General features: G+C 38.8%; 3 protein-coding genes and 1 pseudogene across 5 annotated transcripts; all 4 read left to right on the plus strand.

The window, feature by feature from the left end:
• Positions 1–24,221: 24,221 nt before the first annotated feature.
• Positions 24,222–67,814, plus strand: LOC148192763 (single-stranded DNA-binding protein WHY1, chloroplastic-like). The gene is made up of 4 exons (XM_088098056.1): positions 24,222–24,660; positions 24,822–24,895; positions 67,310–67,407; positions 67,630–67,814. The coding sequence occupies exons 1-4, from the start codon at positions 24,560–24,562 to the stop codon at positions 67,747–67,749; spliced, it is 393 nt and encodes a 130-aa protein (XP_087954182.1). The 5' UTR covers positions 24,222–24,559; the 3' UTR covers positions 67,750–67,814.
• Positions 67,815–74,373: 6,559 nt separating this feature from the next.
• LOC148192764 (uncharacterized) lies at positions 74,374–75,358 on the plus strand. Its single transcript, XM_088099281.1, has 2 exons — positions 74,374–74,989; positions 75,192–75,358. Exons 1-2 carry the CDS (start codon positions 74,374–74,376, stop codon positions 75,356–75,358), a joined length of 783 nt encoding a protein of 260 aa, XP_087955407.1.
• A 3,738-nt stretch (positions 75,359–79,096) lies between these two features.
• LOC148192765 (uncharacterized) lies at positions 79,097–87,388 on the plus strand. 3 transcript variants are annotated; one of them, XM_088098738.1, is made up of 8 exons: positions 79,097–79,230; positions 83,003–83,122; positions 84,387–84,476; positions 85,406–85,438; positions 85,634–85,711; positions 86,030–86,098; positions 86,279–86,391; positions 87,121–87,388. In XM_088098738.1, the coding sequence occupies exons 2-8, from the start codon at positions 83,084–83,086 to the stop codon at positions 87,137–87,139; spliced, it is 441 nt and encodes a 146-aa protein (XP_087954864.1). In that variant the 5' UTR covers positions 79,097–79,230; positions 83,003–83,083; the 3' UTR covers positions 87,140–87,388. The 3 variants fall into 3 exon arrangements, with proteins under 3 accessions (XP_087954864.1, XP_087954865.1, XP_087954866.1); XM_088098739.1 differs by lacking the exon at positions 79,097–79,230 and having other exon boundaries at positions 83,009–83,122; positions 86,033–86,098; XM_088098740.1 differs by lacking the exons at positions 79,097–79,230; positions 83,003–83,122 and having other exon boundaries at positions 83,139–84,476.
• Positions 81,055–82,903, plus strand: LOC124835443 (plant-specific TFIIB-related protein PTF2 pseudogene; annotated as a pseudogene).
• Positions 87,389–131,223: the final 43,835 nt, after the last annotated feature.

Genomic DNA, 131,223 nt, shown 5'->3' on the forward strand with positions numbered 1-131,223 from the left:
AAGATTTTAAGCGCGCTCGGTTCAGATCAAACTAAGGAGTTCAATACTGGAACGGACGGCCTGTTGCGTTACATGGGTAGGACGTGCGTTCCTAATGATGGCGAGCTGAAACGGATCATATTGGAGGAGGCACATCATATTCGTCTTAGCATACACCCCGGTATGACTAAGATGTACCAAGACCTTCGACGCTCGTTCTGGTGGCCTGGAATGAAGAATGATGTCGCTCGCTTTGTAGCGTCCTGTTTAACTTGTCAGCGTGCGAAGGCCGAACACCAACGACCAGGCGGCTTACTTCAACAATTGGAGATTCCATAATGGAAGTGGGACAACATCTCCATGGATTTCGTGACTCATTTACCACGCACGGTCAGGAATCATGACTCGATTTGGGTGATCGTGGATAGGCTAACGAAGAGCGCCCACTTCTTGGCCGTTAACTTGAAGATGTCAATGACGAATTTGGCTAAGTTATATATCAAGGAGATCGTTCGTCTGCATGGGGTGCCTTCGAGCATAATTTCTGACCGAGACACGAGATTCACATCTCGGTTTTGGCAATCTTTACAAGGTGAATTAGGAAGCAGACTGCAGATGAGTTCAGCGTATCATCCTCAAACGGACGACCAGTCTGAGCGGACCATCCAGACGCTGGAAGACTTATTGAGGACGTGCGTCCTAGATCACTTGGGCGCCTGGGATGAAGTCCTGCCGCTAGTGGAATTCAATTACAACAACAGCTTTCAAGCTAGCATTGGAATGGCGCCGTTTGAAGCTCTTTATGGGAGAAAATGCCGAACGCCACTTTGCTGGTTCCAGGATGGAGAGAACGTGTTAACTGGACCTGAGCTCATCCAGCAAACGACTGAGAAAGTGAAGTTGATCCAAGAGAGATTGAAGACGTCCCTGAGCAGACAGAAATCATACGCGGATAGAAGAAGAAGACCATTGGAGTTTGCTGCAGGAGACCATGTTTTCCTTAGACTCAACCCGATCACTGGAGTAGGCCGAGCCGTTCGTCCAAAGAAACTATCACCCAAGTTCATAGGACCGTACCAGATTTTAAGGAAGATCGGACCAGTAGCTTATGAACTTGCATTACCTCCTCAATTATCAAACCTTCATCCTGTTTTCCATGTTTCCCAACTCCGGAAGTACATAGCTAATCCTTCTCATGTGTTGGAGTTGGAGGACGTCCAATTACGCCAAGACCGAACGTTGGAGTTGCAACCAGTCCGTATTGAAGACGTTCGCACCAAGCTACACAAAGGGAAGGACGTTCGTTTAGTGAAGGTAGTGTGGGACGCTAAAACTGGAGATTCAACGTGGGAGGTGGAGAGTGCAATGAAGGACTTGTATCCACACTTGTTTACGGGTAAGTTCTAAATTTTCGAGGACGAAAATGTTTGTAGTTAGGGAGAATGTGAGACCCTAAATAATTAGCAGTAATAAATTTCTATCACATCAAATTAATGCACACCACATCAATGCTTATCCCATTAAAAACCCACTCCCTAATCTGATACAGTCTCTGCCATGCACGGAAAACCGCGCCACATCATTCCTCTGAAACATTAAAAACGCACTTTGCACCACATGCACACACGCCACCTGTCGCGGGAGAAGCTTCCAATTCAGAATTTGGTGTGCAGGTGTCGGCTTGGGAGACGTTCGTTCGAACGAACGTGAGTTTAACAAAACTGGATTTTTGAAAATCTCTCTCTCACCTGCACGCACTCATCTTCTACCTCTGAACCCAACCCTTCATTTTCTCTGCCTTCTCTCTAAAAACCCTCAACTTCTCTCTACTGTAAATCTCACGCCTCTTCTCCGATCAACTTGCAGCACCGTAGGAACGTTCGCCCAACTGCAAGCTACCAACTGGACCGAACAGTTTCAAAGGCTGAAACTGGTAAGTCTCCTTCAGAAGCTCGTCCTTAGGTTTCTGGAAAACTAGGGTTGTAGTTGCATGCAAGTAGGTAGTCTAAGTGTTCTGTTTTCTGTGGTTAGATTTGTTTTGGAAGAGTCAAGAACATAAGAAAAGCGTAGTTGAACGAAGCCACTTTTGCATATAGGACAAGTTTGGTTGCCAATCCGGGTAAGGGAAGCTTATATGTTTAATTTATACTTGCATGTTGTATGATCTGATTTGCATGTATGAAAAGTATGATGTTTGAGCTGTTATGAACGAACCCTGTTGTACTGGATGAATATGATTTTTGATTTGGGTGTACTGCATGTTGATTTTGATGCGTATGAAGGATGAATGAGTAGTATATAGTTGGATTTGATGATGTGAATTAATGTTATAAAGTATGAAAATTAATGTGGATATGAATTTATAGAGTTTGAATCGTATGAATAATGTTAAAGTTAAGATAGTTGAAAATCTGGATCTGATAAATTCCCTATGATAAATTACGATCGTTATCGAACGGTCTTATACCGTTCGGTTTCCCTGAAAAGACTTAGAGTTGAATTCTTTCATTTGGGAAGAGTTCGGTTTGAGAACGAGCGTCTTCATTTGAATTACTATGTTTGAGCGTTCGGCTCAGCATAGAGTTGTCGTACGCCTTAAATTAACTAATACTGAATTAAGTAACGTTCGGTCTTATACCGAACGTTCGTCCTAATTATCGTCCGGTCTTATACCGAACGTTCGTTCTAATGTAGTGTCCGGTCTTATACCGAACGTTCGTTCTAAATGACGCTCGGTTTTCAACTAAGCGTTCGTCTTAAATAGCGCTCGGTCTTATACCAAGCGTTCGTCCTAAAGAGCGCTCGGTCATGTACTAAGCGTTCGTCATGATTGGTTTTCGGTCATTTACCTAGCGTTCGCTTTAATGTAGTGTTGGGTCTTAAACTGAACGCTCGTCCTTATCTTTGATTCCTTAACGAACGTAAATAGCGTTCGTCCAAAATACTTAGTGAATGAATATTGGCGCGTTCGGTCATTGACCGGCAGTCGATCCCTTTTAAATAAAAGGTTCTCAATGTAGTTAAGTATTCTTCTTGATGCACCTTCGTCCAAGTTGAGTTAACCTGACCTCTTGGTATTTAAAATATTCTGAAAATGGTATTATTATTCTTGAGTCTTTCTGATTGTTAATGGGTTCGTCCAAAATCTGGCTTTTAACGTTCGTCCTCTTCCTTCAGAAAGTTGAACGTTCGTCTTTTAAGAGAGTGGAACATAGAATGAAAATGTTATAAATATGAAATGTTAAGACGTTTGAACGCTATATTAAATGATTATATGATTATGGATTTTGAACGAGCGTTCCAAGGAGGAACGTCTCAGATATGTTAAATATTAAATTTGGTAAAGTATGAACGTGGATAAGTTAAGACTCGTTGTCCATCCTGATGTTCCGTGATGCTCATCTTCATGTAGAAGAGGGTAGTCATGTGTGGGAACGGCAGGAGGTCCTTAGTCCATAAGTTAACATGGGCGACGTAAGAACGGACTAACCTCGAGTGGCAACTGTGAGAGTGTATCAGTTACTACACCACTCGGGTGCAAGGACGCTTGTAACTACATGGTTCATACAGTCCGGACGGTCTGTCTTATATATATATATATATATATATATATATATATATATATATATATATATATATATTTCTATGTGATTACATGTTAAGTTACTTGCTGTATGTGTAAATTGAAATGTTAAATGTATGTGTGTTTGTATGAATTAAATTATATAAGCTTACCCTTTCGTTTTTCCTTTTGTTGTCAAACTGTCTATGTACGTTCGTCCTGTCATTGCAATGATCATCCGTGTGGATGTGAGCAGATGGTGGTGCGTCTCTTGAAGAAATGCTGGAAGAAGAAAATTTGGAAGATGCTAATCTGGTTGAAGTAGAAGTTAAATCCGAGCCTTAGAGCGCTCGCTAGGTTTTCATTTATTAGTCTTTCAGTATTGTTATTGGACGTTCGGTTACTTATTTTGTAAAACCGTCCGTTCTTATCTATTGGAATCCTGTACTTAAACCGTTCGTTCTAGTTATCTCTGTTTATGTTTTACGTTCGATATTTTGTATCCAAGCCGTTTGGCTTTTGAACCTTAATCTATTAATGATAAGACTGCTTGGTTTTACTGTTAATTGTAATTAATTCTGATTTATGGTAATTACTGTAATTTGGGATGTTACAGTTGATGTTTTCTATTTACTTGATGCAGGAAATAGAAAAAAATAAAAGTTGATTTGGGTAGTTGTAGAAAAATTAACTATTATAATGTATCAATATAGAGAAAATAATTATACTGAGGTTATTTTGAAGAAAAATTTGTGTACTCAGAATGGAAAAGTCCCTAGTTTACATTGTTGTATATGACTAATTCGTGAAAATTAAAAAAAATTAAAGTAATTGAAAAGTAGAATTATAAATACTCGAGTATATTTTTTACGATGCGATAAAAAGCGTAATACTGACATGTCTATGCTATTTTATGTAAATAAGTTATTTTAACATATAATTCTACCAAAAACGTCAAATTTAGTAAGTTAATATAATCACTTTTGTCATCAATTTTGATTGTGGAATTAGTTTTTCAACTTTAAGCTAAATTTGTAGTTTTGTTTGGCAGGTTTTAGCCAAATTTTTAGTTAGTTTTGATAAACGCAGCATTTGTGAAATTTTGCACGGAGACTCAAAGGATGTAATTTTAGTATATAGGACAATTAAGAGAAAATTTACTTAATAGTAATTACTATATTAAAAAATGTAAGCAGATATTTAGAATTTTCTTATAGATCAGTGCAAGAGATGTATTTTTCCAATATGCATCAGGGGAGTTTTTAAGCACATTCACGATTCGGTTGGTGAAATTCAATTAATTGGCTGGAAAAAGTATTTTTAATTTAATGTAAAATAGAAATAGTTGTTTAGAGAGAAAAACATATAATTTCAACCCATATACATAAGTTCCAGATTTTACATTGTGATGGTTGAAAATCCCAGATCAACCTAAATAAATTTATATAACAAACAAAGTTTGGGGCAAAGAGTTTACATATACTAAGTGCAATTATGTTTAATGTTCAGAGTCTTTTATAATATTACAAGTTAAGAACAAGTGTTGATGTTGTTAATATAGTTTCTCACAAACTTGTTAGTAGTTCAAGTGTCACTATGTGTTTCTCATAGGTTTCCCACTCTATTCTCTCTTTAACTAACCAGTTATCAATGCATTCTAATTGAATTAGAGAATTCATGTTTTCATGAGTTTTAATTTGGAATTTTTGTCAAAACTTGATCATATTTTATTTATGTTTTTTTTAATGGGATGGAAGATTCAGGCTTGTGGTAAATAGGTTTGCTTTATCATATGAAACTCAAAAAGATCACAAAGGAAAAGGTTGGAGAAGGGAGTGGTGACAGAATCAGGAGTTGTAACTTTTTGTGAAAAAGTGGTCAAAAGTCATAGCTCAGAATTCATGGCACTGGAATTGTTAGCTGAAAATTATAATATCTAGACGCTCTATATATTCAACTTTAACAATACAAAAAAATTCATTACTCCTAACGCGTACGTGAAGAGGAGAAACAATAACAGATTTTGATGGATAGAAAATTCCAAATAATATGGAAAAAACAAAAGAAAATTAAAAAACACATAAAAAGGGCTCCCAAGAGTAGTTCTTTGTGAGACCCTTAATAATTAGCATAAATTAATTCTGACACCTCCACACTTAGCACGCACCACAACCAATAATCATTACCTCTAAACTCACTCCCAATTCTGATTTCATCTCTGCTGTACACTGACAAACGCACCATGTCACACACTCAGTGCATTAAAAACGCACCAAACGCTGCATGCAGGAGCACCACGTGTCACGTTGGAAGTTTCCAATTCAGAGTTTGGTGTGCAGGTGTCAGCTTGGGAAACGTTCGTTCAAACGAACATTATTTTATCAAACAAAACTGGATTTTCAGAAAACCCTCTCACCTGCACCACGCACTCTTCGTCTTCCTCTGAACCCAAACCTCCATTTTCTCCATCTTCTCTCTAAAGCTTTCAACTTCTCTCTACTGTTAATCTTACGTTACTTCTCCAAACCCGTTTTCAGCACCGTAGGAACATTCATCCAGCTGTGGTCTTCCTTTTGGACCGAACAGAACCGGAATCCAACTGGTAAGTTCCTCTCTTTAGTATCTGTCCATTAGGGTTTCATGCGAAACCATGCTCTCGGTTTATGCATGTACTGTATCTGAATAAATTCTGGTTGTGGGAGTTTAGATCAAGTGGTTAGATTGAGTGGAAGGAACTTAAGGGGCTGTTGCGTATAGAAGAACTGTAGTTGAACGTGTGGAAATCATATTTTAGGGCGTACACTGCTATCCAGGTAAGGGAAGCTTATAATTTTAATTGATACTTGCATGTTGTGTAAACTGAATTGCATGTGATAGAAGCATTATGTTTGAGCTGTATGGAGGACCACTGTTATGGATTATGATTCTGATTTTTGATTTATCTGTCATGAACGAGCACTGTTGACTGTATTATATATGTTTGGGTGGTTTGAAACTGCATGTTGGTTTGATTCGTATGAGTGATGGATGAATATTATAATGTATGAGTTCTTAATAGGTTGATTGTTGAATGGGAAATTAATCTGGAAGTAGAATTTATAAAGTTTAAAGATTTGAGAATTGTTTGAATTATAAAGTATATGTTGAGATGTTGAAATCTGGAAATTCGTTAAGCTTGAGAAATCTGAAAACCTAAATTATTCCCTTGATAATTGACGCTCGTCACTGTACGGTCTTAGACCGTTCGGTTTTTCTTTAAAATAACTTAGAATAGAATTCCTTCATTTGGAAAGAATTCTGCTCGAGAGCGAGCGTCCCCAGTTGATGGTCTGAGCGTTCGTCTAGCTCAACAGTATTTAAATATTTAAAACTTTATGAATAAGTAATGCTCGGTCTTATACCGAAGCGTTCGTCCTAAATAGCGTTCGGCCTTATGTTGAACGTTCGTCTTTGATAGCGTTCGTCCTTATGTCGAGCGTTCGTCCTTTATAGCGTTCGGCCTTATGTCGAGCGATTCGTCATTCATAGCGTTCGGCCTTATGTCGAGCGTCCGTTCTTAATAATGCGCTCGGTCTTATCACGAGCGTCCATTCTAAATCTCGCTTGGTCTCATACCTCGTGTTCGTACTAATTGTATAATTATTTGATAAAATAGCGTTCGTTCTAAAGTATTAGACATTCATTCTCCGTACGTCCGTTAAATCTCTGGCCTTAGTTTTCATTAGGCAACCATCTTCAAATATGATTCTAAGGATTCTTGACAATCCATTGTGTATTAAATCTGGTTCATATTTTTTTATCACAAATATTTTCTAAGTACCAGTACACTTCAAGTCGAGTCAGTTCATCTAACTGGCCAAATAGAAAATTTCGTTTGTTGTATATTTTTCCTGAGTATCCAGTAACTTTATTTGGACGTTCGTCCTACTTCTTCAATGGATTGAGCGTTCGTCATTTTTGACTCCTGAATCTAATGATGTAAAAGATGATGGAATATGATAAGTTAAAGTGTGAACACTATGAGAACTGAATTTATGATGTTGGATTTTGGACGAGCGTTCCAGGGAGGAACGTCTCATATATATATATATATATATTGAAAGATTGAATTGGTAAAGTATGACTATGGATAGCTAATGCTGGCTTGGTCCATCCTGATATTCCGTGATGCTCATCTTCACGTAGAAGGGAGTAGTCATGTGTGGGAATGGCAGGAGGTTCTATTCCTTAGGGGTACTTTGGATAGAGCTAACCTCGAGTGGCAGCTGTTGAGGGTATCCCAGTTACTACATCACTCGGGTGCAAGGACGCCTGTAGCTACACGGTTCATACAGTCCGGACGGTCGTATATTATAATTATAAATTACTATAATGAATTTTGTTAAATTGTATGTTGTACGTGTGCATTGAAATGTTTAATGTGTATGTTGGATGTATGAATTAAATATTATAAGCTTACCCTTTTCGTTTTCCTTGTGTTGTCAATTGTCCATGTACGTTCGTCTTGTCAAAATGCGATGATCATCCGTTGTGGATGTGAGCAGATGGTGGTGCATCTCCTGAAGAGATACTGGAAGAAGAAAATTTGGATGACGCAAATCTGGTTGAGGTGGAAGTCAAGGCCGAGCCTTAGAGCGCTCATTAGATTTGTGCTGTAAATGGTAGAATAGTTATACGTACGGTTAAATGTTTTGTAAAACCGTTCGTCCTGTTTATCTCTGATTTCTATTTTGAACGTACGTTCTTTTGTACTGATGCCGTTAGGCTTTTAAACGCTGAGTTTAATGCAAAGACTGCTTATGTTGCTGTTAATTGTAATTAATTCTGAATTATGGTAATTAATATATTTTGGGATGTTACATTAGTGGTATCAGAGCCTGGTTTCGATCCAGGGACCTGTGGGTTATGGGCCCACCACGCTTCCGCTGCGCACTCTGATGCAGCAAAACCAAGCTGCTATGCAAGGTTTGGAGGCCTCGCGTGTCAATTCTGAAAACACGCAAAGGCAGTTGATGGAGATCTTGGCTGCAACTAGAGGTGCGCCTGGAGCATCTTCTTCAAACGCTGCTCAACCTACTGCCGAGTGGAGTTTGGAGAGCTTCCTGCAGCATCACCCAGCTAAGTTCAGTGGAAAGTGCCTCCCTGATGAGGCTGATCAGTGGCTGGGAGATATTGAGAGAATTTTCAACGCCAAACGCTGCCCAGATGTGAACAGGTTGGCGTACGCTGAGTATTTGTTGACTGGTGAGGCGAACCACTGGTGGACGAGCGTGAAAGCTCTCTTGACAGACGCTCAAACTCCTATTACTTGGGAAGTGTTTAGGAGTAAATTCTATGAAGAATATTTTCCTGATAGCGTCCGGTTTGCAAAAGAGGTGGAGTTTCTTCAACTGGTCCAAGGCGGGATGTCTATTTCTGAATATACGAACAAGTTCAAACACTTGGTTCGTTTCAACACGATGGCCACAAACGAAGAATGGCAGTGTCGTAAGTTTGAAAACGGACTGCGGAGTGACTTGAAGGTTTTGATCTCCAGCTTGTGTATACGGACGTTTCCTGCCATGGTGGAAAGGGCCAAGGTTTTAGAGAAGAACATGGCAGAAGCGGAAAGGCACAAGAAGCAACAGCAAGTGAGTAGAGGACCTATAGTTTCCAGGGGCAATGTTACTCCAAGAAGAGCCCCGTACGTTCGTCCAAACCAGCCATCTAATGCGAGCGGTTCTCAAGCTTTAGTTCCTGCTGGACGAGCTGGTCAGTATGGAAATGTTACGTGTTTCCAGTGTGGAGGACCACACTACCGTTCGTCCTGCCCTCAATTGGTGGGAGTGAAGCACTGTAATCGTTGTGGGCGAAACGGACACTTGGATAATGAGTGTAACATGGGTGGACGAGCAGTGATGAGACCACCAAACGCTGGCAGAAATCAACCTAGAGGAGGACGAGCCCAAGCAGCAGGACGAGTGTATGCCATAACGGGTGCAGAGGCAGCCAACTCAGGTACACTCATCATCAGTACATGCCTTGTGTTTGGTACATCTTGCTGCGTGTTATTTGATTCGGGAGCAACGCATTCCTTCATCTCGAAGGCGTGCGTTTGCAAGCTGGGATTAGAAGTGAGTGAGATGCCGTTCGATCTGGTGGTGTCAACACCAGCGGCTGGAGAGGTTAGGACGTCCACTATGTGCGTCCGGTGTCCTATAGAATTGGAAGGGCGTAAGTACAAAGTTAATCTCATCTGCCTACCTCTTCAAGGGTTGGAGGTGATTCTAGGAATGGATTGGTTGGCTACCAATCACATCCTCATAGATTGTGGGAAAAAAGAGTTGGTGTTTCCGGATGAAGAAGAAGAAGAATTTTCAGTAACGCTCAGTCAATTAAAGGAGGATATAATGGAAGGAGCAAGCTGTTTCCTGATCATGACACATGAAGATCAGGAGTTCGGAGAATTAGGAAAAGAACGAACGTCCAGGGAGGGCGGTATTGAACGAACGGTCGTGGACGAGTTTCCAGACGTCTTTCCGGAAGAGATCCCTGGACTGCCTCCTGTTCGGGAAGTTGAATTCACCATAGATTTGGTGACGACAGCAGCACCTATCTCGGTTCAACCGTACCGAATGGCGCCTGCAGAGTTGGCCGAATTGAAGAAACAAATTGAAGAACTCTTGGACAAGCAGTTTATTAGACCGAGCGTGTCACCATGGGGAGCGCCTGTACTATTAGTGAAGAAGAAGGATGGCAGCTCTCGGTTGTGCATAGATTACAGGCAGTTAAACAAGCTGACCATTAAGAACAAATACCCATTGCCGAGGATAGATGACTTGCTAGATCAACTGCATGGGGCTACAGTATTTTCAAAGATTGATTTGAGATCCGGATATCATCAAATCAGAGTTAAGGAGGATGATATTCATAAGACAGCGTTCAGGTCTCGGTATGGGCATTATGAATACGTGGTGATGCCATTTGGAGTGACGAACGCTCCAGCCGTGTTCATGGAGTATATGAATCGCATCTTCAGGCCTTATTTGGATAAGTTTGTAGTCGTCTTCATAGATGATATTCTCATCTATTCCAAGACAGAAGACGAGCATGAGGAACATCTTAGAATTGTACTTGGAGTATTACGTGAGAAGGAATTATATGCAAAGCTGTCCAAGTGCGAATTCTGGATGAAGGAGGTGCAGTTTTTGGGACATGTGGTGTCGGCTGGAGGCATTTCAGTAGATCCAGATAAAGTGCGAGCGGTGTTGGATTGGAAGAGTCCGCGTACGGTCACTGAGGTTCGTAGCTTTGTGGGACTCGCAGGCTACTATAGGCGTTTTATTGAAGGATTTGCTAAGATAGTAGCCCCGCTAACTCAGTTGACTAGGAAGGATCAACCGTTCGCCTGGACTGATCTGTGTGAGGAGCGTTTTCAGGAGCTGAAAGTGAAATTAACGAGCGCTCCGGTATTAATCATTCCAGACACGTCCAAGTCCTTTGAAGTATACTGTGACGCATCTCATCAAGGGCTTGGCTGTGTGCTTATGCAAGAGAGACGAGCGGTAGCGTACGCGTCTCGCCAACTGAAGGTTCACGAGAGAAATTATCCAACGCACGACCTGGAATTGGCAGCGGTCGTTTTCGCACTGAAGATTTGGAGGCACTACTTGTACGGGTCTACATTCCAAGTCTTCAGTGACCACAAGAGCCTCAAGTATCTATTTGATCAAAAGGAGTTGAACATGAGGCAGAGGCGTTGGTTGGAATTTTTGAAGGACTATGAATTTGAGTTGCTCTATCATCCTGGAAAGGCTAATGTTGTGGCGGACGCTCTAAGCAGGAAGGCAGTACATGTGTCGGTGATGATGGTGAAAGAGCTCGGTTTGGTAGAGAGTTTTAGAGATCTAAGGTTGCAGTTTGAGTTGGAACCGAACAGTATTAAGTGCTGTAACCTTAGAATATCTAACAATATCTTTGATCGAATTAGAATGAAGCAACGAGAGGATGAAGAGTTGGTGAAGATTCTAAGCGCGCTCGGTTCGGATCAGGCCAAACATTTCAATACAGGAACGGACGGCCTACTGCGTTACATGGGTAGGACGTGCGTTCCCAATGATGGCGAGTTGAAGCGGATCATACTGGAGGGAGCACATCACAGTCGTCTTAGCATACACCCCGGTATGACTAAGATGTACCAAGATCTTAGAAGCTCGTTCTGGTGGCCTGGAATGAAGAGTGATGTCGCTCGCTTTGTGGCTTCTTGCTTAACTTGTCAGCGTGCTAAAGTCGAGCACCAAAGACCAGGTGGATTGCTTCAACAATTGGAGATTCCTGAATGGAAGTGGGACAGCATCTCCATGGACTTTGTGACTCATCTACCACGCACGGTCAGGAATCATGATTCAATCTGGGTGATCGTGGATAGATTAACTAAGAGCGCCCACTTCTTAGCCGTGAACTTGAAGATGTCAATGACAAATTTGGCTAAGTTGTACATCAAGGAGATCGTTCGTCTTCATGGAGTGCCTTCAAGCATAATTTCTGACCGAGACACGAGATTCACATCTCGGTTTTGGCAATCGTTACAAGGTGAGTTGGGAAGCAAACTGCAGATGAGTTCAGCGTATCATCCTCAAACGGACGGTCAGTCCGAACGTACCATCCAGACGCTGGAAGATTTACTGAGGACGTGCGTCCTAGATCACTTGGGCGCCTGGGATGAAATACTGCCGCTAGTGGAATTTACTTACAACAACAGCTTTCAAACTAGCATTGGGATGGCGCCGTTTGAAGCTCTCTATGGAAGGAAATGCCGAACGCCACTTTGCTGGTTCCAGGAAGGAGAGAACGTGCTAACCGGACCTGAGCTCATCCAGCAAACGACTGACAAAGTTAAGTTGATCCAGGAGAGATTGAAGACGTCCCTGAGCAGACAGAAATCATATGCGGATAGGAGAAGAAGACCTTTGGAGTTTGCTACAGGAGATCACGTATTTTTGAGACTTAACCCAATCACTGGAGTAGGCAGAGTCGTTCGTCCAAAGAAGCTATCTCCCAAGTTCATAGGGCCGTACCAGATTTTGAAGAAGATTGGACCAGTAGCTTATGAACTCGCGTTGCCCCCTCAACTAGCAAATCTTCATCCTGTTTTCCACGTATCCCAACTCAGAAAGTACATAGCTAATCCCTCTCATGTCTTAGAACTGGAAGACATTCAACTACAACCGAACCGAACGCTGGAGTTGCAACCAGTCCGCATTGAAGACGTTCGCACCAAGCTACACAAGAGAAAAGACGTTCGTTTAGTGAAGGTAGTGTGGGATGCCAAGACTGGTGATTCAACGTGGGAAGTGGAGAGCGCCATGAAGGACTTGTATCCACACTTATTCACGGGTAAGTTCTAAATTTTCGAGGACGAAAATTTTTGTAGTTAGGGAGAATGTGAGACCCTTAATAATTAGCATAAATTAATTCTGACACCTCCACACTTAGCACGCACCACAACCAATAATCATTACCTCTAAACTCACTCCCAATTCTGATTTCATCTCTGCTGTACACTGACAAACGCACCATGTCACACACTCAGTGCATTAAAAACGCACCAAACGCTGCATGCAGGAGCACCACGTGTCACGTTGGAAGTTTCCAATTCAGAGTTTGGTGTGCAGGTGTCAGCTTGGGAAACGTTCGTTCAAACGAACATTATTTTATCAAACAAAACTGGATTTTCAGAAAACCCTCTCACCTGCACCACGCACTCTTCGTCTTCCTCTGAACCCAAACCTCCATTTTCTCCATCTTCTCTCTAAAGCTTTCAACTTCTCTCTACTGTTAATCTTACGTTACTTCTCCAAACCCGTTTTCAGCACCGTAGGAACATTCATCCAGCTGTGGTCTTCCTTTTGGACCGAACAGAACCGGAATCCAACTGGTAAGTTCCTCTCTTTAGTATCTGTCCATTAGGGTTTCATGCGAAACCATGCTCTCGGTTTATGCATGGACTGTATCTGAATAAATTCTGGTTGTGGGAGTTTAGATCAAGTGGTTAGATTGAGTGGAAGGAACTTAAGGGGCTGTTGCGTATAGAAGAACTGTAGTTGAACGTGTGGAAATCATATTTTAGGGCGTACACTGCTATCCAGGTAAGGGAAGCTTATAATTTTAATTGATACTTGCATGTTGTGTAAACTGAATTGCATGTGATAGAAGCATTATGTTTGAGCTGTATGGAGGACCACTGTTATGGATTATGATTCTGATTTTTGATTTATCTGTCATGAACGAGCACTGTTGACTGTATTATATATGTTTGGGTGGTTTGAAACTGCATGTTGGTTTGATTCGTATGAGTGATGGATGAATATTATAATGTATGAGTTCTTAATAGGTTGATTGTTGAATGGGAAATTAATCTGGAAGTAGAATTTATAAAGTTTAAAGATTTGAGAATTGTTTGAATTATAAAGTATATGTTGAGATGTTGAAATCTGGAAATTCGTTAAGCTTGAGAAATCTGAAAACCTAAATTATTCCCTTGATAATTGACGCTCGTCACTGTACGGTCTTAGACCGTTCGGTTTTTCTTTAAAATAACTTAGAATAGAATTCCTTCATTTGGAAAGAATTCTGCTCGAGAGCGAGCGTCCCCAGTTGATGGTCTGAGCGTTCGTCTAGCTCAACAGTATTTAAATATTTAAAACTTTATGAATAAGTAATGCTCGGTCTTATACCGAAGCGTTCGTCCTAAATAGCGTTCGGCCTTATGTTGAACGTTCGTCTTTGATAGCGTTCGTCCTTATGTCGAGCGTTCGTCCTTTATAGCGTTCGGCCTTATGTCGAGCGATTCGTCATTCATAGCGTTCGGCCTTATGTCGAGCGTCCGTTCTTAATAATGCGCTCGGTCTTATCACGAGCGTCCATTCTAAATCTCGCTTGGTCTCATACCTCGTGTTCGTACTAATTGTATAATTATTTGATAAAATAGCGTTCGTTCTAAAGTATTAGACATTCATTCTCCGTACGTCCGTTAAATCTCTGGCCTTAGTTTTCATTAGGCAACCATCTTCAAATATGATTCTAAGGATTCTTGACAATCCATTGTGTATTAAATCTGGTTCATATTTTTTTATCACAAATATTTTCTAAGTACCAGTACACTTCAAGTCGAGTCAGTTCATCTAACTGGCCAAATAGAAAATTTCGTTTGTTGTATATTTTTCCTGAGTATCCAGTAACTTTATTTGGACGTTCGTCCTACTTCTTCAATGGATTGAGCGTTCGTCATTTTTGACTCCTGAATCTAATGATGTAAAAGATGATGGAATATGATAAGTTAAAGTGTGAACACTATGAGAACTGAATTTATGATGTTGGATTTTGGACGAGCGTTCCAGGGAGGAACGTCTCATATATATATATATATTGAAAGATTGAATTGGTAAAGTATGACTATGGATAGCTAATGCTGGCTTGGTCCATCCTGATATTCCGTGATGCTCATCTTCACGTAGAAGGGAGTAGTCATGTGTGGGAATGGCAGGAGGTTCTATTCCTTAGGGGTACTTTGGATAGAGCTAACCTCGAGTGGCAGCTGTTGAGGGTATCCCAGTTACTACATCACTCGGGTGCAAGGACGCCTGTAGCTACACGGTTCATACAGTCCGGACGGTCGTATATTATAATTATAAATTACTATAATGAATTTTGTTAAATTGTATGTTGTACGTGTGCATTGAAATGTTTAATGTGTATGTTGGATGTATGAATTAAATATTATAAGCTTACCCTTTTCGTTTTCCTTGTGTTGTCAATTGTCCATGTACGTTCGTCTTGTCAAAATGCGATGATCATCCGTTGTGGATGTGAGCAGATGGTGGTGCATCTCTTGAAGAGATACTGGAAGAAGAAAATTGGATGACGCAAATCTGGTTGAGGTGGAAGTCAAGGCCGAGCCTTAGAGCGCTCATTAGATTTGTGCTGTAAATGGTAGAATAGTTATACGTACGGTTAAATGTTTTGTAAAACCGTTCGTCCTGTTTATCTCTGATTTCTATTTTGAACGTACGTTCTTTTGTACTGATGCCGTTAGGCTTTTAAACGCTGAGTTTAATGCAAAGACTGCTTATGTTGCTGTTAATTGTAATTAATTCTGAATTATGGTAATTAATATATTTTGGGATGTTACATTCTTTCTCTTCATGTTGATTTAATAACTAGTAATGATATTTTCAATTACTGTCTTTTTTTGTATAAAGGCGTTATTTATTTTGTTTTGTTAAAAAAAAATTATGCTTTTGTATTTCTAGTATGCCAAGACTGATTATGTACAAAAATTATATATATATATATATATATATATATATATATATATATATATATATATATATATATAAATGATTAATAACTTTTTCATTTATTAATGTAAAAACTTATAAAATTGTGTTTTAGAATTAATAGTCAGTTTAAAGTATAAATGAAATTTTGATAAGTGAGTTTTATTATCTTAAATCATATCATCTTTTTAAATTCTTTTTTTTAGAGCTCTATCTCTAAAGAGTTTTTTACTTATTGTTTGATAAAATGTTATAATAATTTAGAATAAGCACGAGTTGTCTGTGCTCGACAGATATGTAGAATTAATGGGAATGGTACAGATTCCGGTTAAGAGAATGGTTTAGGGGTGTGATATGATGGTTGTTATAGTCTTATTGAGTATTGATGATTATTGGATGTGACAAAATTATGATAAAAGACTTAACAACTGTGATGTAAATTTATATTGATTGATTTTATGTTTATTCTATTAGCTTATGTAACATCCCAAAATACAGTAATTACCATAAATCAGAATTAATTAAAATTAACAGTAAACAATGCAGTCTTTTCATTAATAAAACGAAACATAGGCCGAACGGCTGAAGTACAGAATTACAAGAGATTAAGACGAACGGTTTTACAAAACTTAAATAACCGAACGTCCAATATCAAAAGCGAACGATAAAAACTACAAAGAAAAACGGACGTCCTACTGCTCCGCTTTCACTTCGACTTTGACTAAATTTTCTTCTTCGATCACATCTTCTAAGGTTGCCTCACCCTCTGCTCACATCCACATGGATGATCATTGCAAGACAGGACGAACGTACATAACAGTAGACAACACAAGGAAAAACGAAAGGGTAAGCTTAGGTACTTTAATTTATACATCAAACATACAATAAACATTTCATTTCACACAAGCACAGAATTTAACATATAACATCATCCAAATTCTATATGTATATATATATATATATATATATATATATATATATATATATATATATATATATATATATATATATATATATATAAGACGACCGTCCGGACTGTATGAATCTGTGTAGTTACAAGCGTCCTTGCACCCGAGTGATGTAGTAACTGATACACTCTCAACAGCTGCCACTCGAGGTTAGTCCGTTCTTACGTCGCCCATGTTAACTTATGGACTAAGGACCTCCTGCCGTTTCCACACATGAACTACCCTCTTCTACGTGAAGATGAGTATCACGGAACATCAGGATGGACAGCGAGTCTTAACTTATCCACAGTCATACTTTACCAAATTTAATATTCAATATATAAGAGACGTTCCTCCCTGGAACGCTCGTTCAAATTCCATAATCATAAGTTCAGTTCTTATAGTGTTTGCACATCATAATACTTTCTCTTAAATACATTTTCATTCTATGTTCCACTTCCATAAAAAGACGAGCGTTCAACCCTCTGAAGGACGAGGACGAACGTGAACAGCGAGATCGAGTGGAACTCATCACCAATTAGAATAAAACGACACATGATTATTTGACGAATAACACAACTACTCAAATCACTTGAGTAAAAATGACTCTAGAATGATACAACAATCATTTAAAATATTCTAAGTACCAAGATGTTAAGCCGAATCCAATTGGATGAAGATACAACAAAACGAGAATTTGAATACACTGAGAAGCATGAGATTAAAGAGATCGATGGCATATCAATGACCGAAAGCAACCATATACATTTAAGAAGTATTTGGACGAACGCTATTTACGTCCGTTAAGAAATCAAGGTAAGGACGAACGTTCGATCTAAGACCGAACACTTCATTAAAGCGAACGCTAGGTAGATGACCGAGCACCAATCATGACGAACGCTTGGTATAAGACCGAGCGCTATTTAGGACGAACGCTTGGTATAAGACTGAGCGCTATTTAGAACGAACGCTTGGTATAAGACCGAGCGCTATTTAGGACGAATGCTTGGTATAAGACCGAGCGCTATTTAGGACGAACATTCGGTATAAGACCGAACGTTACTTATTTCAGTATTATTAAATTTAAGGTGTACGACATCTTTATGCTGAGCCGAACGCTCAAACATAGTAATTCAAATGAGGACGCTCGTTCTCGATCAGAATTCTTTCCGAATGAAAGAATTCCATTCTAAGTCAATTTCAGGGAAACCGTACGGTATAGGACCGTACGATGACGAGCGTAATTTATCATAGGGAGAATTCTCTTATCCAGATTTTTCAACTTCTTCTAACTCAATATTTTTCATACGATTCGTAATCTTGTAAATTCATTTTCATCTTTAATTCACATACTTTATAAAGTTCATCATATTAACAAATCAGACTATACACAATCATCAAAATCTCAACCCATATGTATCCAAATCAACATGCAGTGTAGTCAACAGAAAGTATATTTACTCAATACAATCATGGTTCGTTCATACATACTCAAACAGCATATATCTCATATTTTCAGTTCATGTCATACTTGCATACAAAATCCAAGTATAAATTAAAATACTAAGCTTCCCTTACCTGGATAGCAGTGTACGTCCTAAGAGTATGACTTTAACTCGTTCAACTATGGCTCTTCTATACTCAACGGTCACTTAAGTTTCTTCAACTAAATCTAACCAAAGAAACGTAGAAGATATCAACTTATACCCTTGCATGCAACTGAATCTGGGTTCGCAGGAATTCCAGAAACGAACGCCTAAGTTGGGAGACTTACCGTTTTCAGAATCGGGATTGGTTCGGTCCAAAATGAAGCTCACAGTGTAAGGGACGTTCCTACGATTCTGAAAGGAGATCGGAGAAGAAAGTGAGGAGTTACAGTAGAGAGAAGGTGACTGGTTCTAGAGAGAAGGTGGAGAAAATGGAGAGTTGGATTCTGAGGAAGAAGATGAGTGCGTGTGCAGGTGAGAGAGAGTTTTTCGAAAATTCAATTTTTGTCAATTCCACGCCCAACGGACGAGCGTCTCCTCTGCTGACACCTGCACCCCCACTTCTGACTTCAGAAGCTTCGAACGTGACAAGTGGCGTGCGTGCATGCAGTGTTTAGTGCGTTTTTAATTGCACTGAGCAGTGACATGGTGCGTTTTAATTACGAAGTGACAGATGTTTTGCAGAGTGTGATTTTCGAGACCTTACAGCTTACTCTTGCATTTTTTTGTGGTTGTGTTTTCATATGTGATGATTGTAAGAACCTATATATATATATATATATATATATATATATATATATATATATATATATATTTTAAGATGAGAAGATGGGAATGGTACAGATTCCGGTTAAGAGAATGGTTTAGGGGTGTGATATGATGGTTGTTATAGTCTTATTGAGTATTGATGATTGTTGGATGTGGCAAAATTATGATAAAAGACTTAACAACTGTGATGTAAATTTATATTGATTGATTTTATGTTTATTCTAGGTTTAATCCTTTACTACATCCCTATTTATGTACGAATGTCTCAATTGGGTCCTCGTTTTTTAAAGTGTATCAAAATGGTCCTTAATTTTGAAAATTGATATCAATTGAGTCCTTTCCGTTAAGTTGGCTGGACGGCGTTAAAAAAATGGATGAGTGGATGCTGAGATGACGAACGAACGCTCATCCACCAGGGAACGAACTCTCGTCCACCAGCGAACGAACGCTCGTCCACCAGAGAACGAACGCTCGTCGACCTCTTACTGTTGGACGACCGTTCGTTCCACACTGGACGACCGTTCGTTCGGTGGTCGACGAGCGTTCGTTCGCTGATGGACGAGCGTTCATTCGCTGGTGGACGAGCGTCCGTTCGTCATCTCAACATCCACTCATCAATTTTTTTAACGCCGTCCAGCCAACTTAACGGAAAGGACTCAGTTGATATCAATTTTCAAAATTAAGGACCATTTTGATACACTTTAAAAAACGAGGACCCAATTGAGACATTCGTACATAAATAGGGATGTAGTAAAGGATTAAACCTTTATTCTATTAGCTTACTCTTGCATTTTTTTGTGGTTGTGTTTTCATATGTGATGATTGTAAGAACCTATATATATTTATATATTTATATATATATATTTATCATGTTTGGATGACTTTTGCATGTCGTGTGAGATTGTATAACATGCTTTTTATATCTAGCTCACCTTTGCTTGTTTGTATTGCTTGTGTATGTTTCTTTGGCGATGGTCATCCACTTGGATGGGAGCAGATGACGGAGAGGATACTTTGGGAACAATTCTTGATGGAGACGGCAGTGCTGCAGCTTAGATTTGCTAGTTTTATTCCATGAATTCATATTATTTGGAAGAACTTTTGACTATTTAAAGTTTTAAATTCTCCGTAATTTCCAGGGAGAAATTTTAATACTCTAGTTGTCAATTTTGCACTATTCTAAGGATGACTGTAATCCTTAATTACTCTTGACTGCTTTCCTATATTATGCATGATGACATATTTATTATATATTCATAACGTACATAATTAGGATGTCCAATAATTGTATGATTTGGGTTGTTATATGATAACATATGATGATACTTAATGCGACAATAATAAGACTTGAGAAATTCTATTTCTTTGAGAATTTTTGGAATACGAATTACGTTTATAAAATTGTTTAATGAATTAAAGTTTTAAATGGTTAGTTGTTCTGAGTTTTAGTTACAGCTATTTGAAAGTTTTGAATTAATTTCTACGAATTGATTATTTATTTATATACAGTATGTTTGTGACATCTAAATCAGAGTGCTAAAATATATTTCTATTTCACTTAAAAAAGAATATCACGACAAAAATAATTTATTATTATATTAATTAAATTAAATATTATTTAATATATTAAAAAATTATTATTAATAAAAAAGTTTAATTGGGATGTGAATTAACAATATCAAAGTTTTGTCAAGTTAAGTTTAAAACTAATGTTAGAGATTTATTCATAATAATAATAATAATAATAATAATAATAATAATAATAATAATAATAATGTAAGACCTTGGAAATTAAAATCGTAAGCCATCTGTCAAATCAAAAATTAATGTGCTAAAACCCTGCTCAGACCATTAAAAATCCACTCACTAACTCTGACGCGTGACCTGCCAAGTGTCAAATTGGAACATTCTGAAATCAGTATGGAAGACAGGTGTCCGTATGAGAGAGTGCGTCCGTTTGACCTTGGGAAGAAAACTGATTTTTTCTGAAAACCTTCTTCCCACTCTCTGCATGCACCCTTCTTCCTCCTAAAACTGACTTTTCATTTTCTCCACCTTCTCTCTAGAAAGTCTCCATCTTCTCTCTACCGTAACTCATTTTCCTTCTCTCCGATCAACTTTCAGAGACCGTAGAAGAGATCCCGGCATCCTAAGCTCTCCATTAAACCGAACAAGTTCAAGTTTGAAGCTGGTAAGTTTCTTCCCTTAGTCGTTCGTTCTTAGGTTTCATGCAAAACCAAACATGGTTGCATGCATTCACTTTGTCTGAATCAAATCTTGATTCTGTAACTTGTTTTTAGTTCACAAGAGTTGAGTGACCTTGAGGGTAGAAGTTGTAGTGGACGAACCAAGAACATACGCTAGGACGTTTTCACTCACGAATCCAGGTAAGGGAAGCTTATTTGATTTAATTCGTATGATGTGTTTTGAATGAACGTTCGTTACTTGACTGCATGAGTATAATGCATGATGTGGATGTGATTGAATTGCATGAACGTTTGTTGAATTGATTGGATATGAAAGTTTATGAGGGTGCTATGTTATGATACATGATATGTATGAGATTTCAGTGATTTGATGATATAAGAGTTGAATTATTTGAACATGGTATAATTGAAGATGGGTGAGACTATATGTTAAAATTGAAATTTGATAATATTGACTATGATAAGAAATTTCCCTTATGATTATGTACGTACGTTACTGGACGGTCTTTGACCGTTCGGTTTCCCAGTGAAAATGATTTGGTAAAGGGATTCTTTCATTCGGAAAGAATCCTAGTTGAGGACGAACGCCCTCTTGTATTAATGCTATGTTTGAGCGTTCGGCCGAACGTAGATATTCCGAGTGTTATGTGAGGAGTTGAGAAACTTATAATTATACCTTTGGATACTTAGTCATTTCTAAATCCTCTCTTCACCATCTCGTATTACCTTTATTTCTATTTCTACTATGAGTACAAATCTGCGATGGGTCTCAACCCAAAGCGTTCGTTATGAGTGGCGCTCGGTCTTATACCTAACGCTCGTCCTAGTATTAAATTACCAAACGGGTGAAAATAGCGTTCGTCCAAACTTCAGTAAATCCCTGTACCGCATTCGATCATTGACTGGCAGTCGGCTTTTATTAAATAAATTGTTCTCGGTATAGTCATCCACTCGTCTTGAGGTGTCTTTATTTATTTGGATTCAGCCTAGAGTCTTCCTACTTAAATTATTCTTTGAGTAATGATTTGATCTTCCTAGAGTCAGTTCATTCAACTGATTCGAGTAGAAAATGACGTTCGTAAATCTGATGTGTCAGTTTTATTCGGTTCTTAAACGAGGAGTCCTTGATCTCGTTCCTAACGTTCGTCCTCGTTATGAAGAGGGCTGAACGCTCGTTATTTTGTGTAAATGTAATGAAAGACGAAAACGAGGTTAAAGTGAAGAATGATAATGAACGAACGGTATATGAGATGAATTAATGATTGTGGATTTTGAACGAGCGTTCCACGGAGGAACGACTCTTGGATGAATATGGAATTTTGTAAAGTATGACTGTGGGCATGCTAATGCTGGTTGTCCATCCTGATGTTCCGTGAGTACTCGTCCTCACATAGAGGAGGGTAGGTCATGTGTGGGGACGGCAGGAGGTCCTAGTCCTTAGGGGTACTTTGGATAGGACTAACCTCGGGTGGCAGTTGATGTGATTATTCCAGTTACTACATCACCCGGGTGCAAGGACGCCTGTAGCTACGCAGATTCATACAGTCCGGACGGTCCGTCTAGAAATAGATTACGTATGAATATATATATATATATATATATATATATATATATATATGTGTGTGTGTGTGTGTGTGTGTGTGTGTGTGTGTGTTGAACTATATGCTTGTGTGATGTTTGGAATGTTTAAATTTAATTGTTGATGTATGAATTAAATTACATAAGCTTACCCTTCGTTTTCCTTGTGTTGTCTCTTGTCCCTGTACGTCCGTCCTGTCAATGCAATGATCATCCGTGTGGATGTGAGCAGAAGGCGAGGTATTGCTAGAAGATGTTATTGAAGAGGAGAATCTAGTAGACATGGAAGTCAAGACCGAGCCCTAGAGCGTTCGTTTGTTTAAATGTTGGTTAGTTAGTTTTGAATTGGAACGTTCGGTTATTGGGTTTTGTAAAATCGTTCGTCCCTGACTCTTATTATTTCTGTGGTAGTGTAGAAAATTTTGTAATGGAAGCCGTTTGATTTATGAACATTAATCTTGGTGTAAAGACTGCATTGTTTTACTATTAAATGTAATTAATTCTAAATTATGGTTATTACTGTATTTTGGGATGTTACAAATAATAATAATAATAATAATAATAATAATAATAATAATATTATTATTATTATTATTATCATTATTATTATTATTTTGATTATTATTATTATTATCATTATTATGATTATATATTATTATTATTATTATGATAATTAATATGATTATTATTATCATTATTATTATTATTATTATTATTATTATTATTATTATTATTATTATTTATAACCATTTGGTGTTTAATTTATTTGCCCAATATATGTTTATATCATAAATTAATAAGAAGTAAAAAATTATAGGTGATAAAATTTGTTTATTTTTAGAAGTAATTAAAGAGAAACTTAATTGATTTTAAGAGAAAGAAAAGACTTTAGAGGACCAAAATCTTACATAGTCAAAACTAAAAGGATAACAAAATACAAATAAAATCAATTTAATATTTTAACGTCGGTTTTCAAGAAAGAATTAAAAGAATTTGCTTTGCCAATTCCCTCTACCAAATATTAAAATATCAAGAAATTATTTTCAAACCTAACTTGCTAAATTGGGGAAACTGGAATTAAAATCATGAACAAGTTTCAAATGATGAAACGAAAACAAAGCAATACAGAAATCCTAAAAACTAGTGCTGAAAACAAAATCTGATATGCAATAGCAATGCTGGAATGATGCCTATTTGTTTGGTCAAGAGGACATTGATATGATTTTGGGCATGTCATGGCTGGTTTTTTTGAGGCCCAGAGAATGAGTTGACTCCATTAACCACTAGCCTATGAAGGTAGTAAGAGAAGATGGGGAAAAGTGTACGTGAGAAAGAAGAATTGGATGGCTAAGGTGGCATGACTTAGGGACAGAGCAGTTAGATGAGAGAGAAGAATATTTAGGTGAATACAAATCCTATTTGTATTCAGTTAAGGAAGAGAGGGATTTTGGTAAAAAGGGGAGGAATCAATTGTGTTGCTCTAGAGGAGCATAGCTCTAGGCAGTGGGATTTGTTATTCTTCTGTGTTCTGCTTTCATTAACAAAATAATACAAACATCTGTGTTTACTTCATTTCTTTCTTTTTTTTTTCTTGCTTTTGAGGTGTGGTTTGTAACAGCCCTCCATTGAACCATAAAGAAAAGCAGATGTGATTTCATTGGAATTTATGATTCTGTTGAACATAGAACATGAGGTAGTGTTTCACTTTGCTTGAATGCAGGTGTTCTCACTTTCGGTAAGTGAAATGGAGACTCTAATTAGCCTTGGTGCATTGGAGTCTTGGGAATTTTCACGTAAGACTGCAAAGGCAAAAAGGTAGTTTTTTTTCTTTGTGGATTCATCTGTATTAACAAATAACTACATGAGTGTTCTCAGCACCTGTTTAGTTTTTCTTTTTCTTTTTTGTGTTATGCCATAAGTAATGACTGCTGTGATATCATCTTTTAAAGCATTTTGAAAATTGTATTATTATGCAGCAATGGAATTGAAGTTAGAAAAGTTTTGAAGACGGAGCCACTTTTGGATGCTACTGGTCACTCATTTAGCTTAAGTAATTTTCTTTAGGCTTAATTACCTACTTAGTCCCCATGTTCGGAGGTAATTTGCTGTTTAGTACCCGGTTTTAAAAATGTAGGCATTTGATACCTATGTTTTGAAATTTGTATCAATTGAATCCTACCCACTTAACGCCGTTATAAATCTAACGTTTTTCTGACTGTGTATGTGATTTGTGGACGAGCGTTTGTGGACGAGCGACGAGGACGATCGTCCAGCGAAGAGGACGCTCATCTAGCGAGGCAGAAGAGGACGCTCGTCCAGCGAAGCGAACGCCCAGTCAGGCAGAAGAGGACGCTCGTCCAGCGAAGCGAACGCCCAGTCAGGCAGAAGAGGACGCTCGTCCAACGAAGCGAACGCTCGTCCATAACCGCTCGTCCACAAATCACATACACAGTCAGAAAAAACGTTAGATTTATAACGGCGTTAAGTGGGTAGGATTCAATTGATACAAATTTCAAAACATAGGTATCAAATGCCTACATTTTTAAAACCGGGTACTAAACAGCAAATTACCTCCGAACATGGGGACTAAGTAGGTAATTAAGCCTTTTCTTTATTCATAAACTTCTGTTGCTGTTATTGTGTCAATTTGATTTTACTTTCCTGCCATCTTGAAGTTGTTGGGATACTCTGCAATGCACTTAGATTGATTTAGTTCACTGTTTTGTGTAAACTGCTAATCGAATCTTAGTAAGGGAATATTTTAAAAGTAATTAGTGTGATCCCAAAAATACAGTATTAAACCATAAAATTAGAAAATCACATTTAATAATAATTCAGTACAGTTTTCCAACTAAATAAAACCAAACGAACGCTCAAGGACGAACGTCCTTGAATACAGTCTTACAACAATAAAGAACGAACGCGTAAAGTCGCACGTCCATACCAGAGTTACAATTTACAACCGAACGTAAAATTAAAACCTGACCGAACGGTTTACACAGGAAAACACCGAACAGTCATACATAATAGAATTAAAGGATTGGCCGAACGTCTCACTGCTCAGTCTTCACTTCAACTTCAACCAAATTTTCTTCGTTCAGAGCATCTTCCAAACGCTCGTCTCCCTCTGCTCACATCCACACGGATGATCATTGCAATGACAGGACGGACGTACAAAACGAGACAACACAAGGAAAAACGCAGGGTAAGCTTATGTAATTTAACTCATGCATCAACATACAAATTCATGAAATCAATTCATCACACATGAACACAATTCAACATACGTACTATATAAAACTCAACACTCGACTGACCGTCCGGACTGTATGAATTCTGCATAGTTACAGGCGTTTGTGCACCCAGGTGGTGTGGTAACTGGCACTCTCATCAGTTGCCACCCGAGGTTAGTCCGTTCCGTCCAAATTTCAGTTATGTGACGAGGACCTCCTGCCGTTCCCACGCATGACGTGCGCCCTCTACTTGAGGACGAGCACTCACGGAACATCAGGATCGAACAGCCAGCATTAACTTCTGTGAGACCCTAAATAATTAAACTCTGAAATACATGTCAAATCAGAATTTAATTCCTTTTTATCCACTCTGCCGTGCCTTGAAAGACACGCCCATGATTTTCCCAGGGCATTAAAAACGCACCAATCACCACATGCACACACGCCACCTGTCGCGGGAGAAACTTCTAGTTTAGAGTTTGGTGTACAGGTGTCGGCTTGGGAGACGTTCGTTCATACGAACGTGAGTTTAACAAAACCAGATTTTTGAAAACTCTCTCTCACCTGCATCACTCACCTTCTTCCTCACGAACCTCAACCCTTCATCTCCTCCAACTTCTCTCTAAAAACCCTTAACTTCTCTCTACTGTAAATCTCACACCTCTTCTCCGATCACGTTTGCAGCACCATAGGAGTGTTCGTCCAGCTGTGATCTTCCTTTTGGACCGGACAGTATTGGAATACAAGCTGGTAAGTTTCCTTCTCTAGTAGTTGTCCATTAGGGTTTCATGCAAAACCATACTCTCGGTTCATGCATGGACTATGTCTGAGCCATCTCTGATTTTGATGTTTAGATCAAGTGAAAGTGTTAGTGAAACTGAGGGTAGAACACTGTAAGAGACAAACCCAACTTTTGCATTAGGGCGTACACTGCTATCCAGGTAAGGGAAGCTTATATGTTTAATTTATACCTGCCTGTTGTATGATCTGAGTTGCATGTATGAAAAGTATGATGTTTGAGCTGTTATGAACGTTCACTGATATCGGATATGACTTCTGGTTTGTTTTGCATGTTAGTTTGATACGTATGAATGATGGATGAATATTGTAATGTATGAGTTATTAATGTGATGATTGTTGAATGTGAATTAATTTGGAAGTGAAAGTTATAAAGTTCATAAATTTGAGAATCATATGAAGTATAAAGTATAAGTTAAAATGTTGAAATCTGGAAATTTGTTAAGGTTGAGAAATCTGAAACTTAAATCATTCCCTTTGATAAATGACGCTCGTCACCGTACGGTCTTAGACCGTTCGGTTTTCCTTAAAATAACTTAGAATGGAATTCTTTCATTTGGAAAGAACTCTGCTCGAGAACGAGCGTCCCCATTTGAATGTCTGAGCGTTCGGTTCAGCTCAGCGGTATATAATACTTTAAACTTTAAAAATACGTAACGTTCGGTCTTATACCGAACGTTCGTTCTAAATGGCGCTCGGTCTTATACCGAAGCGTTCGTTCTAAATGGCGCTCGGTCTTATACCGAAGATTTCGTTCTAAATGGCGCTCGGTACCATACCGAAGCGTTCGTCCTAAAAGAGCGCTCGGTCTTGTATCGAACGTTCGTCACGATTTACTTTAGGTCATCTACCTAGTGTTCGCCTTGATGAAGCGTGCGGTCTTAGATTGAACGCTCGTCCTTATCTTTGAATCAGTAACGAACGTAAATAGCGTTCGTCCAAATAATTAGTAAATGTATATTGGCGCATTCGGTCATTTACTAGCAGTCGATCCCTTTTAAATAAAAGGTTCCCAATGTAGCTAAGTATTCATATTGATGTCTCTTAGCCAAGTTGAGTCAACCTGACCTCTTGGTACTTAAAAATATTCTGAAAATGATTTCATTATTTTGGAGTCTTCCTGATTGTTAAATGGATTCTTCTAAATCTGGCTCTTAACGTTCGTCCTCTTCCTTCAGAAAGTTGAACGTTCGTCTTTTTAAGAGAGTGGAACATAGAATGAAAATGTTATAAATATGAAATGGTAAGACGTTTGAACACTATATTAAATGGTTATACGATTATGGAATTTGAACGAGCGTTCCAAGGAGGAACGTCTCAGATGTGTTAAATATTAAATTTGGTAAAGTATGAACATGGATAAGTTAAGACTCGCTGTCCATCCTGATATTCCGTGATACTCATCTTCACGTAGAAGGGGGTAGTCATGTGTGGGAATGGCAGGAGGTCCTTAGTCCATCACTTAGTATGGGCGACGGACTAACCTCGAGTGGCAGCTGATTAGGTATATCCCGGCTACTACACCACTCGTGTGCAAGGACGCTTGTAACTACATGGTTCATACAGTCCGGACGGTCTGTCATATATATATATATATATATACATATTTCTATGTTATTCTATGTTAAGTTACCGGTTGTATGTGTGAATTGAAACGTTAAATGTATGTGTTAATTGTATGAATTAAATAATATAAGCTTACCCTTGCATTTCCATTGTGTTGTCTCCTGTCTATGTACGTTCGTCTTGTCTTGCAATGATCATCCGTGTGGATGTGAGCAGATGGTGGTGCATCTCTTGAAGAAATGCTGGAAGAAGATAATTTGGAAGATGCAAATCTGGTTGAAGTGGAAGTAAAGGCCGAGCCTTAGAGCGCTCGTTAGATTAGGAATGTGAATGTTAGATTAGTTTGGACGTTCGGTTAAATATTTTGTAAAGCCGTTCGTCCTAATTATCCCTGATTCTGTTTTGACGTGTACGTTATTTTTATAACTAAGAACGTTCGTTCTAGGCTTCCTTTGTATGCGTTTTATGCGCGTTTCTTTTCTACTGAAGCCGTTCGGCTCTGGAACTTCTTTTCAGTATATAAAGACTGCTTGGTTTTACTGTTAATTGTAATTAATTCTGTAATATAGTAATTACTGTATTTTGGGATGTTACATTAGTGGTATCAGAGCAGTTTTGTTCTTCTAAGGACGCTGTAGGTTATGAGTGCATTGCGTTTTTGCTGTGTGCTTATTGTGTGTTTAATGAGTTATTGTTTTAACTCTTAGACTTAACTAAGGATCGTTTTTCTCTGATCCAGAGAACTAATGGCGCCTAGACTTCCTCCTCCTCCTCAACCGAACGAGTCTGATACGTCCAGCAACACTAGGTTGTTGGAAACCGTGGTTGAAAGGCTGCATCAACAAAACACAACGTTACTGGAGCAGAACGCCACACTGATGCAGCAAAACCAGGCCGCTATGCAGAGTTTGGAGGCCTCTCGTGCCAACTCTGAAACAACACAAAGGCAATTAATGGAGATCCTAGCTGCTACCAGACACACCCCGGGAGCGTCCTCTTCAAACGCTGCCCAACCTACTGCTGAGTGGAGTTTGGAGAGCTTCCTTCAGCATCACCCAGCTAAATTCAGTGGAAAGGGCCTCCCGGACGAGGCAGACCAGTGGTTAGGGGACATGGAGAGAATTTTCAACGCCAAGAGGTGTCCGGACGAGAACAGGTTGGCGTACACAGAATACTTGTTGACAGGGGAAGCAAGCCACTGGTGGGCGAGCACAAGAGCCATTCTGGTAGACGCTCAACGCCCTATTACTTGGGAAGTATTCCGTAGTAAATTTTACGAGGAGTATTTCCCTGATAGCGTCCGGTTTGCGAAGGAAGTAGAGTTTTTGCAACTGGTTCAAGGAGGGATGTCGGTTTCGGAATACACCAACAAGTTCAAGCACCTTGTTCGGTTCAATACGATGGCCACCAATGAGGAGTGGCAGTGTAGGAAATTTGAGAACGGACTGAGGAGTGATTTGAAGGTATTGATATCCAGTTTGTGCATTCGGTCTTTTCCCAATATGGTTGAGCGAGCCAAAGTGTTGGAGAAGAATATGGCTGAAGCGGAACGACAGAAGAAACAGCAACAAGTGAATCGAGGACCGATCGTGTCCAGGGGAAGTACCGTTCAGAGAAGACTACCTTACGCTCGTCCAAGCCAAACCACTCCTGCAAGTGGATCACAAGCAGTCGTTCCTGTCGGACAGTCTGGACAAGGGAACGTTACTTGTTTCCGGTGTGGAGGGCCGCATTATAGAAATTCATGCCCTCAGCTGATGGGAGGAAAGCACTGCAATCTTTGTGGAAGGAACGGACACTTAGATAACGAGTGCAACTTGAGCGGACGTGCAGTGACGAGACCACCTAATGCTGGGAGGAACCAACCGAGAGGTGGTAGAGCACAAGCAGTGGGTCGCGTGTATGCCATAACTGGGGCGGAAGCAACTAACTCAGGTAACCTTATAACCAGTGAATGCTTGCTGTATGGAGTGTCCTGTCATGTGTTGTTTGATTCGGGGGCGACTCACTCCTTCATCTCGAAGGCGTGTGTTGAGAAATTGGGAATAGTGGAGAGGGATATGCAGTTCGACCTGGTGGTTTCTACCCCGGCAGCTGGAGAGATTAGGACGTCTACTGTATGTATTAGATGTCCTATTGTGGTTGAGGGGCGTGGTTATAAGGTGAATTTAATTTGCTTACCTCTTCAAGGTTTGGAGGTGATTCTAGGAATGGATTGGTTGACCACCAATCGCATTCTCATAGATTGTGGGAAGAAAGAGTTGGTGTTTCCGGATGAAGAAGAAGAGGAATTTTCGGTAACGCTCGGTCAGTTCAAGGAGGATATAATGGAAGGAGCAAGCTGTTTCCTGATCATGACACATGAAGATCAGGAGTTCGGAGGATTGGGAAAAGAACGAACGTCTAGGGAGGGCAGTATTGAACGAACGGTCGTGGATGAGTTTCCAGACGTTTTTCCAGAAGAGATCCCTGGACTGCCTCCTGTTCGTGAGGTTGAGTTCACCATTGATTTGGTGACTACGGCAGCACCTATCTCAGTTCAACCATACCGGATGGCGCCTGCAGAGCTGGTTGAACTTAAAAAGCAGATTGAAGAGCTGATGGAGAAGAAATTTATCAGGCCGAGCGTATCACCTTGGGGAGCGCCTGTGCTCTTAGTGAAGAAGAAGGATGGCAGCTCTCGGTTGTGCATAGATTACAGACAACTGAACAAGCTGACCATCAAGAACAAGTACCCATTGCCAAGAATAGACGACTTGCTGGATCAATTGCATGGGGCCACTCTGTTCTGGAAGATTGATTTGCGTTCGGGATATCATCAAATAAGGGTTAAGGAGGACGACATCCAGAAGACAGCGTTCAGATCACGTTATGGGCATTACGAATACGTAGTGATGCCATTTGGAGTGACGAACGCTCCCGCCATCTTCATGGATTACATGAACCGGATATTCAGACCTTATTTGGACAAGTTTGTGGTCGTTTTCATAGATGATATTCTCATCTACTCCAAGACCAATGCCGAACATGAAGAACACTTGAGGGCAGTACTAACCGTGTTGAGGGAAAAGGAGTTATATGCAAAACTGTCCAAGTGTGAATTCTGGATGAAAGAGGTGCAATTCTTGGGACATATTGTGTCCGCTGGAGGGATCTCGGTAGATCCAGCGAAAGTACGAGCGGTCATGGAATGGGAACGTCCGCGTTCGGTCACTGAAGTAAGGAGTTTCGTTGGTCTCGCGGGCTACTATAGGCGTTTCATTGAAGGGTTTTCTAAAATAGTAGCACCGCTGACGCAGCTTACCAGGAAAGACCAACCGTTCGCGTGGACTGATTTGTGTGAGGAGCGCTTCCAAGAGTTGAAGAATAAGTTGACGAGCGCTCCAGTATTGATCATCCCGGACACGTCCAAGCCCTTTGAAGTGTACTGCGACGCGTCTCATCAAGGGTTGGGCTGTGTGCTTATGCAAGAGAAGCGAGCGGTGGCTTACGCGTCTCGTCAATTGAAGAATCACGAAAGGAATTACCCAACACACGACCTGGAGTTGGCAGCGGTCGTTTTTGCGCTGAAGATTTGGAGGCATTTATTGTATGGATCCACGTTCCAAGTCTTCAGTGATCACAAGAGCCTCAAATATTTATTTGATCAGAAGGAGTTGAACATGAGGCAGAGGCGTTGGTTGGAGTTCTTAAAAGATTATGACTTTGAATTACTTTATCATCCGGGAAAGGCTAACGTAGTGGCGGACGCCCTAAGCAGAAACGCAGTTCACGTCTCGGTGATGATGGTTAAAGAGCTAAGTTTGGTGGAGAGTTTCCGAGACCTAAGATTACAGTTCGACCTAGGAGCGAACGTTATTAGATGCTGTAATCTTAGAATTTCCAGTGACGTCTTTGACCGTATCAAGATAAAGCAACGAGAGGATGAAGAATTAGTGAAGATATTAGACGCGCTCGGTACTGATCAGGCCAAACATTTCAACACTGGAACGGACGGCTTATTGCGTTACATGGGTCGGACGTGCGTCCCTGATGATGGCGAGCTGAAGAGAATTATTCTGGAGGAAGGTCATCATAGTCGTCTTAGCATACATCCAGGTATGACTAAGATGTACCAAGACCTTCGGTGTTCGTTCTGGTGGCCTGGAATGAAGAGCGATGTCGCTCGTTTTGTAGCGTCATGTCTAACTTGTCAATGAGCGAAGGCGGAACACCAAAGACCTGGCGGCCTATTGCAGCAATTGGAGATTCCAGAATGGAAGTGGGATAGTATATCCATGGATTTCGTGACCCATCTACCACGTACGGTCAGAAATCATGACTCGATTTGGGTGATTGTGGACAGACTAACGAAGAGCGCCCACTTCCTGGCCGTGAACTTGAAAATGTCGATGACCAATCTGGCCAAATTATATATCAAAGAGATCGTTCGCTTACACGGAGTCCCTTCGAGTATAATTTCTGACCGAGACACGAGATTCACATCTCGGTTTTGGCAATCTTTACAAGGCGAATTGGGAAGCAAGCTGCAGATGAGTTCAGCCTATCATCCTCAGACGGACGGCCAATCTGAGCGGACCATCCAGACGTTGGAAGACTTGCTAAGGACGTGCGTCCTAGATCACTTGGGCGCCTGGGATGAAGTACTGCCGCTAGTGGAATTCACGTACAACAACAGTTTTCAAACTAGCATTGGAATGGCGCCGTTTGAAGCTCTCTATGGTAGGAAGTGCCGAACGCCACTTTGCTGGTTCCAAGATGGAGAGAACGTGCTGACTGGACCTGAGCTCATCCAGCAAACGACCGAGAAAGTCAAGCAAATTCAGGAGAGGTTGAAGACGTCTTTGAGCAGGCAGAAATCTTATGCTGATAAGAGGAGAAGACCGTTGGAGTTCGCTGCTGGAGATCATGTGTTCCTTCGACTCAACCCAATCACTGGTGTAGGCCGAGCCGTTCGTCCAAAGAAGTTGTCTCCCAAATTCATTGGACCATATCAGATTCTGAGGAAGATCGGACCAGTAGCGTACGAGATTGCATTGCCGCCTCAACTATCAAACCTTCACCCAGTTTTCCACGTTTCTCAACTTCGGAAGTATATAGCGAATCCATCACATGTACTGGAGTTGGAGAACGTTCAGCTTCGTCCAGACCGAACGCTGGAGTTACAACCAGTACGTGTAGAAGACAGCCGCACCAAGCTACACAAAGGGAAGAACGTTCGTTTAGTGAAGGTGATGTGGGACGCTAAAACTGGAGATTCAACGTGGGAAGTGGAGGATGCTATGAGGGACTTGTATCCTCACTTATTTACGGGTAAGTTCTAAATTTTCGAGGACGAAAATTTTTGTAGTTAGGGAGAATGTGAGACCCTAAATAATTAAACTCTGAAATACATGTCAAATCAGAATTTAATTCCTTTTTATCCACTCTGCCGTGCCTTGAAAGACACGCCCATCATTTTCCCAGGGCATTAAAAACGCACCAATCACCACATGCACACACGCCACCTGTCGCGGGAGAAACTTCTAGTTTAGAGTTTGGTGTACAGGTGTCGGCTTGGGAGACGTTCGTTCATACGAACGTGAGTTTAACAAAACCAGATTTTTGAAAACTCTCTCTCACCTGCATCACTCACCTTCTTCCTCACGAACCTCAACCCTTCATCTCCTCCAACTTCTCTCTAAAAACCCTTAACTTCTCTCTACTGTAAATCTCACACCTCTTCTCCGATCACGTTTGCAGCACCATAGGAGTGTTCGTCCAGCTGTGATCTTCCTTTTGGACCGGACAGTATTGGAATACAAGCTGGTAAGTTTCCTTCTCTAGTAGTTGTCCATTAGGGTTTCATGCGAAACCATACTCTCGGTTCATGCATGGACTATGTCTGAGCCATCTCTGATTTTGATGTTTAGATCAAGTGAAAGTGTTAGTGAAACTGAGGGTAGAACACTGTAAGAGACAAACCCAACTTTTGCATTAGGGCGTACACTGCTATCCAGGTAAGGGAAGCTTATATGTTTAATTTATACCTGCCTGTTGTATGATCTGAGTTGCATGTATGAAAAGTATGATGTTTGAGCTGTTATGAACGTTCACTGATATCGGATATGACTTCTGGTTTGTTTTGCATGTTAGTTTGATACGTATGAATGATGGATGAATATTGTAATGTATGAGTTATTAATGTGATGATTGTTGAATGTGAATTAATTTGGAAGTGAAAGTTATAAAGTTCATAAATTTGAGAATCATATGAAGTATAAAGTATAAGTTAAAATGTTGAAATCTGGAAATTTGTTAAGGTTGAGAAATCTGAAACTTAAATCATTCCCTTTGATAAATGACGCTCGTCACCGTACGGTCTTAGACCGTTCGGTTTTCCTTAAAATAACTTAGAATGGAATTCTTTCATTTGGAAAGAACTCTGCTCGAGAACGAGCGTCCCCATTTGAATGTCTGAGCGTTCGGTTCAGCTCAGCGGTATATAATACTTTAAACTTTAAAAATACGTAACGTTCGGTCTTATACCGAACGTTCGTTCTAAATGGCGCTCGGTCTTATACCGAAGCGTTCGTTCTAAATGGCGCTCGGTCTTATACCGAAGATTTCGTTCTAAATGGCGCTCGGTACCATACCGAAGCGTTCGTCCTAAAAGAGCGCTCGGTCTTGTATCGAACGTTCGTCACGATTTACTTTAGGTCATCTACCTAGTGTTCGCCTTGATGAAGCGTGCGGTCTTAGATTGAACGCTCGTCCTTATCTTTGAATCAGTAACGAACGTAAATAGCGTTCGTCCAAATAATTAGTAAATGTATATTGGCGCGTTCGGTCATTTACTAGCAGTCGATCCCTTTTAAATAAAAGGTTCCCAATGTAGCTAAGTATTCATATTGATGTCTCTTAGCCAAGTTGAGTCAACCTGACCTCTTGGTACTTAAAAATATTCTGAAAATGATTTCATTATTTTGGAGTCTTCCTGATTGTTAAATGGATTCTTCTAAATCTGGCTCTTAACGTTCGTCCTCTTCCTTCAGAAAGTTGAACGTTCGTCTTTTTAAGAGAGTGGAACATAGAATGAAAATGTTATAAATATGAAATGGTAAGACGTTTGAACACTATATTAAATGGTTATACGATTATGGAATTTGAACGAGCGTTCCAAGGAGGAACGTCTCAGATGTGTTAAATATTAAATTTGGTAAAGTATGAACATGGATAAGTTAAGACTCGCTGTCCATCCTGATATTCCGTGATACTCATCTTCACGTAGAAGGGGGTAGTCATGTGTGGGAATGGCAGGAGGTCCTTAGTCCATCACTTAGTATGGGCGACGGACTAACCTCGAGTGGCAGCTGATTAGGTATATCCCGGCTACTACACCACTCGTGTGCAAGGACGCTTGTAACTACATGGTTCATACAGTCCGGACGGTCTGTCATATATATATATATATATACATATTTCTATGTTATTCTATGTTAAGTTACCGGTTGTATGTGTGAATTGAAACGTTAAATGTATGTGTTAATTGTATGAATTAAATAATATAAGCTTACCCTTGCATTTCCATTGTGTTGTCTCCTGTCTATGTACGTTCGTCTTGTCTTGCAATGATCATCCGTGTGGATGTGAGCAGATGGTGGTGCATCTCTTGAAGAAATGCTGGAAGAAGATAATTTGGAAGATGCAAATCTGGTTGAAGTGGAAGTAAAGGCCGAGCCTTAGAGCGCTCGTTAGATTAGGAATGTGAATGTTAGATTAGTTTGGACGTTCGGTTAAATATTTTGTAAAGCCGTTCGTCCTAATTATCCCTGATTCTGTTTTGACGTGTACGTTATTTTTATAACTAAGAACGTTCGTTCTAGGCTTCCTTTGTATGCGTTTTATGCGCGTTTCTTTTCTACTGAAGCCGTTCGGCTCTGGAACTTCTTTTCAGTATATAAAGACTGCTTGGTTTTACTGTTAATTGTAATTAATTCTGTAATATAGTAATTACTGTATTTTGGGATGTTACATTAGTGGTATCAGAGCAGTTTTGTTCTTCTAAGGACGCTGTAGGTTATGAGTGCATTGCGTTTTTGCTGTGTGCTTATTGTGTGTTTAATGAGTTATTGTTTTAACTCTTAGACTTAACTAAGGATCGTTTTTCTCTGATCCAGAGAACTAATGGCGCCTAGACTTCCTCCTCCTCCTCAACCGAACGAGTCTGATACGTCCAGCAACACTAGGTTGTTGGAAACCGTGGTTGAAAGGCTGCATCAACAAAACACAACGTTACTGGAGCAGAACGCCACACTGATGCAGCAAAACCAGGCCGCTATGCAGAGTTTGGAGGCCTCTCGTGCCAACTCTGAAACAACACAAAGGCAATTAATGGAGATCCTAGCTGCTACCAGACACACCCCGGGAGCGTCCTCTTCAAACGCTGCCCAACCTACTGCTGAGTGGAGTTTGGAGAGCTTCCTTCAGCATCACCCAGCTAAATTCAGTGGAAAGGGCCTCCCGGACGAGGCAGACCAGTGGTTAGGGGACATGGATAAAACCGAACACTCTTTAGAACGAACGTTCGGTGTAAGACCGAACACCAATTTGAACGAACGTTCGGTATAAGGCCGAACACCAATTAGAACGAGCGCTCAGCATAAAACCGAGCACCCTAAAGGACGAACGCTCAGTTCAGAACCGAGCACAATTAGGACGAACGCTCAGTGTGAGACCGAGCACCAATTAGAGCGAGCACTCATGATGAACCGAGCACTAAACAGAACGAGCGTTCGGTATAAGACCGAACACCAATTAGGACGAACGCTCCCTTCAAAACCGAGCACTCTAAAGGACGAGCGCTCAATTCAAAACCGAGCACCATTTAGGACGAGCGCTCAGTTCAAAACCGAGCACCCTTTTGGACGAACGTTAGGTGTGAGACCGAACGTTAATAACCTTGAAATAATAGATTTCGAGAAAAAATCTAAGGGATTTTCGAAGAAGTATTTACGAATGGTAAAGTATACTATTGCATATAAATATGAAGGAATGGGATTTATCAAAGAATACCGAACACCACAGTAATTGACCGAACGCTCAAACAAAGCTTTAGAACATGAGGACGCTCGTCCTCAACAAGGTTCCATCCAAAATGAACGAATCCCATTATGACCATTTAAAATAAGGAAACCGAACGGTCAAAGACCGTTCGGCACGGACGTTCATTATCATGGGAAAACTCTTTTTCAATCCATATCATGTGAACTCATATACCTCATTTCACCAAATAACGAACGTTCATGCAATTCAGTAAATCAAATATCATGCATTATACTCATACCATCAAATAACGAACGTTCATACAGTTCATACATATCATACATCATGCATTAATTTCATGCAGTAAATTAACGAACGTTCATACAAAGCACACCACATGAATTAAATCAAATAAGCTTCCCTTACCTGGAAATGACGAACGTCCACAGACGTAGAGACACAACTTCCACTGTAGCTTCCACTCGTTAACGCTGGTTAACTCAACTACCACCAGTAACGTTCGACACTATTAAATCTCCTACTGTTACGAAGGAAAACGAACGTACGAACTCAGGATTGAGTTGCATGCTTGAAGAACGAACGTCAGTGAGAGGGAAAAAGACTTACCAGTTCAGGTTACATCAACCGAACGTTTTCTCTGGAAGCCCTTGACGCCGTACGTCCTTCTACAGTGCCGGAATACAGAACGGAGGAGATGAACTGGGTGTTTCTTAAAGAGAAGTGCAAAGAACGTAGAGAGAAGGAGGAGAGAATTGAATTCTCAGAAACGAAAATGGTGGAGCGTGTGGAGGGTGGAGAATATTTCAGAAACTCTCAGATCCAGCTTTCCACCCTGCCAGCGCACGTCCGCGCTCTGCCAGCGCACGTCCGCGCTCTGCCAGCGCACTCCACTGACGCTTCTGACAGCCACGCCGGACGCACGTTCTGCACCTCTGATTTCTGACTGCCCATGCTGAACGGTCGTCCACTCAGCGGTCGCCACGTGGTTTCCACTTTCGATTCCTGACTCAGCTCGACGTGCGACAGCTGGCGCTCGTTAGTGGGCGTCCGACTCTGCTGTCGCCCATGTGCGTCGCTGAGGTGGCGCTCTCTCCGACTGCCACGTTTTTTTTTTTTTTTTTCTGAGGCCTGACATTCCCCCCAACTACAAAAATTTTCGTCCTCAAAAATTAAGACGTACTCTCAAACAGATGGGGATACAAATCCTTCATGGCATCTTCCACTTCCCATGTAGAGTCGCCCGTCTTTTCATCCCATACGACTTTCACTAATCTGACAGCTTTATTCTTGTAGTACCTGGTGTTGCTATCTTCAACTCTAACGGGTTGCATCTCTAGTGTACGGTCTTGACGAAGACGAATGTCTTCCAACTCCAGTATGTGCGATGGATCGGATACGTACTTCCGGAGTTGAGAAACGTGGAAGACTGGATGCAAGTTGGATAACTGAGGCGGCAAGGATAACTCGTATGCGACTGGTCCGATCTTCCTCAAGATCTGATAAGGTCCTATGAACTTGGGAGACAACTTCTTGGGTCGAATGGCTCTCCCCACTCCAGTGGTTGGATGTAGTCTAAGGAAGACGTGATCGCCGACATTGAATTCTAACGGCCTTCTTCTTTTATCAGCGTATGACTTCTGTTTGCTCCGAGATGCCTTCAGCCTTTCTTGGATCAATTTCACCTTCTCGGTTGTCTGCTAAATGAGCTCTGGTCCAGTTAAGACCTTTTCTCCTTCCTGAAACCAACACAAGGGCGTTCGACATTTCCTACCATACAGAGCTTCAAAGGGAGCCATTCCTATGCTGGCTTGGAAGCTGTTGTTGTAGGTGAACTCTACCAAAGGTAAGACTTCATCCCACACGCCCATGTGATCTAGGACGCACGTCCTAAGCAAGTCTTCGAGCGTCTGGATGGTTCTCTCGGACTGACCGTCCGTCTGAGGATGATAAGCTGAACTCATATGGAGTTTGCTACCGAGCTCGTTTTGTAACGACTGCCAAAACCGAGAGGTAAACCTTGTGTCTTGGTCTGAAACAATGCTAGACGGAACTCCATGTAGACGAACGATTTCCTTGATGTAAAGCTTAGCAAGGTTCGTCATTGACATCTTCAGGTTGACCGCTAGGAAGTGAGCGCTCTTCGTCAGTCGATCCACAATTACCCATATGGAATCGTGATTCCTGACCGTACGAGGTAAGTGAGTCACGAAGTCCATCGCAATGCCGTCCCACTTCAATTCCGGAATTTCTAACTGCTGAAGCAGACCGCCAGGTCTCTGATGTTCAACCTTAGCTCGATGGCACGTTAAGCATGATGCCACAAAACGTGCGACATCACTCTTCATTCCTGGCCACCAGAACGATTTCCTGAGGTCTTGATACATCTTAGTCATACCAGGGTGTATGCTAAGACGACTGTGATGTCCTTCCTCAAGAATAATTCGTTTCAGCTCGCCATCATTTGGAACGCACGTCCTACCCATGTAGCGTAAGAGACCGTCCGTTCCAGTATTGAACTCCTTGGCTTGGTCTATACCGAGTGCATTCAAGATCTTCACCAGTTCTTCATCCTCTGATTGTTTCTCTCTGATTCGGTCCACAAGGACACTGGATATCTTAAGGTTACAACATCTGATACCGTTCGTTTCTAGGTCAAACTGTAACCTTAGATCTCTAAAACTTTCTACCAAACTCAATTCTCGGACCATCATGGACGAGACGTGAACTACCTTTCTGCTTAAAGCGTCCGCTACAACGTTTGCTTTTCCCGGATGATAGAGTAGTTCAAAGTCATAGTCCTTCAAGAACTCTAACCAACGTCTCTGCCTCATATTTAACTCCTTTTGATCAAAAAGGTACTTGAGACTCTTATGATCACTGAACACTTGGAAAGTTGATCCGTATAGGTAGTGCCTCCAGATCTTCAAAGCAAAGACGACTGCTGCTAATTCCAGGTCGTGTGTCGGATAGTTCCTCTCGTGAATCTTCAGTTGCCGAGAAGCGTACGCTACCGCCCGCCTCTCTTGCATGAGTACACAACCCAAACCTTGAAGAGAAGCGTCACAATATACTTCGAATGGTTTGGACGTGTCCGTAATGACCAATACTGGGGCGCTCGTTAACTTCTCCTTCAATGCTTGGAAACTCGCTTCACACCGATCGGTCCAAGCGAACGGTTGATCCTTTCTAGTCAACTGAGTTAGCGGAGCTACTATCTTGGAAAATCCCTCAATGAACCGTCTGTAGTAACCCGCGAGTCCTACAAAACTGCGAACTTCAGTAACCGAACGTGAACTTTCCCATTCCAATACCGCTCTTACTTTGGCCGGATCCACTGAGATTCCTCCAGCTGAAACTACGTGCCCCAAGAATTGCACTTCCTTCATCCAAAATTCACAGTTTGAGAACTTGGCATACAGCTCTTTTTCTCTTAATATGCCTAGAACGATCCTCAAGTGATCCTCGTGTTCATTATAGCTCTTGGAGTAGACAAGAATGTCATCAATGAAGACGACCACGAACTTGTCTAGATACGGCCTGAAGATACGATTCATGTAGTCCATGAAAACTACTGGTGCGTTCGTCACACTGAACGGCATTACTACATATTCGTAGTGTCCATAACGAGACCTGAAAGCTGTCTTCTGGATGTCTTCTTCCTTCACCCGAATTTGATGATATCCCGATCGTAAATCAATCTTGGAAAATACGGTCGCACCATGTAACTGATCCACTAGGTCATCAATCCTAGGTAACGGATACTTGTTCTTGATGGTTAGCTTGTTCAGCTGCCTGTAATCAATGCAAAGACGAGAGCTGCCGTCCTTCTTTTTCACTAAGAGTATAGGAGCTCCCCAAGCTTGGCCTGATAAACTTCTTAATAGTGTTTTCGTCCAGTAGCGTTTGGTCTAATAGTGTTTTCGGTGAAATAGCGTTCGTCCTAAGTATTAATCTAAGCGTTCGTCCTAATGGTGTGATCGGTGAAATAGCGTTCAGCCTGTTGGTAAATAGCGTTCGTCCTAAGTATCAATCAGCGTTCGGCCACATAGTGTTGAATCCAATATGACGTTCGGTTTTAGCGTTCGGCCTAATTGTGTTCAGGCGTTCGGTTTTAGCGTTCGGCCAAATAGTGTTGAATCCAATATGACGTTCGGTTTTAGCGTTCGGCCTAGTTGTGTTCAGCGTTCGATTTTAGCGTTCGTCCAAATTGTGTTAAATCTCTGAGCGTTCGTTCAATTGGCATAGTTTGCGTTCGGGTTATAACGCTCGGTGAATAGTGTTCGTCCATCCAATGGTCTGCAAATGGCGATGGGTTTCAAGTTCATTTCTCTTGAATTGAATTATGTGCAAAATGTTACGAAAATATATACTGTGATGGGATTTATGTGAATGTATGAAATACGTTGGATTTAATGTGATATTGTGGAGGTATCTGGTCATTCATAACTTGGGATAAGGTTTAACGTAACAGTATAATTCATGGACGTAATTCCATGATCCTCAAGGAGAGGATACATGGTGGTGTTTTGGGGTTGTATAGAATGATTACATGGTAGCTCAGTTTTGGGGGTCATCCTGAATCTCCAATGGTCTTTCTTCTCATGTAGAGAGGATTGAACATGTGGTGAGGAGTAGCAGGAGGTCCTAGTCTTGGATGCTTCCATATGATCCAAGGTGAGTGATAACGGATTAACCTCGTGATTGTGGCCGGGCGGGAGTGCCCAAAAGTTCCACCAGGCGGTAGTGCCAAAGTTTCACAAGGCGGGAGTGCCAGGGCGGGAGTGCCCAAATTTCATAAAGCCACCACGAGTGCAAGACCCGCCATAGCTCGGTAATCATTCTAGTCCGGACGAGTCGGTCTTTAAGGGAACAAGTCGGGGTATAAAGTAACAAGTCTTGTGATGTCAGTTTACCATGTTTGGATGAATGTTTACATGTCATGGGAGTGTGTGAAATATGGATCAATGAGTATGCTTTAATTGTTCTTTTATATGAATTTATGAGTGATTACATGAATTAACTGTGTTGTATGTATAACATGCTTTTTATATCTAGCTCACCCTTGCATTGTTTGTGTTGTGTGCTGTTTGGGTATGTTTCTTTGGCGATGATCATCCACTTGGATGGGAGCAGATGACGGGGAGGATACTTTGGAAGCAGCTCTTGATGAAGACGGCAGTGCTGCAGTTTAGATTAGCTAGACTTATTTCGTAATTCTTAATGTTTGGAAGAACTCATGTGTGTTTTAAGTTTTAAATTCTCCGTGATTTTCATGGAGAAATTCTAATACTCTTGTTGTCAATTCCGCACTATTCTGAGGATGACTGTAATCCTTAAATTACCCTTGACTGCTTTCCTATATTATGCATGATGACGTCTTTATTATATATGGATGATGTATATAATTGGGACGTTACATTAATGGTATCAGAGCAGTTTCTGTCCTTAGAGGATCCTGTAGGGTATATGTGTGCCCTGCTTGTGCTGTGTACTCTTAGCCTTGTGTTAGATGATTGTCCTTGTTTCCTTGGGTTGGACTAATTGTGTTTTCTCTGTATAAGCAGAAAGATGGCACCTAGACCACCACCACCTCCTCCTTCTCAGCCTGAGCCTTCTGAGAACACCGTAAGATTGGAGGCTGTACTTGAGACTATGCAACTTCAGAATGCTGCTTTGGTGCAACAAAACACCATCGCTCTTCAAAACCTAGAAGCTGCAAGAGTGTCAGCTGAAGACACTCAGAAGTTCCTCAGGGAAATGATGGTTAATGGAAGACCTACTCCCGATGTTTCTACCATTCCAGTTCAGGAGTGGAGTTTGGAGAGTTTTCTCCAACATCATCCCGACAGGTTTACTGGCAAGTGCAGTCCGGATGAGGCCAATCACTGGTTCTAAGATGTGGAGCGAATTTATGAAGCCAAAGGGTGTCCGGATGAGAAGAAGCTGGCCTACACCCAGTACTTGCTGACAGGAGAAGCTGGACATTGGTGGAATAGTGTGAAGACGATCTTGGAGAGGAACGGGACTCCTATCACTTGGGAGTTGTTCAAAACTAAATTCTACACTGAATACTTCCCAAATAGTGTTAGGTTTGCTAAGGAGGTAGAGTTTCTTGAGTTGACTCAGGGCAACAGATCGGTATCGGAGTATGCAGATCGTTTTAAACACCTGCTTCGCTTTTACACCATGTCAATAGATGAAGAATGGCAGTGTCGCAAGTTTGAGAATGGCTTGAGGAAGGATATAAAGTTACTAGTAAAAGGATTATGCATTAGAGAATTCTCCGCTTTGGTAGAGATGGCCCGTGATATGGAAAAGACTAAGGGAGAACCAGAGGGACCTCAGAGACAACAGAACCAGCCACTTAGGGTTGGTGGACCTGTGATATCCCGGGGAGGCTCCAGTTCTAGAAAGACCCCTTTCTCTAGACCCTCTTACTCTGGGTTCAGGGGTTCTTCCTCTCAGTCATCGGGGCAATCCAGTTTTGCCAGTTCCGTTAGGTGCTTCAAGTGTGGTGGACCACACCTCCAGATGTCTTGCCCTCAGTTAGAAGGGTATAAGAGGTGTAATATCTGCAGACAAGAGGGACACTATGCTAGAGACTGTCCTACTACTAGGAGGGCAGGACCACAGCCACGCCAGGCTGGCAGATCTATTCAGAGGGGTGGGCACAGACCTCAGGCAACCGGGAGAGTCTATGCGTTGACTAGGACTGAGGCAACTAGTGCAGGTAATTTAATTGTCAGCAGTTGTTTGTTATTTGGAGCTTCGTGTATGACGTTGTTTGATTCGGGGGCGACACATTCTTTTGTGTCTAAGGCTTGTGTGGAGAGGCTTGGTTTAGTTGTCAGAGAGCTTCCGTGTGATCTGGTGGTGTCTACACCAGCAGCTGGGTTAGTCAAGACATCTAATGTGTGCTCCAGATGTCCTATTGAGGTAGAAGGGCGTAGGTTCAGAGTGAACCTTATTTGCTTACCTCTGCAGGAGCTAGAGGTAATTTTGGGAATGGATTGGTTAGCAGCCAATCGTATTCTTTTAGATTGCGGTGGTAAGAAGTTAATATTTCCCAAAGAAGATGAAGACTTGTCATTATCGCTCGGTGTATTGAGGCAGGATATCTTCGAGGGTGCCAGCTGCTTCCTAATCATGTTTCATATGGACGGGACTTCTAATTTAAACTCTTTATCGCTTGGGGACCAGAGTGTAGACCTTCTGGTTGTGAATGAATTCATGGATGTTTTCCCTGAAGAAGTTCCTGGTTTACCTCCTCCGCGAGAAGTGGAGTTCTCTATTGATCTGGTCTCAGGAGCAGGACCAGTATCTATAGCCCCTTATCGGATGGCTCCAGCTGAGCTAGCTGAGTTGAAGAAGCAGATTGAAGAACTGTTAAAGAAACAGTTTATCCGACTGAGTGCTTCACCGTGGGGTGCACCAGTGTTGCTAGTAAAGAAGAAGGATGGTAGCTCAAGGTTGTGCATTGACTATAGACGGCTGAATAAGTTGACGATCAAGAACAAGTATCCATTGCCGAGGATCGATGATCTGATGGATCAATTGCACGGAGCTACGGTATTCTCCAAGATTGATTTGAGGTCGGGTTACCATCAAATTTTAGTGAAAGCCGATGATGTGCAGAAGACGGCATTCAGGTCCAGGTATGGCCACTATGAGTATGTAGTTATGCCTTTTGGTGTGACTAATGCTCCAGCCATATTCATGGACTATATGAATCGAATTTTCAGACCATTCTTGGACAAGTTTGTGGTGGTGTTTATAGATGACATACTTGTCTATTCTAAAACTCGGGAAGAACATGAAGATCACCTTAGGGCAGTGCTGGAAGTGCTGAGAGAAAGAAGATTGTATGCCAAATTGTCCAAGTGTGAGTTTTGGATGGAAGAGGTTACTTTTCTTGGACATGTGATTTCAGCTGGAGGAATTGCTGTTGATCCCGCTAAGGTGCAAGCAGTGCTTCAGTGGGAGAGACCTAAGACTGTTACAGAAGTTAGGAGCTTTGTGGGTTTAGCGGGCTACTATCGCCGTTTTATTGAGAATTTCTCCCGGATTGTGGCGCCGTTGACACAACTGACTAGGAAGGACCAACCTTTTGTATGGACAGATCGTTGCGAGACTAGCTTCCAAGAGCTAAAGAAAAGGTTGACTAGTGCACCAGTTTTGGTTATCCCTGACACGGGTAAACCTTTTGAGGTTTTTTGTGATGCCTCTCATTAGGGATTAGGGTGTGTTCTAATGCAGGAGAAGAAGGTAGTGGCATATGCATCAAGACAACTCAAGGTTCATGAGAAGAATTATCCCACTCATGACTTAGAGTTGGCAGCTGTGGTATTTGCCTTGAAGATTTGGAGACACTACCTGTATGGTGCGCAATTTTAGGTGTTTAGTGATCATAAGAGCCTGAAATACCTCTTTGATCAGAAGGAACTTAATATGAGGCAGAGGCGATGGATGGAGTTTCTTAAAGATTTTGACTTTGATCTCCTTTATCACCCTGGGAAGGCTAATGTGGTGGCAGATGCATTGAGCAGGAAGTCAGTGCATATTTCAGCCTTAATGGTCAGAGAGTTAGAGTTGGTAGAAAGCTTCAGAGATTTGAGGTTGCAGGTAGATTTTGAAGCTGACAGCATCAGATGCAATAATTTGGTGGTGTCCAATGACTTGTTGAAGCATATTAAAGAAGAGCAGTCGAAGGATGTGGAGCTCCAAACGTCCTCTAGTTTGATTGGAAATGATCAAGGAAAAGATTTTGCCTTGGGGGTTGATGGTATCTTAAGGTTCAAAGGTAGGGTCTGTATCCCTAGTAATTCAGAAATGAAGAGGTTAATCCTTGAGGAGGGTCATAAAAGCCGTTTTAGCATGCATCCTGGCATGACTAAAATGTATCAAGACCTCAAGGAGTCTTTTTGGTGGTCAGGTATGAAGAGATATGTGGCTCAGTTTGTTGCCTCTTGTTTAACATGTCAAAAGGCTAAGATAGAGCATCAGAGACCGGGAGGTTTGTTACAACCATTAGAAATCCCAGAGTGGAAATGGGATAGCATCGCTATGGATTTTGTTACCCATTTGCCACGCACTGTCCGAAGACATGATGCAATATGGGTAATAGTGGACCGATTGACCAAGAGTTCCCACTTCTTAGCAATTGATTTGAGAATGTCTATGGCAAAGTTGGCACAATTATATGTTAAGGAGATAGTAAGGTTGCATGGGGTGCCTTCAAGTATCGTATCAGATAGAGACCCGAGGTTCACATCCAGGTTTTGGCAAACCCTCCAGAGTGAGATGGGAAGCAGACTTCAGATGAGCTCGGCTTATCATCCCCAAACAGATGGACAGTCTGAGCGGACGATCCAATCGCTCGAAGATTTGCTGAGGACTTGTATTTTGGATCACCTAGGAGTATGGGATGAGATATTGCCACTAGTTGAGTTCACTTACAACAACAGCTATCAGGCAAGTATCGGCATGGCACCGTTTGAAGCGTTATATGGGAGGCGTTGCAGAACACCTCTTTGTGGTTTCAGGATGGAGAAGCAGTTTTGACGGGACCAGAGATAGTTCAACAGACTACAGAGAAGGTGAAGCTTATACAAGAGAGGATGCGGGCATCCCAGAATAGGCAGAAGTCCTATGCTGATCGGAGGCGCAAGCCGTTAGAATTTGCAGTTGGGGATCATGTGTTCCTCCGAGTGACTCCTACTACCGGTATAGGAAGAGCTATTCGTGCTAGGAAACTATCTCCTAGATATCTTGGTCCTTACCAGATTCTACTGTTACCAATAAGGAGTATTGGTAAATCTTGAAGAAATTTGTTTTGATGATGCTACAAGAAGTTTTAGTTGAAGAAGATATTAGAATTAGTTAAAAGCAAGTTGTAGAAATTAAATGTAGTAGGAAATTCTTGTAAACCTTGTAAAACTTGCATTTTTAACCTGCAATAATCGATTATGATTAAGCAATAATCGATTATCACAAGTCATACTTGAATAATCGATTATCACTTCATATAATCGATTATCACATTTTTGAAAACCTGTAACGGACTTGAATAATCGATTATCACTTACAATAATCGATTATTCATGGCAGTTGGGAGCTGTCCTTTGGCATTCAGTGTACTTGGCTATATATTTTGATTTGGAGAAATCAGAAGGTAACGTTGTTGAACAGAAGCTCTTGCAGAATACTGTTTGTCAGAGGAAGTTCTCAGAAGCTATAGTTCAAGTTCCCTTGCTTGGTCTCGTGAACAGGAGAGGCTCGCGTGTCGTGTGTCGATAGTCGGAGAAAGCTCTCTTCGAGTTAGCAAGGTGCTCTGCCTGGTCTCGTGAATAGGAGAAGCTCGTGTTTCGTTTGTCGATAGTCGGAGCGGTTCTCTTCGAGTTGGCAGAGTGTTCTTCTTCCGGTTCCTTCGTCGAAGGAAGGTTTATTTATCTGCTTTATTCACTATTTCTTGTAATCTGTTAAATAACTTTTTAGTGAAAAAGGTTAATCACTATTTATAGTGATTAACGATTGGACGTAGATTCTTTTGAATCGAACCAGGATAAAAATTGCTTGTGTGATTTTTTATTCCCTACACTCTTTATCTTTTACGCATATCAACTGTTTGATAAATTTTCTCTAAGAAAATTGTTTTTCTAAAACGGACCATTAAACTTGATTTGTGACCGTAACACGTTTTCCGAATATTTTATTCCGCTGCGCGACTCTATAACGGTACCGATTGTTCCAACAATTGGTATCAGAGCTTGCTTTGATAGTTTTTCAAATTTTTCGAAAATGGGCGGTCATGACCAAGTTTATGTTGAGGGTGCTTCTATTGATAGACCTCCTTTATTTACGGGGGGAAATTATGCGTTTTGGAAAATAAGAATGCAAATATTTTTGGAGTCTATTGACAGGGGTATTTGGGAAGTTGTTATGAATGGACCAATTGTTCCCTCTATTTTAGTAAATGATATGCAGGTAGAAAAACCATTTTCACAGTGGACTATGGATGAAAATAAAATGGCACAATATGATGTTAGGGCTAGGAACATAATTTTATCTGCACTAACCCTTGATGATTTTTTCAAAGTTTCTGTTTATGAAAGTGCTCAGGAAATGTGGGAATTTTTAAGAGTTACTCATGATAAAGTCACAGATGTTGTTAAGTTGACGTTGTCTAATTCAAGCTCCTCAAATTCAAACAATTCAAATAAGCAAGAAAATCTATGCTTAATGGCCAGCAATGAATCATCTAAAAGCCAACTCTTGAAGAAAAAGAAGGACAATCAAGGCTCCTCATCAAGCTTTAAATGTTATGGATGTGGTGAAAGAGGCCATATAAAAGTCGTTTGTCCATTTATCAAGAAATTTCACAAAAAGAAGAAGGTCCACATTGCTTGGGTTGATAATGACTCAAGTAGTTCAAGTGATTATGATGAAGAAGCAAACTTTTGTTTGATGGTAAATACTGATGATACTGCAAGCCAAGTAAGTTGTTCTAATTCTGAATCTAGTGAATTTGATTTGCAAAAAGCTTTTCTTGAATTGCTTGATGAATCTGAAAAATTGAATGCTGCTCATAAAAATTTGAAAAAGGAATTTAAAGAATTGCGAATTAAATATGAGAAGGCATTAGATGAGGAAGTAAGTTTGAGAAATAAAATTTGCAACTTGGAAATGAAAGAGTCTTCAAATGTTGAACATCCTGTTGAATGTCTTTCATGTAAGAGTCATATGCTTGATATTGATATTCTTGAAAATCTTCTTGAAGTTGCAACTGGAAATAATAATGTTGAAATGCCTATAACTGTTAGAAAGGTTTATAAAAACAAAAGTGCTTTTAAAAGTAAGAACCAAATTAAAAGAACCCGTAGGGTATGGGTTGAAAAAGGAACTGTGTCTTATAGAAATCCAAATGTTGTCACATGCTTTTATTGTATGAAAAAGGGGCACACTTCTAACAAATGTAGAATTAAACATTTTGATGTTCCAAATGGAAAATATGCTTGGATTCCTGTTATAAAGTAAATTGTCTATAACCTCAAAGGACCCAAATGAGATTATGGGGACCAAAACTCTATTGTTTTGTTTTGCAGGTTAATTTTTCAAAAGGAAAAGAAGACTCTATGGTATCCTGGTATTTTTTTAAGAGCTTTGAAATAATTTATGAATGTTAGATGTGTCCTAAAGTTGAAAATTTGGCCCAAATTTGTGTTTTTCGGAAATTAACGTAAATAATCGATTACCAAAGGTAATAATCGATTATCTCATCCTCAAAAATTTGGATTTTGACAATTTGGCTCGCACATAATCGATTATTTAAAGTAATAATCGATTATCTTAAGTCACAGCAGAAAAAAAAAAAAAAAAAAAAAAAACTTTTTTAATATTTTTTTGGAGTCTGTTTTTAAAAGGGGATTATTACATTCAGGGGAAGATATATGAGGTATTATGCTCTTTCATGTTATGAAATTTCAATTTTATTTCTCTGTTTTGAAATGCATCAATTCTTTGGTTGAGGGGGAGAAAAATTTGAGGGGGAGTTTTTCCATTATTTTTCTTTTTGCTTCTGATCAAAAAGGGGGAGAAGAATAATACAAGGGGAGAAGTATAAATTATTACAGGTATTGCTAACCTTGTTGTTGTTTGTTAGCTTGTATGTTTTGCAGGTTAGCCAAACTTGCTTTTAAAATTGAATTTTGATCATCATCAAAAAGGGGGAGATTGTTACCAATAAGGAGTATTGGTAAATCTTGAAGAAATTTGTTTTGATGATGCTACAAGAAGTTTTAGTTGAAGAAGATATTAGAATTAGTTAAAAGCAAGTTGTAGAAATTAAATGTAGTAGGAAATTCTTGTAAACCTTGTAAAACTTGCATTTTTAACCTGCAATAATCGATTATGATTAAGCAATAATCGATTATCACAAGTCATACTTGAATAATCGATTATCACTTCATATAATCGATTATCACATTTTTGAAAACCTGTAACGGACTTGAATAATCGATTATCACTTACAATAACCGATTATTCATGGCAGTTGGGAGCTGTCCTTTGGCATTCAGTGTACTTGGCTATATATTTTGATTTGGAGAAATCAGAAGGTAACGTTGTTGAACAGAAGCTCTTGCAGAATACTGTTTGTCAGAGGAAGTTCTCAGAAGCTATAGTTCAAGTTCCCTTGCTTGGTCTCGTGAACAGGAGAGGCTCGCGTGTCGTGTGTCGATAGTCGGAGAAAGCTCTCTTCGAGTTAGCAAGGTGCTCTGCCTGGTCTCGTGAATAGGAGAAGCTCGTGTTTCGTTTGTCGATAGTCGGAGCGGTTCTCTTCGAGTTGGCAGAGTGTTCTTCTTCCGGTTCCTTCGTCGAAGGAAGGTTTATTTATCTGCTTTATTCACTATTTCTTGTAATCTGTTAAATAACTTTTTAGTGAAAAAGGTTAATCACTATTTATAGTGATTAACGACTGGACGTAGATTCTTTTGAATCGAACCAGGATAAAAATTGCTTGTGTGATTTTTTATTCCCTACACTCTTTATCTTTTACGCATATCAACTGTTTGATAAATTTTCTCTAAGAAAATTGTTTTTCTAAAACGGACCATTAAACTTGATTTGTGACCGTAACACGCTTTCCGAATATTTTATTCCGCTGCGCGACTCTATAACGGTACCGATTGTTCCAACATCTACGACGTATAGGACCAGTAGCTTATGAAATAACCATGCCACCTCAGTTAGCAAACTTGCATCCAGTGTTCCATGTATCTCAACTGAGAAAATACATGTCTGATCCGTCTCATGTGTTGGAAGTTGACAATGTGCAAGTCAGAGAAGATTTGTCAATTGAAGTGCAACCAATAAAGATTGAGGAGAGTCAAAACAAACAACTTAGAGGAAGAAATGTCAGACTTGTCAAAGTTATCTGGAGCAGTGGAACGGGCGACTCTACCTGGGAGTTAGAGGACGAGATGAGAGAAACTTACCCCCACTTGTTTCGATAAGCCAAATTTTCGAGGACGAAAATTTTTGTTGTTGGGGAGAATGTAAGGACCTTGTTTTTCTTAAAAGAGATGGGGAAGCATTTAATGCTGGGAGACTCTAGCTGCCATAGGGAGGGGTGGGATTTTGTTTTATTTGGAAAATAGGGGAGTCAAACGTCCAGTTTTTCTTCCTCTTTGCTGGCACCATTCAACAAGTACAACACGCATGGGATATAAGGGGGTGTTGGGTTCTGCAATGGGTGAAACTCTGGCTGCAAATTGGTGAGGGAAGTGAAGTTCAAAGTTGCTGGAGGAGGAAATAAACCTTGGTGCTGCAAGTCTTGGAGAAGTTAGATTCAAAGATTTTTACAAAGGAAGTCTTCAAGAGGTAAGGGGAGCTATATCTTTTGTTTGATTGATGATATATGTTGTGATTGATGCAAATCTGGGAAGAAGGGGATGAAAATTTTGGGGTTTCTGGGTTTTCTGGATTTTCTGGAAAACCTGCGATTCTGCATAATTCTGCAGAAATGCGCGTTCGTCCAATTTGGCTTCAAATTGGACGTTCGTCCAAAATGGCTCAAACGGTCGGCCAAAACATTGAACGTTCGTCCACAATGGCTCGACCAATTAGTGGTCGCCAAAATATGTTGAGCGTTCGTCCTCCAGTAGTTTGACGAGCGTTCGCGTTCGTACTTGTGAGTGTAGCGTTCAGGCCTTAGTGAACTAGGAGTATGAGTTAGCTTTACCACCTCAACTATCCAACCTCCATCCAGTCTTCCACGTTTCCCAACTCCGGAAGTATATAGCTGATCCCTCACACGTACTGGAGTTGGAGGACGTCCAACTTCGCCCAGACCGAACGCTGGAGATGCAACCCGTTCGTGTGGAAGATAGCCGCACCAAACTCTGCAAGGGAAAGGACGTTCGTCTTGTGAAGGTGGTGTGGGACGCAAGGACTGGCGACTCAACATGGGAGGTTGAAGAGACTATGAAGGAGTTATATCCTCACTTGTTTCCTGGTAAGTTTTAGAATTTTCGAGGACGAAAATTTTTGTAGTTAGGGGGAATGTGAGACCCTAAATATTTAACGCACCAAATCCCACACTCTGATCACCATTAAATGCACTGTGCCACGTCAAAATGCACTCACACCCACTCTGCATGCGACTGCCAAGTGTCACGGCTGGAACCTTCTAAAATTGGTAGTGGAAGACAAGTGGCATCCGTGGAATGGACGTTCGTCCTGCGTGAAAAGGGAAATGATTTTCTGAAAAACCTTCTCCCCATTCTCGCATGCACCTTTCTTCTTCCTCTGAACCAAACATTTCAATTTTCTCCATCTTCTCTCTAGAGCTCTGTCATCTTCTCTCTACGATAACTCACCATCATCTCCTCCGATCCCATTTCAGAAACCGTAGGACCGTTCACGGCGTCGTGAGCTTTCACTGGAACCGAACGCTTTAGAGTTCTGTAACCGGTAAGTTCTCAAACTCTAAACGTTCCTTTCTGAGTTGCATGCGGACCCTGATACAGCTGCATGTTAGAATATAAGCTAAGTCCTTCTACATTTCTTGTGGTTAGATTTAGTGAAACACTTGAGAAGCACGTTGAGGGTAGGAAATCGTATTTGGACAAGTTAAAAAGCATTCGCTTAGGGCGTTCACTGCTGAACCAGGTAAGGGAAGCTTTAGTAATTTAATTGATACTTGTATGATATGTGTGAAAGCATGAAGTGTACTGGATGTATGAAATGTATGATGTTTAAGTATGCATGAACTAGCACTGTTGTACTGGGTGTATATGAGTGATATTGTTTGAACTGTATGTTGATGATAAAACGTATCAATTGGAAAATGGATAATTTCTGTATGGTATGAGATGATAATATGAATTCTGTAATGTATGAGATTTATGGTGGAGATAAATTATAAGATATGAATCGTATGAAAACTATGAAGTTACTGTATAGGAAAAATCTGGAAAATATAATAGTCTTTGCTTGATAATGCACGCTCGTCATCGAACGGGCTTATACCGTTCGGTTTCCCCTGAAAATGACTTAGAATAGGAATTCTTTCATTTGGAAAGGATTTCGCTTAAGAACGAGCGTCTTCTTGTGAAAGGCTAGGTTTGAGCGTTCGGCTCAGCCTAGTGGTATCCAACGATTGCAATAAATTGAAGTTATATTAGTAACGCTCGGTCTTATAATCCGGCGTTCGTTATAGGTAGCGCTTAGTCTTATACTGAGCGTTCGTCCAAATGAGCGCTCGGTCTTATATCGAGCGTTCGTTCTATTTAGTGCTCGGTCATCTACCTAGCGTTCGTCCTAAGTAGTGTTCGGTTTTATACTGAACGCTCGTCCTTATATTTGATTCCCGAACGAACGTAAATAGCGTTCGTCCAAATTATTAGTTGACGTTCGGTCATTGACTGGTGGTGTTGTTTCCTGAATTAAATCACACTCTGTTTATTTATCTAAATAATTTGGTATTGTATCTATCCATTTGATTCAACCTAAAGTCTTTATACTTAAATTTTTCTAAGTATTATTCAGATCTTCTAGAATCATTTCATTTAAATGATTTAAGTATTCGTAACTTCCGTCAGCGGACAAGGGTTCGTTTCTTTTGTTCAGAAACGAGGATGTTTATGTACTGTAATACGTTCGTCCTTATTTATAAAAGGATGAACGTTCATCAATTTGTGAAAGTGGAACAAAGAATGAAAACGTGAATAATAGGAAAGATTAAGATGTGCGAACGGTATTTTGAGTGAAATATTGAAAGTGGATTTTGAACGAGCGTTCCAAGGAGGAACGTCTCTATGATCTGAATGTGATAAGTTGTATAGTATGACCATGGTAAAACTGCTGATGGCTGTTCATCCTGATATTCCGTGAGTGCTCGTCCTCATGTAGAGGGGAGTAGGTCATGTGTGGGAATGGCAGGAGGTCCTAGTCCTACTGAGTACTTTGGACTGATAGGGCTAACCTCGGGTGGCAGCTGATGAGTGTTTCCAGTTACCACACCACCCGAGTGCACGAACGCCTGTAGTTACATGGATTCATACAGTCCGGACGGTCGGTTTTGTGAGAAGTTTGAATGATTGAATCTATGCTGATACATTGTTGTATGCTTTGTATGTTGATTGCATAGGTTAAATTTTATATGAGTTGTATGAATTAAATTACCTAAGCTTACCCTTGCTGTTTTACTTGTGTTGTCTACTGGTTATGTACGTCCGTCTTGTCAATGCAATGATCATCCGTGTGGATGTGAGCAGACGGAGAGGCACTGCTTGAAGAAACACTGGAAGAAGAAAATTTGGAGGACGCCAATCTGGTCGAGGTAGAGGTTAAAGTCGAGCAATAGGACGCTCGTTTAGGAGTAGTTGTTATTGTTTCTGAATTGTATTTTGGGAAGTTCGGTTATTTAGTTACGTAAAACCGTTCGTCCAGAACTTGGTATATTGTGGAAATTCCTGAACCCTGTATATCTTTGTACGTTCGGCTTTTAATAGCTGTTGTAATTAAGACTGCACTGTTAATTCTGTAAATGTGATTAGTTCTAATTTATGGTAATTACTATATATTGGGATGTTACACTGGTCATTCATAACTTGGGATAAGGTTTAACGTAACAGTATAATTCATGGACGTAATTCCATGATCCTCAAGGAGAGGATATATGGTGGTGTTTTGGGGTTGTATAGAATGATTACATGGTAGCTCAGTTTTGGGGGTCATCCTGAATCGATTATTTGCGCAAGCAACTCTCTTCTAAACTGGTTCGTGATAATCGATTATTCCTCTTGATAATCGATTATTTGTGCAATGACTCACTAAATACGAAAACTTCTAAGAGTTTTTACATCACTACATTTTATCCTATACATTTGTTTCTACAAAATGCGTTTAACAAAGATGTATTTAGAGTCTTCAATTCTTCAGCTTTTATCATCATCAAAATTTCACAGTAGCTTCAAGATACCAATGCTCCTCATTGGTAACAGGAACAAGTCGGGGTATAAAGTAACAAGTCTTGTGATGTCAGTTTACCATGTTTGGATGAATGTTAACATGTCATGGGAGTGTGTGAAATATGGATCAATGAGTATGCTTTAATTGTTCTTTTATATGAATCTATGAGTGATTACATGAATTAACTGTGCTGTATGTATAACATGCTTTTTATATCTAGCTCACCCTTGCATTGTTTGTGTTGTGTGCTGTTTGGGTATTGTATAGTATAAAATATTAACCGAGTGGTTACAAACAACCAACCGGATATTCAGGTAATCTGTTTATATCTTATTCTGTTTATATTTTATTGGGCTTATATCAGCTAAGGATCCATGAGGTAAATTATAAATACAAAGCCAGGGCCAAAAGCCAGGTACGTTCCACTTACGCATTATTTACTCTACGTTACTCTCAAATACTCAATAGTGATAATCATTCACTAAATATTCAACCAAGAGCCGAGGCTCTTCAAATCACACGCCTAACTTGGGCGTCGGAGTACCTTTTGCAGGTACATCCTCCCTCGTCAAGAAAGAGACCAATCGGTTTGTGCCAACACCGATCGTCCAGTAGCAGGAGTTTGGAAGCGAGCGAGCGTCCCAGACACGTCAACAGGTTAGTCTCTCGGTCCCTAAAAGTATCTACCGAAACATTTTGGCGCCCACCGTGGGGCCGAGCGTCAAACCCATGATGACCACGAGGAGCATGGAGGAACAACAAAGCACCAGAAAGATTATTAGAAACCACAAGAAACCAAGACGAGCGTTCGGTCTCGACATCACTATTTCAGGATCAACACGAGAAACTTTCGACAAAGTAAAAACTACACGTGAGACGTCGTCAACAAGATAAGTATTTTTTGAAATATGAATATTTCATAAAATATCTAATTGATAATAGATATTATAACAACTATTTTTATGTTAAATATATAGTATAATCCATAATATATTATATGATATATGATATATAATATAGTACATAACTATAAATATAGTTATCTAATTATTATAACCGAAACATTTTCTGGCATGATTCAAATAGTCAAATAAATTATTGTGTTAGAGATAACTATCAACAACAATATTATAAAATCTCGAAACGGTTTTGATACCTTGTTTATTATCTATGTTATTTATTCGGTGCAATTCATAATATCTGGTAACCGAATCATTTATTATACGGTTATATACCATAATATATATCATCATGAGAATTTCAGCAATGAACATCTTGAACAAATATATATCGAAATCCACGCCATCAACTAGGCAAGTGCAGACTAAGATCTAGTCATAAACGAACTTCATGCTTAAAGTATCATGGAATTCAATTAACGAAGGGGAAGTCTCCTATTGCAAACACTGATTGCCAATTTTGTCAGCAAAGTTCATAATTAACGATCAAGTCCAAGACCGAGCGGTAAATCCCTCTCGGGAGAGAGGTAAAACCCTCTCAAAGCCAAACGGTAAAGCCCGTTCCCTAGGAAGCACTCCTAGGTCGAAGACCGAGCGGTAAATCCCCCTCGGGAGAGAGGTAAAGCCCTCTCAAAGACGAACGGTAAATCTCGTTCACTAGGAAACAATCCTAGCTCAAAAGAGAGGTAAAACCCTCTCAAAGCCGAACGGTAAAGCCCGTTCCCTAGGAAGCACTCCTAGGTCGAAGACCGAGCGGTAAATCCCCCTCGGGAGAGAGGTAAAGCCCTCTCAAAGACGAACGGTAAATCCCGTTCACTAGGAAACAATCCTAGCTCAAAACAGAGGTAAAACCCTCTCAAAGCCGAACGGTAAAGCCCGTCCCCTAGGAAGCACTCCTAGGTCGAAGACCGAGCGGTAAATCCCCCTCGGGAGAGAGGTAAAGCCCTCTCAAAGACGAACGGTAAATCCCGTTCACTAGGAAACAATCCTAGCTCAAAACAGAGGTAAAACCCTCTCAAAGCCGAACGGTAAAGCCCGTTCCCTAGGAAGCACTCCTAGGTCGAAGACCGAGCGGTAAATCCCCCTCGGGAGAGAGGTAAAGCCCTCTCAACGACGAACGGTAAATCCCGTTCACTAGGCAACACTCCTAGCTCAAAGCAGAGGTAAATCCCTCTCGGTTAATGTTGAAGGTCGAGAGGTAAATCCCTCTCGGTTAATGTCGAAGGTCGAGAGGTAAACCCCTCTCGGTTAAAGTCGAAGGTCGAGAGGTAAACCCCTCTCGGTTAAAGTCGAAGGTCGAGAGGTAAATCCCTCTCGGTTGATGTTGAAGGTTGAGAGGTAAATCCCTCTCGGTTGATGTTGAAGGTCGAGAGGTAAATCCCTCTCGGTTAATATGGAAGGTCGAGAGGTAAACCCCTCTCGATTAAAGTCGAAGGTCGAGAGGTAAATCCCTCTCGGTTAAAGTACAAGGTCGAGAGGTAAAGCCCTCTCGGTTAATGTCGAAGGTCGAGAGGTAAACCCCTCTCGATTAAAGTCGAAGGTCGAGAGGTAAATCCCTCTCGGTTAAAGTAGAAGGTCGAGAGGTAAAGCCCTCTCGGTTAATGTCGAAGGTCGAGAGGTAAACCCCTCTCGATTAAAGTCGAAGGTCGAGAGGTAAATCCCTCTCGATTGATGTTGAAGGTCGAGAGGTAAATCCCTCTCGGTTGATGTTGAAGGTCGAGAGGTAAATCCCTCTCGGTTAATGTGGAAGGTCGAGAGGTAAACCCCTCTCGATTAAAGTCGAAGGTCGAGAGGTAAATCCCTCTCGGTTAAAGTAGAAGGTCGAGAGGTAAAACCCTCTCGGTTAATGTCGAAGGTCGAGAGGTAAACCCCTCTCGATTAAAGTCGAAGGTCGAGAGGTAAATCCCTCTCGGTTGATGTTGAAGGTCGAGAGGTAAATCCCTCTCGGTTAATGTGGAAGGTCGAGAGGTAAACCCCTCTCGATTAAAGTCGAAGGTCGAGAGGTAAATCCCTCTCGGTTAAAGTAGAAGGTCGAGAGGTAAAGCCCTCTCGGTTAATGTCGAAGGTCGAGAGGTAAACCCCTCTCGATTAAAGTCGAAGGTCGAGACGTAAATCCCTCTCGGTTGATGTTGAAGGTCGAGAGGTAAATCCCTCTTGGTTGATGTTGAAGGTCGAGAGGTAAATCCCTCTCGGTTAATGTGGAAGGTCGAGAGGTAAACCCCTCTCGATTAAAGTCGAAGGTCGAGAGGTAAATCCCTCTCGATTAAAGTCGAAGGTCGAGAGGTAAAGCCCTCTCGGTTGATGTTGAAGGTCGAGAGGTAAATCCCTCTCGGTTAATGTGGAAGGTCGAGAGGTAAACCCCTCTCGAAGTCGAAGGTCGAGAGGTAAATCCATCTCGGTTAAAGTAGAAGGTCGAGAGGTAAAGCCCTCTCGGTTAATGTCGAAGGTCGAGAGGTAAACCCCTCTCGGTTAAAGACGAAGGTCGAGAGGTAAACCCCTCTCGATTGATGTTGAAGGTCGAGAGGTAAGTCCCTCTCGGTTAATGTGGAATGTCGAGAGGTAAACCCCTCTCGATTAAAGTCGAAGGTCGAGAGGTAAACCCCTCTCGGTTAAAGACGAAGGTCGAGAGGTAAACCCCTCTCGATTAAAGTCGAAGGTCGAGAGGTAAATCCATCTCGGTTAAAGTAGAAGGTCGAGAGGTGAAGCCCTCTCGGTTAATGTCGAAGACCGAGAGGTAAACTCCTCTCGGTTCCTGTTGAAGGACGAGCTGTAAATCCAGCTCGGTTAGTGTCGATCGTTGATCGTAGAGCGTCGATCGTCGAGCGGTAAAACCCGCTCGCTTATTGTCGAAGACCGAGAGGTAAACTCCTCTCGGTTCCTGTTGAAGGACGAGCTGTAAATCCAGCTCGGTTAGTGTCGATCGTCGAGCGTCGATCGTCGAGCGTCGATCGTCGAGCGGTAAAACCCGCTCGCTTATTGTCGAAGACCGAGAGGTAAACTCCTCTCGGTACCTGTTGAAGGACGAGCTGTAAATCCAGCTCGGTTAGTGTCGATCGTCGAGCGGTAAAATCCGCTCGCTTATTGTCGAAGACCGAGAGGTAAAATTCCTCTCGGTTCCTGTTGAAGGGCAAGAGGTAAATTCCTCTCGGTTCATGTTGAAGGACGAGCGGTAAAACGCCATCGGTCTGTCTTTACATGGAAAAAGTTCTAAAAAGAACTCTCTTCAACCACCGACAAGAGCGGCAGAAGCTCACCAATACAACAAACGCAGCCTCCCTCAAACTCCTCAGTCCTATAGTTAACCACGGCTAAAGCCAACCGCTTAACTCGGACTTGGGGGGCATAATGTATAGTATAAAATATTAACCGAGTGGTTACAAACAACCAACCGGATATTCAGGTAATCTGTTTATATCTTATTCTGTTTATATTTTATTGGGCTTATATCAGCTCAGGATCCATGAGGTAAATTATAAATACAAAGCCAGGGCCAAAAGCCAGGTACGTTCCACTTACGCATTATTTACTCTACGTTACTCTCAAATACTCAATAGTGATAATCATTCACTAAATATTCAACCAAGAGCCGAGGCTCTTCAAATCACACGCCTAACTTGGGCGTCGGAGTACCTTTTGCAGGTACATCCTCCCTCGTCAAGAAAGAGACCAATCGGTTTGTGCCAACACCGATCGTCCAGTAGCAGGAGTTTGGAAGCGAGCGAGCGTCCCAGACACGTCAACAGGTTAGTCTCTCGGTCCCTAAAAGTATCTACCGAAACAGGTATGTTTCTTTGGCGATGATCATCCACTTGGATGGGAGCAGATGACGGGGAGGATACTTTGGAAGCAACTCTTGATGAAGACGGCAGTGCTGCAGTTTAGATTAGCTAGACTTATTTCGTAATTCTTAATGTTTGGAAGAACTCATGTGTGTTTTAAGTTTTAAATTCTCCGTGATTTTCATGGAGAAATTCTAATACTCTTGTTGTCAATTCCGCACTATTCTGAGGATGACTGTAATCCTTAAATTACTCTTGACTGCTTTCCTATATTATGCATGATGACGTCTTTATTATATATGGATGATGTATATAATTGGGACGTTACAACGAGCGTACCTGAGCTGGCAGCTTCAGCGCCCGTTATTGCATAGACTCGACCAACAGCCTGTGCTCGTCCACACCTTCCTTGTTGCATTCTCCCAGCATTTGGCGGCCTCATTGCCGCTCGTCTGCCCATATTACACTCGCGCTCTAGATGTCCGTTCTTCCCACAGCGAATACAGATCTTTACCCCCAACAACTGAGGACACGAAGATCGGTAGTGTGGTCCTCCACACTGAAAACACCTAACTGTTCCATGCTGCCCAGACTGTCCGGCAACAACCATAGCTTGAGAATTCGATGGTTGTGCTGGACGAGCGTACGGCATCCTGCCCCGATTCAGGTTAGGTCTGGACATGACTGGTCCCCTAGCTGTTTGCTGCTGCTTCTTCTGTCGTTCTGCTTCGGCCACATTCCTCTCCAACACTTTGGCCCTCTCAACCATTGCAGGAAACGACTTAATACAAAGGCTGGATATCAGTACTTTCAGATCGCTCCTCAGCCCATTCTCAAACTTCCGACACTGCCATTCTTCACTGGTTGCCATCGTATTAAACCGAACCAGATGCTTGAACTTGTTGGTGTACTCAGAAACGGACATACCACCTTGCACCAACTGAAGAAACTCTACTTCCTTGGCGAAACGAACGCTGTCGGGGAAATACTCCTCATAAAACTTAGCCCTGAAGACTTCCCAAGAAATGGGACTATGAGCGTCCGTCAGTAACATCTTTGCACTTGACCACCAATGACTGGCCTCTCCAGTCAGCAGATACTCAGTGAAAGCCAACCTACGGTCGTCCGGACATCCCTTGGCATCGTAAATCCGTTCCATGTCACGTAGCCACTGGTCTGCCTCGTCAGGAAGGCACTTCCCATCAAATTTGGCCGGACGATGCTACAGGAAATTTTCCAAACTCCACTCGGTCTGAGGATTAGTGTTTGAAGTAGACGCCCCGGGCGTGCCCTAGTGGTCGCAATGATCTCCATTAGTTGCCTCTAGGTCGCTTCAAAATTTGCACGAGCGGCCTCTAAACTTTGTAAGGCAGCCGCGTTCTGCTGCATCAAAACAGCATTCTGCTCTTGTAGCCTTTCGATCACCGATTCCAACAACCTGGTGTTGTTGGGCACATCATGTTCATTGGTCTGTGGTGGAGGAGGAGGAAGTCTTGGTGCCATTAGTTCTCTGAGAAACAGAGAAAACGATCATTAATTAAGTTCAAAGAGTCTAAAATACTCAATAAAGAACGTTGAGCACACAGCAAAACAAGCATGGTGTACTCACAACCTACAATGTCCTTAAAAGAACAAAACTGCTCTGATACCACTAATGTGACATCCCAAAAATACAGTATTAAACCATAAAATTAGAAAATCACATTTAATAATAATTCAGTACAGTTTCCCAACTAAATAAAACCAAACGAACGCTCAAGGACGAACGTCCTTGAATATAGTCTTACAACAATAAAGAACGAACGTGTAAAGCCGCACGTCCATACCAGAGTTACAATTTACAACCGAACGTAAAATTAAAACCTGACCGAACGGTTTACACAGGAAAACACCGAACAGTCATACATAATAGAATTAAAGGATTGGCCGAACGTCTCACTGCTCGGTCTTCACTTCAACTTCAACCAAATTTTCTTCGTTCAGAGCATCTTCCAAACGCTCGTCTCCCTCTGCTCACATCCACACGGATGATCATTGCAATGACAGGACGGACGTACAAAACGAGACAACACAAGGAAAAACGCAGGGTAAGCTTATGTAATTTAACTCATGCATCAACATACAAATTCATGAAATCAATTCATCACACATGAACACAATTCAACATACGTACTATATAAAACTCAACACTCGACTGACCGTCCGGACTGTATGAATTCTGCATAGTTACAGGCGTTCGTGCACCCGGGTGGTGTGGTAACTGGCACTCTCATCAGTTGCCACCCAAGGTTAGTCCGTTCCGTCCAAATTTCAGTTATGTGACGAGGACCTCCTGCCGTTCCCACGCATGACGTGCGCCCTCTACTTGAGGACGAGCACTCATGGAACATCAGGATCGAACAGCCAGCATTAACTTCCCACAATCATACATTTACAAATTCTCAAATTCTCAATCAGGAGTCGTCCTAACCCGGAACGCTCGTTCAACATCACAACTTTCATCTCATATACTGTTCATCATTTATTATTCATCATTTCATAATCATTTTCATCATTCATAAGGATGACCTTCAAAAACCGAACGTCCTGCCCTCACCAAGAAAACGAGGACGAACCATGCTGACTGGACCAAAAGGACGCTCGTTAAGAGTCGGAGTACGAACGCTCAGTATAAGACTGAGCACCATTTTGAGAACGAGCGCTCAATCTAAGACCGAGCCCCTGTTTAGAACGAGCGTTCGGGATAAAACCGAACACTCTTTAGAACGAACGTTCGGTGTAAGACCGACCACCAATTTGAACGAACGTTCTGTATAAGGCCGAACACCAATTAGAACGAGCGCTCAGCATAAAACCGATCACCCTAAAGGACGAACGCTCAGTTCAGAACCGAGCACAATTAGAACGAACGCTCAGTGTGAGACCGAGCACCAATTAGAGTGAGCGCTCATTATGAACCGAGCACTAAACAGAACGAGCGTTCGGTATAAGACCGAACACCAATTAGGACGAACGCTCCCTTCAAAACCGAGCACTCTAAAGGACGAGCGCTCAGTTCAAAACCGAGCACCATTTAGGACGAGCGCTCAGTTCAAAACCGAGCATCCTTTTGGACGAACGTTAGGTGTGAGACCGAACGTTAATAACCTTGAAATAATAGATTTCGAGAAAAAGTCTAAGGGATTTTCGAAGAAGTATTTACGAATGGTAAAGTATACTATTGCATATAAATATAAAGTAATGGGATTTATCAAAGAATACCGAACACCACAGTAATTGACCGAACGCTCAAACAAAGCTTTAGAACATGAGGACGCTCGTCCTCAACAAGGTTCCATCCAAAATGAACGGATCCCATTATGACCATTTAAAATAAGGAAACCGAACGGACAAAGACCGTTCGGCACGGACGTTCATTATCATGGGAAAACTCTTTTTCAATCCATATCATGTGAACTCATATACCTCATTTCACCAAATAACGAACGTTCATGCAATTCAGTAAATCAAATATCATGCATTATACTCATACCATCAAATAACGAACGTTCATACAGTTCATACATATCATACATCATGCATTAATTTCATGCAGTAAATTAACGAACGTTCATACAAAGCACACCACATGAATTAAATCAAATAAGCTTCCCTTACCTGGAAATGACGAACGTCCACAGACGTAGAGACACAACTTCCACTGTAGCTTCCACTCGTTAACGCTCGTTAACTCAACTACCACCAGTAACGTTCGACACTATTAAATCTCCTACTGTTACGAAGGAAAACGAACGTACGAACTCAGGATTGAGTTGCATGCTTGAAGAACGAACGTCAGTGAGAGGGAAAAAGACTTACCAGTTCAAGTTTCATCAACCGAACGTTTTCTCTGGAAGCCCTTGACGCCGTACGTCCTTCTACAGTGCCGGAATACAAAACGGAGGAGATGAACTGGGTGTTTCTTAGAGAGAAGTGCAGAGAACGTAGAGAGAAGGAGGAGAGAATTGAATTCTCAGAAACGAAAATGGTGGAGCGTGTGGAGGGTGGAGAATATTTCAGAAACTCTCAGATCCAGCTTTCCACCCTGCCAGCGCACGTCCGCACTCTGCCAGCGCACGTCCGCACTCTGCCAGCGCACTCCACTAACGCTTCTGACAGCCACGCCGGACGCACGTTCTGCACTTCTGATTTCTGACTGCCCATGCTGAACGGTCGTCCACTCAGCGGTCGCCACGTGGTTTCCACTTCCGATTCCTGACTCAGCTCCACGTGCGACAGCTGGCGCTCGTTAGTGGGCGTCTGACTCTGCTGTCGCCCATGTGCGTCGCTGAGGTGGCGCTCTCTCCGACTGCCACGTTTTTTTTTTTTTTTCTGAGGCCTGACAATTAGTGTCACGTCTCATTAATTCTATGCTGAATCACCACCCTGCTTCCATAAATGCACCTCGCCACACGTGCACCTCCATTAAAACGCACTCACATGCACTCTGCATGCAACTGCCAAGTGTCGCTTTGGAACATTCTAAAACGTTAGTGGAATCCAAGTGGCAGCAGGCGAATGGACGTTCGTCCTACGTGGGGAGAGAAATTAATTTTTCTGGAAAACTCTTCCCATTCTTCTGCACACTTCATCTTCTTCCCCAAATTTCTGATCTTCCAAAATTCTCTGCCTTCTCTCTAGAACCTCCACCTTCTCTCTACCATAACTCATTTTCTTCTTCTCCGATCAAATTTCAGAGACCGTAGAAGAGATCCAGACGTCCTGAGCTTTCCATCAAACCGAACGATTTTGGATTTTGAAACGGGTAAGTTTCACGTCCTTAACTGCTCTTCATTTATCAACATGCAAGCCTCATTCTGAATTTGCATGCACCTTCTCTGAACCAATATTGGTTTTCTGTAATTCTAGTTTAAGGAGTTTTGGGTTGAAACGTAAAGGGTAGAAGAGGTTGTACTGGGATCTGGTTTTCTTTCTGAAAAACGAACGCACACTACTAAATCCGGGTAAGGGAAGCTTATTAAATTTAATTCGTGAGTTATGCTGTGTTGCATGAATGATCTGTGATGTTGAACTGTGTTGGATGCATGTTTTGTGAATATTATTGAGTATGAATTACGGTATCAGATTTTACTATATGATTTTGATGATGAGATTGTGCATGAGAAGTATGAGCTACACTATGATCCGATTTAGAAAATGTATGAGAATTTGTACTGAAAAATGTGTTACTGTAAGTTGAATTTGAATATGAAAATCCATGATAATGAACGTTCGTTATCGAAACGGTCTTTGACCGTTCGGTAGTCTTAGTAAATTTTTGAAGTAGTTGAACCCTTTCATTTGGGAAGGATTCTCTTTGAGGACGAACGCCCTCTTATATTAGTCTTACGTTTGAGCGTTCGACCAAACGTAAATATCCTGAGTGTTTGTGAGAAATTTGAGAAGCCTGAGAATATATTCAAACACTTAGTCATATTGTTCGAAATGTAACTTCAACATTATAACTTATGAAAAATTCTATTTCAAATGTATTGAATTAGCGATTGGTCTCGACCCAAAGCGTACGTCCTAAGTAGCGCTCGGTCTTATACCGAACGCTCGTCCAAATGCGTATGTGGTAAAGAACGCTCGGTCCTATACCGAACGTTCGTTCCTTCTGTAATTATCAACGAGCGGTAATAGCGTTCGTCCTGAATTGAAATAGCGTTCGTCCATAAATCTAAATAGCGTTCGTCCAATAGTTCTAGTAACGTTCGTCCAATACTTCAGTGACGTTCGTCCAAAATCTTCATTTAAATACCTATTTTCGCGCTCGGTAATTGACTGGCGGTTTGTCTTCTGAATTAACTCGTGTTCGGTTTAGTTATCTAAACAAGTTTGTGATGTATCTATCCATTGGAATCGTTCCAGAGTCATTGAACTTAAATTATTCTAAGTATTTTCCAGATCGTACTAGATTCAGTTCATTTAAATGATTCAAAGAAGTCTTTCTCGGCCTCGCTCTCGACGTTCGTCCTCGTTATGAAGGGGAGTGAACGTTCGTCTTTTTATGAAAGTGGAACAAAGAATGAAAATGTATTTAAGAGGAAGAATTAAGATGTGCGAACACTATGAGAACTGAAATTGTGATTGTGGAATTTGAACGAGCATTCCAGGGAGGAACGAATCTTGATTGGAAATTGAGAATTGTAAGTATGAACGTGGTAAGCTTAGATGGTGGTTCATCCTGATATTCCGTGAGTGCTCGTTCTCAAGTAGAGAGGAGTATGTCATGCGTGGGAATGGCAGGAGGTCTAGTCCATAACTGTAACTTGGACAGAACAGACTAACCTCAGGTGGCTACTGATGAGCATTCCAGTTACCCCACCTGGGTGCACGGACGCCTTAGCTACACAGGATTCATACAGTCCGGACGGTCGGTCTAGTATCAAAATTTGGATGGAATTAATGTATGAATTGCATGTATATGTTGTGAATTTATTTGTTGAATTTGATAAGTATGAAATATATGTTTGACTTGAATTAAATCCAATAAGCTTACCCTTGCATTTCCATTGTGTTGTCTGTTCATGTATGTCCGTCTTGTCAAATGCAATGATCATCCGTGTGGATGTGAGCAGAGGGAGATGCGTCTCTGGAGCAAACACTTGAAGAGGAAGTTATTGCTGAAGATAACTTAGTAGAAGTTGAGGTGAAGGCCGAACAGTAAAGGCGTTCGGTTATTTTAGTTAGTGTAGTTAGGAGAGCGAACGGTTGTGAGCGAGCGCTCCTTTTGATTGTGTAAATACTTGGACGTTCGGTAATGATTTTGTAAACCGTTCGTCCTCATTGTTTTGTGAACGCTCGTTGAATTATATATATATGTAAGGCCGTTCGGCCACTTTTGAACTCTGCTCCCTTTACTTTTAAGACTGTTTTGCTATATTGATAAATGTAATTATTCTAAGTATATAGTTGATGACTGTATAATTTTGGGATGTTACAATTAGTCTTGACGTACTTTAAGGAATAATTTTGCTTATCCATTTTTAAGCCAACCTGAAATATAATGGAAAAATATTAAATTCTGTAAATAGTTACTTCAGTTCTGACTCTGTTATGTCAATTTCCTAAGGTGTTTATAAAAAACCTGCGAACATGGAGGAAATTGAGGAAAACATCTATCTCCCTATTAGAAGGGCGCAGCTAGCAGTTTTAAGGTCAATTTTCAATGTATGGTTTCTCATTCTCTCTCTTTCCTCTAGTAGTTGAATATTCATTTTCATGATCCTATTATAATTTGGAATGAAAAGTTCCTGGCTATGTTTATTGAATAAAGTGATGTAGCATTTAGGAACAGGTTGTGTACACATTTTCTTTTCTTGAACGGAACTAAATTTCCTTTATGCAGGCTGATTCATATTTTGATTGTACTTTTGCTGCTTTTCTATGCAGTATATCGTGCCGTACCTTCTAGGTTGGAGTGCATTTGCAAGCACCATAAAGGCAGAGGTATATAGTCAAATGAACAGTGCCAACCCCAGATACAATACAAACAATGAAAGGAACAGATAGTAATCATCACTTCATCAATTACTGTAGATAATTAGTTACAAAACCCTATGCTGCCTTCTCAACTTTGAAATGTGTTGAATCTTTTCATTCTGATAGCATAATTTTTTGAGAAATTTTGAGTATCATTGTTAGAACACTCATTTTAATTTATTTATTTACTTTTATTCTTTTCCTTGTTTTTTGTGTTTTGGTACTTGCTTTCTTCTTTTGTTTTTTAATTTGTGAGACCCTAGATAATTAACACTGTAAATCTCTGTCACATCACCATTAATGCGCGCCACTTCAATGCTCAGCCATTAAAACCCACTCCCTAATCTGAAACTCCACTGCCAAGTGTCACAAATAGGGGAATTCTGAAATGCTAGTGGAAGGCAGGTGTCCGTGTATCAGAGGACGTCCGCTTGACTTGGGAAGAAAACCAATTTCTAAAAATCTTCTTCCCACTCTCTGCATGCACGAACGCCACCTGTCACGTTAGAAGTTTCTGAAATCAGAAGTGGGAGTGCAGGTGTCAGCCGGAGAGACGCTCGTCCGTTTTGACGTGGAATTAACAAAATTGAGTTTTGAAAAACACACTCTCTCTCTCACCTGCACGCACTCTTCATCTTCCTCAGAACTCAAACTTCCATTTTTCTCCACCTTCTCTCTAGAACCTCCCAACTTCTCTCTACTGTAACTCACCAAGCCTTTCTCCGATCACGTTTCAGCACCGTAGGAGCGTTCGTTGAGCTGGGAGCTACCCACTGGACCGAACAGTTTCAAAGGCTGAAACTGGTAAGTCTCCTTTAGTAGTTCGTTCTAGGGTTTCTTGAAAAACTAAGTTTATGGCTGCACGAAAGAGTGTAGTCTAAGTCCTTTGATTTTATTGTGGCTAGATTTGTTTTGAGTAAAGTGATATTGAGGGTAGCAAAACGTTAGTTGGACGAAGCCACCAATCTTGCACTTAGGATAAAGTTGCTTACGAATCCGGGTAAGGGAAGCTTATATATTTAATTCGTACTTTGTTTTATGATTTATGAAAACGAATGCCTATTGATGAGTGAATGAAAGCTTGTATATTGTATGTATGCATGAGAAATGATGACTGGAATGTATGAGTATGAATATGAAGATTATTTGCGTATGAAGTGAATCTGTATGTTGATGTTGAATATGAATTATTTGGAACGAATGTGATAAAGTTTATAGATTGAAATTTTCATGAAGTATAAAGTATAATTTAAAATGTTGAAATCTGGAATCTGTTATAGCTGAAAAATCTGAAACGTAAATCACTCCCTATGATAAATTACGCTCGTCATCGTACGGTCTTATACCGTTCAGTTTCCCTGAAATTTACTTAGAATGGAATTCTTTCATTCGGAAAGAATTCTGATCTAGGACAAGCGACCCCATTCGAATTACTATGTTTGAGCGTTCGGCTCAGCATAGAAATGTCGGATCCCTTAAATTAAAGAATATTGAAATAAGTAACGTTCGGTCTTACACCGAGCGTTCGTCCTAAATAACGCTCGGTCTTATACCAAGCGATCGTTCTAAATAGCGCTCGGTCTTATACCGAGCGTTCGTCCTAATCAGTGCTAGGTCATCTACCTGGCGTTCGTTCTAATGTAGTGTTCGGTCTTATACCGAACGCTCGTCCTTACCTTTGATCTCTTAACGAACGTAAATAGCGTTCGTCCAAATACTTAGTAAATGGTTGTAGCGGACGCTTTAAGCAGAAAGGTAGTTCACGTCTCGTCCATGATGGTCCGAGAATTGAGTTTGGTAGAAAGCTTTAGAGATCTAAGGTTACAGTTCGACCTAGAAAGTAACGGTATCAGATGTTGTAACCTTAAGATATCCAGTGTCCTTATTGACCGAATCAGAGTGAAGCAGCGAGAGGATGAAGAACTGGTGAAGATCTTGAACGCACTCGGTACAGATCAGGCCAAGGAGTTCAACACTGGAACGGACGGTCTCTTACGTTACACGGGTAGGACGTGCGTTCCAAATGATGGCGAGCTGAAGCGAATTATTCTTGAGGAAGGTCATCACAGTCGTCTTAGCATACACCCTGGTATGACTAAGATGTACCAAGATCTCAGGAAATCGTTCTGGTGGCCAGGAATGAAGAGTGATGTCGCACGTTTTGTGGCATCATGCTTAACGTGCCAACGAGCCAAGGCTGAACATCAGAGACCTGGCGGTCTACTTCAGCAGTTGGAGATCCCCGAATGGAAGTGGGACGGCATTTCGATGGACTTCGTCACTCACTTACCACGAACAGTCAGGAATCACGATTCCATATGGGTAATAGTGGATCGCCTGACGAAGAGCGCTCACTTCCTAGCGGTCAACCTGAAGATGTCAACGACGAACATTGCTAAGCTTTGTTGGAACAATCGGTACCGTTATAGAGTTTTGCAGCGGAATAAAATATTCGGAAAGCGTGTTACGGTCACAAATCAAGTTTAATGGTCCGTTTTAGAAAAACAATTTTCTTAGAGAAAATTTATCAAACAGTTGATATGCGTAAAAGATAAAGAGTGTAGGGAATAGAAAATCACACAAGCAATTTTTATCCTGGTTCGATTCAAAAGAATCTACGTCCAGTCGTTAATCACTATAAATAGTGATTAACCTTTTTCACTAAAAAGTTATTTAACATATTACAAGAAATAGTGAGTAAAGCAGATAAATAAACCTTCCTTCGACGAACGAACCGGAAGAAGAACACTCTGCCAACTCGAAGAGAACCGCTCCGACTATCGACAAACGAAACACGAGCTTCTCCTATTCACGAGACCAGGCAGAGCACCTTGCTAACTCGAAGAGAGCTTGCTCCGACTATCGACACACGACACGCGAGCCTCTCCTGTTCACGAGACCAAGCAAGGGAACTTGAACTATAGCTTCTGAGAACTTCCTCTGACAAACAGTATTCTGCAAGAGCTTCTGTTCAACAACGTTACCTTCTGATTTCTCCAAATCAAAATATATAGCCAAGTACACTGAATGCCAAAGGACAGCTCCCAACTGCCATGAATAATCGATTATTGTAAGTGATAATCGATTATTCAAGTCCGTTACAGGTTTTCAAAGATGTGATAATCGATTATATGAAGTGATAATCGATTATTCAAGTATGACTTGTGATAATCGATTATTGCTTAATCATAATCGATTATTGCAAGTTAAAAATGCAAGTTTTACAAGGTTTACAAGAATTTCCTACTACATTTAATTTCTACAACTTGCTTTTAACTAATTCTAATATCTTCTTCAACTAAAACTTCTTGTAGCATCATCAAAACAAATTTCTTCAAGATTTACCAATACTCCTTATTGGTAACAATCTCCCCCTTTTTGATGATGATCAAAAATTCAAATTTTAAAAGCAAGTTTGGCTTACCTGCGAAACATACAAGCTAACAAACAACAATAAGGTTAGCAATACCTCTAATAATTTATACTTCTCCCCTTGTATTATTCTTCTCCCCCTTTTTGATCAGAAGCAAAAAGATCGGATGTTAAAGGCTCCCCCTAAATATGATCTCCCCCTCAATTAATCAAAAGATGCATTTCAAAACATAAATAAAATTGAAATTTCATAACATGAAAGAGCATAATACCTCATATATCTTCCCCTGAATGTAATAATCCCCTTTTAGAAACAGACTCCAAAAAAAATAAAAAAAATATAAAAAAGTTTTTTTTTTTTTTTTTTTTTTTTTTACACTGTGACTTAAGATAATCGATTATTACTTTAAATAATCGATTATGTGTGAGCCAAATTGTCAAAATCCAAATTTTTGAGGACGAGATAATCGATTATTACCCTTGATAATCGATTATTTACGTTAATTTCTGAAAAACACGAATTTCGGCCAAATTTTCAACTTAAGACACATCTAACATTCACAAATTATTTCAAAGCTCTTAAAAAATACCAGGATACCATAGAGTCTTCTTTTCGTTTTGAAAAATTAACCTGCAAAGCAAAACAATAGAGTTTTGGTCCCCATAATCTCATTTGGGTCCTTTGAGGTTAGAGACAATTTACTTTATAACAGGAATCCAAGCATATTTTCCATTTGGAACATCAAAATGTTTAATTCTACATTTGTTAGAAGTGTGCCCCTTTTTCATACAATAAAAGCATGTGACAACATTTGGATTTCTATAAGACACAGTTCCTTTTTCAACCCATACCCTACGGGTTCTTTTAATTTGGTTCTTACTTTTAAAAACACTTTTGTTTTTATAAACCTTTCTAACAGTTATAGGCATTTCAACATTATTATTTCCAGTTGCAACTTCAAGAAGATTTTCAAGAATATCAATATCAAGCATATGATTCTTACATGAAAGACATTCAACAGGATTTTCAACATTTGAAGACTCTTTCATTTCCAAGTTGCAAATTTTATTTCTCAAACTTACTTCCTCATCTAATGCCTTCTCATATTTAATTCGCAATTCTTTAAATTCCTTTTTCAAATTTTTATGAGCAACATTCAATTTTTCAGATTCATCAAGCAATTCAAGAAAAGCTTTTTGCAAATCAAATTCACTAGATTCAGAATTAGAACAACTTACTTGGCTTGCAGTGTCATCAACATTAGCTGTCAAACATAAGTTTACTTCTTCAACAGAATCACTTGAACTAGAGGTGGTTGATGCATTATCCTCCGACGCAACGTGAACCTTTTTCTTCTTGTGCATTTTCTTTTCTTTTCTTTCTTTACTTCTTTTGTTGCTTGAACAATAAGCTTTCACATGGCCTCTTTCACCACATCCATAACATCTCAAGCTTGAAGAGGAACCTTGATAGTCCTTCTTTTCCTTCAATATTTTGCTTTCAGATGATTTATCATTGGCCATCAAGCATAGATTTTCTTGCTCATTAGAATCGCTTGAGCTTGAGGAGTTTGATGTAGAGCATGAATTCGAACAAGTCAACTTAGCCACATTCGATACTTCATCATGACTGACTCTTAAAAATTCCCACATTTCCTGAGCACTTTTATAAACAGATACTTTGAAGAAATCATCAAGGGTTAGTGCAGATAAAATTATGTTCCTAGCCCTAACATCATATTGTGCTATTCTATTTTCATCCATAGTCCACTGTAAAAATGGTTTTTCTACCTGCATATCATTTACAAAAATAGTGGGAACAATTGGTCCATTTATAACAACTTCCCAAATACCCCTGTCAATAGACTCCAAAAATATTTGCATTCTAATTTTCCAAAACGCATAATTTTCCCCCGTAAACAAAGGAGGTCTGTTAATGGAAGCACCCTCAGCATATACATGGTTTTGATTGTGACCAGCCATTTTCACAAATTTTGAAAAACTATCAAAGCAAGCTCTGATACCAATTGTTGGAACAATCGGTACCGTTATAGAGTTTTGCAGCGGAATAAAATATTCGGAAAGCGTGTTACGGTCACAAATCAAGTTTAATGGTCCGTTTTAGAAAAACAATTTTCTTAGAGAAAATTTATCAAACAGTTGATATGCGTAAAAGATAAAGAGTGTAGGGAATAGAAAATCACACAAGCAATTTTTATCCTGGTTCGATTCAAAAGAATCTACGTCCAGTCGTTAATCACTATAAATAGTGATTAACCTTTTTCACTAAAAAGTTATTTAACATATTACAAGAAATAGTGAATAAAGCAGATAAATAAACCTTCCTTCGACGAACGAACCGGAAGAAGAACACTCTGCCAACTCGAAGAGAACCGCTCCGACTATCGACAAACGAAACACGAGCTTCTCCTATTCACGAGACCAGGCAGAGCACCTTGCTAACTCGAAGAGAGCTTGCTCCGACTATCGACACACGACACGCGAGCCTCTCCTGTTCACGAGACCAAGCAAGGGAACTTGAACTATAGCTTCTGAGAACTTCCTCTGACAAACAGTATTCTGCAAGAGCTTCTGTTCAACAACGTTACCTTCTGATTTCTCCAAATCAAAATATATAGCCAAGTACACTGAATGCCAAAGGACAGCTCCCAACTGCCATGAATAATCGATTATTGTAAGTGATAATCGATTATTCAAGTCCGTTACAGGTTTTCAAAGATGTGATAATCGATTATATGAAGTGATAATCGATTATTCAAGTATGACTTGTGATAATCGATTATTGCTTAATCATAATCGATTATTGCAAGTTAAAAATGCAAGTTTTACAAGGTTTACAAGAATTTCCTACTACATTTAATTTCTACAACTTGCTTTTAACTAATTCTAATATCTTCTTCAACTAAAACTTCTTGTAGCATCATCAAAACAAATTTCTTCAAGATTTACCAATACTCCTTATTGGTAACAAGCTTTACATCAAGGAAATTGTTCGTCTACATGGAGTTCCGTCTAGCATTGTTTCAGACCGAGACACAAGGTTTACCTCTCGGTTTTGGCAGTCGTTACAAAACGAGCTCGGTAGCAAACTCCATATGAGTTCAGCTTATCATCCTCAGACGGACGGTCAGTCCGAGAGAACCATCCAGACGCTCGAAGACTTGCTTAGGACGTGCGTCCTAGATCACATGGGCGTCTAGGGATGAAGTCTTACCTTTGGTAGAGTTCACCTACAACAACAGCTTCCAAGCCAGCATAGGAATGGCTCCCTTTGAAGCTCTGTATGGTAGGAAATGCCGAACGCCATTGTGTTGGTTTCAGGAAGGAGAAAAGGTCTTAACTGGACCAGAGCTCATTCAGCAGACGACTGAGAAGGTGAAATTGATCCAAGAAAGGCTGAAGGCATCTCGGAGCAGACAGAAGTCATACGCTGACAAAAGAAGAAGGCCATTGGAGTTCGAGGCTAGAGATCACGTCTTCCTTAGACTGCATCCGACCACTAGAGTTGGGAGAGCCATTCGACCCAAGAAGTTGTCTCCCAAGTTCATCGGACCTTATCAGATCTTGAGGAAGATCGGATCAGTCGCATACGAGTTATCCTTGCCGCCTCAGTTATCCAACTTGCATCCAGTCATCCACGTTTCTCAACTCCGGAAGTACGTATCCGATCCATCGCACCTACTGGAGTTGGAAGACATTCGTCTTCGTCAAGACCGTACGCTAGAGATGCAACCCGTTAGAGTTGAAGATAGCAACATCAGGTACTACAAGAATAAAGCTGTCAGATTGGTGAAGGTCGTCTGGGATGAAAAGACGGGCGACTCTACATGGGAAGTAGAAGATGCCATGAAGGGTTTGTATCCCCATCTGTTTGAGGGTACGTCATAATTTTCGAGGACGAAAATTTTTGTAGTTGGTGGGAATGTCAGGCCTCAAAAAAAAAAAAAAAAAAAAAACGTGGCAGCTGGAGAGCGCGCCACCTCAGCGACGCACATGGGCGACAGCAGCGTCTGACATCCACTAACGGACACCAGCTGACGCACGGTATGGGCAGTCTGAACGGTAGTGGAAACTGGTAGTGGAATACACGTGTCCACCTGGGAGTGGTCGACCGTTCAGCATGGGCAGTCAGAAATCAGAGGTGCAGGACGACCGTCCAGCATGGGCTGTCAGAAGCGTTAGTGGAAGTGCACTGACAGTGTACGGACGTGCGCTGGCAAGGTGGAAAACAGATCTGAGATTCTGATAAATCCTCCACCATCCACACGTTTCACCATTTTTCATTCCTAAGAATCCAAGTCTCTCCTACTTCTCTCTTCACTATCTGCACCTTCTCTCTAAAAGTACACCGTTCATCTCCTCCGTTCTGTGTTCCGGCACCATAGAAGGACGCACGGCGTCAAGGACTTCCAGAGAAAACGTTCGTCTGGAGAAAACTGAGCTGTTGGATTAACGAGCGTTGACGAGTAGAATCTGTTAGTGGAGAAGTGTAATTGCGCGTCTGTGGACGTTCGTTCATTTCCAGGTAAGGGAAGCTTATTTAATTTAACTGGTTTGATGTATGTGTGTGAACGTTCGTCGTTAACTGCATGAGTTTAATGCATGATGTTACTGTGATTTTGTTGCATGAACGTTCGTTATTTTGGGTGAAGTGAGAAATATAAATTTACATGATATGGATCGTATGAAATGTGAAAGTTAATGATGATATGAACGAACGTAACTATGATATTGTATGATGAGAAATGAACTGGAATATGAATGAATATTGAATAAGAACCCTCCATCTGATCATGTGCGTTCGTTGCTGAACGGTCCCTGACCGTTCGGTTTTCCTGATAAATTAGCAGAAGTGGGATTCGTTCATTTGGAAAGATCCCTTGTTGAGGACGAGCGTCCTCGTGTCTAAAGGTCTGCTTGAGCGTTCGGCCAAGCACTGTTGTATATGGTATTCTTGATAAATTCCCTTCTGTTGTATGCATATGCGAAATAGTGTATTTCACCGTTCGTAAACACTTCTTCAAAAGTCCTTAGTATAATTATCACTGTTACTTTAAGTTATTAAACGTTCGGTCTCACACCTAACGTTCGTACCAATTAGCGTTCGGTCTCAGACTGAGCGTTCGTCCTAATTGATGTTCAGTCTTATACTGAACGCTCGTTCTGTTTGGTGTTCGTTTCATAATAAGCGCTCGCTCAAAATGGTGTTCGGTCTTATACCGAACGCTCGCTCTAATTGGTGCTCGGTCTCACACTGAGCGTTCGTCCAAAATGGTGCTCGGATTGAACTGAGCGATCGTCCTAGTGATGCTCGGTTTTGAACTGAGCGTTCGTCCTAAATGGTGCTCGGATTGAACTTAGCGTTCGTCCTAAATGGTGCTCGGATTGAAATGAGCGTTCGTCCTAATGGTGCTCGGTTTTGAAATGAGCGTTCGTTCTGAAATGGGGCTCGGTATTATACTGAGCGCTCGCTCTAAATGGTGTTCGGTTTTATTGAAATAACGTACGTCCAACTTCAGATTTACCACGTTCGGTTATTGATTCTCGAGCGTCCGTTCATTCAATTGATTCTCGAAGTTTAAGGAACAGTATATTTTGCAGCTATTTTCGTACGTCATTAAAATTCTGCCGTTCGGACTCTGATTCGAACGAGCGTCTTTTGGTCTTGCTCATCGTCCTGGGTCTTATTGGGGACAGAACGTTCGTTTTTGATGGTTTCCCTATGAATGATGAAATTGATTATGGAATGATGAATAGTGAATGATGTACAGTATATGAAATGAAATGAAAGTATGAATATTGAACGAGCGTTCCGGGGAGGAATGACTCTTGGATGATTATGAGAATTTGTAAAGTATGACCGTGGCCAGACTTAGCAAGCGATTCGATCCTGATATTCCGTGACTACTCGTCCTCACATAGAGGGGGTATGTCATGCGTGGGAATGGCAGGAGGTCCCCGTCACATAACAGTAATTTGGACGGAACGGACTAACCTCTGGTGGAAGCTGATGAGAGTGCCAGCTACTACACCACCCGGGTGCGCGAACGTCGTAGCTACACGGGAAATCATACAGTCCGGACAGTCAGTCGTGTGTTGAGTTTTCTATTTTGGGTGTGTTGAAATATACATGTATGATGAACTGTTTACTTGAATTTGTATGTTGATGCATGAGTTAAATTACATAAGCTTACCCTGCGTTTTTCCTTGTGTTGTCTCGTTTTGTACGTCCGTCCTGTCATTGCAATGATCATCCGTGTGGATGTGAGCAGAGGGAGACGAGCGTTCGCCAGATAGCGTGCGTCAGATAGCGTTCGTCCGAATGGTGTTCGTCCTTGATATACGAGCGCTCGGTCAAATAGTGTTTAATGCAATAAGGGTATTCGATGGTTTAGCGTTCGGCCTAAGTACTCGGTCATAGCGTTCGGCCCAATAGTGCTTAATTGAACATGACGTTCGGTTTTAGCGTTCGGCTTAATAGTGTTGAATCCAATATGACGTTCGGTTTTAGCGTTCGGCCAAATAGTGTTGAATCCAATATGACGTTCGGTTTTAGCGTTCGGCCTAATTGTGTTCAGGCGTTCGGTTTTTAGCGTTCGGTCAATTTTTGTTAAATCTCTTAGCGTTCGTCCAATTGGCATAGTGGCGTTCGGCTTATAACGCTCGGTGGAATAGTGTTCGTCCATCCAATGGTCTGCAAATGGTAATGGCTTCTAAGTATAATTATAGTAATTTTAAATATCATATAATTATATAAAATTTTAATAATTTATAATTTAGAATAATTATATAAATACTATACTATTATAATATTATTTATCATATAATAATATAATATTTGTGTATAAAATATTAGTTTATTAATAAATTATATTAGTCATGATATAGTAATCATCTTTGTAAACACGTAAGTACTCTCTGCTTTTGGGTGAAAAACACTCTCTTATTAATTCAAATAACAGATGATAGGCTTTATAGCCTTACAGCAGCAAAGAAAACAAACTCTCTAACAAAAGAAAACCAACTCTGCACGTCTCTGCACGTGGGCAGTTTTCTAAACAGACTCTGCACTATATCCCTAAATAATAGGTCAATATTTGACCATAATATTTAAGTACAAAATTAAAAACTGAAACTGACATTTAATTACTAATAAAACAGAAATTAATCTTTATTTACTAATAATCTTGAATAGAATTATATTTGTAAAATATATTTTTAATAGCTAGAATAATGTTATTTTTTACATTAATTAAATAAAATATAATTAAGTTTTAAAGACAATACGTTGTTTATAAATAACTTTGCTAGATTGAAAAGGGCTTATATACTCAATTTAATTAAATTTGTAAAACTCTTTGGAACGACCATGTCTCCTTCTTCTTGCAGCTACTGTGACAAAATCTCATTCCTCCGCGACGATGAATCTGGTGCGTTGGTATGTTCTTCTTGCGTTCAGCAATTCGAGTGTTTTTTCCTCTGTTGAGAGCGGTGTGATTGAGAAGATGCGGAAACAGGGGGTGTTTTAGATTCAATGTGCGGTGAAGTGGTTTTTGAGCACCGGCCGCCGGCCCCTTCCGCTGGTGGTGGCGGTCTTGGTGTTTGTGGCGGAGTTGAATGGGATCGTGGTGGTGAGGGAGGAATTGGCTAAGGAAGTTCAAAGCCTTCTGCCATAACTAAGCATTTCACTCATTCACGTTAAAAGACACAAAACACCAGAAACTTAGATATCAGAGCATACAGTTTTTTATTCAAATTCCGGAGGTTTAGGAGTCAAGGTGAGCACTGTAAGGAACGTACGTTTAAAAAAAAAAAAGAGACAAAACAAACGGGGAAGGAAGGAACGAGCGCTGGAAAGCGCCAGTTTTGCTGGCCACAAGGGACAGCAAACGTTGCTTCCATTCCCCCATTCAAAAGGGAGGCTTGTGGGAGATAAAAAGGGGTATGGGTTATGCACTTAGGGAGTAAAAATCATTGCTGCCAAGTTTCTGAGAGAGGTGAAGTTGAAGCTGCAAGGAAGGTTTGGTTCTGCAAGTTGGGGGAGAGAAGAAGAGGAGAACTTTTGGAGTTGGAAGGAAATCAAACTCTCTGGAAGTGATTCAAGGAAGTCTTCAAGAGGTAAGGGGAGCTAGATCCTTTGTTTGATTGATGATATATGTTGTGTTTGATGCAAATCTGGGGAGGAAGGGATGAAAAATTGGGATTTCTGGGTTTTCTAGGTTTCTGGAAATCTGGTGCGATCTGCATAATTCTGCAGAATCGCGCGTTCGTCCAATTTGATGAGCCAAATTGGACGCTCGTCCAAATGGCTCGACCAATTAGTGGTCGCACAAAATATTGAACGTTCGTCCTTAATTTGGATACTTAGGTTTGGATCACAGGCGTTCGGTTTTGGCTATTACGTTCGTTCTGAAATTGGTTTTCTCAGTGATTATGACCGTTCGGCCTTAATTTAGTATTCTTAGGTTTCCCTCTTGAGCGTTCGACATTGGTATAGTTGTGATGTGAGCGTTCGGCCTTGGTGTTGCTGTGATTATGAGCGTTCGGCCTTGAGTTAGTATTCTTAGGTTTAACTCTTGAGCGTTCGTCCAAACAGTAGCCAATTCAATATGACGTTCGGTTTTAACGTTCGACTGAAGAGTGTTTTATTTTGGCGTTTTTACGTTCGGTCAAATAGTGTCTAATCCAGTGAGGCGTTCGGTTATAGCTGTCAGCCCGAGAGTGTTTAAATAAATAGCGTTCGGCATGATATAGTAGGATCCGATAACGTCCGTTCTTATAGTATTCAGGAATTAGGGTTCGGCAGAGAGCGTTCGGCGTCAAACTTTGGGTCACGAACGATCGGTTTTGGAGTATTCGTGAACTTTCTGTAGATCGCGTTCGCCAGATAGCGTGCGTCAGATAGCGTTCGTCCAAATGGTGTTCGTCCTTGATATACGAGCGCTCGGTTAAATAGTGTTTAGCGCAATAAGGGTATTCGATGGTTTAGCGTTCGGCCTAAGTACTCGGTCATAGCGTTCGGCCCAATAGTGCTTAATTGAACATGACGTTCGGTTTTAGCGTTCGGCTTAATAGTGTTGAATCCAATATGACGTTCGGTTTTAGCGTTCGGCCAAATAGTGTTGAATCCAATATGACGTTCGGTTTTAGCGTTCGGCCTAATTGTGTTCAGGCGTTCGGTTTTTAGCGTTCGGTCAATTTTTGTTAAATCTCTTAGCGTTCGTCCAATTGGCATAGTAGCGTTCGGCTTATAACGCTCGGTGGAATAGTGTTCGTCCATCCAATGGTCTGCAAATGGTAATGGCTTCTAAGTATAATTATAGTAATTTTAAATATCATATAATTATATAAAATTTTAATAATTTATAAATTAGAATAATTATATAAATACTATACTATTATAATATTATTTATCATATAATAATATAATATTTGTGTATAAAATATTAGTTTATTAATAAATTATATTAGTCATGATAGAGTAATCATCTTTGTAAACACGTAAGTACTCTCAGCTTTTGGGTGAAAAACACTCTCTTATTAATTCAAATAACAGATGATAGGCTTTATAGCCTTACAGCAGCAAAGAAAACAAACTCTCTAACAAAAGAAAACCAACTTTGCACGTCTCTGCACGTGGGCAGTTTTCTAAACAGACTCTGCACTATATCCCTAAATAATAGGTCAATATTTGACCATAATATTTAAGTACAAAATTAAAAACTGAAACTGACATTTAATTACTAATAAAACAGAAATTAATCTTTATTTACTAATAATCTTGAATAGAATTATATTTGTAAAATATATTTTTAATAGCTAGAATAATGTTATTTTTTACATTAATTAAATAAAATATAATTAAGTTTTAAAGACAATACGTTGTTTATAAATAACTTTGCTAGATTGAAAAGGGCTTATATACTCAATTTAATTAAATTTGTAAAACTCTTTGGAACGACCATGTCTCCTTCTTCTTGCAGCTACTGTGATAAAATCTCATTCCTCCGCGACGATGAATCTGGTGCGTTGGTATGTTCTTCTTGCGGTTGCATTCAGCAATTCGACCAATTTGAAGCCCAAATCGGCGGCATCGATGGTCCCCAGGGTACTTTCATCCATGTGGGCACCGCGGGTTCCGGCAGCGTATACTCTTATAGAGAGAGGAAACACTTTACCGCAAAAAGCACCATCGAGGAAGTAACCTACAGTCTAGGGTTATCTTCCAAGAACAGCGACGTTAGGAGCATGGTGTACACCATAACCGATGGTGAGTTTGGCCAGGGTGAGTGGTTCCGCGTGCTCATCGGCGCGTGCGCGTATGTTGTCATGCGGAGGGAGGACCGACCTTTGCCCATGGCGGAGATTGCCTCCACGGTGGGGTGCGACATCTATGAAATCGGTAAGATGATTCAGCGTGTTGTTGATATTTTGGATCTGAGACCTGATTTTCCGGAGTTTGACATTGTGCATTCGTTGGAAAGAACAATTAAAAATTCGAGTGTTTTTTCCTCTGTTGAGAGCGGTGTGATTGAGAAGATGCGGAAACAGGGGGTGTTTTTGATTCAATGTGCGGTGAAGTGGTTTTTGAGCACCGGCCGCCGGCCCCTTCCGCTGGTGGTGGCGGTCTTGGTGTTTGTGGCGGAGTTGAATGGGATCGTGGTGGTGATGGAGGAATTGGCTAAGGAAGTTCATGCTACGGTTTCAACTTGTAAGCTAAGATATAAGGAGTTGCTTGAGACGCTTGTGAAGGCTGCGCAGGTGTTGCCTTGGGGTAAGGATGTTACTGTTAAAAACATTGTTAAGAATGCGCCTTTGGTGATTCGGTATATGGAGAGGAAGGTTATGTTGAATCCTGGGGAGACTCAGGAGAAGAGGAAGGGTCTTAATCGAGCTGCGGTGGACTTGGAGGATGTGGTTGCTGAATGCTTGAGACATGACAATGAATTTGAATACGGCGTTGATGGCGTGACTTCGCGTAAGGATTTACAGTATTTTTCGTTGGAGAGTAAAAGGGATGCTGACAGAATGCAGATTTCCACTGAATGCTTGTCTGTGATGTATAAGAAGTTTTTAGATCAAAATCGTTGTGCTGAGCCATTGCGAGGGAGCGGGAATGCTCGGAAAAGGACTATTTTTCAGTTTGATATTCTGGAGTGTAGGGAGTGGTGGGATGGAAAATCTGAATTTAGCAAGAAGCTTATGCTTAAAGAACTAATGGAGAAGGATGTTGGTGTGGATATAATGCCGCCATCGTTTGTCAATGGTCAATTGAAATGTAAAATGAGGAAGGAGAAAATCAATGCTGCTAAGTTGCGGATAAAACGAATTATGCATCCAGTAGATGCTAATCTAGGTGATGTTTCTGTCCCTTTACATAGCTCTTGTCCTGAAAGAAGGAGGAAGAGAAAAGGAATGGTAGTGGACGATGTTGATTGGGAAGACCTCATTATTGAGACCCTTGTTCTTCATCAAGTAAAAGATGAAGAAATTGAGAAGGGGCATTACAATACCTTACTGGATCTACATGTGTTCAACTCTGGCATTGTATGAGAGGTTCAGATATAGAGGCATTCTGTGAGAAATTTCAGATAAATTTATCGTAATTGTCAGTTAACATTTTGTCCAAGACAACCATCTAGAGCAGATTTTTTGTTGCTGCAAGTTTTGTACGAACATCTTTTTTTGTATGAATGATGATGGCAATTTTGTTTGTTACCTTTTAACAATTCAGGGACCTTAATGTACATACATGATATCAGGATACAATGATGATTCTATATTCATCTTATTTTGGTTCTGCTTTTACTATATTGCTGTTCAAATTTTAGTTACAGCTTGTTTTTGGTGATGATAGAGTTTTGGAATATTCATTTTTAACCAATTGTAGGGTTTGGGAAGATTTGTTTTTAAGCTGGTCTGTTTATCAGTGGCTGTGACCGTAAATGACTGTGGTTCCCACGAATTTGGAATGATTGTCCGAAACTGTAGCTACATATATCTATATAAGGTACTTGTATTTTAGTTTTAAATTCTATATTTGTATGTGTCATTTTCTTGACTAATGCAATGAACTTTGCACACTCAACTGGAGAGACTGTAGTTTATAATTACTTATTTTGCTGTCTTTGTAATTCTGTTTTACTCTTTTGGGTCATAAAATTGAATCTAACTTAGGCTACCATTCAACTTAATGATGTGAAATGGCAAAACTCTGGTACTTTAGCAGCATTCAATTGCTAATGGAAAAGTGTGAACATGAGAAAAAAAAAGACATGATGGTGTATCAAACAGTCTTACAAGATATTTGTTGAGATTCAAGGGTTTGGGAATGCATGTGAAATAAAGCTTAGTGTTAGGGGCATTTGCTTTTGGGGTTTGTGCAATATATTCTACCTTCGACTACGACTTCAATTAACTAACTAAATACCTGTGACTTCAATTAACTAACTAAAGTTGCAACATGCCTCTGATGTGATCGCTGTAGGTGTTCATTTATTGCTTGTCGTTTTCTTTTTATATCTGTATGTAACTATGTTTGGTAGGTACTGCTTACTTATTGCACTGGAAACTGAGACTGCATTGATGTAGAATTTAAAACTTCTTCATTCAACTGGATTAATTATAATCTATCATTCATATGATTCACAACCAAGGTGTTTCACTTTGAATTTCTATGGAGTTGCTACTGTGCTTTAATTTATATTACAGGATGACTTATGTAGGATTGTAGTAGAAAATGTTGTTTAATGGTCAGTACAAATATATTGCTTGTAGACTCATGATGACAAACACCTTAAAACAGTAAAAGAATATCATCAAGGTATATATAGGTTTCCCAAATCCATGAATGTAACCACCTCAATCTGTTCTGGCAAGATTTGATTGGGTAAGCAGTGATCAAGGGATAGTAATTTCCATAACCACTTAGTTAAGGACCTATTGTTGCACAACACTTTTAACACAGGAAAGAGAAACGAAAAGAGTTGCCTACATTTTGTAAGTAAGTTTGTATTCTGAATAAGAAACGGTTTTCCCAATGACAAATAATTAGTCTGAAATTATTAATTTTATTAGAACACAGGACAGATGAAGAGATATAACCCATCACCAATAAACTGAACTTATACATTTTAATATACTAAAATGCATCTGTTTTCCCTAATAAGGGTGGGGGATCATTCTGCTTGGAAGACTAAATATGAAAAATCATATGTAAATTATATAATAAGATTTTTACTCTTACAATATCCTGTCAATTGTGATGATGGCAGGATGCCAAGAAGCATTTGATCCAGAGAATTCAGAATTTAGATGACAAAATGCTCAAGCGGATTAATTTGGCCCGGTCAACAAAGGATGAGGTGCGTCCTTTCGTCACATAAAAATTTATGCTGGTATTGGCATCAAAGAAGATTTCCTGACAAAAATTTAAAATGCTCTTGCGTACATTCCTTTGCTATTTACCATTGAGCTGGTGCTTACTTATTAATTCTTTCCAATCAAATGGATCAACTATTCTTTTTAAGTTACTGACTTTGGAACTCAGTTTTGATGGATATCAATGTTAGTGAATACTGTGGTAGTTACAGCAAAACCCTTCATTGGGCTGTCGTCTCATCCCTATTAGTGACCACTAATGAAGCTGCTCACATGCATGTCATCTGATTTATTCTTATTCATTATACTTAGTACTTTATAAATCTTGAATTTTGGTTAGTAGTGGAAGATCATGTTCTGTAAATATTAGATATGCTCCATACTTTCCCTCCTTCTATACCTCTTATGGGAGCATGATAGTTTCTATTGAGGGCAAAACATTCAACATTTTTTTTAAGTAAACTCTATATTCTGCCATAGACCAGTTACCGTATCTTTACAATTGCTCACAATATACACCTTTTGACCATACAACTTCAAAACAGGTATATTGATTCTCTTCAATAAATTCAATCATAATTTTTAGCCTGAGGACTTGGGTTTCTTGCAACAAACAGTGGAACAAATTGTATGTAATGTGTTCACTTTCTTGTTTTGGCCAGTTGATTGCCATCATGGTTGTCTTGCTAGAATAGACATATGATGATGGATATTTAGGAGTTCGGATTGATTATTTGATTTTCATTTGAACGAAAATATCTAATCTAAGTTGTCACAAAATAATGTTTGTGTTTTCCCCCATATTGGTTGGTTGTTTTATTAGACACTATCTATATTGTGCCTGTGATCATGCATGTACTTGTGTGCATCAAATTTTGAATTATTCTTATGTTGTATTGTTATGCCTTTTCAGGATGAAAGGTTGACTACATTGAGTTCTAAGCAGGTAAACTTTTTCCTGTCCTTGTTGAATATCTAATTCTTAAAAATTTTTATTTATTTTTATTTGGAACATCTCATCCTTGTGTAAATATTGAAGTGCTAGAATTATTTGGTTGGTATGCATTTAAGATCTTAGTATTAAAATAGTTACACTGTTGGTACACTTAAAGAAAATACTGATTTAGTGGTGTGGTTGCAGGATTATGCAAATTATGGATTGGCATATCTTATTGACTTTGTACATGGAAAAGGCCAGAAAATGCCTGAAATTTTGCAGGTTGGAGTTTATTTCTTATATTTGTTAGTTCTGATCATACTCATTTGTTGTTTGTCACACTCAAATTTCCTTATAATTTGCTGCTGAATATGCAAATATATTATTATATATGGTCTGGAGACTGGATTATCACTCATCTGCGAGAGTTTTGAAGTAACAAGGAGAAACCTATATTAGCATGAAATATTTATTGCTAACTTTTAGCTTCCAGTATTACAACACCTTATTCAGATCATGTTCTTGTGTGGCGTACTTTCTAGTTTTATCTTTTGCGCTCTTGTTGAGATGATGATATGATGTTAATTAGTAAATATTCAGCAGGAGCAACTGAAAATGTCGGGGAAGTCCCCTAATTTGCTCACGTTTAAAGGAGCTCCAAATGTGAAGGTATTCTTCTACCTTTTTGTACTCTGTTTTCTACTGTTATTTTCCTATTGGCAAATGTGTCTGGGTTAAATATGTTAATATGGTTTAATGTTGAATTTATATCCTTAGTATGTTACTGTATTCGTTAATTTGAAATTTGTTTCTTGTAATGTGCTCAATGATTCATTCTTTCACTTCTAGGGTCTCAAAGACATAGCAGAAACGTTGTCTATTGGTTTAGACAGGTCAGCTTCGGACACTATCACGCCCAATGGGACGGAAAAACTAAACCAGCTACGGAGGCCATTGTTGAGGTTTGAATGAGCTCATTTTTGTTCTGAATATTTTCCGTGTGGATACATCACATGCGGTGTATTCTGGGGCCCTATACTTTTCTATTACCTGGAGAGGACGGAAGAGATTGATTATATTTTCAATTTGATTCTTACCTTTTGAAAAGAATATGCGTTGTTAAATTGACTGCTTAAATTTTTTATTTTGTTAACGTTACCGTCGTGTGTGAAAACATAATTTATGGTAGGTTAAAGTCCCTGTGTTGTCGGAAGATTGTTTTCCTTATGAAGGAAATTTTATTTTTGCAAGAGTACAATGATTCTAAATCTGGAGATGGTGAACATTCAATGTTGGCAGTCAAATAAATTTGATGAAATAGACTTCCTTTCTCCCGGAATCTTCTCTTTTGATAAAGAACAAAGCCTGAGATAGAGAAATATTTTGAAAGTGTTTTGAACTGTGGGCTCTTTACCTGTCTTTGTAATTAAGTCATTATATAGTTTCATATCAGTTTCAGCAATGAAGGAATATTCGCTTTACTAATGTTAGTCTTAAGAGAGAGGAAACTAGGCACGCGATGCACTGCATGTGTTTATAAAGCATATATATACATATACTGTTACTCTGATTGATCTCCGGAGCTTCTGTCAACCATCATCCAAACTGAGATCTTGATAACTCTTTCCTTGCGATTACAGTTGCTCAATCTGCTTGCATTATTTTGATTCAAACATACTTTGATTTTTCAGGACCTCCTCAACCAGATGATGATAAGGTCTTCAAATCATGATGACCTAGGTTTTAAGCCTTCCTTCTTCACCTTGTTTTTTATTCAGCAACGACTTTCAATTCTCTTGTTCATTAGATCATAACATGAGCTGTTATGATTTATCACATAGAAATTTACCTCTCTATAGCAGTAATAGACTGTATATTATATTGAAGCTAATGAATTATGAATCTATGTTGTAAATAAAATTTTGCTATCAAGATAAGGTGTACGTTGGTTTGGTGCTACCACGTCTTATGCCAGTTGCTTTTTTATATGATTCATAACTTCTATTGTATTCGTTTTTCCCAACATTGTTATCGTCCTCTCCTAATGGACTGACTAAGTACAAACACCTTTTTTTTCCCGTAAGATTTTCTAGAAGTGAAAAATACAAGGAAAAATTAATGTAATTTCTTTGTTTATTAAAATTAACAAAAAGAATGTCTGTAAGGCCTCGAAAATTAACTCTGCAAATCATCTGTCAAATCACAATCAATGCACTGCTGAGTCACCTGGCTGCTCTCATTAATGCACCACGACACACACATTGAGTCTCATTAAAAACGCACCCAGACACCCTGCCGCACGTCTGCCAAGTGTCAATTTGGAACCTTCGGAAATCTGTAATGGGAAACAAGTGTCAGTATGGGAGTGCACGTCCGTTTGACGTAGGGAAGAAAAATGATTTCTCTGAAAACACTCTTCTCACTCTCTGCATTCACCTTCTTCCTCACGAAACTCTGGCCTTCCTTTTTTTTCTCCAACTTCTCTCTAGAACTCCTGCGACTTCTCTCTACTATTACTCACCTGTTTCTTCTCCGTTCAAACGATCAGAACCGTAGGAACGTTCTCTACGCCGTGAGCTTCAATCGGAACCGAACAGATCCAAGTTCTGTAACCGGTAAGTCACTCGACTTTGGACATTCGTTTCTGTGTTACATGCAAACTGAGATTCAGTTGCATGCAAGGGTATAAAACTGAGTTCTCTGAGTTTTCTTTGGTTAGACTTAGTTGAAGAGCGTAAGAAAGATTGTGGAGGGTAGAAAGCCATATTTGGGCAAGCCCAAGATATACTATTAGACGTACACTGCTATCCAGGTAAGGGAAGCTTATATATTTAATTCGTATTTTGTTTTATGATTGATGAAAACGAATGCCTGTTGATGAATGGATGAAAGTATGTATACAGTATGAATGCATGATGGATGATGATTGGAATGTATGAGTATGAATATGAAGATTATTTGTATATGAAATGAATCTGTTTGATGATATTGAATATGAATCCTTTGGAATGAATGTTATAAAGTTTATAAATTGAAATTTATATGAAGTATAAAATATAAGTTGAAATGTTGAAATCTGGAATCTGTTATAGTTGAAAAATCTGAAACTTAAATGACTTCCTATGATAAATTACGCTCGTTATCGAACGGTCTTATACCGTTCGGTTTCCCTGAAAATGACTTAGAATGGAATTCTTTCATTTGGAAAGAACTCCGCTCGAGAGCGAGCGTCCCCATTTGAATTACTATGTCTGAGCGTTCGGTTCAGCTCAGTTGTATATAAATACTTTAAACTTTAAAATAAGTAACGCTCGGTCTTATACCAAGCGTTCGTCTTAAGTAGCGCTCGGTCTTATACCAAGCGTTCGTCCTAAATAGCGCTCGGTCTTATACCAAGCGTTCGTTCGAAATAGCGCTCGGTCTTATACCAAGCGTTCGTCGAGATTGGTGCTCGGTCATCTACCTAGCGTTCGCTTTAATGAAGTGTTCGGTCTTAGATCGAACGCTCGTCCTTACCTTGATTTCTTAACAGACGTAAATAGCGTTCGTCCAAATACTTATTAAATGTATATGGTTGCGTTCGGTCATTGACTGGCAATCGATTTCTTTAAACTCATGCTTCTCAGTGTATTCAAATTCTCGTCTTGTTGTATCTTCTTCCAATTGGATTCGACTTAACATCTTGGTACTTAGAATATTTTGAATAATTGTTGTATCACTCTAAAGTCATTTTATTCAAGTGATTTGAGTATTTGTGTCGTTCGTCCAATAATCATATGTCGTTTTATTTTAATTGACGACGAGTTATTCTCGATCTCTCTGTTCACGTTCGTCCTAATCCTTCAGAGGGTTGAACGCTCGTCTTTTTATGAGAGTGGAACAAAGAATGAAAATGTATTTAAGAAGAAGTATTATGATGTGCGAACACTAAAATAAATGAATTTATGATTGTGGAATTTGAACGAGCGTTCCAGGGAGGAACGACTCTTACACATATTGAATATTAAATTTGGTAAAGTATGACTGTGGATAAGTTAACACTCGCTGTCCATCCTGATGTTCCGTGATACTCATCTTCATGTAGAAGAGGGTAGTCATGTGTGGGAACGGCAGGAGGTCCTTAGTCCATAAGTTAACATGGGCGACGTAAGAACGGACTAACCTCGAGTGGCAGCTGTGAGAGTGTATCAGTTACTACATCACTCGGGTGCAAGGACGCTTGTAACTACACAAATTCATACAGTTCGGACGGTCGGTCTAGTATATATATATATAAATTTCTATGTTATCTTATGTTAAGTTACATGTTGTATGTGTGATTTGTAATGTTGAATGTATATGTTAATTGTATGAATTAAATTATATAAGCTTACCCTTTCGTTTTTCCTTGTGTTGTCACATTGTCTATGTACGTTCGTCCTGTCTTGCAATGATCATCCGTGTGGATGTGAGCAAAAGGCGAGACCATCTTAGAGATGTGATCGAGGAGGAAAACTTGGTCGAAGTTGAAGTGAAAGCGGAGCAGTAGGACGTTCGCTTTTAAATTGGACGTTCGGTTATTTCTTTTTGTAAAACCATTCGTCCCAAATCTCTGTAATTTTGTACTTTGAGCCGTTCGGCTTTTGAACCCGTTGTTAATATTAAGACTGCATGGTTTTACTGTTAATTGTAATTAATTCTTATTTATGGTAATTACTGTATTTTGGGATGTTACAATGTCCAAGGTATAAATTAACATTTAATTTTTTTATCTATATTAAATATTATAATTAAAAATATATTAAAAGGAATGTTTTAGTTGATGTTTTCTATTTACTTGATGCAGGAAATAGAAAAAAATAAAAGTTGATTTGGGTAGTTGTAGAAAAATTAAGGTTTAATCATTCACTAAGTCCCTATTTTCGCATGGAATCTCAATTTCGTCCCTTTCTTTCTGAAAATATCAATTGGGTCCCAATTTTATGAAAATTGCAACAAATCGATCCTTTCCGTTAAATAGTGTCAAACGGCGTTAAAAAAATTTATGAGTGGATGCTGAGATGACGAACGAACGCTTGTCCACCAGCGAACGAACGCTCGTTCACCAGCGAACGAACGCTCGTCCACCAGCGAACGAACGCTCGTCGACCACCGAACGAACGGTCGTCCAGTGTGGAACAAACGGTCGTCCAGCAGTAAGAGGTCCACGAGCGTTCGTTCGCTGGTGGACGAGCGTTCGTTCGCTGGTGAACGAGCGTTCGTTCGCTGGTGAACGAGCGTTCGTTCGCTGGTGGACGAGCGTTCGTTCGTCATCACAGCATCCACTCATCAATTTTTTTAACGCCGTCCAGCCAATTTAACGGAAAGGATCGATTTGTTGCAATTTTCATAATGTATCAATATAGAGAAAATAATTATACTGAGGTTATTTTGAAGAAAAATTTGTGTACTCAGAATGGAAAAGTCCCTAGTTTACATTGTTGTATATGACTAATTCGTGAAAATTAAAAAAAATTAAAGTAATTGAAAAGTAGAATTATAAATACTCGAGTATATTTTTTACGATGCGATAAAAAGCGTAATACTGACATGTCTATGCTGTTTTATGTAAATAAGTTATTTTAACATATAATTCTACCAAAAACGTCAAATTTAGTAAGTTAATATAATCACTTTTGTCATCAATTTTGATTGTGGAATTAGTTTTTCAACTTTAAGCTAAATTTGTAGTTTTGTTTGGCAGGTTTTAGCCAAATTTTTAGTTAGTTTTGATAAACGCAGCATTTGTGAAATTTTGCACGGAGACTCAGAGGATGTAATTTTAGTATATAGGACAATTAAGAGAAAATTTACTTAATAGTAATTACTATATTAAAAAATGTAAGCAGATATTTAGAATTTTCTTATAGATCAGTGCAAGAGATGTATTTTTCCAATATGCATCAGGGGAGTTTTTAAGCACATTCACGATTCGGTTGGTGAAATTCAATTAATTGGCTGGAAAAAGTATTTTTAATTTAATGTAAAATAGAAATAGTTGTTTAGAGAGAAAAACATATAATTTCAACCCATATACATAAGATCCAGATTTTACATTGTGATGGTTGAAAATCCCATATCAACCTAAATAAATTTATATAACAAACAAAGTTTGGGGCAAAGAGTTTACATATACTAAGTGCAATTATGTTTAATGTTCAGAGTCTTTTATAATATTACAAGTTAAGAACAAGTGTTGATGTTGTTAATATAGTTTCTCACAAACTTGTTAGTAGTTCAAGTGTCACTATGTGTTTCTCATAGGTTTCCCACTCTATTCTCTCTTTAACTAACCAGTTATCAATGCATTCTAATTGAATTAGAGAATTCATGTTTTCATGAGTTTTTGTCACGCCCCATTAATTATTCTGCTTAGTCACCTCTCTGCTTCCATTAATGCACCGTGACACGCACACCCTTTCATTAAAACGCACTTACTCACACTGCATGCAGACTGCCAAGTGTCACTTTGGAACATTCTAAAACGGTAGTGGAATCCAAGTGGCAGCAGACGAATGGACGTTTGTCCTACGTGGGAAGAGAAATTAATTTCTCTGAGAAACTCTTCCCATTCTTCTGCACACTTCATCTTCTTCCCCAAACTCTTGCTTTTCAAATTCTCTGCCTTCTCTCTAGAGACCTTTCTTCTTCTCTCTTCTGTAACTCACCATTCTGCACTCCGATCACGTTTCAGAACTGTGAGGACGATCACTGCACCAAGAGCTCCAGATTGAACCGAACAACTTACAGTTCTGGTAAGTTTTATTTGGACGCTCGTTTCTGGAAGTTCCTGCAAACCATATTTCGTTGCATGCAATGGTGTGGACTAAGCCCTTTCATTTTCTTTGGTTAGTTTAGTTGGAAAGCTTAAGTGAAACGTTGAGAGAGTCTCGGTTAAGACGAATCAAGATCCACTCATTTTAGGACGTTCACTGCAATCCGGGTAAGGGAAGCTTATTAGATTTAGTTCTTGTGTTATACTGTGATGTATGAATGTTTTGTGAATTAGATGCGTTGTACTGTATGAACGTTCTGTAAATTTGTATGCAGTATGATTTTGATATTGGATGTTTGGTATATGATTATGATTCGATGCATGAGAATTATTGGGATATACTATGATATGGTTAATTAAATGTATGAAAGTTTATACTGGAAAATGAGTTACTGTAAGGGAGAAATTGAAAATGAGATGTATATGAAAATGAACGTTCGTTATCGATACGGTCATTGACCGTACGGTATTCATAGTAAAATTCTTTGAAGTAGTCGTACCCTTTCATTTGGAAATGATTTCCTTTATGAGGACGAACGCCCTCTTATATAGCTTTACGTTGTGCTTTAGGCCAGACGTAAACATCATGAGTGTTGTGTAAGAATTGAGAAGCCTGATAATATTCCTTTGAACTTTTAGTCAAATTATTAAAACAGAGACTTTCAATATCTCATCTTATATAAATCCCAATTTTATATGAATTTGAATTCAGCTAAGAGCCTCGACCTGAAAACGTACGTCCTAAGTGTCGCTCGGTCTTAGACCGAACGCTCATCCCAAAGAGTAAGTAATAAGTAGCGCTCGGTCTGATACCGAACGTTCGTCCAAATGTGTATGTGGTAAAGAACGCTCGGTCCTATACCTAACGTTCGTTCCTTCTGTACTTATCAACAAGCGGTAATAGCATTCGTCCTGAATTGAAATAGCATTCGTCCTTAAAATCTAAATAGCGTTCGTCCAATAATCCTAGTAACGTTCGTCCAAGATTTCAGTGACGTTCGTCCAAAAGTTTCATTTTAACGCTCGGTCATTGACTGGCGGTTGACTCTTGAATTAAATCGTGTTTCGGATTCTTTATCTAAACAATTGTGATGTATCTATCCATTTGATTCGATTCCAGAGTTATTGAATTTAAATTATTCTAAGTGTTATTCGGGTCGTACTAAAGTCAGTTCATTTAACTGATTCAAAAGAGTCTTTCTCGGTCTCGCTCTCGACGTTCGTCCTCGTTATGAAGGGGAGTGAACGTTCGTCTTTTTATGCAAGTGGAATATAGAATGAAAATGTATTTAAGAGGAAGAATTAAGATGTGCGAACACTATAAGAGTTGAAATTGTGATTATGGTTTTTGAACGAGCGTTCCATGGAGGAACGACTCTTGAATGGAAATTGAGATTTTGTAAAGTATGAATGTGGTAAGCTTAGCTGGCGGGTCATCCTGATATTCCGTGAGTGCTCGTTCTCAAGTAGAGAGGAGCATGTCATGTGTGGGAATGGCAGGAGGTCTTAGTCCATAACTGTAACTTGGACAGAACGGACTAACCTCAGGTGGCAGGTGACGAGTATTCCAGCTCTTCCACCTGGGTGCACGGACGTCGTAGCTACACAGAATTCATACAAGTCCGGACGGTCGGTCTAGTATCAGGATTTTGATTGAGTTAATGGTTGAATGAAATGTATGTGTTGTGACTTATTTGATTGTGTATTTGATATGTATGGTGGACGAGCGTTCGTTCGCTGGTGGACGAGCGTTCGTTCCCTGGTGGATGAGCGTTCGTTCGTCATCTCAGCATCCACTCATCCATTTTTTTAACGCCGTCCAGCCAACTTAACGGAAAGGACTCAATTGATATCAATTTTCAAAATTAAGGACCATTTTGATACACTTTAAAAAACGAGTACCCAATTGAGACATTCGTACATAAATAGGGATGTAGTAAAGGATTAAACCAAAATTTATATAACAAACAAAGTTTGGGGCAAAGAGTTTACATATACTAAGTGCAATTATGTTTAATGTTCAGAGTCTTTTATAATATTACAAGTTAAGAACAAGTGTTGATGTTGTTAATATAGTTTCTCACAAACTTGTTAGTAGTTCAAGTGTCACTATGTGTTTCTCATAGGTTTCCCACTCTATTCTCTCTTTAACTAACCAGTTATCAATGCATTCTAATTGAATTAGATAATTCATGTTTTCATGAGTTTTAATTTGGAATTTTTGTCAAAACTTGATCATATTTTATTTATGTTTTTTTTAATGGGATGGAAGATTCAGGCTTGTGGTAAATAGGTTTGCTTTATCATATGAAACTCAAAAAGATCACAAAGGAAAAGGTTGGAGAAGGGAGTGACAGAATCAGGAGTTGTAACTTTTTGTGAAAAAGTGGTCAAAAGTCATAGCTCAGAATTCATGGCACTGGAATTGTTAGCTGAAAATTATAATATCTAGACGCTCTATATATTCAACTTTAACAATACAAAAAAATTCATTACTCCTAACGGGTACGTGAAGAGGAGAAACAATAACAGATTTTGATGGATAGAAAATTCCAAATAATATGGAAAAAACAAAAGAAAATTAAAAAACACATAAAAAGGGCTCCCAAGAGTAGTTCTTTCTCTTCATGTTGATTTAATAACTAGTAATGATATTTTCAATTACTGTCTTTTTTTTGTATAAAGGCGTTATTTATTTTGTTTTGTTAAAAAAAAATTATGCTTTTGTATTTCTAGTATGCCAAGACTATGTACAAAAATTATATATATATATATATATATATATATATATATATATATATATATAAATGATTAATAACTTTTTCATTTATTAATGTAAAAACTTATAAAATTGTGTTTTAGAATTAATAGTCAGTTTAAAGTATAAATGAAATTTTGATAAGTGAGTTTTATTATCTTAAATCATATCATCTTTTTAAATTCTTTTTTTTAGAGCTCTATCTCTAAAGAGTTTTTTACTTATTGTTTGATAAAATGTTATAATAATTTAGAATAAGCATGAGTTGTCTGTGCTCGATAGATATGTAGAATTAATGGGAATGGTACAGATTCCGGTTAAGAGAATGGTTTAGGGGTGTGATATGATGGTTGTTATAGTCTTATTGAGTATTGATGAATGTTGGATGTGGCAAAATTATGATAAAAGACTTAACAACTGTGATGTAAATTTATATTGATTGATTTTATGTTTATTCTATTAGCTTACTCTTGCATTTTTTTGTGGTTGTGTTTTCATATGTGATGATTGTAAGAACCTATATATATTTATATATTTATATATATTTATCATGTTTGGATGACTTTTGCATGTCGTGTGAGATTGTATAACATGCTTTTTATATCTAGCTCACCTTTGCTTGTTTGTATTGCTTGTGTATGTTTCTTTGGCGATGGTCATCCACTTGGATGGGAGCAGATGACGGGGAGGATACTTTGGGAACAATTCTTGATGGAGACGACAGTGCTGCAGCTTAGATTTGCTAGTTTTATTCCATGAATTCATATTATTTGGAAAAAGTAGCTGAAAATGAATATGATGAAAATTGGCTATTATCCACTTTGGAAAAACTGAGAACAAACAATGCCAGGATAAGAAAAGTCAGAGATGAAATTGCGGCTGTTAGGAAGGTACTTGCTGATCGTGTGAAGTATCGAAAGGTGGAACAATCTCCTTCATTTCATGAACAACCTGCAGATGAAAAACATGAAGATCAAGAAAATGAAGAACCTGGACATGAAGAACCTGGACATGAAGAAAATGAAGAACCTATACATGAAGAAAATGAAGAACGTGCAGATGAAGAACCAGCTTGTACCATGGTTGTAGAAGAAGAAGGAGTCGGCGGTGACCATCCAATAGTTGTCGTTGACGTTGGCGATGGTGTTGATGATGGTGAAGGAGAAGTGGATGTACAACCGTTGAATGTACTGCCTTTGTGTTCTTTTGTTGGTGATCCAAAAACAGTGGTGGATTTGGATAAGTTGTACCACGCAGTTACGCGAAGAGACATTCCACGCAGGTTAGAACATAGTGATTTTTTATAAGTTGTTGTTATCGGTAGTTGAATTTATGTTGAATGATATTCGTAGGTGATTTAATGATGTTGTTTTTTCAGGTACGTCTCTGAAATTATGTATCAACTGTTGAGCACAAGTGAATGTAGCTCTTTAGGGCCAAGGCAATGTGTAGACAACATGGTAATTATACAGTTCACTTTAATTACTGTTGTCATTCAATTTAGAAATAACCAACGTAAGTCACAACCCAAAAGCAACACACACCAAAAAAATTACCAACACATGCAACACCAAAATCCCCTCCACAAAATACGAATACGGAGACACGAAAAAGTTCATACCTTGTTCGAACAACCATTGTCACCGGACGAACCCATTGCACAATAAAATTAACAACTTCCACCAAATCCACACCCAACGACACAACGCTAATCTCTAACTCAAACAAAGAAGACGAGTTCACAGAGACACCGAAGGACACAACGGTGATCTACAACTCAAACAAACAAACCCAATCTCCACAGACATTCAAACCAACAAAAATGGTCACAGGGAAGCGGGACAGAGAGATCTTGAAAACAAACGAAACCCTTACAATGGAGGACAAACAACACTGTTATGAAGACACAAGTTCAAATGATTTTGAAATCCCTAAAATGGAGACAGAACAGCTTCATAAGGACAGAACTTACAGTTCGAAAATGAAGAGGGCAATTTCGGAATCCTAACTTCTAGCCCCTCCAAATCAGATTTTTAATTACAAATAACATTCAAATTTCGACCACTTAAAAGTTGACACGTGGCGTTGTCAAATTTGCGTTGTTGGAATATCGCTTTCCTATTTATTTATATACAGTATGTTTGTGACATCTAAATCAGAGTGCTAAAATATATTTCTATTTCACTTAAAAAAGAATATCACGACAAAAATAATTTATTATTATATTAATTAAATTAAATATTATTTAATATATTAAAAAATTATTATTAATAAAAAACTTTAATTGGGATGTGAATTAACAATATCAAAGTTTTGTCAAGTTAAGTTTAAAACTAATGTTAGAGATTTATTCATAATAATAATAATAATAATAATAATAATAATAATAATAATAATAATAATAATAATAATAATAATAATAATAATAATAATAATAATAATAATAATAATAATAATAATAATAATAATAATAATAATAATAATAATAATAATAATAATAATAATAATAATAATAATAATAATAATAATAATAATAATAATAATAATAATAATAATAATAATAATAATAATAATAATAATAATAATAATAATAATAATAATAATAATAATAATAATAATAATAATAATAATAATAATAATAATAATAATAATAATAATAATAATAATAATAATAATAATAATAATAATAATAATAATAATAATAATAATAATAATAATAATAATAATAATAATAATAATAATAATAATAATAATAATAATAATAATAATAATAATAATAATAATAATAATAATAATAATAATAATAATAATAATAATAATAATAATAATAATAATAATAATAATAATAATAATAATAATAATAATAATAATAATAATAATAATAATAATAATAATAATAATAATAATAATAATAATAATAATAATAATAATAATAATAATAATAATAATAATAATAATAATAATAATAATAATAATAATAATAATAATAATAATAATAATAATAATAATAATAATAATAATAATAATAATAATAATAATAATAATAATAATAATAATAATAATAATAATAATAATAATAATAATAATAATAATAATAATAATAATAATAATAATAATAATAATAATAATAATAATAATAATAATAATAATAATAATAATAATAATAATAATAATAATAATAATAATAATAATAATAATAATAATAATAATAATAATAATAATAATAATAATAATAATAATAATAATAATAATAATAATAATAATAATAATAATAATAATAATAATAATAATAATAATAATAATAATAATAATAATAATAATAATAATAATAATAATAATAATAATAATAATAATAATAATAATAATAATAATAATAATAATAATAATAATAATAATAATAATAATAATAATAATAATAATAATAATAATAATAATAATAATAATAATAATAATAATAATAATAATAATAATAATAATAATAATAATAATAATAATAATAATAATAATAATAATAATAATAATAATAATAATAATAATAATAATAATAATAATAATAATAATAATAATAATAATAATAATAATAATAATAATAATAATAATAATAATAATAATAATAATAATAATAATAATAATAATAATAATAATAATAATAATAATAATAATAATAATAATAATAATAATAATAATAATAATAATAATAATAATAATAATAATAATAATAATAATAATAATAATAATAATAATAATAATAATAATAATAATAATAATAATAATAATAATAATAATAATAATAATAATAATAATAATAATAATAATAATAATAATAATAATAATAATAATAATAATAATAATAATAATAATAATAATAATAATAATAATAATAATAATAATAATAATAATAATAATAATAATAATAATAATAATAATAATAATAATAATAATAATAATAATAATAATAATAATAATAATAATAATAATAATAATAATAATAATAATAATAATAATAATAATAATAATAATAATAATAATAATAATAATAATAATAATAATAATAATAATAATAATAATAATAATAATAATAATAATAATAATAATAATAATAATAATAATAATAATAATAATAATAATAATAATAATAATAATAATAATAATAATAATAATAATAATAATAATAATAATAATAATAATAATAATAATAATAATAATAATAATAATAATAATAATAATAATAATAATAATAATAATAATAATAATAATAATAATAATAATAATAATAATAATAATAATAATAATAATAATAATAATAATAATAATAATAATAATAATAATAATAATAATAATAATAATAATAATAATAATAATAATAATAATAATAATAATAATAATAATAATAATAATAATAATAATAATAATAATAATAATAATAATAATAATAATAATAATAATAATAATAATAATAATAATAATAATAATAATAATAATAATAATAATAATAATAATAATAATAATAATAATAATAATAATAATAATAATAATAATAATAATAATAATAATAATAATAATAATAATAATAATAATAATAATAATAATAATAATAATAATAATAATAATAATAATAATAATAATAATAATAATAATAATAATAATAATAATAATAATAATAATAATAATAATAATAATAATAATAATAATAATAATAATAATAATAATAATAATAATAATAATAATAATAATAATAATAATAATAATAATAATAATAATAATAATAATAATAATAATAATAATAATAATAATAATAATAATAATAATAATAATAATAATAATAATAATAATAATAATAATAATAATAATAATAATAATAATAATAATAATAATAATAATAATAATAATAATAATAATAATAATAATAATAATAATAATAATAATAATAATAATAATAATAATAATAATAATAATAATAATAATAATAATAATAATAATAATAATAATAATAATAATAATAATAATAATAATAATAATAATAATAATAATAATAATAATAATAATAATAATAATAATAATAATAATAATAATAATAATAATAATAATAATAATATAATAATAATAATAATAATAATAATAATAATAATAATAATAATAATAATAATAATAATAATAATAATAATAATAATAATAATAATAATAATAATAATAATAATAATAATAATAATAATAATAATAATAATAATAATAATAATAATAATAATAATAATAATAATAATAATAATAATAATAATAATAATAATAATAATAATAATAATAATAATAATAATAATGTAACATCCCAAAATACAGTAATACCATAATTCAGAATTAATTACAATTAACAGTGAACAGTAAACAGTCTTAATATTAACAGGAAACCAAGGTTCAAAGCCTAACGGCTGGTGTACAAATAACGAGCGTATCCAAGTGCAAAGAAAATAAAGCAGAACAACTTAAGGTTTCAGAGTTACAAATTACAGCTCAAAATAACGAGCACTAATAACGAACGGTTTTACAAGATGATAACCGAACGTCCCAAAATGAGCTAATATATATATACAGTACTAAACTAACGAGCGCTCTAAGGCTCGGCTTTAACTTCAACTTCCACCAGATTTGCATCCTCCAAATTTTCTTCTTCCAGCATGACTTCAAGGGATGCATCACCATCTGCTCACATCCACAACGGATGATCATTGCATTTTGACAAGACGAAAGCACATGGACAGTAGACAACACAAATGGAAAACGCAAGGGTAAGCTTATACTGTTTAATTAATACAACACACATACAGTTCGTAATTCGATTCACACATACATCAAGTAACTTAATCATGTAATTTAACATAGAAAGATATATAAGACAGACCGTCCGGACTGTATGAACCATGTAGTTATAGGCGTCCTTGCACCCAAGTGGTGTAGTAGCCGGGATATACCTAATCAGCTTCCACTTGAGGTTAATCCTTCGCCCCTGCTAAGTGAGGGATACGAAAGACCTCCTGCCATTCCCACACATGACTACCCCCTTCTACGTGAAGATGAGCATCACGGAATATCAGGATGGACCAAGCCAGCATTAACTAACCACAGTCATACTTTACCAATTCAATATTCAATCATATAAGAGACGTTCCTCCCTGGAACGCTCATCCAATATCCATAATCATAGATTCAATCCATATAGTGTTCACATTGTAATTCAATATGATGTAACATCAATTTCATCTTTAACTGTAAGAGAATAACAGAACGAACGTACAGTCCACTGAACATTCAGGACGAACGTCCAAATAACTTCACTGGATACTCAGGAAAAATACTTAGAACGAACGTAATTTCTGTGGATTCTGTTAAATGAACTGACTCGACTTGAAGTGTACTGGTACTTAGAAAATAATCATGATAGAAACTTGAACCAGATTTAATGTACAAAGGAGGGTCAAGAACACTTAGAATTATTTTTCAAGAGATTTACATATGAATCCAATTCCAGGAATGGAACGAACGCAAAGAAAAATGAATATTTAAATATTTTGAACGAACGCTATTTTATCAATTGAATATTCACTTAGTACGAACGCGAGGTAAGAGACCTAGCGAGATTCAGAACGGACGCTCGTGATAAGATCGAGCGCTTATTGAGAACGGACTCTCGACATAAGGCCGAACGCTACGAATGACGAACGCTCGACATAAGGCCGAACGCTTATGAAAAACGAACGCTCGACATAAGGACGAGCGCTATCAAAGACGAACGTTCAACATAAGGTCGAACGCTAATTAGGACGAACGCCTCGGTATAAGACCGAGCGTTACTTATTCATAAAGTTTTAAATATTTAAATATTGCTGAGCTAGACGAACGCTCAGACATTCAATTTGGGACGCTCGTTCATGAGCAGAATTCCTTCCAAATGAAAGAATCCCAATCTAAGTTACTTTACTGAAATGCCGAACGGTTTAAGACCGTACAGGGACGAACGTCATTTATCAGTGGGAAAGAATGAAATTTCAGATTTCTCAACCTTAGCAAAATTTTCCAGATTTCCAATTTATAACTTTATAACTTTCATTCCAGATTTAATTCACCTTAAACATCATCATCATACAGATTTCAACATTTGAATCATTCCAACTATACAATCACCATACTCCATTTATACATGATCAGATCAACATGCATTTAATCAAAATCAAAAACAACATATATAATACATACAAGCAGTATTTGTTCATGACAGATTAAACCAACATCAGAAATCATATCAGATATCAGTAACCGTTCATAACAGCTCCAACATCAGACTTTACATACATGCAACTCATATCACAAAAATCAAGCAGTATGAATTAAACTTATAAGCTTCCCTTACCTGATCTAGCAGTGCACTTCCAAATGCTTAGAGTTTCTCTCGTGCTCTCACGGCTTTCTATCAGAAATTCACTCAACCACTTCAATTTAATCTAACACACCAAAATCGTAAACAGATCAGACTTCTAACTCATGCATGCAACCAGAATTTTGGTTTGCATGAACTAAATGGACGAAGGTGCAAAGACGAGAACTTACCAGTTCAGTTCTCAATTCTGTTTGGATCAGAATGATGTTCACAGTGCAGGGAAGGTTTCTATGGTGTCTGAAACTTTGGGGCACTACCGCTCTGGCACTACCGCCTGGTGAAACTTTGGGGCACTACCGCCCGGCCACAGTCACGAGGTTAATCCGTTATCACTCACCTTGGGTCATATGGAAGCACCCAAGACTAGGACCTCCTGCTACTCCTCACCACATGGTTCAATCCTCTCTACATGAGAAGAAAGACCATTGGAGCTTCAGGATGACCCCCAAAACTGAGCTACCATGTAATCATTCTATACAACCCCCCAAAACACCACCATGTATCCTCTCCTTGAGGATCATGGAATTACGTCCATGAATCATATTGTTACTTTGAAACTTAACCACAATTATGAATATTCAGATACCACCATATTATCACAACAAATCCAACATATTTCATACATTCACATATTTTCAAATAAATCACGTCACAGCCAATATTCCAACCATTGGTACACATAATTCAACCCAAGAGCAAAGGAACTTGGAATCCAACTTATTTGTAAAATACTATTTGGACGAGCACTATTCACCACCCAGGACGAACGCTATTAAGCCAAAAGGACGAACGCTAATTTAGAAATGAACGAACGCGAAATACCGAATGGACGAACGCTAATCACCTTGGACGAACGCTCCACGCACCACTTCTTTGGACGAACGCTCAGGCAGAGGACGAACGCTTAACTCAGAATTTAAATAATACCGAACGCTCACAAACTAAGGCCGAACACTCACAAACTAAGGCCGAACGCTCAAGATCAATTACTTAGGCCGAACGCTCAACTACCGAACACCAAATTCAATACTGGACGAGCGCTCAAAGATCAAACCTTGACAAGACCGAACGCTTACTATTTATACATACAGAAACAAAATCTACTAAGACCGAACGCTAATATCATTAAAACTCAACAAGAACGAACGCTAACGAACTCCTAACAGTATGAGACCGAACGCGCAACTTGGACGAACATTCAATATCTGGACGAACGTTCTTAGGCATTTGGACGAACGTTTAGCAGGCCGATTGGACGAACGCTCAGCAGGCCTCTTCCTTGGACGAACGCTCAGTCCGAACGCTACGGAGCGAACGCTCAGCTTAACAACAGGCCGAACGCTCAGCAGGCCGAACGTTCAGTGACTTGGACGAACGTTCAATTCTTAACAAATTGGACGAACGCTAACTGAAAGCCATATATGGACAAACGTTCCTAGCTATTGTGGACGAACGTCTAATTTGAAACCAAATTGGACGAACGCTCGAAATTTTGGACGAACGTCCAATTTGAAGCCAAATTGGACGAACGCGCCTGCAGAATTTCAGAATTTGCAGAAACCCAGAAACGAAACCAGAACCCAAATATTCATCCCATTCTTCCCAGATTTGCATCAAATACAACATATATCATCAATCAAACAAAAGATCTAGGTCCCCTTACCTCTTGAAGACTTCCTTGAATCACTTCCAGAGAGTTTGATCTCCTTCCAACTTCAAAAGTTCTTCACTTCTCCTCTTTCCCAGAACTTCCAGCCACTCTTCAACTCTTCCAAATGCACCACCAAAGCCTCCTTGCAGCTTCAACAGCAGCTCCCACTTCTCCCCTCTCAAATTTGGCACCAAGAATTTCCCCTCCCGGCAGAACCCCAAAACTTCCTTTTAACTTCCCAAACTCTTCCGTCTTCCCCTCTTCTTCTCTTTCCTTTTCTTGTTTTTCTTTTTGAATGGGGAAGCAACGTTGGCTGTCTCATTGTGGCCAACGTTCCTTCCTTCTCCCTTTCCCCCGTTTGTTGTTTTGTTTTCAAAGGGGGAAGCAACGTTCACTGTCCCTTTGTGGCAGCGCACGTTCCTTCCTCCCCGTTCTCTCTTTTTTTTTTTTTTTTTTTTTAAAAAAAATTTGATTCTTTACAATAATAATAATAATAATAATAATAATAATAATAATAATAATAATAATAATAATAATAATAATAATAATAATGTAAGACCTTGGAAATTAAAATCGTAAGCCATCTGTCAAATCAAAAATTAATGTGCTAAAACCCTGCTCAGACCATTAAAAATCCACTCACTAACTCTGACGCGTGACCTGCCAAGTGTCAAATTGGAACATTCTGAAAGCAGTATGGAAGACAGGTGTCCGTATGAGAGAGTGCGTCCGTTTGACCTTGGGAAGAAAACTGATTTTTTCTGAAAGCCTTCTTCCCACTCTCTGCATGCACCCTTCTTCCTCCTAAAACTGACTTTTCATTTTCTCCACCTTCTCTCTTCTTCCTCTTTGCTGGCACCATTCAACAAGTACAACACGCATGGGATATAAGGGGGTGTTGGGTTCTGCAATGGGAGAAACTCTGGCTGCAAATTGGTGAGGGAAGTGAAGTTCAAAGTTGCTGGAGGAGGAAAGAAACCTTGGTGCTGCAAGTCTTGGAGAAGTTAGATTCAAAGATTTTTACAAAGGAAGTCTTCAAGAGGTAAGGGGAGCTAGATCTTTTGTTTGATTGATGATATATGTTGTGAGGAGAGCGTTCGACCTTGGTATTGTTGTGAGTATAAGCGTTCGGCCTAAGTACTCGATCCAAGCGTTCGGCCCAAGTTTTAATATCAGCGTTCGGCCTAAATTGTGGGTGTTCGGTTTTAGCGTTCGACCTGTATGATCTGATGACGTCCGTCCAAATAGTGTTCAGCTTAGTGTTCGGAAAACGCCGTTCGTCCGGTAGCGTTCGTTCTAATATTGTTTTCGGTGAAATAGCGTTCGTCCTAAGTATTAATCTAAGCGTTCGTCCTAATGGTGTGATCGGTGAAATAGCGTTCGGCCTGTTGGTAAATAGCGCTCGTCCTAAGTATCAATCAGCGTTCGGCCACATAGTGTTGAATCCAATATGACGTTCGGTTTTAGCGTTCGGCCTAATTGTGTTCAGGCGTTCGGTTTTAGCGTTCGGCCAAATAGTGTTGAATCCAATATGACGTTCGGTTTTAGCGTTCGGCCTAGTTGTGTTCAGCGTTCTGTTTTAGCGTTCGTCCAAATTGTGTTAAATCTCTGAGCGTTCGTTCAATTGGCATAGTTTGCGTTCGGGTTATAACGCTCGGTGAATAGTGTTCGTCCATCCAATGGTCTGCAAATGGCGATGGGTTTCAAGTTCATTTCTCTTGAATTGAATTATGTGCAAAATGTTTGGAAAATATATACTGTGATGGGATTTATGTGAATGTATGAAATACGTTGGATTTAATGTGATATTGTGGAGGTATCTGGTTGTGAGACCCTAAATATTTAACGCACCAAATCCCACAGTCTGATCACCATTAAATGCACCGTGCCACGTCAAAATGCACTCACACCCACTCTGCATGCGACTGCCAAGTGTCACGGCTGGAACCTTCTAAAATTGGTAGTGGAAGACAAGTGGCATCCGTGGAATGGACGTTCGTCCTGCGTGAAAAGGGAAATGATTTTCTGAAAAACCTTCTCCCCATTCTCGCATGCACCTTTCTTCTTCCTCTGAACCAAACATTTCAATTTTCTCCATCTTCTCTCTAGAGCTCTGTCATCTTCTCTCTACGATAACTCACCATCATATCCTCCGATCCCATTTCAGAAACCGTAGGACCGTTCACGGCGTCGTGAGCTTTCACTGGAACCGAACGCTTTAGAGTTTTGTAACCGGTAAGTTCTCAAACTCTAAACGTTCCTTTCTGAGTTGCATGCGGACCCTGATACAGCTGCATGTTAGAATATAAGCTAAGTCCTTCTACATTTCTTGTGGTTAGATTTAGTGAAACACTTGAGAAGCACGTTGAGGGTAGGAAATCGTATTTGGACAAGTTAAAAAGCATTCGGTTAGGGCGTTCACTGCTGAACCAGGTAAGGGAAGCTTTAGTAATTTAATTGATACTTGTATGATATGTGTGAAAGCATGAAGTGTACTGGATGTATGAAATGTATGATGTTTAAGTATGCATGAACTAGCACTGTTGTACTGGGTGTATATGAGTGATATAGTTTGAACTGTATGTTGATGATAAAACGTATGAATTGGAAAATGGATAATTTCTGTATGGTATGAGATGATAATATGAATTCTGTAATGTATGAGATTTATGGTGGAGATAAATTATAAGATATGAATCGTATGAAAACTGTGAAGTTATTGTATAGGAAAAATCTGGAAAATATAATAGTCTTTGCTTGATAATGCACGCTCGTCATCGAACGGGCTTATACCGTTCGGTTTCCCCTGAAAATGACTTAGAATAGGAATTCTTTCATTTGGAAAGGATTTCGCTTAAGAACGAGCGTCTTCTTGTGAAAGGCTAGGTTTGAGCGTTCGGCTCAGCCTAGTGGTATCCAACGATTGCAATAAATTGAAGTTATATTAGTAACGCTCGGTCTTATAATCCGGCGTTCGTTATAGGTGTTGGAACAATCGGTACCGTTATAGAATTTTGCACAGCGGAATAACTTATAAAGCGGAAAGCGTGTTCAGTCAAACTCTTAATAAGATGGTCAGTTTTATAAATTTAATTTACTTAGAGACAAATTTCCAAACAGTTGATGTGTATAAAACAGTAAAGAGTATAGAGAGCAAGAAAATTCAACACAGAATTTTTATCCTGGTTCGATTCAAAAGAATCTACGTCCAGTTGTTAATCACTATAAAAAGTGATTAACGTTTTCACTAAAAATAGTTTCACAAGTTTACAATAGAGTGAATGAAACAGAAAACAGATAAAACCTTCCTTCGAACGAACGAACCGGAAGAACAGAAACTTTGCCAACTTGAAGAGAACCGCTCCGACCTTTGACCCACAAAGCGCGAGCTTCTCCTTTTCACAAGACCAGGCAATGTAATGAACAAGCTTTTGGAACTTCCTCAGATCACACTGTATTCTCAAAAGCTTTTTGTTCAACTGTTATTTTTCTAATTTCACCAAAACAAAATATATAGCCAAGTACACTGAATGCCAAAGGTCAACTCCCAACTGCCATGCATAATCGATTATTGTAAGTGATAATCGATTATTCAAGTCCGTTACAGGGTTTTCAAAAAGTGATAATCGATTATATGAAGTGATAATCGATTATTCCTGTATGACTCTGTGATAATCGATTATTGCTATTCTATAATCGATTATTGAAGATAAAAATGCAAGCTTACAAGGTTTACAAGAATTTCCTACTACATTTAATTTCTACAAATTGCTTTTAACTAATTTTAATATCTTCTTCAACTAAACATCTTGTAGCATCATCAAAACAAATTTCTTCAAGATTTACCAATACTCCTTATTGGTAACAATAGGTAGCGCTTAGTCTTATACTGAGCGTTCGTCCAAATGAGCGCTCGGTCTTATATCGAGCGTTCGTTCTATTTAGTGCTCGGTCATCTACCTAGCGTTCGTCCTAAGTAGTGTTCGGTTTTATACTGAACGCTCGTCCTTATATTTGATTCCCGAACGAACGTAAATAGCGTTCGTCCAAATTATTAGTTGACGTTCGGTCATTGACTGGTGGTGTTGTTTCCTGAATTAAATCACACTCTGTTTATTTATCTAAATAATTTGGTATTGTATCTATCCATTTGATTCAACCTAAAGTCTTTATACTTAAATTTTTCTAAGTATTATTCAGATCTTCTAGAATCATTTCATTTAAATGATTTAAGTATTCGTAACTTCCGTCAGCGGACAAGGGTTCGTTTCTTTTGTTCAGAAACGAGGATGTTTATGTACTGTAATACGTTCGTCCTTATTTATAAAAGGATGAACGTTCATCAATTTGTGAAAGTGGAACAAAGAATGAAAACGTGAATAATAGGAAAGATTAAGATGTGCGAACGGTATTTTGAGTGAAATATTGAAAGTGGATTTTGAACGAGCGTTCCAAGGAGGAACGTCTCTATGATCTGAATGTGATAAGTTGTATAGTATGACCATGGTAAAAATGCTGATGGCTGTTCATCCTGATATTCCGTGAGTGCTCGTCCTCATGTAGAGGGGAGTAGGTCATGTGTGGGAATGGCAGGAGGTCCTAGTCCTACTGAGTACTTTGGACTGATAGGGCTAACCTCGGGTGGCAGCTGATGAGTGTTTCCAGTTACCACACCACCCGAGTGCACGAACGCCTGTAGTTACATGGATTCATACAGTCCGGACGGTCGGTTTTGTGAGAAGTTTGAATGATTGAATCTATGCTGATACATTGTTGTATGCTTTGTATGTTGATTGCATAGGTTAAATTTTATATGAGTTGTATGAATTAAATTACCTAAGCTTACCCTTGCTGTTTTACTTGTGTTGTCTACTGGTTATGTACGTCCGTCTTGTCAATGCAATGATCATCCGTGTGGATGTGAGCAGACGGAGAGGCACTGCTTGAAGAAACACTGGAAGAAGAAAATTTGGAGGACGCCAATCTGGTCGAGGTAGAGGTTAAAGTCGAGCAATAGGACGCTCGTTTAGGAGTAGTTGTTATTGTTTCTGAATTGTATTTTGGGAAGTTCGGTTATTTAGTTACGTAAAACCGTTCGTCCAGAACTTGGTATATTGTGGAAATTCCTGAACCCTGTATATCTTTGTACGTTCGGCTTTTAATAGCTGTTGTAATTAAGACTGCACTGTTAATTCTGTAAATGTGATTAGTTCTAATTTATGGTAATTACTATATATTGGGATGTTACACTGGTCATTCATAACTTGGGATAAGGTTTAACGTAACAGTATAATTCATGGACGTAATTCCATGATCCTCAAGGAGAGGATATATGGTGGTGTTTTGGGGTTGTATAGAATGATTACATGGTAGCTCAGTTTTGGGGGTCATCCTGAATCGATTATTTGCGCAAGCAACTCTCTTCTAAACTGGTTCGTGATAATCGATTATTCCTCTTGATAATCGATTATTTGTGCAATGACTCACTAAATACGAAAACTTCTAAGAGTTTTTACATCACTACATTTTATCCTATACATTTGTTTCTACAAAATGCGTTTAACAAAGATGTATTTAGAGTCTTCAATTCTTCAGCTTTTATCATCATCAAAATTTCACAGTAGCTTCAAGATACCAATGCTCCTCATTGGTAACAATCTCCCCCTTTTTGATGATGATCAAAAATATCTTCTTGTTAAAAGCATTTCTAATAACCTGTACATATTTCATACTTACAAACATGTTAGTAATAAATGCACTACTTAAATTAGAAGTTTTCTCCCCCTTTTTGATCATAAGCAAAAAGTAAAATAATGGAAAAACTTCCCCTCAAATTGTTCTCCCCCTCAACAAAAGAATTGATGCATTTCAAAACAGAAATAAAATTAAAATTTCATAACATGAAAGAACAAAATACCTCATGGAATATAAGAAAAACAGAAATTCAACTCTAACTAAGAAGTACAAACAGTAATAATTAATCCATAATAGAGATAAAAACAAGATATCTAACAAACTCATATATCTTCCCCTGAATGTAATAATCCCCTTTTAGAAACACACTCCAAAAAAAAATTTTTTAAAAGAAAGTTTTTTTTTACGCTGTGACTTAAGATAATCGATTATTACTTTAAATAATCGATTATGTGCGAGTCAAATTGTCAAAATCCAAATTTTTGAGGACAAGATAATCGATTATTACCCTTGGTAATCGATTATTTACGTTAATTTCCGAAAAACACAAATTTGGGCCAAATTTTCAACTTCAGACACATCTAACATTCATAAATTATTTCAAAGCTCTTAAAAAATACCAGGATACCATAGAGTCTTCTTTTCCTTTTGAAAAAATTAACCTGCAAAACAAAACAATAGAGTTTTGGTCCCCATAATCTCATTTGGGTCCTTTGGGGTTAGAGACAATTTACTTTATAAGAGGAATCCAAACATATTTTCCATTTGGAACATCAAAATGTTTAATTCTACATTTGTTAGAAGTGTGCCCCTTTTTCATACAATAAAAGCATGTGACAACATTTGGGTTTCTATAAGACATAGTTCCTTTTTCAACCCATACCCTACGGGTTCTTTTAATTTTGTTCTTACTTTTAAAAACACTTTTGTTTTTATAAACCTTTCTAACAATTATAGGCATTTCAACATTATTATTTCCAGTTGCAACTTCAAGAAGATTTTCAAGAATATCAATATCAAGCATATGACTCTTACATGAAAGACATTCAACAGGATTGATGAGTCAATATTTTCTCAATTTCACTTAGCTTATTATACCGAATTTAATCAGGGAATTGTGCTTAAATATCCAGTATTTTCCCATTTTTCTTAATTGTGCTTAATTTGATCAGAAATTCAAATTTTAATTAATTTGAATTATTTGAGCTAATTATTTGCATTATTAATTGTAGGGAAATTTTTGGAAATATAATTTGAGACATTTGGAGGTGAAAAGAAATACCACATCAAATATATTTTAAAATAAAATGAAAGAGAGGTGTGGGTTTAAATTTTTGATGCACATGGGAGTGGTGTATGCATTGAAGAGGGGAGTGACGTCCAGCAAATTCAAGAAGCCAGCAGCAGCAACACGCGTGAAGCAGCATGTGGTGGCAAAAGAAAAGCTGGTCCAGCAGCTTTGAATTGGTACAGCAGCCCACATTGAATCATACGTACGCTGGGAGGTGCACACGGCAGCAGGCCAACCCCATCTTCTTTCATTTTCCAGCAGCTAGCATAAAAGTGGTGTGACGGTGAGAAAAAAAAGTTCTTGGTCCAGCAAGCAGCGGGTGCATCCAGCAACTTGAGAGGTCCAGGAGGTGCAAAGAGAAATTAAAGAGCACGAAAGAAGGGTTACGCACACGGAAAGGTCCAGCGACTACAGTAAAAAAAGAAGCAGAGTTCCAGCCGCCACGGAGCAGTTTTTTTTGGTTTTCTTGGCTTTAAAGAAAAGGAGAAGAGAGCTTCATTTTTTTGGCAGCAGCACGTTGAGAGAATGGAAGGCTACGGCTGAAGAAAAGAATGGTGCTGGAATGAAGAGCATGGAGTTTTGTTTGGAGGGTGCCTCGGCCTGAATCAGAACAGCAGCCGCCACCTTCTCAGATTTCTGTTTTCTGGCTTTGCTTTTGAATGTTTCTCGGAGAGTTTGGAGGGAGAGAAGGAAGCACACTGTCATGGTTTGAAAGAAAGAGCACACGGCCCCCTTCCCCACCTTTTGGATTCACTTTATTTGTTGTCAGAGGTTGAAGCAAATTGACTCATTTTATTTTTATTCTACTGTCCAAGCATTTATTTTTTTTGTGTGTTGTTCGGTGATGAATGGTTGTTTAATTTTGCATTGGATGAAAAGTGCATTTAATTTAGTTGAAAGCGTGCACAATGTTATGGTCTGGATGGAATCTTTCATTTCACTATTTCTTTTAGAAAGTAAGCATTATTGGAGTGCTGCACGGTGATAGACATCAACTTAAGCTTTTGGACAGTGAGTGGTCATGAATGAAGAAACATATTTCATTGGATTAAAATTGGAAAAGAGAGTTGTCACGGGAAAGAATGGTACATGCGGTGATGAGTAAAAAAAAAATGGAAGTTAGATGAGTAGGTGTCACGGTTTTAAGAAGGTGTGCATGGAAGTGGAGCCCTTTTTTTTTTTTTTTTTTTTCTCTACTGCTCCGAGGAAGCAAGCAAAATGGTACTAATAGTTGCTCCAATGTTCATTACTTTATTTTAATGGAATTGAATTCTTGTTGGAAGAATATGCCGTGTGATACCACGTGAAGAAGCCATAAACTTTTGTATTAGAATAGAATTTTCATTTTGGTTTCATATGGAATGTGTTAGAGTTAAAGTGGTTGAATGTAGAAAGTGAATAGGTAGGCTACGGTTTTGGATGAGAGAAACAATTTCCTATTCTATTTTTTTTTATTTATTTATTTGAATTTTTACTGTTCCAATTTAATTTTCACTGTGTTAATTTCATTTTACTGTTTTAGAATTTACTTCGCCGTTTTTAATTCAGTCGTGTTTAATTTTCAGTCAGTTTAATTTAAATTTTACCGCAACCAAAAAAATCACAAAACCCCCCTTTTTCCGTGTGTGATCTGAGATTGAACCGCAATATTGGTCCTTGTGAGACGACCTAGGAGTCAATGCCTAGTCTATACTGCATTCTTTTATGCACAACTTTTGTGGGAGGTGCGACCCTCTCATCAAGGATGTTCAACATTTGAAGACTCTTTCATTTCCAAGTTGCAAATTTTATTTCTCAAACTTACTTCCTCATCTAATGCCTTCTCATATTTAATTCGCAATTCTTTAAATTGGTATCAGAGCTTGCTTTGATAGTTTTTCAAATTTTTCGAAAATGGGCGGTCATAACCAAGTTTATGCTGAGAGTGCTTCTATTGATAGACCTTGTCACGCCCCATTAATTATTCTGCTTAGTCACCTCTCTGCTTCCATTAATGCATCATGCCACGCAATTCAATGCATTAAAAATCCACTGAGAACGAGCCCTGCATGCACGCCACTTGTCAATTTGGAAACTTCTGAAGTCAGTGGTGGGGTGCAGGTGTCGTCTAGAGGGACGCTCGTCCGTCTGACAGTGGGATTGGAACAAAAGTAACTTTCTGGAAAATCTCCCACTCTCTACGCGCACCTTCTTCCTTTCCAAACTCAGACTTTTCCTTTTCTCCTCCATCTCTCTAGAACTCTGATCTTTCTCTCTTCTGCAACTCACCATTCTCTGCTCCGTTCACCTTTCAGCACCGTAAGGACGTTCCCTGCACCGAGAGCTCCATATTGAACCGAACAACTTACAGTTCTGGTAAGTTTCACTTGGATACTCATTTCTGGAGTTCCTGCAAAATGTGTTCAGTTGCATGCAATGGTGTAGACTAAGCCCTTCATTTTCTTTTGGTTATTTTAGTTGAAGAGTTTAAGAGGAACCTTGAGAATAGAAAGCCACCTTTGGACGAGTAGAAACAACTCACTTTTGGGAAGTTCACTACAATCCGGGTAAGGGAAGCTTATTAAGTTTAATTCTTGTGATTTACTGTGATGTGTGAACGTAATAGGAATTATAGGTTCTGTACTGTATGAGCGTTCTGTAAATCTGTATGCAGTATGATGTGTGATATTTGATTTTGGAGTATATGAGTATGATCCGAATTGATGTATGGAAATGAGGAAGTATTCTATGGTTTGATTAAATTGAAAATGAGTTGTATGATGAGATGATGTGTGAAAATGTATGGATTTGTATTATGATTTGAGTAAATTGATGTATGAAAGCTTATACTGGAAAATTTTGTATACTGTAAGATGAGTTTGATTATTTAAGTCTATGAAAATAAACGTTCGTTATCGATACGGTCATTGACCGTTCGGTATTCTCAGTGAATTCTTGAAATAGCTGAACCCTTTCATTTGGAAAGGATTTTCCTTGAGGACGAACGCCCTCTTATATATATAGCTTTACGTTTGAGCGTTCGGCCAAACGTAGACTTCAGAAGTGTTGTGTAAGAATTTGAGAAGCCTGAAAATACTCCTTTGAACTCTTAGTCAAATTATTAAAACCTAAATGTTAAGTATCTCACCTTATATAAATCTCGATTTCTATGATTTTGGATCAGTGAATAGTCTCGACCTAAAAACGTACGTCCTAAGTGGCGCTCGGTCTTAGACCGAACGCTCGTCCTAAAAATATAAATGATAAGTATCGCTCGGTCCTATACCGAATGCTCGTCCCTTCCGTAATTATCAATGAGCCATAATAACGTTCGTCCATCAAATTTAAATAGCGTTCGTCCAATAGATCTAGTAACGTTCGTCCAAGACTTCAGTGACGTTCGTCCAAAAACTTCATTAAATGTCTATTTTCATGTTCGGTCATTAACTGGCAAACGGTTTTCCTTAAGATAACGGTTCTCGGTATAAATCTCCATTTGTCTGGTGGTGTTACATTCATTTGAATTCAGCCTAGAGCCTTTATACTTAACTTATTCTAAGTATTATTCGGGTCGTGCTAAAGTCAGTTCATTTAACTGATTCAAAGAAGTCTTTCTCGGTTTCGCTCTCGACGTTCGTCCTCGTTATGAAGGGGAGTGAACGTTCGTCTTTTTATGCAAGTGGAACATAGAATGAAAATGTATTTAAGAGGAAGAATTAATATGTGCGAACACTATAAGAGTTGAAATTGTGATTATGGTTTTTGAACGAGCGTTCCAGGGAGGAACGACTCTTGAATGGAAATTGAGATTTGTAAGTATGAACGTGGTAAGCTTAGATGGTGGTTCATCCTGATATTCCGTGAGTGCTCGTTCTCAAGTAGAGAGGAGTATGTCATGCGTGGGAATGGCAGGAGGTCTAGTCCATAACTGTAACTTGGACAGAACAGACTAACCTCAGGTGGCTACTGATGAGCATTCCAGTTACCCCACCTGAGTGCACGGACGCCTTAGCTACACAGGATTCATACAGTCCGGACGGTCGGTCTAGTATCAGGATTATTGGATGAAATTTATGTATGAATTGAATGTATATGTTGTGAATGTACTTGCTGAATTTGATAAGTATGAAATATCTGTTTGACTTGAATTAAATTCAATAAGCTTACCCTTGCATTTTCCATTGTGTTGTCTGGTTATGTACATCCGTCTTGTCAAATGCAATGATCATCCGTGTGGATGTGAGCAGACGGAGATGCTTCTCTGGAGCAAGCGCTTGAAGAAGAAATCCTAGTTGAAGAAAATCTAGTAGACGTGGAAGTGAAGGCCGAACAGTAAAGGCGTTCGGTTTTAGTTAGCTTAGTTAGTAGAACGAGTGGCTGTGAGCGAGCGCTCTTTTCTGGTTGTAAATAGTTGGACGTTCGGTCAATGTTTTGTAAACCGTTCGTCCTCACTCTTTTGTGAACGCTCGTTAATTTTGTGTGTATATGTAAGGCCGTTTGGCCATTTTTGCACACTACTCTATTTTAATTGTAAAATTGTTTTATCATATTAATACATGTTGATATTCTATTATATAGTTGCTGACTGTATAATTTTGGGATGTTACAGACCTCCTTTGTTTACGGGGGAAAATTATGCGTTTTGGAAAATAAGAATGCAAATATTTTTGGAGTCTATTGACAGGGGTATTTGGGAAGTTGTTATGAATGGACCAATTGTTCCCACTATTTTAGTAAATGATATGCAGGTAGAAAAACCATTTTTACAGTGGACTATGGATGAAAATAGAATGGCACAATATGATGTTAGGGCTAGGAACATAATTTTATCTGCACTAACCCTTGATGATTTTTTCAAAGTTTCTGTTTATGAAAGTGCTCAGGAAATGTGGGAATTTTTAAGAGTTACTCATGATAAAGTCACAACTGCTCTGATACCAATTGTCGAAACAATCGGTACCGTTATAGAGTCGCGCAGCGGAATAAAATATAGATAGCGGAAAGCGTGTAACGATCACAACACAAGTTAAAAAAAATTTTATCGAACAGTTGATGTGCTAAGAGTTTAGGGATCAAGAAAATCAACACAAAATTTTTATCCTGGTTCGAATCAAAAGATTCTACGTCCAGGCGTTAATCACTATAAATAGTAATTAACCTTTTTCACTAAAATATGGTTTCAAGATTACAATCAGATAATCAAAATAAGCAAAGAATAGAAAACACCTTCCTTCGACAAACGAACGGAAGAACCTGCTCAGCCAACTTGAAAAGAACCGCTCCGACCTTTGACGCACAAAACGCGACCTTCTCCTATTCACAAGACCAGGCAAGAGCACTCTATCACTTTGAGAACTTCCTCAGACAAACTGTATTCTCAAAATGGCATAGATCCTTTTCACTCACAGAGAGCTTCCCTTAGGCACAAAGCTCTAATACTCTCAATTGAAAAGTTACTTCTAAGTGTTGTGAAGACCTCTATTTATAAGCCTAGTTTCGTGCATGGTTAAAAACTGAAAAGACATCTCCCAACTGTCACTGATAATCGATTATCATAAGGGATAATCGATTATTTGTGTCCGTTATGGGGTTTTCAAAAGAGTGATAATCTCCCAACTGCCACTGATAATCGATTATCATAAGTGATAATCGATTATTTATGTCCGTTATGGGTTTTTCAAAAGAGTGATAATCGATTATCCTGAGCAATAATCGATTATTCCAGAGACTTGGACAAAATTAAATGAAAGACTGATAATCGATTATTCTGTGTAATAATCGATTATTTGCGCAAGCAACTCTCTTCTAAACTGGTTCGTGATAATCGATTATTCCTCTTGATAATCGATTATTTGTGCAATGACTCACTAAATACGAAAACTTCTAAGAGTTTTTACATCACTACATTTTATCCTATACATTTGTTTCTACAAAATGCGTTTAACAAAGATGTATTTAGAGTCTTCAATTCTTCAGCTTTTATCATCATCAAAATTTCACAGTAGCTTCAAGATACCAATGCTCCTCATTGGTAACAGGAACAAGTCGGGGTATAAAGTAACAAGTCTTGTGATGTCAGTTTACCATGTTTGGATGAATGTTAACATGTCATGGGAGTGTGTGAAATATGGATCAATGAGTATGCTTTAATTGTTCTTTTATATGAATCTATGAGTGATTACATGAATTAACTGTGTTGTATGTATAACATGCTTTTTATATCTAGCTCACCCTTGCATTGTTTGTGTTGTGTGCTGTTTGGGTATGTTTCTTTGGCGATGATCATCCACTTGGATGGGAGCAGATGACGGGGAGGATACTTTGGAAGCAGCTCTTGATGAAGACGGCAGTGCTGCAGTTTAGATTAGCTAGACTTATTTCGTAATTCTTAATGTTTGGAAGAACTCATGTGTGTTTTAAGTTTTAAATTCTCCGTGATTTTCATGGAGAAATTCTAATACTCTTGTTGTCAATTCCGCACTATTCTGAGGATGACTGTAATCCTTAAATTACTCTTGACTGCTTTCCTATATTATGCATGATGACGTCTTTATTATATATGGATGATGTATATAATTGGGACGTTACAACGAGCGTACCTGAGCTGGCAGCTTCAGCGCCCGTTATTGCATAGACTCGACCAACAGCCTGTGCTCGTCCACCCCTTCCTTGTTGCATTCTCCCAGCATTTGGCGGCCTCATTGCCGCTCGTCTGCCCATATTAGACTCGCGCTCTAGATGTCCGTTCTTCCCACAGCGAATACAGATCTTTACCCCCAACAACTGAGGACACGAAGATCGGTAGTGTGGTCCTCCACACTGAAAACACCTGACTGTTCCATGCTGCCCAGACTGTCCGGCAACAACCATAGCTTGAGAATTCGATGGTTGTGCTGGACGAGCGTACGACATCCTGCCCCGATTCAGGTTAGGTCTGGACATGACTGGTCCCCTAGCTGTTTGCTGCTGCTTCTTCTGTCGTTCTGCTTCGGCCACATTCCTCTCCAACACTTTGGCCCTCTCAACCATTGCAGGAAACGACTTAATACAAAGGCTGGATATCGGTACTTTCAGATCGCTCCTCAGCCCATTCTCAAACTTCCGACACTGCCATTCTTCACTGGTTGCCATCGTATTAAATCGAACCAGATGCTTGAACTTGTTGGTGTACTCAGAAACGGACATACCACCTTGCACCAACTGAAGAAACTCTACTTCCTTGGCGAAACGAACGCTGTCGGGGAAATACTCCTCATAAAACTTAGCCCTGAAGACTTCCCAAGAAATGGGACTATGAGTGTCCGTCAGTAACATCTTTGCACTTGACCACCAATGACTGGCCTCTCCAGTCAGCAGATACTCAGTGAAAGCCAACCTACGGTCGTCCGGACATCCCTTGGCATCGTAAATCCGTTCCATGTCACGTAGCCACTGGTCTGCCTCGTCAGGAAGGCACTTCCCATCAAATTTGGCCGGACGATGCTACAGGAAATTTTCCAAACTCCACTCGGTCTGAGGATTAGTGTTTGAAGTAGACGCCCCGGGCGTGCCCTAGTGGTCGCAATGATCTCCATTAGTTGCCTCTGGGTCGCTTCAAAATTTGCACGAGCGGCCTCTAAACTTTGTAAGGCAGCCGCGTTCTGCTGCATCAAAACAGCATTCTGCTCTTGTAGCCTTTCGATCACCGATTCCAACAACCTGGTGTTGTTGGGCACATCATGTTCATTGGTCTGTGGTGGAGGAGGAGGAAGTCTTGGTGCCATTAGTTCTCTGAGAAACAGAGAAAACGATCATTAATTAAGTTCAAAGAGTCTAAAATACTCAATAAAGAACGTTGAGCACACAGCAAAACAAGCATGGTGTACTCACAACCTACAATGTCCTTAAAAGAACAAAACTGCTCTGATACCACTAATGTGACATCCCAAAAATACAGTATTAAACCATAAAATTAGAAAATCACATTTAATAATAATTCAGTACAGTTTCCCAACTAAATAAAACCAAACGAACGCTCAAGGACGAACGTCCTTGAATATAGTCTTACAACAATAAAGAACGAACGTGTAAAGTCGCACGTCCATACCAGAGTTACAATTAACAACCGAACGTAAAATTAAAACCTGACCGAACGGTTTACACAGGAAAACACCGAACAGTCATACATAATAGAATTAAAGGATTGGCCGAACGTCTCACTGCTCGGTCTTCACTTCAACTTCAACCAAATTTTCTTCGTTCAGAGCATCTTCCAAACGCTCGTCTCCCTCTGCTCACATCCACACGGATGATCATTGCAATGACAGGACGGACGTACAAAACGAGACAACACAAGGAAAAACGCAGGGTAAGCTTATGTAATTTAACTCATGCATCAACATACAAATTCATGAAATCAATTCATCACACATGAACACAATTCAACATACGTACTATATAAAACTCAACACTCGACTGACCGTCCGGACTGTATGAATTCTGCATAGTTACAGGCGTTCGTGCACCCGGGTGGTGTGGTAACTGGCACTCTCATCAGTTGCCACCCAAGGTTAGTCCGTTCCGTCCAAATTTCAGTTATGTGACGAGGACCTCCTGCCGTTCCCACGCATGACGTGCGCCCTCTACTTGAGGACGAGCACTCACGGAACATCAGGATCGAACAGCCAGCATTAACTTCCCACAGTCATACATTTACAAATTCTCAAATTCTCAATCAGGAGTCGTCCCAACCCGGAACGCTCGTTCAACATCACAACTTTCATCTCATATACTGTTCATCATTTATTATTCATCATTTCATAATCATTTTCATCATTCATAAGGATGACCTTCAAAAACCGAACGTCCTGCCCTCACCAAGAAAACGAGGACGAACCATGCTGACTGGACCAAAAGGACGCTCGTTAAGAGTCGGAGTACGAACGCTCAGTATAAGACTGAGCACCATTTTGAGAACGAGCGCTCAATCTAAGACCAAGCTCCTGTTTAGAACGAGCGTTCGGGATAAAACCGAACACTCTTTAGAACGAACGTTCGGTGTAAGACCGACCACCAATTTGAACGAACGTTCGGTATAAGGACGAACACCAATTAGAACGAGCGCTCAGCATAAAACCGATCACCCTAAAGGACGAACGCTCAGTTCAGAACCGAGCAAAATTAGGACGAACGCTCAGTGTGAGACCGAGCACCAATTAGAGCGAGCGCTCCCTTCAAAACCGAGCACTCTAAAGGACGAGCGCTCAGTACAAAACCGAGCACCATTTAGGACGAGCGCTCAGTTCAAAACCGAGCACCCTTTTGGACGAACGTTAGGTGAGACCGAACGTTAATAACCTTGAAATAATAGATTTCGAGAAAAAGTCTAAGGGATTTTCGAAGAAGTATTTACGAATGGTAAAGTATACTATTGCATATAAATATAAAGGAATGGGATTTATCAAAGAACACCGAACACCACAGTAATTGACCGAACGCTCAAACAAAGCTTTAGAACATGAGGACGCTCGTCCTCAACAAGGTTCCATCCAAAATGAACGAATCCCATTATGACCATTTAAAATAAGGAAACCGAACGGACAAAGACCGTTCGGCACGGACGTTCATCATGGGAAAACTCTTTTTCAATCCATATCATGTGAACTCATATACCTCATTTCACCAAATAACGAACGTTCATGCAATTCAGTAAATCAAATATCATGCATTATACTCATACCATCAAATAACGAACGTTCATACAGTTCATACATATCATACATCATGCATTAATTTCATGCAGTAAATTAACGAACGTTCATACAAAGCACACCACATGAATTAAATCAAATAAGCTTCCCTTACCTGGAAATGACGAACGTCCACAGACGTAGAGACACAACTTCCACTGTAGCTTCCACTCGTTAACGCTCGTTAACTCAACTACCACCAGTAACGTTCGACACTATTAAATCTCCTACTGTTACGAAGGAAAACGAACGTACGAACTCAGGATTGAGTTGCATGCTTGAAGAACGAACGTCAGTGAGAGGGAAAAAGACTTACCAGTTCAGGTTTCATCAACCGAACGTTTTCTCTGGAAGCCCTTGATGTCGTACGTCCTTCTACAGTGCCGGAATACAAAACGGAGGAGATGAACTGGGTGTTTCTTAGAGAGAAGTGCAGAGAACGTAGAGAGAAGGAGGAGAGAATTGAATTCTCAGAAACGAAAATGGTGGAGCGTGTGGAGGGTGGAGAATATTTCAGAAACTCTCAGATCCAGCTTTCCACCCTGCCAGCGCACGTCCGCACTCTGCCAGCGCACTCCACTAACGCTTCTGACAGCCACGCCGGACGCACGTTCTGCACTTCTGATTTCTGACTGCCCATGCTGAACGGTCGTCCACTCAGCGGTCGCCACGTGGTTTCCACTTCCGATTCCTGACTCAGCTCCACGTGCGACAGTTGGCGCTCGTTAGTGGGCGTCCGACTCTGCTGTCGCCCATGTGCGTCGCTGAGGTGGCGCTCTCTCCGACTGCCACGTTTTTTTTTTTTCTGAGACCTGACAATTAGTGTCACGTCTCATTAATTCTGTGCTGAATCACCACCCTGCTTCCATAAATGCACCTCGCCACACGTGCACCTCCATTAAAACGCACTCACATGCACTCTGCATGCAACTGCCAAGTGTCGCTTTGGAACATTCTAAAACGTTAGTGGAATCCAAGTGGCAGCAGGCGAATGGACGTTCGTCCTACGTGGGGAGAGAAATTAATTTTTCTGGAAAACTCTTCCCATTCTTCTGCACACTTCATCTTCTTCCCCAAATTTCTGATCTTCCAAAATTCTCTGCCTTCTCTCTAGAACCTCCATCTTCTCTCTACCATAACTCACTTTCTTCTTCTCCGATCAAATTTCAGAGACCGTAGAAGAGATCCAGACGTCCTAAGCTTTCCATCAAACCGAACGGTTTTGGATTTTGAAACGGGTAAGTTTCACGTCCTTAACTGCTCTTCATTTATCAACATGCAAGCCTCATTCTGAATTTGCATGCACCTTCTCTGAACCAATATTGGTTTTCTGTAATTCTAGTTTAAGGAGTTTTGGGTTGAAACGTAAAGGGTAGAAGAGGTTGTACTGGGATCTGGTTTTCTTTCTGAAGAACGAACGCACACTACTAAATCCGGGTAAGGGAAGCTTATTAAATTTAATTCGTGAGTTATGCTGTGTTGCATGAATGATCTGTGATGTTGAACTGTGTTGGATGCATGTTTTGTGAATATTATTGAGTATGAATTACGGTATCAGATTTTACTATATGATTTTGATGATGAGATTGTGCATGAGAAGTATGAGCTACACTATGATCCGATTTAGAAAATGTATGAGAATTTGTACTGAAAAATGTGTTACTGTAAGTTGAATTTGAATATGAAAATCCATGATAATGAACGTTCGTTATCGAAACGGTCTTTGACCGTTCGGTAGTCTTAGTAAATTTTTGAAGTAGTTGAACCCTTTCATTTGGGAAGGATTCTCTTTGAGGACGAACGCCCTCTTATATTAGTCTTACGTTTGAGCGTTCGGCCAAACGTAAATATCCTGAGTGTTTGTGAGAAATTTGAGAAGCCTGAGAATATATTCAAACACTTAGTCATATTGTTTGAAATGTAACTTCAACATTATAACTTATGAAAAATTCTATTTCAAATGTATTGAATTAGCGATTGGTCTCGACCCAAAGCGTACGTCCTAAGTAGCGCTCGGTCTTATACCGAACGCTCGTCCAAATGCGTATGTGGTAAAGAATGCTCGGTCCTATACCAGACCGAACGCTCGTCCAAATGCGTATGTGGTAAAGAATGCTCGGTCCTATACCGAACGTTCGTTCCTTCTGTAATTATCAACGAGCGGTAATAGCGTTCGTCCTGAATTGAAATAGCGTTCGTCCATAAATCTAAATAGCGTTCATCCAATAGTTCTAGTAACGTTCGTCCAATACTTCAGTGACGTTCGTCCAAAATCTTCATTTAAATACCTATTTTCGCGCTCGGTCATTGACTGGCGGTTTGTCTTCTGAATTAACTCGTGTTCGGTTTAGTTATCTAAACAAGTTTGTGATGTATCTATCCATTGGAATCGTTCCAGAGTCATTGAACTTAAATTATTCTAAGTATTTTCCAGATCGTACTAGATTCAGTTCATTTAACTGATTCAAAGAAGTCTTTCTCGGCCTCGCTCTCGACGTTCGTCCTCGTTATGAAGGGGAGTGAACGTTCGTCTTTTTATGAAAGTGGAACAAAGAATGAAAATGTATTTAAGAGGAAGAATTAAGATGTGCGAACACTATGAGAACTGAAATTGTGATTGTGGAATTTGAACGAGCGTTCCAGGGAGGAACGACTCTTGATTGGAAATTGAGAATTGTAAGTATGAACGTGGTAAGCTTAGATGGTGGTTCATCCTGATATTCCGTGAGTGCTCGTTCTCAAGTAGAGAGGAGTATGTCATGCGTGGGAATGGCAGGAGGTCTAGTCCATAACTGTAACTTGGACAGAACAGACTAACCTCAGGTGGCTACTGATGAGCATTCCAGTTACCCCACCTGGGTGCACGGACGCCTTAGCTACACAGGATTCATACAGTCTGGACGGTTGGTCTAGTATCAGGATTTGGATGGAATTAATGTATGAATTGCATGTATATGTTGTGAATTTACTTGTTGAATTTGATAAGTATGAAATATATGTTTGACTTGAATTAAATCCAATAAGCTTACCCTTGCATTTCCATTGTGTTGTCTGTTCATGTATGTCCATCTTGTCAAATGCAATGATCATCCGTGTGGATGTGAGCAGAGGGAGATGCGTCTCTGGAGCAAACACTTGAAGAGGAAGTTATTGCTGAAGATAACTTAGTAGAAGTTGAGGTGAAGGCCGAACAGTAAAGGCGTTCGGTTATTTAGTTAGTGTAGTTAGGAGAGCGAACGGTTGTGAGCGAGCGCTCCTTTTGATTGTGTAAATACTTGGACGTTCGGTAATGATTTTGTAAACCGTTCGTCCTCATTGTTTTGTGAACGCTCGTTGAATTATATATATATGTAAGGCCGTTCGGCCACTTTTGAACTCTGCTCCCTTTACTTTTAAGACTGTTTTGCTATATTGATAAATGTAATTATTCTAAGTATATAGTTGATGACTGTATAATTTTGGGATGTTACAATTAGTCTTGACGTACTTTAAGGAATAATTTTGCTTATCCATTTTTAAGCCAACCTGAAATATAATGGAAAAATATTAAATTCTGTAAATAGTTACTTCAGTTCTGACTCTGTTATGTCAATTTCCTAAGGTGTTTATAAAAAACCTGCGAACATGGAGGAAATTGAGGAAAACATCTATCTCCCTATTAGAAGGGCGCAGCTAGCAGTTTTAAGGTCAATTTTCAATGTATGGTTTCTCATTCTCTCTCTTTCCTCTAGTAGTTGAATATTCATTTTCATGATCCTATTATAATTTGGAATGAAAAGTTCCTGGCTATGTTTATTGAATAAAGTGATGTAGCATTTAGGAACAGGTTGTGTACACATTTTCTTTTCTTGAACGAAACTAAATTTCCTTTATGCAGGCTGATTCATATTTTGATTGTACTTTTGCTGCTTTTCTATGCAGTATATCGTGCCGTACCTTCTAGGTTGGAGTGCATTTGCAAGCACCATAAAGGCAGAGGTATATAGTCAAATGAACAGTGCCAACCCCAGATACAATACAAACAATGAAAGGAACATATAGTAATCATCACTTCATCAATTACTGTAGATAGTTAGTTACAAAACCCTATGCTGCCTTCTCAACTTTGAAATGTGTTGAATCTTTTCATTCTGATAGCATAATTTTTTGAGAAATTTTGAGTATCATTGTTAGAACACTCATTTTAATTTATTGGCTTAATTACCTACTTAGTCCCCATGTTCGGAGGTAATTTGCTGTTTAGTACCCGGTTTTAAAAATGTAGGCATTTGATACCTATGTTTTGAAATTTGTATCAATTGAATCCTACCCACTTAACGCCGTTATAAATCTAACGTTTTTTCTGACTGTGTATGTGATTTGTGGACGAGCGGTTATGGACGAGCGTTCGCTTCGTTGGACGAGCGTCCTCTTCTGCCTGACTGGGCGTTCGCTTCGCTGGACGAGCGTCCTCTTCTGCCTGACTGGGCGTTCGCTTCGCTGGACGAGCGTCCTCTTCTGCCTGACTGGGCGTTCGCTTCGCTGGACGAGCGTCCTCTTCTGCCTCGCTGGACGAGCGTCCTCTTCGCTGGACGATCGTCCTCGTCGCTCGTCCACAAACGCTCGTCCACAAATCACATACACAGTCAGAAAAACGTTAGATTTATAACGGCGTTAAGTGGGTAGGATTCAATTGATACAAATTTCAAAACATAGGTATCAAATGCCTATATTTTTAAAACCGGGTACTAAACAGCAAATTACCTCCGAACATGGGGACTAAGTAGGTAATTAAGCCTAATTTATTTATTTACTTTTATTCTTTTCCTTGTTTTTTGTGTTTTGGTACTTGCTTTCTTTTTTTGTTTTTTAATTTGTGAGACCCTAGATAATTAACACTGTAAATCTCTGTCACATCACCATTAATGCGCGCCAGTTCAATGCTCAGCCATTAAAACCCACTCCCTAATCTGAAACTCCACTGCCAAGTGTCACAAATAGGGGAATTCTGAAATGCTAGTGGAAGGCAGGTGTCCGTGTATCAGAGGACGTCCGCTTGACTTGGGAAGAAAACCAATTTCTAAAAATCTTCTTCCCACTCTCTGCATGCACGAACGCCACCTGTCACGTTAGAAGTTTCTGAAATCAGAAGTGGGAGTGCAGGTGTCAGCCGGAGAGACGCTCGTCCGTTTTGACGTGGAATTAACAAAATTGAGTTTTGAAAAACACACTCTCTCTCTCACCTGCACGCACTCTTCATCTTCCTCAGAACTCAAACTTCCATTTTTCTCCACCTTCTCTCTAGAACCTCCCAACTTCTCTCTACTGTAACTCACCAAGCCTTTCTCCGATCACGTTTCAGCACCGTAGGAGCGTTCGTTGAGCTGGGAGCTACCCACTGGACCGAACAGTTTCAAAGGCTGAAACTGGTAAGTCTCCTTTAGTAGTTCGTTCTAGGGTTTCTTGAAAAACTAAGTTTATGGCTGCATGAAAGAGTGTAGTCTAAGTCCTTTGATTTTATTGTGGCTAGATTTGTTTTGGAAGAGTAAAGTGATATTGAGGGTAGCAAAACGTTAGTTGGACGAAGCCACTAATCTTGCACTTAGGATAAAGTTGCTTACGAATCCGGGTAAGGGAAGCTTATATATTTAATTCGTACTTTGTTTTATGATTTATGAAAACGAATGCCTATTGATGAGTGAATGAAAGCTTGTATATTGTATGTATGCATGAGAAATGATGACTGGAATGTATGAGTATGAATATGAAGATTATTTGCGTATGAAGTGAATCTGTATGTTGATGTTGAATATGAATTATTTGGAACGAATGTGATAAAGTTTATAGATTGAAATTTTCATGAAGTATAAAGTATAATTTAAAATGTTGAAATCTGGAATCTGTTATAGCTGAAAAATCTGAAACGTAAATCACTCCCTATGATAAATTACGCTCGTCATCGTACGGTCTTATACCGTTCGGTTTCCCTGAAATTTACTTAGAATGGAATTCTTTCATTCGGAAAGAATTCTGATCTAGGACGAGCGACCCCATTCGAATTACTATGTTTGAGCGTTCGGCTCAACATAGAAATGTCGGATCCCTTAAATTAAAGAATATTGAAATAAGTAACGTTCGGTCTTACACCGAGCGTTCGTCCTAAATAACGCTCGGTCTTATACCAAGCGATCGTTCTAAATAGCGCTCGGTCTTATACCGAGCGTTCGTCCTAATCAGTGCTAGGTCATCTACCTGGCGTTCGTTCTAATGTAGTGTTCGGTCTTATACCGAACGCTCGTCCTTACCTTTGATCTCTTAACAAACGTAAATAGCGTTCGTCCAAATACTTAGTAAATGGTTATTGATGCGTTCGGTCATTGACTGACATCCGATTCCTTTAAACTAATGACTCTCAGTGTGTTCAACTTCTCGTCTTGTTGTATATTCATCCAATTGGATTTGGCTTAACTTCTTGGTACTTAGAATATTTTGAAAATTTGTTGTATCACTCTAGAGTCATTTCATTCAAATGATTCGATTAGCTGTGCCGTTCGTCAAATAATCAGTTGTCATTTTATTCTAATTGGTGACGAGTTCTTCTCGGTTTAGCAGTTCACGTTCGTCCTCGTCCTTCAGAGGGTTGAACGCTCGTCTTTTTTATGGAAGTGGAACATAGAATGAAAATGTTATTAAGATGAAGTATTAAGATGTGCGAACACTATAAGAATGGAAATTATGATTTTGGATTTTGAACGAGCGTTCCAGGGAGGAACGTCTCATATATGTTGGATATTAAATTGGTAAAGTATGACTGTGGTTATTGCTAATGCTGGCTTGGTCCATCCTGATATTCCGTGATACTCATCTTCACGTAGAGGAGGGTAGTCATGTGTGGGAATGGCAGGAGGTTCTATTCCTTAGGGGTACTTTGGATAGAGCTAACCTCGAGTGGCAGCTGTTGAGTGTATCCCAGTTACTACATCACTCGGGTGCAAGGACGCCTGTAGCTACACGGTTCATACAGTCCGGACGGTCGGTCTAGTATATATATAAATTTCTATGTTACCTTATGTTAAGTTACATGCTGTATGTGTGAATTGTAATGTTGAATGTATATGTTGAATGTATGAATTAAATTATATAAGCTTACCCTTTCGTTTTCCTTGTGTTGTCCATTGTATATGTACGTTCGTCCTGTCTTGCAATGATCATCTGTGTGGATGTGAGCAGAAGGCGAGGCCACCTTAGAAGCTGTGATCGGAGAAGAGAACTTAGTGGAAGTTGAGGTGAAAGCGGAGCAATAGGACGTCCGCCTTTTCTTTCTAGTTTTAGACGTCCGCTTTTGATTTAGACGTTCGGTTATTTTATTTTGTAAAACCGTTCGTTATTAGCATTCACTGATTCCGTTTTGTATATTTTAACTTTGTACTTTAAGCCGTTCGGCTTTTGAACCCTGTTAATTATGTAAAGACTGCATCGTTTTACTGTTAATTGTAATTAATTCTGATTTATGGTAATTAAATTACCATAATGTAACATCCCAAAATACAGTAATTACCATAAATCAGAATTAATTACAATTAACAGTAAAACGATGCAGTCTTTACATAATTAACAGGGTTCAAAAGCCGAACGGCTTAAAGTACAGAGTTAAAATATACAAAACGGAATCAGTGAATGCTAATAACGAACGGGTTTACAAAATAAAATAACCGAACGTCTAAATCAAAAGCGGACGTCTAAAACTAGAAAGAAAAGGCGGACGTCCTACTGCTCCGCTTTCACCTCAACTTCCACTAAGTTCTCTTCTCCGATCACAGCTTCTAAGGTGGCCTCGCCTTCTGCTCACATCCACACAGATGATCATTGCAAGACAGGACGAACATACATATACAATGGACAACACAAGGAAAACGAAAGGGTAAGCTTATATAATTTAATTCATACATTCAACATATACATTCAACATTACAATTCACACATACAGCATGTAACTTAACATAAGGTAACATAGAAATTTATATATATACTAGACCGACCGTCCGGACTGTATGAACCGTGTAGCTACAGGCGTCCTTGCACCCGAGTGATGTAGTAACTGGGATACACTCAACAGCTGCCACTCGAGGTTAGCTCTATCCAAAGTACCCCTAAGGAATAGAACCTCCTGCCATTCCCACACATGACTACTCTCCTCTACGTGAAGATGAGTATCATGGAATATCAGGATGGACCAAGCCAGCATTAGCAATGACCACAGTCATACTTTACCAATCCAACATTTAACATATATGAGACATTCCTCCCTGGAACGCTCGTCCAAAATTCATAATCATATAATCGTTTAATATAGTGTTCACACTTTAAGTTCTTATAATTTATCATCATTTTCAGCTTTAGATTTATGAGCATAAAATAACAAACGTTCAGTCACCTGAAGAACTAGGACGAACGTCCAGAAAAAGGTACTGGATGAGCGGGGAAATTCATAACAAACGTGACTATTTGCTTGGTCAGTTAAATGAACTGACTCGTTTGGAGGTACCCAAATACTTAGAAAAATTTCATGACAAAGACCTTGGACCAGATTTAATGTAAGAAGGAGGGTCAAGAATACTTAGAATTATCTTTGTAGAATTTTGCATATGGAAAACCGATGCCAGTATTTGAACGGACGTAAGGAAAAATGAATATTTAATAATTGAACGAAAGCTATTTTATTCAAGGGGTTATTCAATAATACGAGCGCTTGGTATAAGACCGAGCACCGTTTATGACGAACGTTTGGTATAAGACCTAGCGCGATTTAGGACGAACGCTTGGTATAAGACCGAGCGCTATTTAGGACGAACGCTTGGTATAAGACCGAGCGCTATTTAGGACGAACGCTTAGTATAAGACCGAGCGCTATTTAGGACGAACGCTTGGTATAAGACCGAACGTTACTTATTTCAGTATTATTTAATTTAAGGTGTACGACATCTCTATGCTGAGCCGAACGCTCAAACATAGTAATTCGAATAAGGACGCTCGTTCTAGATCAGAATTCTTTCCGAATGAAAGAATTCCATTCTAAGTCAATTTCAGGGAAACCGAACGGTATAAGACCGTACGATGACGAGCGTAATTTATCATAGGGAGTATTTTACGTTTCATAATTTTCATCTATTCCAGATTTCAGATTCAATGTATTAGTTCATACTTTAGGATTCATATCAATATCCATTTATAAAACTTTATAACATTCATTCTAATAATTCATATTCAACATCATCATACAATTTATTTCATACACAATAAATTTTCATGATCATACTCATACATCCAGTCATCATCAATCATACATTCATAATCATACTTTACACATTCATTCATTCGTTCATCAACAGGCATTCGTTATCATTAATCATACAGCAAAATATGAATTAAATACATAAGCTTCCCTTACCCGGATCAATGAAGGAAACGTCCTAACACAAGATTTTGGTTTTGTCCAGCTAACGTTATTCTACCCTCAATGCCTCTTGACTCTTCTTAAAACAAATCTAACCACAGGAAAAGAAAACGAAATACTTAGACTACACACTTGCATGCAGCCAAAACTTAGTTTTTCAAGAAACCCTAGAACGAACTACTAAAGGAGACTTACCAGTTTCAGCCTTTGAAACTGTTCGGTCCAGTTGGTAGCTCCCAGCTCAACGAACGCTCCTACGGTGCTGAAACGGGATCGGAGAAAGGTTTGGTGAGTTACAATAGAGAGAAGTTGGGAGGTTCTAGAGAGAAGGTGGAGAAAAATGGAGGTTTGAGTTCTGAGGAAGATGAAGAGTGCGTGCAGGTGTGAGAGAGAGTTTTTCAAAACTCAGTTTTGTTAATTCCACGTCAAAACGGACGAGCGTCTCCTCGGCTGACACCTGCACCCCCACTTCTGATTTCAGAAACTTCTAACGTGACAGGTGGCGTTCGTGCATGCAGAGAGTGGGAAGAAGATTTTTCAGAAATTGGTTTTCTTCCCAAGTCAAGCGGACGTCCTCTGATACACGGACACCTGCCTTCCACTAACATTTTCAGAATTCTCCCCTTTGTGACACTTGGCAGTGGTGTATCAGATTAGTGAGTGGGTTTTAATGGCTGAGCATTGACGTGGTGTGCACTAATGGTGATGTGACAGAGATTTTTAGTGTTAATTATCTAGGGTCTCACACACAAGCAGAGTGTATAATTTCAATAGTTAGATACTGGTATAAAGTGAGTTTACTCTAAGTTCTAGTAATACAAAACTTTCACATTGCTAGTTATGTACTCTTACTTTTACTAATGTTGAACATAGTGAAAAATGGGTCTAAGATTAATTTCTCTTGTGTAGAAAATATATATACGATATTATATTTGTAATAGAAAAAATATGAGTTAAGTTCAAAATACAAATAAAGAATAATGACAAAATAATTAAAGATAAAAGATAAAAATAACATATCAAGATAAGATATCTAATAAT

The sequence above is a fragment of the Vigna umbellata genome, chromosome 9 (assembly GCF_029865625.1).
Source record: "Vigna umbellata cultivar VRB3 chromosome 9, Vumbellata_1.0, whole genome shotgun sequence".
In the NCBI taxonomy this organism is placed as follows: domain Eukaryota; kingdom Viridiplantae; phylum Streptophyta; class Magnoliopsida; order Fabales; family Fabaceae; genus Vigna; species Vigna umbellata.

Coding starts and splice junctions, on each gene's coding strand:
- LOC148192763 (XM_088098056.1), top strand. CDS start 24,560: ATGCAGGTGTTCTCACTTTCGGTAAGTGAAATGGAGACTCTAATTAGC. Junction 24,896..67,309: donor TGGTCACTCATTTAGCTTAA/GTAATTTTCTTT, acceptor CAATTTCCTAAG/GTGTTTATAAAAAACCTGCG. Junction 67,408..67,629: donor TTTTAAGGTCAATTTTCAAT/GTATGGTTTCTC, acceptor TTTTCTATGCAG/TATATCGTGCCGTACCTTCT.
- LOC148192764 (XM_088099281.1), top strand. CDS start 74,374: ATGGCTCCCTTTGAAGCTCTGTATGGTAGGAAATGCCGAACGCCATTG. Junction 74,990..75,191: donor GTATCCCCATCTGTTTGAGG/GTACGTCATAAT, acceptor GGAAACTGGTAG/TGGAATACACGTGTCCACCT.
- LOC148192765 (XM_088098738.1), top strand. CDS start 83,084: ATGATTGTCCGAAACTGTAGCTACATATATCTATATAAG. Junction 83,123..84,386: donor GCTACATATATCTATATAAG/GTACTTGTATTT, acceptor TGATGATGGCAG/GATGCCAAGAAGCATTTGAT. Junction 84,477..85,405: donor CCCGGTCAACAAAGGATGAG/GTGCGTCCTTTC, acceptor ATGCCTTTTCAG/GATGAAAGGTTGACTACATT.